General features: G+C 47.2%; 1 protein-coding gene across 1 annotated transcript; it reads left to right on the forward strand.

Annotated features, from left to right (window-relative positions):
* The first annotated feature begins 20,563 nt into the window (after positions 1 to 20,563).
* On the forward strand, positions 20,564 to 92,585 carry LOC142311135 (uncharacterized). Its single transcript, XM_075349280.1, has 13 exons — positions 20,564 to 20,598; positions 23,193 to 23,214; positions 23,671 to 23,689; positions 25,537 to 25,611; positions 25,708 to 25,776; positions 25,875 to 25,943; positions 26,726 to 26,794; positions 31,675 to 31,749; positions 66,161 to 66,211; positions 70,881 to 70,946; positions 74,335 to 74,409; positions 80,484 to 80,566; positions 91,386 to 92,585. The coding sequence occupies exons 2-12, from the start codon at positions 23,208 to 23,210 to the stop codon at positions 80,536 to 80,538; spliced, it is 630 nt and encodes a 209-aa protein (XP_075205395.1). The 5' UTR covers positions 20,564 to 20,598; positions 23,193 to 23,207; the 3' UTR covers positions 80,539 to 80,566; positions 91,386 to 92,585.
* Positions 92,586 to 116,290: the final 23,705 nt, after the last annotated feature.

The raw sequence follows: 116,290 nt of genomic DNA on the forward strand, positions 1-116,290 counted from the left end.
TCAGAGTCCTCCAAGTGATCATGAGCAAACTGTAGACGAGCCTTGACATGACGCTTTGAAAGTAAAGGTACCTTACGGGCTCGTCTGGAACGGAGACCACTGCAGTGGAGTACGTTACTTATGGTATTGACTGAAACCAATGTCCCCACTGCCATGAGATCTTCCCGGAGCTCCTTCCTTGTTGTCCTTGGGTTAGCCTTGACTCTTTGGACAAGCCTGGCCTCGGCATGGGTGGAAACTTTCAAAGGCTGTCCAGGCCGTGGAAGGCTAACAGTAGTTCCATAAGCCTTCCACTTCCGGATGATGCTCCCAACTGTGGAGACAGGTAGGCCCAACTCCTTGGAAAGGGTTTTGTACCCCTTGCCAGCCTTGTGACCCTCCATGATCTTGTCTCTGATGGCCTTGGAATGCTCCTTTGTCTTTCCCATGTTGACCAAGTATGAGTGCTGTTCACAAGTTTGGGGAGGGTCTTAATTAGTCAGAAAAGGCTGGAAAAAGAGATAATTAATCCAAACATGTGAAGCTCATTGTTCTTTGTGCCTGAAATACTTCTTAATACTTTAGAGGAACCAAACAGAATTCTGGTGGTTTGAGGGGTTGAATAATAAATGACCCTCTGACTAAACTTTTCACAATTTAAAAAAAAAAAAAAAAAAAGAAAGAAATAACATTCTTTTTTGCTGCAGTGCATTTCACACTTCCAGGCTGATCTACAGTCCAAATGTCACAATGCCAAGTTAATTCCGAATGTGTAAACCTGCTAAATCTGCAGGGGGTTGAATACTACTTGTAGGCACTGTAAGTATCTAACAATTGTCAGCCAGTATCTTAAAGGGGCCAAAAAAAAAAATTAAGATGATAGTAGTATAGATCAAGAAATGGGGATTAATATTTTTATTTTAATCATCCAGCATAACTGCATATGTTATACTACTGGATCGTTATATTTATACATCCAGAGGTATTAAATTCCCCATGTATCAAAATTATTATATTTGCTGAGTGATGGGGAATCATACAGCAACAATTCAACACCCGCAATTGTATTCCAAAAGACACCTCATACCAATGTGGCTAGTATGGCTGATGGAGGTGCTGGCAGGGTCAAACAACAACCCACGTGGAAGGTTTAGCATAAACTCCTATATAAGAGATGCAAGTAGATCGCACTATAATAAGTTGTAACAGATACCAATCCATATGTACCAATAAGGTACCAATCATTGGAGCAATTCGCCCTCTCCAGATTAATGGGCTAAACATGCATAATATTAAATAAACTTACCACGTGTATAGATGATTGAATGAGAGAGTGAACCGCTGGAAACTCCTACCCGACGGCCGTTTCGGCAACCACCTTCGTCAGGGGGGGTGGAGTAATGCTACGTAGCTGGCTCTAATAAAGGGGGCACACACCAATCACCATCCGGCATCAACGCACGTGATGCATGTGTTGCCGCGGTAACCCGCGACGCCCGCCGAGCACCGCGTCAAGGGCGGGCAACGTCAGATCACAGCATGTGATCCGGCAGTAACCGCCCATGTAGACACAGCAACCCATAGGACGCTGCGTGCAAGGAGGCACGCATTCGTACAGTTGATCCGCATGGAGATAGTTTCATGCGGGATAAATGTGGAACTGATCATGTTTGATAAAGACAAGGACTGCGGAGAAGCACCTAAACATATGCTCATCTATAACCACAAGGTATACATGTCCATGTAAACCATAATCATGAATGTCATAAATCACAAATATAATAACAGCAAGAATGTGCATTAAATAAATGAATTTTTAATTAGACAGAAAACATATTTCAAAGATAAGGAATAAATTCATAATGATCATGGATCACATAATTTTGGTTGCAGCAACGATTCTGCAAATGGACAAAGAATTGTCAATGTACCATGATCGCCAAAAAACAGCCATGTATCAAAAAATTATTATTATATATATATAAAGGCAGTGATACATGCACATGCCCAAGTGTCAACACCCAAAATTCAGTATATGACTGCAACATGGATACTCTACGAATAATAGCCACATACATATGATGGAATAGATTTAAATTTAAATCAGAGTGTATGGCTGCGACATGAGCAGTCAAGTACCAGTGGCCGCACAACTATAGTAGGACATATAGCAATTTGGAGATCAGGGTACATAAATATTGGTGAGGGTGGGAAGAAGGAAGGGGAAGGAAGATTATAATACATATGGACATAAGTATACAATGAATCAAATATAATAATCAAAAAACACATGTGTATCAAATAGCATATAGTTCATACACATGTCAATCAAAAATGGTAAACAAGAGGGGAAGGGAGAAAGAAAGAAAGGGGGGGGGAAGGAGGGGGGAAAGAAAGGGAGGGGGAAGGGGGGACAGGAAATGATTACTGGAAATAGCGGTACATATGGTTAAGAGTAGTCCATAATGGTGTGTGCGTGAATCAGCAGAACTTGTTAATCTTGAATCCAAGATATAGCTGTATCCAAACATCAAAGGTTCCATAGGTTCCTAACGAAATCAGGACGGTGCCCATATCACATGAAAATAATAAACGAGCCTATAGATAGCAATAGAAAAGAGTAGCACTGTTAAAACTAATTAAAACACATGAAAACATAAAAACCATAGAAGAGACCATACAGTTTGGAGGAATAATTATAGAAATGGAACAAAGCTCATGTTTTCGTTCAAACCGGATGGACGTAAAGTGGACAGCGTCCAAATCCATCGGGTTTCCATCTGTGCTAGCCGTTTACTCACTGGCCCACCCCTAATAGAGCTATCAATAGCGTCAATACCTTTCACTCTCAAAAGGGAAGCGTCACAATTGTGATGCTCCCGGAAGTGTTTTGGTAGTGTCTTAAGTAGGGATGTGTCCACTTGGCTAGATGCTGCTAGGATGCCTAATACGTGTTCACGGACGCGTATTTTGAGCTGGCGTGTAGTTAAGCCAATGTAGATTTTTGGGCAAGGGCAAGTGGCATGGTAAATAACTGCTTTTGTACTACACATAATGGATTTTTTAATATGATAGCTTTTAAGCCCTGTCGAGTCCGTAAATGTGTCGCTACTGTCGATATTAGGACACGTGACACACTTGCCGCATGGAACGCACCCTTGTCTAGAAACAATCCTAGCAGACCTAGTAAGGGTTTGTTGGGTGTCGCCTTGATGATGACTGTGAATCAAGGTGTCATACAGGTTCTTCGCTCGTCGAAAAGTAATTTTGGGTCGAGTGGGAAGAATTTTATTCAAAATAGGATCGGCCTGCAGGATAGGCCAGGCTTTTTCCAGGTATTTACCGTAATCATAGATGCTGATTGGGCATGAAAGTTTGTAATAAACCGCACAGTATCAGAATTAGATTTTATATTTTCCTTGTACAAAGTAGATTCACGAGTGGAGTATTTAGCGCGGTGGTAGGCACGTTTAATCACTCTATTGCTGTATCCTCTGTCTTTAAAGCGTTGTTTCATGTCGGTAGCTTGTTTTTCAAAGAACAAGCTCTGCTGGCTATCCGATACTCATGCCTTTTTTGCTGGATTTTTAATATTTGATATAATACTTCAATAAAATGGACTTTTAAATTTTCCTCCCTGGCGCTGGAAACCTCTCTTCTTTTTTTTTTACACCACATCCGTGTGTGCGTCCTCCAGCCGGCAAGCACTGATCAGTGACTCACATGACTGAACACCATCCAGGCTCGCTTTTGGCCATGGCAATTTGTTTCTTGTTCATTTCCCCCCCCACTTTTTCCACCACGTGTGTGTGTGTGTGTGTGTGTGTGTGTGTGTGTTTGTGTGTGTGTGTGTGTGTCCTGCAACCGCTGAGCAGCTGATGGAGATGTACATCATTGATCAGCATCTGGGCACACTTATGGCCTCTTTTTTTTTTCCCCCGATATATTATTCCCCTTTTTTTGACCACATGTGTGCGTGCTTCTTGCAAATGCCAAGATATGATCGGTAATACACATCACTGATCACCATTCATGCTCACTTTTGGCTTAGGGTTTTTTGTCCTTTGCGTCCCCCTCCCCACCATAAACAGTAAAGTAAGAAATAAAAATAAATTAGTTGATTGGGGACAGTAAAAATGTAATAATCATCCACTACGATATTTTTTTAAAGAATAAAGTAAGCGTTAGTGTCAGCAAATAATTTACATTAGTTGATAGGTCTAGATTAGGGTCAGTAAAAAAATATGCTGTAGTAATCGTCTTGCGATTTACTGAATATAGTCAGGGTCAGTTGCGGATGCTCAGAACTTTTTTTTTTTTTTTTTTTTACTGACGCCTGACCATGTAGATAAATCAGCAGTCACAATTCATCCAGAAAACTCATAGACATCCAAGATAATGAATCAGCGGACAAATTTAAGTCAGGAACGTTCATAAATATTCAAACAAAGTGTTTTCAGTATGATTGGGAAGGTGTCAGCAGGTAAAATGTGTGCAGGAAAACTCAAATCAAGATATGGTATCTTCAAAACTCCAAGGAAAAGGATCAGCAAGTAAAGTTAGGCCAGGAAAGCTCATGGACATTCAAACAAGGTGTCTTCAATACCATCACATAGGATGGATCAACAGGAAAGTTCGTCCAGATATGTCAAAGCTCATAGACTATCCAAACAAGGTAAATAAATATAAAAAAGAATAAAAAATTATCAAACATAAGCCCAAGGCTTATTTATAAATGGTCCACTGGATACATAGTCTTCATTACTGTAATATTGCAATAACTAAATAAACAAAATTAGGCCTGTTTCACACGTCAGTATTTTGCATCAGTGTTTCATCGGTGTTTGGATGCCAAAACCAGGAGTGGAAGAAGAAGAGAAGAGCTATAATTGAAACACTGACACCTGTTCTATGTTTTGGAGACACTTCAGGTTTTAGCATCCAAATACTGATGACACACTGATGACACACTGATGACACACTGATGCAAAATACTGACTTGTGAAAGAGGCCTTAAACAAACATGTAGATCATCTAAAAATAAATGGAAATCATGATCAAGTATTGCAGTATAAATGGAAACATCTCATACTGAGTGTTCAGCGGAATATAAACTACATACCAACAGAAGAACGTTGCTTAAATGAAGGAAAACCATTTGAATATAAAATAATTAGATGCAGGAAACTTGACAGACTTACAGCTTGTGGATCAAAAAGCAGATGCATTATCACTGTTATGGAGTACATAGTAAATACTGTCGTCCTGGACGTTACTATGTGATGCCCTGGACTAGTCATTTCGTCACAGGGTTCTGCACAATCTGCCCTTCCCGTGCAGGACTCAATCCCCCATGGTTCTGGGTCCCCATCTTGCGGTACTGTCTCCACCAGCATCTACAAATCCTAGTTACACCTCGCACCACACCCTGTCAGGCACACCAGTGGGTTGCTAAGCTAGAATAAGATCGCCCACCTAGGGGTCAGGCAGGGAGGTGGGAGGTGTCAAGTCAGTGAGCTCCAGGGGAGCAAAGGGAGTAGAAACTCTCCAAAGGGAGAGGGGAGCGGGGATTGGAGCCCCCAGGAAAAGTGTAGTAGTGGCTCTCATAGTTTGAGGGGCCGAGGAGTCGTCCTCTACTTCCAGCAAGTCCTGTGCTCCCCTGCGTCCTACCCGTGGATGGTAACATCATGTGGCTGCCCCCATTCCATCACCCTGGGTACTCCCAACGGCAGTGGAGGTACTCCCCATTACTGCACACCACGGGTGGCGTCACAAACTATATTTCCCCTGTAAATAGCCCCTTCTTCATTTGAGTGTGGCCCCTAGCCCCCGGGTCCGGAGACCCTCGAGCCACGAGTAATCACCCCCGGTTCCGAGCTGTTCGACTGCTGCAGGGGCGGCACACCTCAATTTCTGGCGTCACAAATAGGATTCGGACAGGACCCACTAACCTGGGTGATGTGCGCCTTGAAAATCCAAGCTGCGGTGTCAAGATACCGTTCCTGCCATTTTCCGCCATCTTTGGCACTAAAACGCAATCTTCCATACCAAAAGCGCGCGAAGCTGAAGCCCCGCCCTTCATCCTGAGAGAGTGTGGCCGGAACCGGAAGTTCCCAGAGTGCCCCAGCGCGAGAGTGAGTGACTGTCGAAAACCAAGGGGGCGTGACGGGATATAGCAGCGGAAGTGAAGCAGGGACGCCAGGACTCAGCCATAAAGTTCCTGGGCACCGCAGAGGGAAGATGGCGGCAGCACGAGACTGGTCACCAGAGCGCACTGCTCCTGGCACCACAGCCTGTATAGAGCAGGAGACCAAGCAACTCTGCAGGAGGATGTGGACGCAGTTCCTCCTCATTTTGGATCATTGCAGGGAAGAGATGAGCCTGGCAATGGTGGTGCGAGCCCGTGAGATAGAAGTCCCATCCGAGGAGCGGGTAAGCAGCTACCCAGTCCCGGTTGACCCGGCCTATACGGCTGTGGGATCCAGACTGCCCCCACCCGCTGCAAGCATTCCGAAACTGTCACTCTCGTCCTCGGCGGATGCCAAGCTGCCAACCCCAACACCGTCAGTGGAACCTCCAGTTCCCGTTTGTAAGAAGAAGATTGCAGAGCCCCTGAACCTACCATCTGACCAAGCCACGACAGGGGTTATCCCAGCACCGGCCCGACCAGACCCGGCCGCATTACCGGGCCCGTACTTCGATACGGAGCACCCGGACTCTGCATCCCCAGCTGCGGGGCAGACGGTTTCTTTGTCCACCATAGCGGAGGCGGAGCCTGTGGAGATGCCAGCTCCGCCGCCGTGCGGCATCCCAGCGCCTGCTGGGGCCGCAGGAGTCCACCTACGAGAGGTACCAGTGAGGCAGGTGAGGACGGACACCAACGCCCCTTACTAGGAAAGAGAGCAACAACTGCAAAAGCTGCATATGGAGATGACTACCCGAGAACAGCGACGACGGGAGATTGCTGCCCACACCAAAAAAGAGAAAGAGCATCTGAGGAATCCACCTTCCAAGTCAGAGTGCCTCAGTACCGTGGTCTTGTGGAGCAGTTTGACCCCGACCAAGGATGGGGGTTTATCCGGGAAGCGGGCCTCACGACTGGGGTGTTTGTGTCCTGACGAGATGTGGCAGAGCACCTCCCCAGGGGACACCCTGGGCGGAATCTGGAATCGGGAGACATGGTGTCCTATACCCGGCATTGTGGAGAGTGGGGCTGGTATGCCCTAGAGGTGAATAAATATGTGATGATTAATGAAGAGATCCTGCCAGCGTCTGTGGTACGTGACCACAAGGAGTCGTGGTCACGGGACCCGGCTATCTAATGTTATTTCTGTGTCTTCTTTGATTGTTTTTCTTAGTTTATTTTCCTGAAAAGTAATAAGTAAAGTTTTGAAGATGCTGCTAATGTTGAATAAAAATGTAATTATCCGGGAAAGTCACCTGATTTGCTGCCAAATTATCTAAAGTTAAAATATGGACCATGGCTGCGGGACTGGCAGCAGCCAGCACAAACTTGTACTTTTTGTATATACCTTATTTTTCGCTTTATAAGACACACCGGATTATAAGACGCACCCCAAATTTAGACATAAAAAAAGGTAAAAAAATGGGGTCCGTCTTATACTCCGGTGTTCTCTTACCGGAAGGGGGCAGCAGTGGTGGTGAAGCGGGGTCACAGGAGGCAGAGGTTGTGCTGGCAGGCGTGGCGGGTCAGTGGCGGCGGGGTCCGTGGTGGCAGGTGTGGCGGCTGGGTCCGTGGTGGCGGCGTCCGTGGTGGCGGGTGCGGCGGCGGTGAGTCGTGCAGCAGGCCGGTGCGGTGAGTGTCCCAGTGTCCGCGGTCCTGGTTCAAATGATGGCGCCTGGAGCGGCGCATGCGCAGATGGAGCTCTCATCCAAGGGCTCCATCTGCCCACGCGCCCATTCCAGGTGCCATCATCTGAAACTGAGACTGCTGCACAGCCACCCGCACGCACAGAGTGGCAGCCAGCAGGCTGCCCACCCACCCTGCGTGCAAGCGGCCGGGTACCTGTGCTTGCGTGCTGCCTCTCGCACACAGGCACCCGGCTGCCGCACGCACGCAGGCACAGGCACCCGGCTGCCGCCCGCACGCAGGCACAGGCATCCGGCTGCCGCCCGCACGCAGCCACTGGCACCCAGTTGCCGCCCGCACGCAGCCACAGGTACCCGGCTGCCACCTGCACACAAGCACTGGTACCCGGCCGCTTGCACGACCCCCAGGTAAAGCTATATTCGGATTTTAAGACGCACCCCTCATTTTCCTCCCAAAATTTTGGGTGGAAAAGTGCGTCTTATAATCCGAAAAATACATCAGACAGCAGGAGAAAAGCAGGTTTGAATACCGCGCCAAACCACAGGAGTCCAGAAGGTGTTAGTAAAATTCTTCCCGGTCGCGGGAGATTGGGCCTGAGTGCTTGGCTAGTCTTGGAGGATAGCCAGCAGCCGCAGTTCAATAGCCAGACTGGGACCGAAGGCACGTCTGGGTACATGGACCCTAGGTTGGGGAGAAGCTTCAAGCAACCCGGCAATTAACCTGCGGAGGACAGGGCCTATATGGACTGTTCCCACAAAGCTCAGAGATGAGGGGCACTAGCACAACGAGGGGGATAGGGCTTACCAAGCAAAGCAGCCCACTGAAATCCCAAGCATGAGCTCCTGAGAGCAAGCTCCTCTGCTACTCTTATCAGGGAGCAGGGCCCAGAAAACTCCAAGCTGACGGGCCAACTGAACACTCTAAAATACAGTGCCAGGAGGCAGGCCACAGAGCACCAAGCAGTGCTGCAGGGGACGGGACCCAGACGAGCTCCCCCAAGAGGGCAGCGGCACCCAGAGACTTGGTTTACTACGTTGTCAGCGTTTGCTTTCTTGCTGAGTGAGTACCTGAGTAACCCCTGCAACCAGCGAGCCTGCGCTCCCCCTGCACCCCATACCACCATCCGGGGTCTTGGGGCCTTTCCCTACCCGTGGAGGGTAATGTCATCTAGCTGCCCCACTCCATCACCCTGGGTACTCCCAACGGCATCGGCGGTACTCCCTATTACCGCACACCACGGGTGGCGTCACAAACTATATGTCTCCCCTGTAAATACCCCCCTTCTTCATTCGGGTGTGACCCTTAGCCCCCGGGTCCGGAGACTCTCGAGCCACGAGCAGTGACATCCGGATCCAAGCGGTTCGACCGCTGCTGGGGCGGTACAACTACATATTGACACAGAAAATAAAATTACCCCCAGCTATTGTTATTTAGTAGTGCCTGCTGCAAATTTGCTAGTGAGCTAGCTAAAAAGCTCTTGGCACTTTTCATTGCCTGCTCAAAATTATGCAGTCAATCACATTTGTAGGTATTGTTAGTTAGCACCACCTGCTGTCAATTTGCTAGTGAAGTAGCTAAAAAGGTCTAGGCACTTTTTGGTGAACCATATTTGGAGTTATTGGTACTTTTCAGTAATTTCACAATAGTGCCAACTCAAGCAGAAAACAAATAATTTATCTTTTGTGTTAGCAAAAAAAAGAAAAGGAAGGAGGTGTGTGATAAATGGGATCACCAAACAATATTTAAAAAAATAACCAATTTTATTGACAGAAAAAAAACACTAAGAAAACATCTTAAAAACATTTAAAACCACACAATAAGCATACAATCAAAGATGGGGTTTGCATGAAATAGGGCAAAACCCCAAGGATCTCCCCCTCCACTAGAAAATACTTTACAAGGGTAATGCACAATAAGCCAAGAAATAGAGATAGCAACGAAACACAGTATATAGCAGATAGAAATGCATATGTCAAACCAATACAAACTTATTGCACCTAATAAACATGGATAAGGTCAATAAATACCATCTCTGTCCAGATTTAGATAGGAAAAACAGCATCAGGAGCAAATCCCATGGGTAAAGGGGAAACAACAAAGGTGGAGGAGGAAAAAGGAAAGATCATGGTTGTTTCCATCTTACCCATGGGATTTGCTCCTGATGTTGTTTTTCCTATCTAAATCTGGACAGAGATGGTATTTATTGACCTTATACATGTTTATTAGGTGCAATATGTTTGTATTGGTTTGACATATGCATTTCTGTCTGCTATATACTATGTGTTGAATTGCTATCTTTATTTCTTGGCTTATTGTGTATTTCCCTTGTGAAGTATTTTCTAGTCCAGGGGGAGATCCTTGGGGTTTTGCCTTATTTCATGCAAACCCCATCTTTGATTGTATGCTTATTGTGTGGTTTTAAATGTTTTCTTGGTGTTTTTTTCTGTCAATAAAATTGGTTATTTTTTTAAATATTTTTGGTGATCCCATTTATCACACACCTCCTTCCCTTTCTTTTTTTGCAATGTTGTAAACAATGAGTCAGTAGAGGCAAAAATTCAAATAATTTGAGTACTACATGCTGTTAGGGCCAGATGGACGGGCAGACCCGGGAGGTGGATCCACTGGGCTGAACTCCCCGATGAGGGAAAGGAGTCCGGTAGCCGGAGCACTTTTAGGTAGCAGGACAGTCCGTGCACTGGAACAGAATGGAGAAGTCCCTGGGACCACGAGGTCACTGATGGTGGTCCGGGTGACGGAGCTCAGGTTCGGAAGCCGTGATGATGTCTGGCGGGGTCCGGAACCGTTGGAGCGAGATGACGGGTCACCGCAGGGAACCGAGATGGTACGGACTGTCAGGATGGCAGATGGGCAGCGTTCGGGGTTCGAGATACAGCAGGACCGGATGCCGTTGCAGGATCGGCTCTAGAAGACAGAGAGGTAAGTATCTCACAGAACACAAGGAGACCTGACTCCTAGCTTGGGAAAACACGAAGAACAGGCCCCGCTCCCTTGGACATTAACCCCCTTTATACCCTGTACCTGTATGCATCATTTCCTGTCAGTGGACACTGGCCCTTTAAGAAAGGGTCAGTGACCGCGCGCCCTAATGCGCATGCGCGCGGCCCGGGTGCCAGAAGCCAGCCAGGAAGCTGAGAGGAGGACGCAGCAGAGCCGGCCAGGGACTGGGAAGCCGACGGGCGCCGGGAGCGGGAACCCGGAGGCTTGGGAAGCGTGGGCACAGGAGGCTGGAGAGCGGGGAGCGTGGCAGGTGAGCCGGGGGACGGAGCAGAGGACCCGGGGAGCGGAGCAGAGGACCCGGGGAGCGTGACACATGCGTGAATCGGCACATGTGCAAGCAACATGCCTTACTGTGGGAATATTACTGCACCAAAATGTGTACTACCAGACCTACCCAACCACCGGCTGCCAAATCAACCACGTCTGCTACTTCTTCCTCCTCCTGCGTCACCATCAAAACTATTCTCACACAGGTCTCCGACCCCATAATCTCCACTTGTTTAGCCGCTACAGCAGGTGTAAGTGAGAACCCGTCAGCTGTTACAGAAGTGACCATAGCTGGTGTTTTTGACCCATGTGAGACACTGAGGCCACATTCTGTGTGTTGCATGGACCATACCTCCCTGCTGTGCAAACACATTATGAGGAAATGGTAATTGATGCCACTGTCCTGCTGTCCGCCTGCAAGGTTTATATATTAAGACTACAATCTGGGAGCTAGAGGCCTACGCTTGTTTGGCATCTTGCTGTCCCTGGTGAAGGTAGAAATGTTGGTTCAATCCTTGTTACAGGGCCGCTTCCAAGCATCCATGTTGTTTTCTTGGACTAATTGTAGTCTGTGCCAATTGTTGCCACTTTTCCTGTTGCCTGACTGTAATTTTTTGAAATGTGGAGGCTACAAGTAGGGTCTCTAGATTGTCTTTTGTCTGTAGTGCCAGGATTCTGGGAGCGCTTTTCACTCATGCATCTCGATTTTTTTTAAATGAAAATGCCAGCCCACATCCTGTGTGTTGCATGGACCATACATGTTGAAAACAAACACACTCCGATTGTCCACCCCGACACCACCAAGGGTCAGCCGAGTAACAGATGTTCCTTTTTGCTTAGGAACCGAGGGAAAGACTCCAATAAAATAACATTTAAAAAAAAACAAACCCCTTTTTTTACGGATATCAGTGGAAGCATGTAAAGTCGATAGCTGCATGGGCTTCTTCCACCCATGAGTGATGGTTCACCTTCAAATTGCTGCAATGTATTGCTGCCCCGAGATAGGGTCTTTGGGGAAAGTAGTCTAATCATTAGTATCTCTGAGGTGTCTATCCACACAAATGGCTAAGGACATAGCAGCCTCCAAGGACTCAGGGGTCTTATAAATCACCAAAGCATCCTTCAACCTTTCTGATAGTCCCTGACAAAATTGGCTTCTAAGAGCCAGGTCATTCCACTTGGTCTCGGTGGCCCATCTGTGTGATTCTGAACAATAAGTCTCTGCTGATCAATCACTCTGCTGGAGGAGACGCAGTTTGGGCTCAGCTAAGGAGACTCTGTCAGGATCATCATAGATGAGACCCTAGACCTCAAAAAATCCATTTACCGATCGGAAGCAACCAGAGTCATGTGGCGAAAAAAAGCCCATGATTGAGGACCCCACTGCAACAATGAGATCACAATCCCCACTCGCTACTCCTCATCCCCAGAGGAGTAAGGCCGAAGCCTAAAGTACAATTTACAGGCCTCTTTGAACACCAAAAATGTATCTCTACACCCTGCAAACCTGTCTCTGAGAAATCTTGGGCTCAGGCTGGGTCTGCCTACCTGCAGAATGTAACACATGCAATTTACAAGCAAAGAACTAACATACAAGGAAAAACATTTCAAATGTCAAAAAACAGGCTAAAAAACGCATTCCAAATACTCACTTATAATAATGTCAAAGAAAGTGACCTCCATAGTTAATACCCCCAAATGAAAAAACTAACCCTACTGACAATAAGGAATAGAAATGTAGGTAAAAACCCCCTAAGAAGAGAGAGTTAACTGGAATACAAAGTGTGTCAGCAATGAACTGCACTCCTGTATTGTCAGGTAAGTAATGAACGTGTGCCTAAGCAGAAAATAAAATGACAGGTAAACAAACTATTGCTGGCACCACCAGGAACCAATATACAATAAAGATGTACATATATACAGTGTGTCCACCCATATCCTGTCCACTGCCATTAACTTGAGAATGGCGGCAGCTATAGGCATAGAAGTGATGTCTAGGTATAGTAAAGCCATGTGCTGCACAATGAAACCACCTATAGTGCCACCTGGTGGAAAACAACGTAGTTAGCATTTTTATCTTGAAAATGGAACAAGATAGAGAAAAAAAGTGAATTAAAAAATTGTAGGGCATCATTAATTCAATACGAATCGACACCTTGCATATAGAAATGCTATGATATGAAACCCATGACCCCTCCAAAACATTGAATGCTGGTCACGCATATGGCGCTCATGTAACTTTGATGCTCAAAGTGGCCATTGTCAGCTGCAATGCACATCTGGACTCTGGACAGCATACTGTATCTTGCTGCACGTTGTGCAATATGGTAGGTGACACGTTTGCATAAGCAACTGTGATACGTCGTCGTAGGTCCTGCATGATTGGTGGAGGGGTCGCATATACCTGCTGTTTGATGTGACCTCACAGAAAGAAGTCCAATGGGGTCAGGTCAGGTGAGCGTGGAGGCCACTCTATAGAGCCACCATACCCAATGACTTGTAGGAAGGTCTCCTGAGGTATCGCTTCACGTCTGCAGCCTTGTGAGTTTTACACGTCCTAATCATAGCATTTCTGTATGCAAGGTGTCGATTCGTATTGAATTGATGATGCCCTACAACTTTGTAGTTCCCTTTTTCTCTCTATCTCATTCCATTTTCGAGATAAAAATGCTAACTCCGTTGTTTTCCACCAGGTGGCGCTATAGGTGGTTTCATTGCGTAGCACGTGGCTACTTTACTATACCTAGACATCACTTCTATGCCTATAGCTGCCGCCATTCTCAAGTTAATGGCGGTGGACAGGATATGGGTGGACACACTGTATATGGAACTCCATACTAGAAACAAAAATACAGCAAAACAATGAAACAAACGGTGATTGCAATTATATAAATATTGCACCAGATACCGAGGTCTATGACGTGCCTAGGGGCAGATGGAGGGCTGAATGGAGGAAAGGGGATGTATCCCCACGTGTATCACCAAACAGATGTGGCTTTCTCAAGGACAGAGCAGATAATGGGTATGGCCCATAAAGCTTGGTTAGTATTTATAGTATGTTGAACAATGTGATTGATGCTAGATGCACGTACCAGTTGCAGGTGTACATGGTAAGTGCTAATGATGATGTATTGAGCAGGAAGAGATGCTGTATGTCAAAGTGCTGGCCGTCAGCTCAGTTACACGACTCAGAAGTATGGGAGAGTAGTGGCCATGTTGATTATACGCATGTGCTGATAAGTGCTGACAGCACCGGCAGTCAAGCATGGTATTGCATTGAAATGCCCAATACAGTGTTGCACATGACAAGGTTCACTAATGGCTGCATTCACACACAATAAGCGTTCAGGAAACAGCATATACAGGTGCATCTCAATAAGGCTACTTTCACACTTGCGTTGAACGGCATCCGTTGCATTGCCTTGTGTGACGGATGCAACGGATGTGTTGCATTTAGTGGCACAACATATGCAACAGATCATACAAAACAATGGAATCTTTATATTTTTTTTTTCTTCTTCTTTCGTTTTACCGGCGGCAGATTATTGTGAACGATCAGCTGATCGCTAACAGCAGCCGGTCGCCGGGTGATCAGCTGATCGCTCACAGCAGCCGGTAGCCGGTTGATCAACTGATCGCTCACAGCAGCCGGTCGCCGGGTGATCAGCTGATCGCTCACAGCAGCCGGTCGCCGGTTGATCAGCTGATCGCTCACAGCAGCCGGTCGCCAGGTGATCAGCTGATCGTTCGGCCGCCGAGAATGTGTGAGGGGAAGGAGTGCGAGGGCGGAGTGCGGGGTTTGTGGAGCCGAGCGTGACCATGGCATTGAGGACGTCAGTGCAGTGAGGAATGCAAGGCTGGGGACAAGTGAGTGTGAGTGTGTGTGTGCGTGCGTGTGTACACGTGGAGTGAAGTGCGGGAGGGGGCGGAGCCGAGCGGGAAAGTGTCGGGCTCCCTGCACCCGTAGCCAGGGTAAATATCGGGTAACTAGGGAAAGCGCATTGCTTCGTAACCCAATGTTTACCCTGGTTACGTGTGCAGGGAGCCAAAGAGAGCATGCGCAGCGAAATCCTACGGATTGCGCTGCTCAAAAACGTTACATGCAGCGTTCCCGCCGCCCAACGCAGCGTCAAAATAACGACGCTGCATCGTGCAGCGGATGCAACGCAAGACCATCCGTTGCTATCCGTAGCTAATAGAAGTCTATGAGGAATATAACAGTTTTCTGCAATGGTTACCGTAATTCCTCAAGGCTGCTGATAGCAATGGAAGCCGTCCAACGCAAGTGTGAAAGTAGCCTAAATTAGAATATCATCAAAAGGTTAATTTGTTTCAGTATTTCAGTACAAAAAGGGAAACACATATTATAGAGTCATTACACACAGAGGGATCTATGTCAAGTGTTTATTTCTGTTAATGTTGATGATTATGGCTTACACCAATGAAAACCCAAATGTCATTATCTCATAAAATTAGAATATTACATAAGACCAACTGAAAAAATGACTTTACACTCAGAAATGGTGAAAGCCTTCAGCTCATCTGCATTGTTGAGTCTGGTGTCTCATCTTTCTCTTGACAATACCCCATAGATTCTCTGTGGGGTTTAGGTCATGTGAGTTTGCTGGCCAATCAAGCATAGTGATACTGTTTTTATTAAACCATGTATTGGTACTTTTGGCAGTGTGAACAGGGGCCAAGTCCTGCTGGAAAATGAAATTTCCATCTCCAAAAAGCTTGTTGGCAGAGGTCAATATGAAGTGCTCTAAAATTTCCTGGTAGACGGCTGCACTGACTTTATTCTTGACAAAAAACACAATGGACCTACACCAGCAGATGACATGGCTCTCCAAACCATCACTGATTGTGGAAACTTCACACTAGACCTCCAGCAGTTTGTATTGTGTCCTCTCCATTCTTCCTCCAGACTCTGGGACCGCGATTTCCAAATGAAATGCAAAATGTACTTGGGCCACTGAGCAACAGTCCAGTTCTTTTTCTGCTTGGCCCAGGTATGACACTTCTGGTGTTGTCTATTGGTCATGAGTGGATTGACACAAGGAATGCGACAGTTGTAGCCCTTGTCCTGGATACGCCTGTGGGTGGTGGCTCTTGAAGCACTGACTCCAGCAGCACAAAACTCCTTGTGAATCTCCCCCAAATTTTTGAATGGCCTTTTCTTAACAATCCTATAAAGGCTGCGGTTATCCCGGTTGCTTGTGCACCTTTTTCTACCACACTTTTTCCTTCCACCCATCTTTACATTAATATGCTTGGATACAGCACTCTGTGAACAGACGGCTTTTTTAGCAGTGACCTTTTGTGGCTTACCCTCCTTGTGGAGTGTGTCAATAACTGCCTTCTGGACATCTGTCAAGTCAGCAGTCTTTCCCATGATTGTGTAGTCTACTGAATCAGACTAAGGGACTTTTTTAAATGCTTAGGAAGCCTTTGCAGGTGTTTTCTGGTAATTATTAAAATTTTCAAAGAAAATTACTTTTGGGTTGTCATTGGCTGTAAGCCATAATCATCAACATTAACAGAAATAAACACTTGAAATAGATCCGTCTGTGTGTAATGACTCTATATAATAAATGCATTTCCATTTTTGTATTGAATTACTGAAACAAATTAAATGTTTGATGATATTTTAATTTATTAAGATGCACCTGTACATAGTGCGGTGCAATGAAATACTAATGATTATACTCAGCTCAATAATAGTGGCTCTAAAAGCATATAAAGTTGTGAACATATATTTCCTCCTTTGTCAGAGGGTTTTATTATGATATTACTATCATTCGCAAGAAACCTCAGTGTCAACATTTCTTCTTTGCTTAGGTTATGTCTACCAATGTAAAAAAAAAAACTCCACAAGGGAGATGAAGGTCCAGCACCAATTCCAACACAGACCTAGCTCCACTTAATAGTCTCCAAACAGGAACAGACAGAGCTGAAGTGATACCAGCATTCAAATACAGGGAGGTGCTCCACCTGGCCATCAGCACAACAATCCAAATCCACAGAGGGAGGAAAGAAATGCTGGCACTCACCCTTCGTAGAAATCTTCTTTTATTTTATCAAAAATTAAAAAGACATACAGGGGTTGGATTCGGGATACGTCTATGATGCAGGACACACCAAGACGACGGCGACAATTTCGCGCACCTAGGCGCTTCGTCGGGTGCTGACACCAGGACCCGACAAACCGTCTAGGTGCTCGAAACGGTCGTTGTCGTTTTGTCGTGCCTTGTGTCTTAGGGTGCGTGCCCACGATCAGTATTTGCAGCATTTTGGACACAGCATGCTTCAGCTGCATCCAAAACGCTGTGATGTACAGTACAAACATAGTGGATGGGATTTTCCCACTATCCTTCTTTTTTCTGCAGCAAACATTGACCTACGGAGCATCTTCCAGACAGCAGCATGTCAATTGTTTGCTGCTACTGATCGTGGGCACATTCCCTTAGAATTTTTGATGACATGAAAGAAGATTTCTACAAAGGGTGGGTGCCACCATTTCTTTCCTCTCTCTGTGGATTTGGTATGTCTACCATTGTGTTCCTTAGTGTTAAGATTATCAAAATCTCTAGATAATAATTGGACACAAATGTCAATTGCTGAGCAATTTTTGTTTCTAGGGTTGGTAAAAGGACCTTCCCCATTGCATGAGTAATTCTCATTTGCAAGACCATATAAAAGTCTTCTATCTGGGAGGAGTTCCTCAGGGACCCCTGATTCTTGAGTCTTTAATTTGTCCTTTCGTATATGATGTTTGTGCCATTTCAATTTCCGCGCGATGAAGTGGAGATCCTTGGTGTTTTCAAACGTTTTAGAATCAGAAGTGGGGACAAAGTACTGTCCTTTACTGAGGACACACATTTCAGCAGTGCTGAGGTTCCTACATGATACATTTATTATCTGTATTGATGTATGTTGTTCTGATTGGTAAGCGCCTGCTGGCGTTTCCTTAGAGGGTTAAAATGGTCAAAAAAAATGGGCATTCAAGAATTTATCACCACGTCCCCCTCTCCCAGTCCCCCAATTTTTGGGCCTCCCATTTTGAGTTTTAGATTAAGTTATTGTATCCGAATATTCTGTATCTGTGGAACATAAGTCAGTTACGTGGTACACTCTTATTATTTGGAAAAATTGAAGCCTTATGATCCCTATTCTCCTGGAGGCCCCTTACAAAGTTCTTCTGTTTCCTGCCGGCCAAATTAAATTGGAAGCATTCTAAAATATTTTGGAGGTTTAATACTTGTGATGTGAAATCAGGCTCTGATGAGAACTTTTCTGTGATCTCGATTTGTTCATTTCATTTAAAATTAAGTGTATTAAGTCTTCAAGTAGAATTTGTATGAACCTCAAGGAACTAAGAGTAGCTTCCTTTTCCCATTTATCTATAGGTTTAGAATTGTTGTAACATAAACTAGGGGTGAGAGAAATTCTAAGATGTTGTGACACAATCGATGCCTTAACATACCGTAGTTATCCAAACTTTGGCCCTCCCACCACAATGTAATTTGGTCCTTGTAAATCTGAGTGAGTTCTTTAAATGTTGAATTAAAAGGAGTGTACTTAGACTATGAAAAATTGTGGTCTGAAAAAATCTCCTTTGCCTCCGGGATCCAATTATTTGTATCTATTCCTGTGGATAGGAATCCTGCTATATCAGAAAAAATTGTGAAGAATGATCTACCAAAAAGTCAGGAAATTGCATATTAATTTGTAAAGTTCATTATTTTACATTTATATTCATACATGTATTTATATCTTTTACCTTTTTATAACTTATTTATATATGTGTATTAATAAAACTATTTGAGAACTACGGGTTAAATTTTAATTTCTATAATTATAAAGCGGGGTGTGACATTAGTGAAAAGGAACTACCAGTTGGATCTGCGTCAGGGTTCGTTCACACATTGCGATTAGCGATGGGCAAACTCATAGATAACAGGGACCGGTGGGTCCCGCAGGATTAAAAAAATAAAAATATGGTACCGGGCCAGATGCCGGTCCCCATATAAGTCTATGGAAGTCAGAATCCGGTGATAAAAATGGTGGTAGAAGGGATAGTTCCAAGCGCTTCATATTTACCGAGTCTCCAGCCCCATCACATGTTTAGTGATATTAGTGAAGTGTTTGAAAACGACAGCAACTCAGCCATAAAGTGAGGACCACGTAAAGTTACAGAGCGGGGTCAGCAAGTGCCGAGGTCCAGGGGACATAAAAGTCATCAACGCTCCATAACTGCAGTCAAAACCTCCTCTGGTATTAATATCAGTATAAAATCTGTGCACCAGGAGCTGCTTCATGGCATGGGATGGCAGCTGCATGTAAGCCTTACACCACCAAGCACAATCCCAAGTGTTGAATGCAGTGGTGATATCCAGCTGACACTGGAAACACTGGAAACATGCTCTGTGGATTGAGGGATCACAGTTCTCTACCTCATTGATGAGTCTGGTTATGGGGAACGTAACCTGCCTGACTTCATTGTGTCAGCGGTACAGCTTGGTGGAGGAGAGATAAGACTCTGGGGTGGTTTTTCAGGGCTCGGCCTTGCCATTTTACTTCCAGTGAAGAGAAATCTGAATTCTTCAGCATAGAGACATTATAGACAAATGTATGCTTCCAGCTTTGTGGTAACAGTGGAGCCCTTTTCTTTCCCAGCATGACTCTGCCCTGAGCACAAAGCAAGGTCCATGGTTGGGCGAGTTTGACTGTCTTCCACAGAGTCTGGACCACAACACCATCCAATACCTTAGGGATGAACTAGAATGAAGATTGTGAGCCAGGACCACCCTCCCACATCACTGTCTGACCTCACAAATGCCCTTCTGGAGAATTGGCAAAATATTTCCATAGACGCCTCCAAAATCTTGTAGAAAGGGCCCAACTCCATATTAATGCCTATGGATTTACAATGGGATGTCATCACATTAAATATACCCCTATACGTCTGTCCATATAGTATATATGTATAATATCACTCATTTGTTATAATTTACTGTATCAGATTATTGACATACATGTATAATCCCCCATAGACTTTATTACATAGGATTATATTGAATATCATTGGTGCAGGGCTTGTCCTAAGCACATTCTAGAATGTTATGACATCACAGAATCATCACCATGGTGACCTCTGGCTGGATATTATGACATCATCGAGCTTATTTACGCAGCCGCTCACCCAGGACTCCTTTGAGGGTTATAGTAGGAGCGGACAGTGAGTACCTGCGTCTTCCTCTCTTGCTATTTACCATTTCCTATGTATATACATTTCTGATTTCTTATCACAACATTCCTCTACTTCCCACTTCTCATATCACAGACATTTATTGATGAGAAACCTTTTATTTGCTAATTGTCTGGTTCTGTTACATTTACTATTGATAAAATTGGTAATTAACAGACTAATTATAAGGAAATCTCTGTCCAATTCAGGTTTTACTGTTATTTGGAGCAAAAATCAGCGATCAATATATGTAAGTGATGTAACTCCGAATATTGATTGCAATGCTGTCTATACGTGTATGGAAAAATGACTGTTGTCTGGTGTCCATTCTTTATGCACGGGCAAATGACTAGGCCAATGTACACCAAATTTGGCAAGTAGGAAAATCAGGCACTCCGGAAGTTTCTAGATCACGTTTCAGCCCTCCAGGACCTCCAGTCTTAAAGGGAACCTGTCAGGTGCAATATGCAGCCAGGACCACGAGCAGTTCTGGGTGTATATTACTAATCCCTGCCTAACCGTCCCTGTATACACTGGCATAGATAAAGAGATCTTTATAGAAAGGATTTCTAAAGATTCTATATGATACGCTAATGAATTGTCAGCAAATGCCGTCCTGAGTTGTCAGCAGATGCCCCCCTGAGTTGTCAGCAGATGCCCCCCTGAGTTGTCAGCAGATGCCGCCCTGAGTTGTCAGCAGATGTCGCCCTGAGTTGTCAGCAGATGATGCCCTGAGTTGTCAGCAGATGCCGCCCTGAGTTGTCAGCATATGATGCCCTCAGTTGTCAGCAGATGCCGCCCTGAGTTGTCAGCAGATGCCCCCCTAGTTGTCAGCAGATGCCCCCCTGAGTTGTCAGCAGATGCCGCCGCCCTGAGTTGTCAGCAGATGCCGCCCTGAGTTGTCAGCAGATGATGCCCTGAGTTGTCAGCAGATGATGCCCTGAGTTGTCAGCAGATGCCGCCCTGAGTTGTCAGCAGATGATGCCCTGAGTTGTCAGCAGATTCCACCCTGAGTTGTCAGCAGATGCCACCCTGAGTTGTCAGCAGATGCCCCCCTGAGTTGTCAGCAGATGCCACCCTGAGTTGTCAGCAGATGCCGCCCTGAGTTGTCAGCAGATGCCACCCTGAGTTGTCAGCAGATGCCGCCCCGAGTTGTCAGCAGATGCCGCCCTGAGTTGTCAGCAGATGCCCCCCTGAGTTGTCAGCAGATGCCGCCCCGAGTTGTCAGCAGATGTCGCCCTGAGTTGTCAGCAGATGCCGCCCTCAGTTGTCAGCAGACGCCGCCCTGAGTTGTCAGCAGATGCCGCCCTGAGTTGTCAGCAGATGATGCCCTGAGTTGTCAGCAGATGCCCCCCTGAGTTGTCAGCAGATGCCGCCCCGAGTTGTCAGCAGATGTCGCCCTGAGTTGTCAGCAGATGCCGCCCTCAGTTGTCAGCAGACGCCGCCCTGAGTTGTCAGCAGATGCCACCCTCAGTTGTCAGCAGATGCCCCCCTGAGTTGTCAGCAGATGCCGCCCTGAGTTGTCAGCAGATTCCGCCCTGAGTTGTCAGCAGATGCTGCCCTGAGTTGTCAGCAGATGCTGCCCTGAGTTGTCAGCAGATGCTGCTCTGAGTTGTCAGCAGATGATGCCCTGAGTTGTCAGCAGATGCCGCCCTGAGTTGTCAGCAGATGATGCCCTGAGTTGTCAGCAGATGATGCCCTGAGTTGTCAGCAGATGATGCCCTGAGTTGTCAGCAGATGCCCCCCTGAGTTGTCAGCAGATGCCGCCCTGAGTTGTCAGCAGATGCCCCCCTGAGTTGTCAGCAGATGATGCCCTGAGTTGTCAGCAGATGCCCCCCTGAGTTGTCAGCCGATGCCGCCCTGAGTTGTCAGCCGATACCCCCCTGAGTTGTCAGCAGATGCCGCCCCGAGTTGTCAGCAGATGTCGCCCCGAGTTGTCAGCAGATGCCGCCCTCAGTTGTCAGCAGACGCCGCCCTGAGTTGTCAGCAGATGTCGCCCTGAGTTGTCAGCAGATGCCGCCCTGAGTTGTCAGCAGATGCCGCCCTGAGTTGTCAGCAGATGCTGCCCTGAGTTGTCAGCAGATGCCACCCTCAGTTGTCAGCAGATTCCGCCCTGAGTTGTCAGCAGATGCCACCCTCAGTTGTCAGCAGATTCCGCCCTGAGTTGTCAGCAGATGCCGCCCTGAGTTGTCAGCAGATGCCCCCCTAGTTGTCAGCAGATGCCCCCCTGAGTTGTCAGCAGATGCCGCCGCCCTGAGTTGTCAGCAGATGCCGCCCTGAGTTGTCAGCAGATGATGCCCTGAGTTGTCAGCAGATGCCGCCGCCCTGAGTTGTCAGCAGATGCCGCCCTGAGTTGTCAGCAGATGATGCCCTGAGTTGTCAGCAGATTCCACCCTGAGTTGTCAGCAGATGCCGCCCTGAGTTGTCAGCAGATGCCACCCTGAGTTGTCAGCAGATGCCCCCCTGAGTTGTCAGCAGATGCCGCCCTGAGTTGTCAGCAGATGCCGCCCTGAGTTGTCAGCAGATGCCACCCTCAGTTGTCAGCAGATTCCGCCCTGAGTTGTCAGCAGATGCCGCCCTGAGTTGTCAGCAGATTCCGCCCTGAGTTGTCAGCAGATGCTGCCCTGAGTTGTCAGCAGATGACGCCCTGAGTTGTCGGCAGATTCCAGGGTCACTTACCAGGCGTGCTGTTTAGGACCTATATGAATGGCACATGGGGCATGGACTGACACTCTGCTCAGACCATGTACCTTGTGTAATGTCCAGTGTAATGAAGTGTATGTGTGTGATGTACAATGTAACAAGATGAAATGTCTCATGGACGTCTCTGTCTTCCTCTTCCAGCCTGCAGTCAGCGACATGCTATGTAAGTCTTACCATTCTCACACCATTTATATATTCATTCCCAGTCCCCAAATACATAGAAAGATGGAGAAAGACTCTAGAACACAATTCATCCCGATTTGTTACGGTGTAGAGTCGGCCTCATTCACATGGTCCTGTCTGTACCGGGTGCTGTCAGTACTTGTCACAGGCCTTTCTATTCTATGGGGCCAGTAAGATGTCAGCTCTGGGGCGACTCGTGGATTAAACTCACCTATTGACTGACTACTAGGAAAATCAGGGGAAACTTCCAGCAGCTTTTTCCCACACAACGGAAACAGACACATTGACCAAAAAGAGATGAAAATCGGATTCAGCGCACTAATGACAATGATGAGAAAAATGTCCTGTGAATATTGCCTAAATATGTCATCCAACGAACTGAGCGACTGTTATTAAACACTTCTATAAATCTAATTGTAGACTGTTTGCTTTTCAGCTGCAGGCGTTCAGCACAGGTAAAAGCCTTTATTCTCTTTATGTAACCTGCCATCTCCAGCACTCCCCTAGCTAGGCCTCCGACACACATCTGTGCCGCCGGTACGTGTTTGGTGCGTTTTTGCACGTACCGGCGACACGGAAACACGTAGACCAATGCTACCCTATGGTAGCAGGCACACACATGTAAAAACACATGGAACGTGTGTCCGTGACGTTTGTACATGTGTGCGTTTTCCCACACAGTCGACATGTCCATTTTTCGCCGGCATTGCGCAGGCTCGGACCCGCCAAAGTCAGTGGGTCCGTGCCTGCACGGACGGCACACGTAGCATGTCCGTGTGCTACACGTACCGTCCGTGTGCGTTTTTTAATGAGCAATGTCGGTCAATCTATTTTTAATTAGGTTGTCAGTCAATTTACCTTTTTTTCTGTGGTTTTCAGTCAAAATCCCTTTGGCGCATGGTCTGTATATCCCCCTGTCCATTACTTACCGATCCCTGATGGGCATGTCTATACTGTGCAGTGAAATAAATAAATTAATAATTAAAAAAAACAGCGTGTCGTCCCCCCCATTTTTGATACCAGCCATGGTAAAGTCACACGGCTGCAGGCTGTATTCTCAGGATGGGGAGCCCCACGTTATGGGGAGCCCACCACCCTAACAATATCAGCCAGCAGCCGCCCGGAAAAGCCGCATCCATTAGATGCGACATTTCCGGGACTCTACCCGACTCTTCCCGAATTGCCCTGGTGCTGTGGCAATTGGGGTAATAAGGAGTTAATGGCAGCAGCCCATAGCTGCCACTAAGTCCTAGGTTAATCATGCCAGCCGTCTCCCCAAGATAACTTCCATGTTTAACCTGTTAGTAAAAGTAAATAAACACACACATTCAAAAAATCCTTTATTTGGAATAATTAAAACAAACACCCTCGTTCACCAATTTAATAAAACCAAAAAACCCATCCAGGTCCGGCGCAATCCACACGACGTCCCACAACGCTTTCAGGTCTGCTACATGAAGGTGACAGGAGCGGCCACACACAATGACCGCTCTCTATCACCTCCAAGCAGCAACTGAAGTGAGCCACGCGATCACCGATGAAGTCAGTCAGGTTACTCGCAGCCACCGCTGGATACTCCACCTGTGACAGCGAGTCGCCCAAGTGACTGAAGTGAGCTGCGCGATCAGCGAAGAAGTCACAGGTGAGTTATGGTGTCGGGTGGGTGACTCCAGCTGGCCACGGGTAACCTGAGTGACAGCAGCGCAACTGTCGCCGCTAACTTCAGTTACTTAGGGGATTAGCGGACACCTGTGATTCCATCATGGATGTCCACTATTCAGGACACCACACACAGACAGAGCCGTGGTATGACAATGAAGTCGGGTGAGGTTCACCCGAGTTCATTCTCATCGCTCCGCTCTGTCTGTGTCAGCTGTCAGCGGGTATGTAGCAACGACATTTTACAACACACACAGATCATACGGACACCACACGGACATGACATGTATGCATAAACGGACATTCCACACGCACACACGGCAAGCATACGCCATCACACGGATGTCACACGTACCGGAGAAACGCCCATAAAAAACGGAACACGGACTCGAAAAATGGAACGTGAGACACATACCTTTTTTATGCGGAAGTGTGTTTTAGGCCTTATACAGTGTCGGTGCGCATACGTGTACTCAGCTCCAGCCTATGGCGGTATTTCAGAGCTCCAGCAATCAGTAGATCACTCCCTATACTGTGGATAGGGGATCTCTCTTAATAGCTGAAATCAATTACTAGTATTACAGAAAGTCCTAGTGGAGCCCTCGCCTAACACATATGTTGGTATATTTTCCCTGCACTATAGGGCGGACACACCTGGAAAATATAGAGATAACATTCAGAAGCAGTGCAATGATTTTAAAGGAAGGCTCACACTAATGTAAGTAAAGGCATGTAATATCTAATCTGAGCGAACCTCCTAATGTCACAATGGCACAGAGGTCTCCTAATCTCTGATGACTGATTCATATTTCAGGCAGAATAAAGCATTAGAAAGAAAAATGCAGCTGAATTGTACTGACATCGAAGAGGAGGTCTTCATCCGGTAAGTATCGACATGTAACATCTAATATGAGAGAACCTCCTAATGACACAATGCTAGAGAGGTCTCCTAATCTCTGATGATGGATTCATATTATTCAGGAAGAGAAGAATATTAGAAAGAAAATGTCAGAAGAATGTGATGGACTGTAAAGAGAAGGTCACACAAATGTAAGTCAAGACATGTAATATCTAATATGGGCGAAGCTTCTAATGCCATAATGCTATAGAGCAGGGCCGGGAACCTAGGGCTCGTGAGCCAGATGTGGCTCTTTTGATGGCTGCATCTGTCTCTCAGACAAATCTGTAATAAAATGTTTAATAAAAAAAATACCGTATTATCTGTGTTGTAAGACTTTTTTTTTGGTGGGGGGGAATTGGGGGTACGTCTTGCAAACCACATATAGCTTACCGGGGCGGCACTGGTGGCTGCGGGCTTGTAGGGTGTCTCGGTGTTCAAACTGCACTAGCCGGCGGACTGTGGGCTGCTTTGAATCTCCCAAAGTTGACGAGATTGACTTCAACAAAAAGGCTGCAGAGGTGGCATGTGCGCAGATAGGACTCCACAGCCATTTTCTTGAAGTCCATAGCGTCGATCTGCGCACGCACCACGGCCATTTTCTTGATGTCGATCTTGTCAACTGCGGGAGATTCAAAGCAGCCCGCCGGCAGATCAATGGCGCCCACCGCCATAACACCCCACGAGCCCTCAGCAGTATCACTGACCCTCTGCACACTGACCCTCTTGAGCCGCAACACCCCCTCCTCCGTGCCCACAGCATCGCCTACCCTGCCTCCTGGGACCTTATGAGCCGCTGCAACACCACCGCTGGTGAGTATGGCTCTAACGGAATTACATTTTAAAATATGTGTCGTTCATGGTTCTCTCTGCCAAAAATGTTCCCGACCCCTATAGAGGTTTCCTAATCTCTGATGACTGATTCATATTTCAGGCACAATAAAGCATTGGAAAGAAAACTTCAGAAGAATTGTACTGACATTGAAGAGAAGATCTTATTTATGTAAGTAATGTCATTATCTACTATGAGCAAAGCTTATATGAGATGTCAGCACAAGACACCCTATACCTTATACCACGTGTGTTCTCCGTGTGTTATCCGTGATAACACACGGAGAACAGGAACTTTCTGCTCACCTGGCCCTGGCGTCGCTGTCCGTGGTGCTGATCTTCGGTCTCCGGTCCTGCCAACTCCCCGCTGCTGTTGCTTCCGGCCGCAGTGAATTGAATATTCAATGAGCATAATGAGCGGAGGTCGGCAGCAAGTGACAGCAGCGGCAGAGACAGCAGGGCTGGAGAAGGTGAGTAAAGTTTTGTTTTTTTTTCTCGCAGACACGTCTTTTCTCCGTGCGTGTCACATGGAACACATCCGTGTGGTCCGTTTGTGTTACGTGTGACCCGTTTGCGTCCCGTATGACACCCGTGATGCCGGAGAGAAAACGGACATGTTGCCATGAGAAACACACGGACACACGTATGTACGGAATGGACACACGTTCCATGCGTAAATACATACGTGTCTCCAAATTCATTGGAATACCTAGGTATATGTGTGTACGTGTCTCCGGTACGAGCGGAAACTGACCAAACACGTACCGGAAGCATGTACGCGTGAAACAGGCCTTAGATAGACTTAGTAAATACATAGGGATATAACAGGACAATACTGACAAGAGCATCGGAACAAACCCTAATCAGGATATTCACAAAAACAACCGACAAAAGGTCAAATAGAATCAATTTTATTGAAGTCATTAATAAAAACCAGGATAGCAAAATTAATCCCACAGACATATATCGTATGTTTCGGACTATAAGACGCACTTTTTACCCCAAATGTTGAGGGCAAGTGGGGGGTGCATTTTACAGTCCGAATATATGCTACAGGGATGGGGGGTTCGGCGGTTGAGCAGGTCATCAGAGGCAGAAACAGGCTGTAGCAGCGCCTACCGTGACCACATGGACCCGCTCATTAGCCTCTTTTCATATGCGCTGCATCCTCCCGCCCATCATCTCTCAGCACTGAAGCCGGCACTGACAGGTGGGATAATGGGCCGGGGGTGCACGCATACTAAACAGCCGACCCGCGTCATCACCCCTGGTAACTACAGCCTGGAGTGATGATGTGCGGCTGTATTCACTGCCCCCGTGCATCATCATCAGCGAGGGGGGCAGTGAATCAGTACACTCACCCGTCACCGATCCCTGCAGCATCACGATAGCCTCCTGTCTGCCAGCCTGCTCATGTGTGTGGAGAGCGATGTGCACGGCTCCACACAGGTCAGCAGCACTGCTGCTGGCACAGACAAGAAGACCAGCGATGCTGCGTGGAGCGAGGAAAGGTGAGTATAACGCTATGTGCGCACGTTGTCTTTTTTGTGACTACAAAGATGCAGCGTTTTTGGCAGCAAAAACACACAAAAACACACCCACGGTAAAAACGCATGCGTTTTTACTGCGTTTTTATGCGTTTTTGGCTGCGCTTTGCGGCGTTTTTGGTCACTGTGTTTTGCTGCGTTTTTGGTCACTGTGTTTTGCTGTGTTTTTAGTCACTGCGTTTTGCTGCGTTTTTGATCACTGCGTTTTGCTGCGTTTTTCCAATGCATTGCATGGGTGGAAAAACACAGAAAAACGCAGAAAACAATTGACATGTTGCTTTTTATTTTCACCTCAAAAACTCAGCTACAAAAAAAGCACTGTGCGGACAGCAAAAATGAAAACTCATAGACTTTGCTGGGGAAGCAAAGTCATGCAGTTTTCTGACCAAAACCGCACCCGAAAAACGCGCAAAAATGCTGTGAAAAACGCACTGTGCGCACATAGCCTTAACGTTTATTTTTTTGTGTGCCACAGGATGCGGGCCATATACCAGGATGGGGGTATATAGCAGGATGGGGGGAACATAGCAGGATGTGCGTATATACCTGGATGGGGGCATATACGGTACCTGGATGTGGGCACATATCAGGATGAGGGACATATCTACAAGGATGGGGATCATATACAAGGCAGGAGGATCATTACCAGGATGGGGTACCTTAGTAGAGAATTTGGGGAGATTACCCCCATAACAGTGTCAGCAGCAGATCCTCGCCCATAAGTGTGTCATGACCACATTTTTTCTTAAAGTTTCACTTTGCTATTTTCCTCCTCTAAAACCAGGGTGCGTCTTATGGTCCGCTGCGTCTTATAGCCGAAAACTACGGTGGTAAAAATAAGGGCGGTGTGTGATATGTACAAAAAAATAAATATGTATAAATAAAATGTATTGTTTACATAATATAGAATATAATGTCCAATACAAATCATATATATACCTAGTTAATATTCGCTAGTCGGGTGGTGTATGTAATATAATATAGTATTGTGGCTATACAGAATATAACAGTGATAATAAATATAAAGTGCAAATATATAATTATTAAAGCTTAATATGCAGTACAAACATATGAATGAGAATAAATTAATAATTAAATATATATGTTATATCCATACCCTGGCTTTTATTAATTTTTATTACTTCTATAAAATTGATTGTATTTGACCTTTTGTCGATTGTTTTTGTGAATATCCTGATATGAGCAAAGCTTCTAATGACATAAACATATAGAGGTTTCCTCTCAGATTCATTTTATTTAGGCAGAGATGACTAAAACCCGTCCTCTGCGCACACAATGTATCCGTCTACACTGCTAGTGGCCATTTACTGGGTACCCGTCATGTATCAGATCTCATTATTGTAATATGGCTTTTTTTTTGTAGACAGAACGGGCATGTACTTTTCGTAGGGACATGTAGGCAGGGCTCATCTGACCATTTTCCCACTGAACAGGACTGAGCAGCCTGCACTGCATTAGAATATATGGAGGCTGCAGAACACCAAAAGCAAAACAATTGTAATATTGATATATTTTTTTGCTATCAGTGTTTATCTATTGTATTTTTTAAAAAGGAAAATGACATGGGCAAAAAAGATGGACAGTTTGGTCTTTTTCTGCCACTAATCTTCTAGGTCTCTATTTATCCCCATACTACGTATTTTAACATTTAATGGAAATCTACTGCTACCCCATCTAAATGCAACGATTCCAGCAAAGTGTCATTTACTGATCTACTTGGTGCAGTTTTAAGAAAATCACTGTTTTATCTGCTGCAGATTCACCAGTTTACAGAATGCTAAGCAATGTACAACTCCACCCTCGCCCCTGATTGGCAGCTTTCTGTATACACTGTGCATAAGCAAATGACTGCCAAAAGGGATGGGTGCAGACTTACACAGGACTCATGAATTTGGAGGACTACATGGCAGCAGGTTTATTAGTGCTTTAGTGATACTTTCCTTCTGATAAAACAGTGATTTTATCAAAACTACAGCAAACAGCCCAGTAAGTGACAAGTAACTGGAAGCAAGGTTTCCGTCTCTACATTATGCTACTCTCAGATTAATGCGGGCGTCACACGATACGATCTATTGTGCGAGCGCACGAGCGATCGTACCCACTCCCGTCGTTTGTGCATCATGGGCAATTAGTTTCCCGTGGCGCACAAAGTTGTTAAACCCCCGTTACATGTACTTACCTGCTGAGCGACGTCGCTCTGGGCGGTGAACATCCTCTTCCTGAAGGGGGTGGGACGTTCGGCGTCACAGCAACGTCACACAGCGGCCAGCCAATAGAAGCGGAGGGGCGGAGATGAGCGGGACGTAATCATCCCGCCCACCTCCTTCCTTCCGCATTGCCGGCGGGACGCAGGTAAGCTGCAGTTCATCGTTCCCGGGGTGTCACACGAAGCGATGTGTGCTGCCCCAGGTACGATGAACAACCGGCGCAAAGAAAAATAAACGTTTTTTTAAAAATAAACGACGTGTAAACGATACACGATTTGTAACCGATTTGCGATCATTCTGAGACGCTCTTAGGTGTTACACGAAAAGACGTCGCAAACGATGCCGGATGTGCGTCACGAAAACCGTGACCTCGACGACATATCCCACGATAGATCGTCTCGTGTGACGCCCGCATAAGTGGCAAAAACCAGTTGACAAAATCTCTTTAAAGAGAATCTGTCACAACGTTTTGCTGTGTAACCTGAAAGCAGTAGGAAGTAGATACAGAGACCCTGATTCTAGTCATATGTCTCTTACTGGGTTACTTGGTTCAGTTTTAATAAAATCATTGTTTTATCTGATACAGATCTAGCTATTCTCTGAATGCTGGGCTCTGTATAACCCCGCCCACACCACTGATTGGCAGCTTTTTGTGTACACTATGTACATTGAGAGAAAGCTACTATTCAGTGGTGGGGCAAGGTTATAAAGAGCAGGAAGACTACATTTGCATGAGACAAGTAGTCCTCTAATGCAGGGTTCCCCAACTCTAGTCCTCAAGGCCCACCAATAGTGCATGTTTTTAGGATTTCCATAACACTGCATATGTGTCGCAGTCATCACTTGTGCAAATGTTTGTGTCAATTGTGTATTAATATCAAATGTGTAATACTAGGAAATCCTGAAAACATGTATTGTTGGTGGGCCTTGAGGACTGGAGCTGGGGAACACTGCTCAATGATAAGCTCCCGTTGATAAAACAATGATTTTGTTGAACCTACAGTAAACAGTCTAGTAAATGGCACATTGCTGGAATCAGAGTCTCTGCCCCTATATTATGCTGCTCCCCTATTAAATAGCAAACCTCTGCTGATAGATTACCATTAACAGTGGAATATAGTAAATGTAAAAATGTTGGTTAAAAAAACCCTCTTACGGAGGGAGAAGGGGAGGAATTTAGCCAAATTTGTTCTGGTCACTAATACTATAGAACATCATAATAATAATTACTGGCAATTGTATATTTCAATATGTGATATATTTTCCATGTACAATAGAGAGAAGAAAATATATCTTCTAGAAAAGAAAATAAAAGAGGAAACCATCGCCCTGGATAGCAGAAATCAGATTCTGTAAGTGCCAAGATTTACTGAGCTAATTACAGCAAACCCTACAGGTTCCATGCTGATATATATATATTCCAGTTTATCCTCCACTCTCCCCTGGACAGTAACTTGGTGTAGGGCTTAGTTATACACTGAGTTACAGGGAGACTATGAGGATCTGACTCTATAGAGGAATAGTTATTATCAAGATGTAATGAGATAATTCCTCTACTATACAGGAGCTACAACACAGCGCTGCATGTAAGGCCTCCTCACACATCCGTGTCTCCGGTGCGTGCGACGTATGTTTCCACACGTACCGGAGACACCGACTCACATAGTCCCTTTAAAATCAATGGGCTTGCTCACACAATCGCGTTTTCATACGGACATTGTGTCCATGTGGAGCACAGGCATATCCGTGTGGAGCACATGGTGACGTGTGTTTTCTGCTGGCAGCACGGGGTCACACAGATCGCACAGTGATGTGATCCGTGTGACATCAGTGTGACATGTACCGGAGAAAACACGTTACATAAAAATAAAGAGATTTTACACTTACCTGTCTCCGGCGCTGCTGTCTCTGCCTCGGCTGTTGTGTCCGGGTCTGATCAGTATCCACATCATCTTGGGACATCTACACCCTCCTCAGGCCTCCTTGTGAACCTGAAGCACAGGAGAAACGCGTTGAGGCCATTTTTTTGGGTGACAACATATAAAAGGAAAGTTTTTGCTTTTTCCTTCTTTTTTGTACATTTAATCTGTATCTCATGTTTATGACTCTGGTTTGGGGACCCCATTCATTTGAATGGATTTTGCACACTGGAGATGTTGTGACTCAGTATGGTATGTGTTAGTGGATACATCTATTGTTATCATTACTTTTGTGAGCTTGGTTAATTTAACTTTGTGTTGTCAAACTGGTTATTTGTGGATTGTTTAGTACCAGCAGGCTTTAGCTTAGAGATTCCTATAGGGTTTCCGAGAGTGAGTTTCCTGTGAGTGGGAGCGCCATTTGCGCTTTCTTAGGGTGCGCGGCAATGCAGGGTCAACTAGTTTTGTATATCTCGTGCACCTACCTATTTTTACCTACTCCCCACAACAAGTTATCCTGCCTGGTTACCTTTTCATGGAGTTTTTTCACTAAATACACACACTTATTGTGTTTTTCAATGTATATTTAATAAATTGTATGTTTTAGGAATTTTTGTTTGTTAACCAACTTCCGGGTCCCGCTCATTAAGCTCATGAATATTCACTGCATTGACTGCGGACCCGGAAGTAACAGCAGTACGGGAGACAGCAACAACGAAAACAGGAAAGTATACCAGCTTATGCTGTGCATGTGCTACCCAGATGTTACACAGACAGCACACACAAAACTGACACACACATATGCACCTTCACCATGGACCATGCAAAACGTTTCTGTTTTGCATAGATGTGTGAAGAAGGACTAATACAGAGATGGTACAATACATGGAATAACAGAGAGGATACGGCGCTGCACCTAATACAGACATGGTACATGGAATAATAGAGAGGATACTGCGCTGCACCTAATACAGGCATGGTACATGGAATAATATAGAGGATACTGCGCTGCACCTAATACAGGCATGGTACATGGAATAATAGAGAGGATATTGCGCTGCACCTAATACAGACATGGTACATGGAATAATAGAGAGGATACTGCGCTGCACCTAATACAGGCATGGTACATGGAATAATAGAGAGGATACTGCGCTGCACCTAATACAGACATGGTACATGGAATAATAGAGAGGATACTGCGCTGCACCTAATACAGGCATGGTACATGGAATAATAGAGAGGATACTGCGCTGCACCTAATACAGACATGGTACATGGAATAATAGAGAGGATACTGCGCTGCACCTAATACAGGCATGGTACATGGATTAATAGAGAGGATACTGCGCTGCACCTAATACAGGCATGGTACATGGAATAATAGAGAGGATACTGCGCTGCACCTAACACAGGCATGGTACATGGAATAATAGAGAGGATACTGCGCTGCACCTAATACAGGCATGGTACATGGAATAATAGAGAGGATACTGCGCTGCACCTAATACAGACATGGTACATGGAATAATAGAGAGGATACTGCGCTGCACCTAATACAGGCATGGTACATGGAATAATAGAGAGGATACTGCGCTGCACCTAATACAGACATGGTACATGGAATAATAGAGAGGATACTGCGCTGCACCTAATACAGGCATGGTACATGGAATAATAGAGAGGATACTGCGCTGCACCTAATACAGACATGGTACATGGAATAATAGAGAGGATACTGCGCTGCACCTAATACAGGCATGGTACATGGATTAATAGAGAGGATACTGCGCTGCACCTAATACAGGCATGGTACATGGAATAATAGAGAGGATACTGCGCTGCACCTAACACAGGCATGGTACATGGAATAATAGAGAGGATACTGCGCTGCACCTAATACAGGCATGGTACATGGAATAATAGAGAGGATACTGTGCTGCACCTAATACAGGCATGGTACATGGAATAATAGAGAGGATACTGCGCTGCACCTAATACAGGCATGGTACATGGAATAATAGAGAGGATACTGCACTGCACCTAATACAGGCATGGTACATGGAATAATAGAGAGGATACTGCGCTGCACCTAATACAGGCATGGTACATGGAATAATAGAGAGGATACTGCACTGCACCTAATACAGGCATGGTACATGGAATAATAGAGAGGATACTGTACTGTACCTAATACAGGCATGGTACATGGAATAATAGAGAGGATACTGCTCTGCACCTAATACAGACATGGTACATGGAATAATAGAGAGGATACTGCGCTGCACCTAATACAGGCATGGTACATGGAATAATAGAGAGGATACTGCGCTGCACCTAATACAGGCATGGTACATGGAATAATAGAGAGGATACTGTACTGCACCTAATACAGGCATGGTACATGGAATAATAGAGAGGATACTGCGCTGCACCTAATACAGGCATGGTACATGGAATAATAGACAGGATACTGTACTGCACCTAATACAGGCATGGTACATGGAATAATAGAGAGGATACTGCGCTGCACCTAATACAGGCATGGTACATGGAATAATAGAGAGGATACTGCGCTGCACCTAATACAGGCATGGTACATGGAATAATAGAGAGGATACTGCGCTGCACCTAATACAGGCATGGTACATGGAATAATAGAGAGGATACTGCGCTGCACCTAATACAGACATGGTACATGGAATAATAGAGAGGATACTGTACTGCACCTAATACAGACATGGTACATGGAATAATAGAGAGGATACTGCACTGCACCTAATACAGGCATGGTACATGGAATAATAGAGAGGATACTGCGCTGCACCTAATACAGGCATGGTACATGGAATAATAGAGAGGATACTGTACTGCACCTAATACAGGCATGGTACATGGAATAATAGAGAGTAAACTGTACTGTACCTAATACAGGCATGGTACATGGAATAATAGAGAGGATACTGCGCTGCACCTAATACAGGCATGGTACATGGAATAATAGAGAGGATACTGCGCTGCACCTAACACAGGCATGGTACATGGAATAATAGAGAGGATACTGCGCTGCACCTAATACAGGCATGGTACATGGAATAATAGAGAGGATACTGTGCTGCACCTAATACAGGCATGGTACATGGAATAATAGAGAGGATACTGCGCTGCACCTAATACAGGCATGGTACATGGAATAATAGAGAGAATACTGCACTGCACCTAATACAGGCATGGTACATGGAATAATAGAGAGGATACTGCGCTGCACCTAATACAGGCATGGTACATGGAATAATAGAGAGGATACTGCGCTGCACCTAATACAGGCATGGTACATGGAATAATAGAGAGGATACTGCACTGCACCTAATACAGGCATGGTACATGGAATAATAGAGAGGATACTGTACTGTACCTAATACAGGCATGGTACATGGAATAATAGAGAGGATACTGCTCTGCACCTAATACAGACATGGTACATGGAATAATAGAGAGGATACTGCGCTGCACCTAATACAGGCATGGTACATGGAATAATAGAGAGGATACTGCGCTGCACCTAATACAGACATGGTACATGGAATAATAGAGAGGATACTGCGCTGCACCTAATACAGGCATGGTACATGGAATAATAGAGAGGATACTGTACTGCACCTAATACAGGCATGGTACATGGAATAATAGAGAGGATACTGCGCTGCACCTAATACAGGCATGGTACATGGAATAATAGAGAGGATACTGCGCTGCAGCTAACACAGACATGATACATGGAATAATAGAGAGGACACTGCTCTGCACCTAATACAGGCATGGTACATGGAATAATAGAGAGGATACTGCACTGCACCTAATACAGGCATGGTACATGGAATAATAGAGAGGATACTGTGCTGCACCTAATACAGGCATGGTACATGGAATAATAGAGAGGATACTGCGCTGCACCTAATACAGGCATGGTACATGGAATAATAGAGAGGATACTGCACTGCACCTAATACAGGCATGGTACATGGAATAATAGAGAGGATATGTCGCGGGCGGGGAGGAGGGTGCCAGCACACCGCGCTCACCCCTTCTGCTCGGGTACGGCAGTTGCTCCTGGTGGCTCGAGCTGCGGGCCGGATCCCGGGGCGTCTCGAGCGACACTCCTCGCCCGTGAGTGAAAAGGGGGTGTTTGTTGGGATTATAGTTCGTGACGCCACCCACGGTTGTGGTGATGGCACCACCGCTGCTCAGTGTGGGGGTCCCGGGGATGGTGATGGGAGCAGCCAGGTGTTGTGTTGCCCCTCCGTGGGTAGGGGTTGGTGATCCCGGGGCCCGGTGAAGAGATGCAAGGTGTAGGGCCTGGAGGGCGCAGGGACACGGGGGCAGCGCTGTGCCTTGCGGCACTATGGTACTCACTCAGCCTGACACGGACACAGTTTGTACGGTAAACCAACGGCTGGTAGGACGGTCCCACAGACGGCTGCACCTGCACTCCCGGTAGGTGACGGTGACTTCTCTCTTCCTTGCACCTGTGTGGTCTGGTGGTACCGGTGGATTCCCTCCAGTTACCCGCTCCCCGACTGCAATCTGGGCCGGAGGAGCTCTACACTTTGCCCGCAGGCGCTGGCCCTGGGGAAACTGGTGCCTTGGCGGTGGCGGTGTCTCCCCGTTAATGGTCGGGCTGTTGCCGTCAATCGGGACTTTGTTGTTGGGGTATCTGCGTCCCCGTCACTGACGGATTCGGCAAATTGGGCGACTCCTAGCCTTGCCGGGGTCCGAGAGGCCCCTGCCCTGGTGCTGACTGTCCTTCGGAACACTGCTCCAGACCACCGGGCACACAGCCAACGGGGTCCTTCCAGGAACTTCCGAACTGTCCCACTCCGGACAGTCACCGCCGTCGCTGACCTTGCTGTTCTAGCCCTACACACAGCTGGGCTCTCAGGCTTCTCCTTCTCTCTGCTCTGTCACCACTTCTTGCTTTCCTCCTTTTCCACTTTCCTTTCCTTCACTTTCACTTCTGGTTGTTTCCTCTAGCCCTTCACTGGACTTCACTCTTCCCCTGCCCGGGGCTAACTGCCTGGTTTACTTCCTGCCTCCAGAGTCCTGAGCTCCTTGGTGGGCGGAGCCAACCGCCTGGCCCACCCCCTGGTGTGCATCACAGACTCCTGGAGGGAGGCAACAAGGATTTCTGGTTAGCAGGTGTGCCTACCTGGAGTGTGGGGTGTAATGGTGTTGTTATCTGTGTCCCCTGGCTTGCCCAGGGCGACACATTCCCCCTTAGCAAAATGCAGACCGTCCGCGGGCTGCCGTCCTACACCGGTTTTATTTTTCTGTAAAAGGGGATAACAAGGGTTAAACATAACATAAGCATAACATTTTTAATCAACTCTTCCCAAGACGGGAGGCACATTTTACTTTAAACGTTGCAACGGTGTACGGTCACGGTTTCCGCTCTCTCCCACCCAAGCAACCTGGCCCTGATGCTGCCCCTAAAACCCAGGCAGCACCCCTTGACCCACAGTCCAGCACAAGTCACCCGAGCGGGATCTGTCCTTGCCCTCCAGAGGGTGGCCACCGGTCCCTTTGGTGGCTGGGCCCTGGCCTGCTCTGCTCAGGGCCCTCCCTCCAACCTGCCTCTCCGGAGGCGGCATTGCGGAACCGGTAACGGTACCCAACATATTTACAAGCCACTAACGTTTGTGGTTGCCCTGCAGAGTTCACGGGCTTGTCCATGGATAGTCCCCATGCATTTTAAACGGTCCCCACGGGGACAACGGTGCCGGCTCCTGCCGGTTGCAAATCACTGCAGCAAATCAGGTAACAAACTCGGGTAATCATCTTTCATCATTGCAGAATTTTCAAAAACTTTCAAACTTTTTCAAACAACACTCTTTTACATTCGCGGACCCTTTCCATTCATAGAACGGTCTCCCTGTACCTAAGTGGGGGTCTACCTAGGTTGGAACGGGTGGACCTTCGGGGCCCGGTGTCAGTGGTACTAGACAGTGGGGTAGAGGGAACAATCGGTTCCTCCTCCCTGCTACAGTGTGGGGCAGGCGGAGGTGCAGAGGAGCTGGGTACAGGTTCATCCCTGGGCACGGGCACTAGTTCTGGCTCACGGTTGACCGCTTCCACTACTTCTTCATCCACGGGTTGTGGGAACAGTATCACTGGAAGTATCACCGCGCCGTTCTGTGTAGGCCAGTTTGCTGGGAAGTCACCCATTACAGTGTGGATTACCTCTGCTGCCTTTTCCACTGGTGGAGGAACCGGTACTTCGGCCTCTGCCTTCAGCGCTGGGGGGCATTTCTTTAGATGGTCCCGAGAAACTGTGGCCAGGGTGTCCCCTTGGTCACGACTGATCAGGTAGGTCTTCCCATTGTCCCACTCAGTGGGTTGTATGATGTAAGGGACTTGCTCCCACTGGTCATCCAGTTTGTGGGCTTTTCTCTTCCGTTTCAGCACCACATCTCCTGGCTGGAAAGGACCTGCAGGCGCCTTCTGGTTGAACCGGTGCTCTTGCTGTTCTCGACTTCGACTGAGGTTTTTCTCCACATACTCCTGGATTTGCCGGTACTGGGCCCTCCTCTGACTTTCCCACTCCGCTGTTGAAGGGAGTGCTTCCGGGGCTTCCAACCCCATCTCCAGATCCACCGGCAGGCGGCCAGGCCGAGCCCTCATCAGATACGCTGGGGTACACTTCGTCGAGCTGGTTGGGATGTTATTGTACATGTCGACCAAGTCGGGTAACTTTTCCGGCCACATGTTCCGTTCTTCCAGCGGTAGCGTCTTGAGGAGCCCCAGGACCAAGTGATTCATTTTCTCGCACATGCCGTTGGTTTGGGCGTGGTACGGAGTGGTCCGGATCTTCTTGCAGCCGTACAACTGGCAGAATTCGTGAAACACCTCTGCTTCAAAAGCCGGGCCCTGGTCAGTCAGCACCTTCTCGGGGTACCCATGAGGTCGGCAGAAATAAGCCTGGAACGCACGAGCAGCAGTTCGACCAGTCAGGTCCTTGACGGGGACTACCACCATAAACCTCGAGTAGTGGTCTACCATGGTCAATGCGTAGGTGTACCCACTTCGGCTAGGGGTGAGCTTAACATGGTCTAGGGCGACCAGTTCCAGCGGCTGATGGGTGACGATGGGATGTAACGGCGCCCTCTGGCTAGTCTCGTCCTTTCTCCTCAGCGTACAAGGACCGCACTCTCGACACCAGGCTTCCACCGATTCACGCATCCCACTCCAATAGAACCGCTCCCTCAACAGCATCTCCATCTTCTTCCACCCGAAGTGGCCAGCACCATCATGGTATGCCCGCAGTACAGTAGCGACCTCAGCCTGAGGAACGATTAACTGGCATATTTTCTCATGGGTCTTCGGGTTGATCAGCTCACGGTACAGCCTCCCTTGGTGTAGGTAAAGCCGTTTCCGTTCTTTCCACAAGCGTTGGGCTTCGGCTGGAGCGCTGGGGTCCATTCCCATGGCGCCTTGTTCCACCAGAGTCTTGACAAGGCGGACAGCCGTCGCTTGGTCCTGGGCGTCCTGCCACTCTTGACTGGGCCGCGGGTCCAGATCCACCCTTTGCTGACATACCTGTATCCTCTCAGTAGGCGGCTGGTGAAACGCAGGTAACTCAATCTCCTCGAGGTCGTCGTCCTCACACCCCTCTTCCGACAAATGGGGCATCCGGGAGAGTGCATCTGCATTGATGTTGACACGACCAGCTCGGTACTTTATGGTGAAATCATAGTTGGCTAACCGAGCTACCCACCGCTGCTCCAGCGCGCCCAACTTGGCCGTGTTCAGGTGAGTTAACGGATTGTTGTCCGTAAACGCGGTGAATTTTGCTGCCGCCAAGTAGTGGCGAAACCGCTCGGTGATAGCCCACACCAACGCCAATAGCTCGAGCTTGAAGGAGCTATAGTTCTCAGGGTTCCTTTCGGTCGGCCGGAGTTTCCGGCTGGCGTAGGCAATCACCTTCTCCTTTCCATCCTGGAGCTGGGACAAGACCGCTCCTAGCCCCACGTTACTGGCGTCCGTGTGGAGAATGAACGGGCGCCCATAGTCGGGGTACGCCAAGACCTCTTCTCCGGTCAAGGCCGCTTTCAACTGGCCAAAGGACTCTTCATGCTGGTCCTCCCACAACAGTGGGGCTACAATGGGTCTACCACCTTTGGTCTGTCCCACGAGGAGATCTTGCATGGGGGCAGCCATCTTCGTGTACCCCTTTATAAAACGCCGATAGTACCCCACCAGGCCCAGGAACTGCCTTACTTCCCTCACTGTGGTTGGTCTCGGCCAGCTCTGGATGGCAGTGATCTTCTCAGGGTCGGGGGCAACACCATCCGCACTCACCACATGTCCTAGATACTGTACCCTGGGTTTCAGCAGATGGCACTTCGAGGGCTTCAACTTCATCCCGAACTTGGCAAGGGACGCGAACACCTCGGCCAGGTGCTCCAGATGGGCTTCATACGTCTGGGAATAAACAATCACATCATCCAAATACAGCAGGACGGTCTCGAAGTTTAAATGTCCCAAACAGCACTCCATCAGCCGTTGGAAGGTCCCGGGGGCATTGCACAGCCCAAACGGCATGCTATTGAATTCGCAGAGCCCCATCGGGGTGGTGAAGGCGGTCTTCTCCCGGTCCTCGGGGGCCACGGCCACTTGCCAGTATCCGCTGGTGAGGTCAAGGGTCGAGAAGTAGTTTGCAGTTCTCAGTGCAGCCAAAGATTCTTCGATACGAGGCAAGGGATAGGCATCTTTATGGGTTATCTGGTTGATCTTCCGGTAGTCCACACACATCCGCATGGTACCATCTTTCTTCTTGACCAGTACCAACGGAGCGGCCCAGGGACTACAACTGTCCCGAATAACCCCTGCCTCCTTCATATTCTTCAACATATCTTTGGCACACTGGTAATGTGCAGGGGGAATGGGTCTATACCTCTCTTTGATAGGGGGATGTTCACCCGTGGGAATGTGGTGTTGGACCCCCTTGATCTGCCCAAAGTCTAGGGGGTGCTTACTGAAAACTTGTTCGTACTCCTGCACTACCCTGTGTACCCCTGCCCTGTGATGTGTAGGGGTATCATCAGTGCCCACATGTAGCTGTTGGTGCCACTCCTTGGTGTCCCCCTGGGGTGGGGAAGTGCTGGTGGTAGGTGGGAGTGTGGATGGACGGGCTTCCTGGATAGTGTGAGGGTCTAGGGTGAGCAGTTTGGCAATGGTGGCATACCGGGGGAGCCTGACTTCTTCCTCCCCACAGTTCAACACTCTCACAGGCACTCTCCCTTTCTTCACATCTACCACCCCTCGGGCGGCCACTACAGTGGGCCAGTGCTCGGAAGGCATGGGTTCCATCATCGCAGGGTAGTCACGCCCCTGAGGCCCTACTGCTGCCCTACACCAGATCATCATCTCACTCCTAGGGGGCACAGTCAATGGAGCAACATCCATCACTCGCACTCCACCAATCTCCCCTCCGGTTGAGCTTACATGCTGGCGGTACATCAGGGCGCGGATCTCACGCTGCACAGCCCTCTGCCGGCTCCCCGCCGCCGTGGCGGCTAGCCGTTGCAAAAGGTTCAACACATCAGCCATGCAGTGTTCCATCACATTGGTTCCCAGCACTATTTTCGGGTTATGATCACTGGGTTCATTCATGATCACGATCATGCCCTGGTGTTGCAGTTCGGCTTGCCCCACTGTCATAGCCACTTCTTTATACCCCACCTGGGTCAATGGAAGTCCATTAGCGGCAATCAAATTTATACTAGGGTCTGGAGGCGCCAGCTCGTCTGTGGCCCAATACTGCTGGTACAAGGTATACGGTATGGTGGTTACCTGTGATCCAGTGTCCAGGAGAGCCATCACGGGTATGCCGTCCACAGCCACAGGGATGATAGGGCGGGCCCCGACATATCGGTCTCGCCAGTCCGGGGGGCCACGGTGTTCTACTCCTGAGGATTGGCCCGGGGCCCCAGGGGTTGCTCGTTTAACGGGCACTGTCGGTAAACATGGCCCGGCTTACGGCACTTGTAGCAGATTGGAAGTCTGCTCCGCGGGTTGGTAGTGCTTCTCCGCTGCATCCAGGGAACATCCTCGGGACTGTCAGCAAGCTGTATCTGTGCTGGGGGTTGAGGCCTGGTCAGAGGTTGTAGTGCAGCAAGGATTTTGGCAAGGTCTCCGTCCAGGCGACGGACCTGGGCTGCCAGTTCTTCCACTGTACTGCTCGAGGCTGCAGGTAGTAAGGAGGTTGGTTTGGCTGGGGCCGCCACAACGGGAGCTGTTTCGACGGGCCCCGGGACGGGTTCCAGAATTTCAGCAGCTGGGGGCTGTAGTGCTTTGATAGCCCGCTCCTTTAACACGGCAAAGTCCACATCAGGGTGTTCCAGGGCCCACAACCGGAGTTGTTTACGATCCTCAGGGGACCTCATCCCCTGCGCAAATTGCTCCACTAACATCTTGTTGCTATCCGCCTCATTAATAGAGTTCACCCGCTTCAGCGTGCGGAGGGCGGTCTGCAGACGTAGAGCATAGTCCCGAATGCTATCCCCAGCTCGCTGCCGGCACTGGTAAAACTGCATCCTCAGCTCAGCTTCTGTCCGGGTCTCAAAGGCAGTCTGTAGCTTCTCGAAGATGGTGGCTACAGAGAGCCGGTCCCCCTCGGCCCAGGTCTCCGCTTCCTGCTCCGCCGCACCGGTTAACTGGCCTAGCACTATCGCTGCGCGTTGCTTATCAGTTAGGGGGTACAGCTCTAGCAACGGGTTAAGCTTTTTCCGAAAGGCCTGTAGGGCATCCGGTTTCCCGTCATACTGCGGTAGCCAGGCAGCTCCGGGCGCATAGGGCAAGGAAAACGGCATGACCTGAGCAAGCGCGGGGGCCGCGGCACCTCCCGCCAGTACGGCCGGGACCTGGGCAGGCCCATTCCCATCCGCGGGTGCCGCTGCGGCTGCAACCACCGCTCCTCCAGCGGCTCCGTCGGGCGCAGACATCTTGTTTCCGTCCCCCTTAGCTCTTTCCGGCCCCTCCTCTCTCGGGGCGGGGTTTTGGCCTTCGCGCTTCTACTGCTCGAGAAGACGCTCGAGCGGGAACTTTTCGCGCCAAAGATGGCGGCTTCTGAAATTTTTCTGCCGCATATCTCCGGCGGTCACAAGGCGCACCTCTACCTGACGGCAGAGCGGTAAGATCCTGTTCGTGACGCCAAGTTGTCGCGGGCGGGGAGGAGGGTGCCAGCACACCGCGCTCACCCCTTCTGCTCGGGTCCGGCAGTTGCTCCTGGTGGCTCGAGCTGCGGGCCGGATCCCGGGGCGTCTCGAGCGACACTCCTCGCCCGTGAGTGAAAAGGGGGTGTTTGTTGGGATTATAGTTCGTGACGCCACCCACGGTTGTGGTGATGGCACCACCGCTGCTCAGTGTGGGGGTCCCGGGGATGGTGATGGGAGCAGCCAGGTGTTGTGTTGCCCCTCCGTGGGTAGGGGTTGGTGATCCCGGGGCCCGGTGAAGAGATGCAAGGTGTAGGGCCTGGAGGGCGCAGGGACGCGGGGGCAGCGCTGTGCCTTGCGGCACTATGGTACTCACTCAGCCTGACACGGACACAGTTTGTACGGTAAACCAACGGCTGGTAGGACGGTCCCACAGACGGCTGCACCTGCACTCCCGGTAGGTGACGGTGACTTCTCTCTTCCTTGCACCTGTGTGGTCTGGTGGTACCGGTGGATTCCCTCCGGTTACCCGCTCCCCGACTGCAATCTGGGCCGGAGGAGCTCTACACTTTGCCCGCAGGCGCTGGCCCTGGGGAAACTGGTGCCTTGGCGGTGGCGGTGTCTCCCCGTTAATGGTCGGGCTGTTGCCGTCAATCGGGACTTTGTTGTTGGGGTATCTGCGTCCCCGTCACTGACGGATTCGGCAAATTGGGCGACTCCTAGCCTTGCCGGGGTCCGAGAGGCCCCTGCCCTGGTGCTGACTGTCCTTCGGAACACTGCTCCAGACCACCGGGCACACAGCCAACGGGGTCCTTCCAGGAACTTCCGAACTGTCCCACTCCGGACAGTCACCGCCGTCGCTGACCTTGCTGTTCTAGCCCTACACACAGCTGGGCTCTCAGGCTTCTCCTTCTCTCTGCTCTGTCACCACTTCTTGCTTTCCTCCTTTTCCACTTTCCTTTCCTTCACTTTCACTTCTGGTTGTTTCCTCTAGCCCTTCACTGGACTTCACTCTTCCCCTGCCCGGGGCTAACTGCCTGGTTTACTTCCTGCCTCCAGAGTCCTGAGCTCCTTGGTGGGCGGAGCCAACCGCCTGGCCCACCCCCTGGTGTGCATCACAGACTCCTGGAGGGAGGCAACAAGGATTTCTGGTTAGCAGGTGTGCCTACCTGGAGTGTGGGGTGTAATGGTGTTGTTATCTGTGTCCCCTGGCTTGCCCAGGGCGACACAGATACTGTACTGTACCTAATACAGGCATGGTACATGGAATAATAGAGAGGATACTGCGCTGCACCTAATACAGACATGGTACATGGAATAATAGAGAGGATACTGCGCTGCACCTAATACAGGCATGGTACATGGATTAATAGAGAGGATACTGCGCTGCACCTAATACAGGCATGGTACATGGAATAATAGAGAGGATACTGCGCTGCACCTAACACAGGCATGGTACATGGAATAATAGAGAGGATACGGCGCTGCACCTAATACAGGCATGGTACATGGAATAATAGAGAGGATACTGCGCTGCACCTAATACAGACATGGTACATGGAATAATAGAGAGGATACTGCGCTGCACCTAATACAGGCATGGTACATGGAATATTAGAGAGGATACTGCGCTGCACCTAATACAGACATGGTACATGGAATAATAGAGAGGATACTGCGCTGCACCTAATACAGGCATGGTACATGGAATAATAGAGAGGATACTGCGCTGCACCTAATACAGACATGGTACATGGAATAATAGAGAGGATACTGCGCTGCACCTAATACAGGCATGGTACATGGATTAATAGAGAGGAAACTGCGCTGCACCTAATACAGGCATGGTACATGGAATAATAGAGAGGATACTGCGCTGCACCTAACACAGGCATGGTACATGGAATAATAGAGAGGATACTGCGCTGCACCTAATACAGGCATGGTACATGGAATAATAGAGAGGATACTGTGCTGCACCTAATACAGGCATGGTACATGGAATAATAGAGAGGATACTGCGCTGCACCTAATACAGGCATGGTACATGGAATAATAGAGAGGATACTGCACTGCACCTAATACAGGCATGGTACATGGAATAATAGAGAGGATACTGCGCTGCACCTAATACAGGCATGGTACATGGAATAATAGAGAGGATACTGCACTGCACCTAATACAGGCATGGTACATGGAATAATAGAGAGGATACTGTACTGTACCTAATACAGGCATGGTACATGGAATAATAGAGAGGATACTGCTCTGCACCTAATACAGACATGGTACATGGAATAATAGAGAGGATACTGCGCTGCACCTAATACAGGCATGGTACATGGAATAATAGAGAGGATACTGCGCTGCACCTAATACAGACATGGTACATGGAATAATAGAGAGGATACTGCGCTGCACCTAATACAGGCATGGTACATGGATTAATAGAGAGGAAACTGCGCTGCACCTAATACAGGCATGGTACATGGAATAATAGAGAGGATACTGCGCTGCACCTAACACAGGCATGGTACATGGAATAATAGAGAGGATACTGCGCTGCACCTAATACAGGCATGGTACATGGAATAATAGAGAGGATACTGTGCTGCACCTAATACAGGCATGGTACATGGAATAATAGAGAGGATACTGCGCTGCACCTAATACAGGCATGGTACATGGAATAATAGAGAGGATACTGCACTGCACCTGTCACGGCCGGGCGGTCGGGCAGACCCAGGAGGTGGATCCACTGGACCGAACTCTCTGAGATGGTGGTAGGGAGTCCGGCAGCTGAAGCACTGATGGGCAGTAGAACAGTCCGTGCAAGAGAAGGCAGCGGAGGAGTCCCAGGGACCACGGAGTCACAGAAGGTGGTCTTGGTGACGTAGCTCAGGTTCGGAGGCCGAGGTGATATCAGGCGGGGTCCGGAACCTCTGGAGCAAGATGACGGGTCACCGCAGGGATCCGGGATGGTACGGACTGTCAGATGGCAGACGGACAGCGTGCGGGGATCAGGACACGGCAGACTGGATGACGAGGCAGGTACGGCTCTACAAAGACAGATAGGTGAGTACAGGCACATAAACACCAAGAGACCTGACTCCTAGCTCAGGGAACACGAAGATCAGGCCCCGCCCCCTTGGACAATGACCCCCTATATACCCTGTACCTGTGCAACCTCATTTCCTGTTAATGGACGCTGGCCCTTTAAGAAAGGGTCAGTGACCGCGCGCGCGCCCTAATGCGCATGCGCGCCGCCCGGGTGCCAGAAGCCAGGGAAGGAGGCTGCGAGGAGGACGCAGGGGAGCCGGCCAGGTCCAGGGAAGCTGTCGGGCGCCGGGATCGGGGGCCCGGAGCCCTGGGACGGACGGAATCCGGTGACTGGGGAGCGGAGAGCGTGGCAGGTGAGCCGGGGAACGGGGGTGAGGACCCGGGGAGCGTGACAGTACCCCCCCCCCCCCACGCCCCCCTCCCCGCAACCGGGACATGAAGGCACGGATAAGAGGAGTGCCCACGTTCTCCCTGGGCTCCCAAGACCTATCCTCAGGACCATACCCTTCCCAGTCCACCAGGAAGAACTGTCGACCTCGTACGGTCTTCATGGCCACGATATCCCTTACCGCATAGATGTCATCATCGGCAATAGGAGGAGGGGCCGGACTGGCAGCAGCGGAGAAGGGACCAAGGACAACCGGCTTGAGCAGAGAGACGTGGAAGGAGTTGGGTATCCTCATCGTGGCCGGGAGCTGTAGCTTGTAGGATACCTCATTGATCTTGCTGAGGACCTTAAACGGCCCGATGTAGCGAGGACCCAGCTTGTAGGAAGGTATCTTCAATCGGATGTACTGGGAAGCAAGCCAGACCAGGTCACCAGGAGAGAAACACGGAGGATCCAGACGTCTTTTGTCAGCGTGTTTCTTCATCCGCTGGGAAGCGCGCCCAAGGGACGCTTTGACAGAGTCCCAAATGGTAGCAAAGTCACGAACTGCAGTATCAGCAGCCGGAACATCCGATGAAGGGGATATAGGCAATGGGACGGCGGGCTGGAGTCCATAAACAACATGGAAGGGAGATTCGGAGGATGACTCACTGACGTGGTGGTTATGGGAGAATTCAGCCCAAGGCAGAAGCGAGGACCAGTCGTCGTGATGGGCGTTGACATAGTGACGTAGGTATGAGGTCACGATTTGATTGACCCTCTCCACTTGGCCGTTAGACTGAGGATGGTAAGAAGAAGAAAAGTCCAGAGTCACTCCCAGATGTTTGCATAGAGCCCTCCAGAAGCGGGAGGTGAACTGAGTTCCTCTGTCGGACACTATGTGGGATGGAAAGCCATGCAAGCGGAAGATGTGATGTATATAGGCTTCCGCGAGTTCCTGAGCAGAGGGCAGTCCGGCCATAGGAACGAAGTGGGCCATTTTGGAGAATCGATCAACCACGACCCATATGACTGTGTGCCCGGAGGATAATGGCAAGTCCGTAATAAAGTCCATTGCTATGTGTTGCCACGGGACTGAGGGTATCGGTAAAGGCAGAAGACGGCCATGGGGCAAGTGTTTGGGCGTCTTGTTCCTGGCACAGGAGGAGCAGGCAGAGACAAAAGCAGCGACGTCCGTGCGAAGGGATGGCCACCAGTAATGGCGTACAATCGCACCCCATGTTCTCTTCTGACCAGCATGCCCGGCTGTTTTTGAGGCATGACCCCAGTGTAACACTTTTTGCCTGTCGGTATCGGAGACATAGGTCTTCCCGGGCGGTATCTGGGCTAGGGTAACAGGGGCCACCGGAATGATGTTGCTAGGACAGATGATGGGTTGGGTAGTCTCTTCCTCCTGCTCCATGGGCATGAAAGACCTGGACAAGGCATCTGCTCGTACATTCTTGTCCGCGGGTCGGAAGTGAAGCTGAAAGTCGAACCTGGCAAAGAATAAGGACCACCTGGCTTGCCGTGGGTTCAGTCGCTGAGCGGACCGCAGGTATTCTAGGTTCTTGTGGTCCGTGTAGATGATCACGGGATACACTGCACCTTCCAGGAGGTAGCGCCATTCCTCCAGTGCCAGTTTGACTGCCAAGAGCTCTCGGTCCCCGATGGTATAGTTGCGTTCAGGCGCTGAGAAGCCCTTGGAGAAGAATCCGCAAGTCACCATCTTCCCGGAGGAGGACTTCTGCATGAGCACTGCTCCGGCTCCTGAGGAGGAGGCATCCACCTCCAAGGTGAACTGGCGGTTCAACTCCGGACGGTGAAGTACAGGCGAGGAAGCAAAAGCCCGCTTCAAAGAGCCAAACGCGGCGTCGGCCGCAGGCGACCAGTCCTTTGGATTTGCCTCTTTCTTAGTCAAAGCGGAAAGTGGAGCAGTCAGAGCAGAGAAGTGAGGGACGAATTGGCGGTAGTAGTTGGCGAATCCCAGGAAGCGTTGGATTGCCTTCAGTCCAGAAGGGGGAGGCCAGTTGAGAATGGCGGAGACCTTCTTGGGATCCATCTGCAGTCCAGTCTCAGAGATGATGTACCCCAGAAAGGGGAGAGAAGACTGCTCAAAGACACACTTCTCATACTTTGCGTACAGACGGTTCTCTCTTAGTCGTCGTAGAACCAGCTGTACGTGCTCTCTGTGGGTTGGGAGGTCCGGAGAGAAGACAAGGATGTCATCTAGATATACTACCACACAGGTGTAGAGGAGGTCTCGGAACACGTCGTTCACCAGTTCTTGGAAGACGGCAGGGGCGTTACACAGGCCGAAGGGCATCACGCAGTACTCATAATGTCCATCACGCGTATTAAACGCGGTCTTCCATTCGTCACCAGAGCGGATGCGCACCAGATTGTAAGCACCCCGAAGATCCAGCTTGGTGAACAGACGAGCTCCTCTAAGCCGGTCAAACAATTCGGGGATGAGCGGCAGAGGGTACTTGTTCTTAACAGTGATCTGATTCAGACCCCGGTAGTCGATGCAGGGACGTAAATCGCCCTCTTTTTTCTTGACAAAGAAGAAACCTGCTCCAGCAGGAGAGGAGGATCTCCGAATGAATCCCCTAGCCAGGCTCTCTGAGATGTAAGTCGACATAGCCCTTGTTTCGGCTGGAGATAAAGGATATATCCGTCCTCGTGGTGGCGTTGTTCCAGGGAGCAGGTCGATGGCACAATCGTAGGGGCGATGTGGCGGCAGTACCTCGGATTCTTTTTTATCAAAGACATCAGCAAAGGACCAATAAGCCGAGGGCAGCCCCGGTAGGTTCTCAGGAACCGGAGGTCGTCGGATGGGTTGTGTGGATTTTAGGCATCTCTCATGACACGAAGCACCCCAGCGGGTGATTTCGCCAGTGCCCCAGCTGACTGATGGTTCGTGAGTCCGTAACCATGGAAGGCCCAGCAGGATCTGATGGGACATGTGCGGTAGGACGTAGAAGGCGATGTTCTCGGTGTGAAGAGCACCGATGCGCAGTTCAACCGGCCTGGTGGTCCAGGAGATGGTGTCAGAAAGGGGTCTCCCATCCACAGAGGCAATCACCAGGGGCTTGTTGAGTGGGATAACAGGCACCTGGTATTTGTCCACGGTGGCTTGCTGGATGAAATTGCCTGCTGCCCCGGAATCAAGATAGGCCTCAGCCGTGAACCGCGTCTCTCCCGTTGTCACTTGCACGGTCCATGTGACCGGATCGGAGAGAGTCCCAGCACCTAGGGTGGCCTCTCCTACCAACCCTAGGCTTTGGAGTTTCCCGGCCTTTCCGGACAGGAACGGAGGAGGTGTGTGCCCTCACCGCAGTAAAAGCAGAGACCCTGGGCAAGCCGCTCTGCTCTACGTTGTGCAGACTGACGCACTCGGTCAATCTGCATGGGCTCGTGGACGGAACTCCCAGCTGTTGATGACTGAGGTACGGAGGGCTTCTGAGGAGGAGATGAATGCCGTAACGGGCGTCTCTCACGAGATAGCTCTTTGGAGCGCTCCTGAAAACGTATGTCCACACGAGTTGCTAGGGCAATCAGGGCATCTAGGGTGGAGGGCACGTCCCGACCCGCCAACTCATCCTTGATGCGACTCGAGAGTCCCTCCCAGAAGGCGGCTGTTAGGGCCTCATTATTCCACCCGAGTTCTGAAGCCAAAGTGCGAAAACGGATGGCGTATTGGCCCACCGTCAGTGTTCCTTGACGTAGGCGGAGGAGTGATGAAGCAGAGGCAGAAGCGCGTCCCGGCTCGTCAAAGGTGCTGCGGAATGCCTGCAGGAACTGTTGAAGATCCTTGGTCATGGGGTCCTCCTTCTCCCACAAGGGGTTCATCCACGCCAGCGCCTCGCCCTCTAGGTGGGACATTATAAAGGCGACCTTGGCTTGGTCGGAGGCGAACAGATGTGGCAGCTGCGTGAAATGAAGGGAACATTGATTTATGAAGCCCCTGCAGGTCTTGGGATCTCCAGCATAACGAGGAGGTGACGCCAAACGGAGTCGGGAAGCATCTGACGAGGTTGCCACTGGTGCGGGGGCCATGGCTTGCCTGGCGGGGGACCTAGGTGCCGCAGGCGTCATTGATGCTTGTAATGTGTACAGGCGGGTGTCCACGGAGGTCATGAATTGCAGCATGCGGGTCTGGACTTCACGCTGGCGTTGGAGTTCCTCTTGCAGAGCCATTAGTGCTGCAGCGGGATCCATGGCCTGATCTTACTGTCACGGCCGGGCGGTCGGGCAGACCCAGGAGGTGGATCCACTGGACCGAACTCTCTGAGATGGTGGTAGGGAGTCCGGCAGCTGAAGCACTGATGGGCAGTAGAACAGTCCGTGCAAGAGAAGGCAGCGGAGGAGTCCCAGGGACCACGGAGTCACAGAAGGTGGTCTTGGTGACGTAGCTCAGGTTCGGAGGCCGAGGTGATATCAGGCGGGGTCCGGAACCTCTGGAGCAAGATGACGGGTCACCGCAGGGATCCGGGATGGTACGGACTGTCAGATGGCAGACGGACAGCGTGCGGGGATCAGGACACGGCAGACTGGATGACGAGGCAGGTACGGCTCTACAAAGACAGATAGGTGAGTACAGGCACATAAACACCAAGAGACCTGACTCCTAGCTCAGGGAACACGAAGATCAGGCCCCGCCCCCTTGGACAATGACCCCCTATATACCCTGTACCTGTGCAACCTCATTTCCTGTTAATGGACGCTGGCCCTTTAAGAAAGGGTCAGTGACCGCGCGCGCGCCCTAATGCGCATGCGCGCCGCCCGGGTGCCAGAAGCCAGGGAAGGAGGCTGCGAGGAGGACGCAGGGGAGCCGGCCAGGTCCAGGGAAGCTGTCGGGCGCCGGGATCGGGGGCCCGGAGCCCTGGGACGGACGGAATCCGGTGACTGGGGAGCGGAGAGCGTGGCAGGTGAGCCGGGGAACGGGGGTGAGGACCCGGGGAGCGTGACAGCACCTAATACAGGCATGGTACATGGAATAATAGAGAGGATACTGCGCTGCACCTAATACAGGCATGGTACATGGAATAATAGAGAGGATACTGCACTGCACCTAATACAGGCATGGTACATGGAATAATAGAGAGGATACTGTACTGTACCTAATACAGGCATGGTACATGGAATAATAGAGAGGATACTGCTCTGCACCTAATACAGACATGGTACATGGAATAATAGAGAGGATACTGCGCTGCACCTAATACAGGCATGGTACATGGAATAATAGAGAGGATACTGCGCTGCACCTAATACAGACATGGTACATGGAATAATAGAGAGGATACTGCGCTGCACCTAATACAGGCATGGTACATGGAATAATAGAGAGGATACTGTACTGCACCTAATACAGGCATGGTACATGGAATAATAGAGAGGATACTGCGCTGCACCTAATACAGGCATGGTACATGGAATAATAGACAGGATACTGTACTGCACCTAATACAGGCATGGTACATGGAATAATAGAGAGGATACTGCGCTGCACCTAATACAGGCATGGTACATGGAATAATAGAGAGGATACTGCGCTGCACCTAATACAGGCATGGTACATGGAATAATAGAGAGGATACTGTACTGCACCTAATACAGACATGGTACATGGAATAATAGAGAGGATACTGCACTGCACCTAATACAGGCATGGTACATGGAATAATAGAGAGGATACTGCGCTGCACCTAATACAGGCATGGTACATGGAATAATAGAGAGGATACTGTACTGCACCTAATACAGGCATGGTACATGGAATAATAGAGAGGATACTGTACTGTACCTAATACAGGCATGGTACATGGAATAATAGAGAGGATACTGCGCTGCACCTAATACAGGCATGGTACATGGAATAATAGAGAGGATACTGCGCTGCACCTAACACAGGCATGGTACATGGAATAATAGAGAGGATAATGCGCTGCACCTAATACAGGCATGGTACATGGAATAATAGAGAGGATACTGTGCTGCACCTAATACAGGCATGGTACATGGAATAATAGAGAGGATACTGCGCTGCACCTAATACAGGCATGGTACATGGAATAATAGAGAGAATACTGCACTGCACCTAATACAGGCATGGTACATGGAATAATAGAGAGGATACTGCGCTGCACCTAATACAGGCATGGTACATGGAATAATAGAGAGGATACTGCGCTGCACCTAATACAGGCATGGTACATGGAATAATAGAGAGGATACTGCACTGCACCTAATACAGGCATGGTACATGGAATAATAGAGAGGATACTGTACTGTACCTAATACAGGCATGGTACATGGAATAATAGAGAGGATACTGCTCTGCACCTAATACAGACATGGTACATGGAATAATAGAGAGGATACTGCGCTGCACCTAATACAGGCATGGTACATGGAATAATAGAGAGGATACTGCGCTGCACCTAATACAGACATGGTACATGGAATAATAGAGAGGATACTGCGCTGCACCTAATACAGGCATGGTACATGGAATAATAGAGAGGATACTGTACTGCACCTAATACAGGCATGGTACATGGAATAATAGAGAGGATACTGCGCTGCACCTAATACAGGCATGGTACATGGAATAATAGAGAGGATACTGCGCTGCACCTAACACAGACATGATACATGGAATAATAGAGAGGACACTGCTCTGCACCTAATACAGGCATGGTACATGGAATAATAGAGAGGATACTGCACTGCACCTAATACAGGCATGGTACATGGAATAATAGAGAGGATACTGTGCTGCACCTAATACAGGCATGGTACATGGAATAATAGAGAGGATACTGCGCTGCACCTAATACAGGCATGGTACATGGAATAATAGAGAGGATACTGCACTGCACCTAATACAGGCATGGTACATGGAATAATAGAGAGGATACTGTACTGTACCTAATACAGGCATGGTACATGGAATAATAGAGAGGATACTGCTCTGCACCTAATACAGACATGGTACATGGAATAATAGAGAGGATACTGCGCTGCACCTAATACAGGCATGGTACATGGAATAATAGAGAGGATACTGCGCTGCACCTAATACAGACATGGTACATGGAATAATAGAGAGGATACTGCGCTGCACCTAATACAGGCATGGTACATGGAATAATAGAGAGGATACTGTACTGCACCTAATACAGGCATGGTACATGGAATAATAGAGAGGATACTGCGCTGCACCTAATACAGGCATGGTACATGGAATAATAGAGAGGATACTGCGCTGCACCTAACACAGACATGATACATGGAATAATAGAGAGGATACTGCGCTGCACCTAATACAGGCATGGTACATGGAATATTAGAGAGGATACTGCACTGCACCTAATACAGGCATGGTACATGGAATAATAGAGAGGATACTGTACTGCACCTAATACAGACATGATACATGGAATAATAGAGAGGATACTGCGCTGCACCTAATACAGGCATGGTACATGGAATAATAGAGAGGATACTGCGCTGCACCTAACACAGACATGATACATGGAATAATAGAGAGGATACTGCGCTGCACCTAATACAGGCATGGTACATGGAATATTAGAGAGGATACTGCACTGCACCTAATACAGGCATGGTACATGGAATAATAGAGAGGATACTGCGCTGCACCTAATACAGGCATGGTACATGGAATATTAGAGAGGATACTGTACTGCACCTAATACAGACATGGTACATGGAATAATAGAGAGGATACTGTACTGCACCTAATACAGGCATGGTACATGGAATAATAGAGAGGATACTGTACTGCACCTAATACAGACATGATACATGGAATAATAGAGAGGACACTGCTCTGCACCTAATACAGACATGGTACATGGAATATTAGAGAGGATACTGCACTGCACCTAATACAGGCATGGTACATGGAATAATAGAGAGGATACTGTGCTGCACCTAATACAGGCATGGTACATGGAATAATAGAGAGGATACTGTACTGCACCTAATACAGACATGGTACATGGAATAATAGAGAGGATACTGCACTGCACCTAATACAGGCATGGTACATGGAATAATAGAGAGGATACTGCACTGCACCTAATACAGGCATGGTACATGGAATAATAGAGAGAACACAGCGCTGCAGCTAATACAGGCATGGTACATGGAATAATAGAGAGGATACTGTACTGCACCTAATACAGGCATGGTACATGGAATAATAGAGAGGACACTGCTCTGCACCTAATACAGGCATGGTACATGGAATAATAGAGAGGATACTGCTCTGCACCTAATACAGACATGGTACATGGAATAATAGAGAGGATACTGTGCTGCACCTAATACAGGCATGGTACATGGAATAATAGAGAGGATACTGTACTGCACCTAATACAGACATGGTACATGGAATAATAGAGAGGATACTGCACTGCACCTAATACAGGCATGGTACATGGAATAATAGAGAGGATACTGCACTGCACCTAATACAGGCATGGTACATGGAATAATAGAGAGAACACAGCGCTGCAGCTAATACAGGCAGTGTGCGTCATACACAACCGCATGTGACCGCATCTTGCTGTGATTCCATTGGAAATGAATTGAACTGAAACGCATTTGTGACAGATCCGATTTTGCAGCAAAATACCCGATGTTGGATTAAAGTTTTTATTACACAGCAAGCCCGGTGAGTGCCTTTCGTTTCTACAATTGTTGATCCATCAAACCATCCCCTCTCATTAACCATAGCCTATCTGCTGTCCATACTACATAATGTACCGGTGATATGAACAATGGCCTCCACAGTCCACATTTTCTGTGCCCCTCACCACACTGCCCCCTCATACTGTGTGCCCCCTGTCCCGCCACCTGCACACCCTCCATAATGCGCCCACTTGTATACTGCTCCCTTCACACTGTCCTTACTACCTCCCATAATGCAACGTCACTTTGTATACTGAGTGAACCCTCCTATTCCCCTCCCACACTTTACTGTAAAAGTTCTTTGCATTTTCAGCTCCACGGTGGAACACTTACCTTATCCCTCATCTTCACCTCCTTTGTGGTGCTCTATCTCACAGACGCTGCATTCCCATATGCACACACCCTGCACCACTCATATTCCACACACCCTGCACCCCAATATCCCTCAAACTTTACATTCCCATATCCCCTAAAGACCTTGCACCCCAATATCCACACACCATGCACCTCCATATCCCTCACACCTTACACTCTCATATCCCCTACCAGGCTCGGCGTCAGCACCCGGCAAACCCATTCAAATGCTGGGGCCCTGGGCTGCCGGGGGAGCCCACTCACAGTAGCAGGGGGGCCGAGTGCCCACATTGTCATCAGCCTCCCCCCGCCAAGGATCGCACTTTCAATTGTATCAGCATTGCAAGTTCCGATACAATTGAAAGCAATGATGAGACACGGAGCGGCACGCTCCCTCTCTCCTTATTCTCCCCGCTGTGACTGTCGACGCTCTGACAGCTCTGCAGCGGAGTGCCGTGACATCATCACTGCGCGCCTGCAGCGAAGTCAGAGTGACAGCAGTGGACGGACACACTGAGCAGACTGGAACAGCGGGTGAATGAGGAAAAGTGAGTATGTATTAATCACTGTGGCCAAACGACCATTTTGGGGGTGCATTAAATGATAAGGGGGCTGTATACTACATGAGGATGCCTAATGCTATCTGATTTAGGTCTGGATTGTACTATATACAAGCTGTATACTACATGAGTGTGCCTAATGCTATCTGGGTCTGCATTGTACTATATACAGGCTGTATACTACATGAAGGTGCCTAATGCTATCTGGCTGTGCAGTGTGCTATATGGCGGCTGAATAGTACATGAGGGTGCCTAATGCTATCTGCGTCTGCACTGTGCTATATGGTGGCTGTATACTACATGAGGGTGCCTAATGCTATCTGGGTCTGCACTGTGCTACATGGCGGCTGAATACTACATGAGGGTGCCTAATGCTATCTGGGTCTGCTTTATACTATATACAGGCTGTATACTACATGAGGATGCCTAATGCTATCTGGGTCTGCACTGTGCTATATGGCGGCTGTATACTACATGAGGATGACTAATGCTATCTGGGTCTGCACTGTGCTATATGCTGGCTGTATAATACATAAAGGTGCCTAATGCTATCTGGGTCTGCACTGTGCTATATGGCGGCTGTATACTACATGAGGATGCCTAATGGTATCTGGGTCTGCATTGTGCTATATGCGGGCTGTGTACTACATGAGGGTGCGTAATGCTATCTGGGTCTGCACTGTGCTACATGCGGGCTGTATACTACATGATGTTGCGTAATGCTATCTGTGTCTGCACTGTGCTATATTATGGGGGCTATATACTACATGAGGATGCCTAATGCTATATGGGTATGCATTGTGTTATATGGGGGTTGCATAGTGCCATATGTGGGTTGCATAGTGCCATATGAGGGCTGCATAGTGCCATATAGGGTCTGCATAATACTACATGGGGGCTACATAATACTATATGGAGGACTTTGGGTGCTTCATAACACTATATGGAGGAATATGGGGCTGCATACTACTATACCCCCAGAGTTGTATGTCACCTCCACCCTGGTGCTGTATACCCCCCCCCCCCCCCGAGCTGTATGTCACCACCCCACCTCAGAGTTGTTTGCCCCCCTCTAGAGCTGTATGCCCCCCTCTGGAGCTATATGCCCCCCATTGCTGTATGCCCCTTTTTTCAGTAATATGTATGCCCCCCAGTAATGTGTATGTCCCTAGCCTCTCTTGTGATGTATATACAGCAGTGTTAGTGTTATCTATGTGCGGCCGTGTCTGTTAGTGAAGGCCACCAATCAGTGTGGCACATACACATGCCCAGGAGGAGCTGGATGGAGACAAGCAGGAGAGGGGAATGAGGCTGTTGCTGGCTTCCTAATATTAGAAATATCTCTAATGTGTCTATGTGTGCTTGTATGATGTGTATCTATGTACAGTACAGACCAAACGTTTGGACTCACTTTCTCATTCAAAGAGTTTTCTATATTTTCATGACTCTGAAAATTGTAGATTCCCATTGAAGACATCAAAACTATGAATTAACACATGTGGATTGAAATACTTAACAAAAGAGTGTGAAACAACTGAAAATATGTCTTATATTCTAGGTTCTTCAAAGTAGCCACCTTTTGCTTTGATTACTACTTTGCACACTCTCAGCATTCTCTTGATGAGCTTCAAAAGGTAGTCACCGGAAATGGTCTTCCAACAGTCTTGAAGGAGTTCCCAGAGATGCTTAGCACTTGTTGGCCCTTTTGCCTTCACTCAGCGGTCAAGCTCACCCCAAACCATCTTGATTGGGTTCAGGTCTGGTGACTGTGGAGGCCAGGTCATCTGGCGTAGCACTCCATCACTCTCCTTCTTAATCAAATAGCCCTTACACAGCCTGGAGGTGTGTTTGGGGTCATTGTCCTGTTGAAAAATAAATGATGGTCCAACTAAACGAAAACCGGATGGAATAGCATGCCGCTGCAAGATGCTGTGGTAGCCATGCTGGTTTAGTATGCCTTCAATTTTGAATAAATCCCCAACAGTGTCACCAGCAAAGCACCCCCACACCATCACACCTCCTACTCCATGCTTCACGGTGGGAACCAGGTATGTAGAGTCCATCCGTTCACCTTTTCTGCATTGCACAAAGACACGGTGGTTGGATCCAAAGATCTCAAATTTGGACTCATCAGTCCAAAGCACAGATTTCCACTTGTGTTCTTTAGCCCAAACAAGTCTCTATTGCTTGTTGCCTGTCCTTAGAAGTGGTTTCCTAGCAGCTATTTTACCATGAAGGCCTGCTGCACAAAGTCTCCTCTTAACAGTTGCTCTAGAGATGTGTCTGCTGCTAGAACTCTGTGTGGCATTGACCTGGTCTCTAATCTGAGCTGCTGTTAACCTGCGATTTATGAGGCTGGTGACTCGGATAAGCTTATCCTCTGCAGCAGAGGTGACTCTTGGTCTTCCTTTACTGGGGTGGTCCTCATGTGAGCCAGTATCTTTGTAGCGTTTGATGGTTTTTGCCACTGCACTTGGGGACACTTTCAAAGTTTTCCCAATTTTTCAGACTGACTGATCTTCATTTCTTAAAGTAATGATGGCCACTCGTATTTCTTTACTTAGAATTTGTATTATGGCAAGAAAAAAGCAGCTAACAGTTTATTCAGTAGGACTATCAGCTGTGTATCCACCAGACTTCTGCACAACACAACTGATGGTCCTGTTAGAGCCAGGTGGACGGGCAGACCCAGGAGGTGGATCCACTGGGCCGAACTCCTTGATGATGGTAAGGGGTCCGGTAGCTGGAGCACTACAGGTAGCAGGACAGTCTGTGCACACGAGTATAATGGAGAAGTCCCTGGGACCACGGAGTCACTGATGGTAGTCCGGGTGACGGAGCTCAGGTTCGGAAGCCGAGATGATGGCAGGCGGAGTCCGGAACCGTTGGAGCGAGATGACGGGTCACCGCAGGGATCAGAGATGGTACGGACTGTCAGGATGGCAGATAGACAGCGTTCGGGGTTCGGGATTCGGCAGGACCGGATGACAAGGCAGGATCGGCTCTAGAAGAGAGAGAGGTGAGTATCTCACAGGAACACAAGGAGACCTGACTCCTAGCTTGGGAAACACGAAGAACAGGCCCCGCCCACTTGGACACTAAACCCCTTTATACCCTGTACCTGTGTGCTTCATTTCCTGTCAGTGGACGCTGGCCCTTTAAGAAAGGGTCAATGACCGCGCGCGCACCCTAATGCGCATGCGAGCGGCCCGGGTGCCAGAAGCCAGAGCAGGAAGCGGTGAAGAGGAAGCAGCAGAGCCGGGCTGGGGCTGGGAAGCCGACGGGCGCCGGGAGCAGGGACCAGGAGGCCTGGGAAGCGCGGGCAATGGAGGCTGGAGAGCGGGGAGCGTGGCAGGTGAGCCGGGGAGCAGAGCAGGGGACCCGGGGAGCGTGACAGTACCCCCTTCCCCACGCCCCCCACCCCGCAACCGGGACAGGAAGGCACGGATCAGAGGAGTGCCCACATTCTCCCGGGGCTCCCAGGACCTATCCTCAGGACCATATCCTGCCCAGTCCACCAGGAAGAACTGTCGACCCCGTACGGTCTTCATGGCCATGATATCCCTTACCGCATAGATGTCGTCATCGGCAATAGGAGGAGGAGCCGAACTGGCAGCAGCGGAGAAGGGACCAAGGACAACCGGCTTGAGCAGGGAGACGTGGAAGGAATTGGGTATCCTCATCGTGGCTGGGAGCTGTAGCTTGTAGGAGACCTCATTGATCTTGCTGAGGACTTTAAACGGCCCGATGTAGCGAGGACCCAGCTTGTAGGATGGTAGCTTCAATCGGACGTACTTGGAAGCAAGCCAGACCAGATCTCCTGGAGAGAAACACGGAGGGTCCAGACGTCTCTTGTCTGCGTGTCTCTTTATCCGCAGGGAGGCACGTGCAAGGGACGCCTTAACCGAGTCCCAAATGGTTGTGAAGTCACGGGCTACAGCATCAGCAGCAGGGACATCCGAGGAAGAGGATACAGGCAATGGGACGGTAGGCTGAAGTCCGTAAACGACATGGAAGGGAGAGCTGGAGGAGGACTCACTGACGTGGTGATTATGGGAGAATTCAGCCCAAGGAAGAAGCGTGGACCAGTCGTCATGATGGGCGTTGACGTAGTGACGTAAGAAGGAGGTCAATATCTGATTGACACGTTCCACTTGGCCGTTCGACTGAGGATGGTAGGCTGAAGAAAAGTCCAGAGTCACTCCCAGATGTTTGCAGAGAGCCCTCCAGAAGCGGGAGGTGAACTGAGTTCCTCTGTCGGACACAATGTGTGATGGAAAGCCATGCAAGCGGAAGATGTGATGTATATAGGCGTCCGCGAGTTCCTGGGCAGAGGGCAGTCCAGCCATAGGGACGAAATGAGCCATTTTAGAGAACCGATCCACCACGACCCATATGACTGTGTGTCCGGAGGACAATGGCAAGTCCGTAATAAAGTCCATCGCAATGTGTTGCCACGGAACTGAGGGTATAGGCAGAGGTAGAAGACGGCCATATGGCAGGTGTTTGGGCGTCTTGTTCCTGGCACAAGAGGAGCAGGCAGAGACAAAAGAGGCGACGTCCGTGTGAAGGGATGGCCACCAGTAATGACGTACAATCGCACTCCATGTTCTCTTCTGACCAGCATGACCGGCTGTTTTTGAGGCATGGCCCCAGTGTAACACTTTTTGCCTGTCAGTCTCAGAGACATAGGTCTTCCCGTGCGGTCTCTGGGCCAGGGTGACAGGGGCCACCGGAATGATTTTACTCGGACAGATGATGGGTTGGGATGTCTCCTCCTCCTGCTCCATGGGCATGAAAGACCTGGACAAGGCATCAGCGTGTACATTCTTGTCCGCGGGTCGGAAATGGAGCTGGAAATCGAATCTGGCAAAGAACAAGGACCACCTGGCTTGCCGTGGGTTCAGTCGCTGAGCAGACCGTAGGTATTCCAGGTTCTTGTGGTCCGTGTAAATAATAACGGGGTACACTGCTCCTTCCAGAAGGTAGCGCCATTCTTCCAGAGCCAGTTTGACTGCCAATAGCTCTCGGTCACCGATGGTGTAGTTGCGTTCGGGCGCTGAGAAGCTCTTGGAGAAGAAACCGCAAGTCACCATCTTCCCGGAGGAGGACTTCTGCATGAGCACTGCTCCGGCTCCCGAGGAGGAGGCATCCACCTCCAAGGTGAACTGGCGGTTTAACTCCGGACGGTGGAGTACAGGAGAGGAGGCAAATGCCCGCTTCAGAGAGCCAAATGCGGCGTCGGCCGCAGGTGACCAGTCCTTTGGATTAGCCCCCTTCTTGGTCAAGGCGGAGAGAGGAGCAGTCAGAGCAGAGAAGTGAGGGATGAACTGGCGGTAATAGTTGGCGAATCCCAGAAAGCGTTGGATTGCCTTCAGTCCAGAAGGAGGAGGTCAGTTGAGAATGGAGGAGACCTTCTTTGTATCCATCTGCAGTCCGGTATCGGAGATGAGGTAACCCAGGAAGGGGAGAGAAGACTGCTCAAAGACACACTTCTCGTACTTGGCGTACAGATGATTCTCTCTCAGTCTTTGTAGAACCAGCTGCACGTTCTCTCTGTGGGTCTGGAGGTCCGGAGAGAAGACAAGGATATCATCCAGATACACCACCACACAGACGTAGAGAAGGTCCCGGAAAACGTCGTTCACCAATTCTTGAAAGACTGCTGGTGCGTTACACAGACCGAAGGGCATCACGCAGTATTCATAGTGCCCTTCGCGAGTATTGAACGCGGTCTTCCATTCGTCCCCAGAGCGGATGCGGACCAGGTTGTAGGCACCCCGAAGATCCAACTTGGTGAACACACGAGCTCCTCTAAGCCGATCAAACAATTCGGGGATGAGCGGCAGGGGGTACTTGTTTTTCACGGTGATTTGGTTCAATCCCCGGTAGTCTATGCATGGGCGTAAGTCGCCTTCTTTCTTCTTAACGAAGAAGAAGCCTGCTCCAGCAGGAGAGGAGGATCTCTGAATGAATCCCCTTGCCAGGCTCTCTGTGATGTAAGTAGACATGGCCCTTGTTTCGGCTGGAGACAGTGGATATATCCGTCCTCGAGGTGGTGTAGTTCCCGGGAGCAGGTCGATGGCACAATCGTAAGGACGATGTGGCGGAAGTACCTCTGACTCCTTTTTATCAAAGACGTCCGCGAAGGACCAATAGGCCGAGGGCAGTCCCGGTAGGGACTCTGGAACCGGAGGTCGTCGGATGGGTTGTATGGTCTTCAGACAGTTCTCATGGCAAGAAGAGCCCCATCGGGTGATTTCACCAGAGCCCCAGCTGACTGATGGTTCGTGTGTCCGTAACCAGGGAAGTCCCAGCAGGATTTGATGGGACATGTGTGGGAGGACGTAGAGAGCGATGTTCTCGGTGTGCAGGGCACCGATACGCAGTTCGACCGGCCTGGTGATCCAGGAGATGGTGTCAGAGAGGGATCTCCCATCCACAGAGGCTATCACGAGGGGTTTGTCGAGTGGAGTAACAGGCACCTGGTACTTGTCCACCGTGGCCTGCTGGATGAAATTGCCTGCTGCCCCAGAATCGAGGTACGCCTCAGCCGTGAACCGCGTCTCTCCCGTTGTCACTTGCACAGTCCATGTAACCGGGTCTGAGAGAGTCCCAGCACCTAGGGTGGCCTCTCCTACCAACCCTAGGCTTTGGAGTTTCCCGGCCTCTCTGGACAGGAGCGTAGCAGGTGTGTGCCCTCTCCGCAGTAGAAGCAGAGGCCCTTGGCGAGCCGCTCTGCTCGACGTTGTTCAGACTGCCGCACACGGTCGATCTGCATGGGCTCGTGGACGGAGACACCAGATGCCGTTGACTGGAGTACGGCGGGCTTCTGCGGAGGAGAGGAATGCCGTACCGGACGTCTCTCACGGGACACCTCTTTGGATCGCTCCTGAAAGCGAATGTCCACTCGAGTCGCTAGGGTAATCAGGGCATCCAGGGTGGACGGTACGTCACGACCAGCCAGCTCATCTTTAATTCGACCCGAGAGTCCTTCCCAGAAGGCGGCAGTTAGGGCCTCGTTGTTCCACCCGAGTTCCGAAGCCAAGGTGCGAAAACGGATGGCATATTGACCCACCGTCAGAGTCCCCTGACGTAACCGGAGAAGAGATGAGGCAGACGCGGAGGCGCGTCCGGGCTCGTCAAAGGTGCCACGAAAAGCCTGCAGGAACTCCTGGATGTTCGTGGTCACCGGACCCTCCCTTTCCCATAAGGGGTTCATCCACGCTAGTGCCTCACCCTCTAGATGGGACATGATGAAGGCGACCTTGGCTTGGTCGGAGGCAAACAAATGCGGCAGCTGCGTGAAATGGAGGGAGCATTGGTTTATGAATCCCCTGCAGGTCTTGGGATCTCCGGCGTACCGGGGTGGTGAGTCCAAACGAAGTCTGGAAGCATCCGAAGAGGCTGCCACGGGAGCTGGAGCCGTGGATTGACTAGTGGAAGCCCGAGAGGCTGAAGATGTAACTGACGCTTGTAGCGTGTTCAGGCGGGCGTCCACAGAAGACATGAATTGCAGCATGCGGGTCTGAGTCTCACGCTGGCGTGTGAGTTCCTCCTGTAAGGCTGCTAGTGCTGCAGCGGGATCCATGGCCTGTTCTTACTGTTAGGGCCAGGTGGACGGGCAGACCCAGGAGGTGGATCCACTGGGCCGAACTCCTTGATGATGGTAAGGGGTCCGGTAGCTGGAGCACTACAGGTAGCAGGACAGTCCGTGCACACGAGTATAATGGAGAAGTCCCTGGGACCACGGAGTCACTGATGGTAGTCCGGGTGACGGAGCTCAGGTTCGGAAGCCGAGATGATGGCAGGCGGAGTCCGGAACCGTTGGAGCGAGATGACGGGTCACCGCAGGGATCAGAGATGGTACGGACTGTCAGGATGGCAGATAGACAGCGTTCGGGGTTCGGGATTCGGCAGGACCGGATGGCAAGGCAGGATCGGCTCTAGAAGAGAGAGAGGTGAGTATCTCACAGGAACACAAGGAGACCTGACTCCTAGCTTGGGAAACACGAAGAACAGGCCCCGCCCACTTGGACACTAAACCCCTTTATACCCTGTTCCTGTGTGCTTCATTTCCTGTCAGTGGACGCTGGCCCTTTAAGAAAGGGTCAATGACCGCGCGCGCGCCCTAATGCGCATGCGCGCGGCCCGGGTGCCAGAAGCCAGAGCAGGAAGCGGTGAAGAGGAAGCAGCAGAGCCGGGCTGGGGCTGGGAAGCCGACGGGCGCCGGGAGCGGGGACCAGGAGGCCTGGGAAGCGCGGGCAATGGAGGCTGGAGAGCGGGGAGCGTGGCAGGTGAGCCGGGGAGCAGAGCAGGGGACCCGGGGAGCGTGACAGGTCCCAACCCCATTTATAAGGCAAGATATCCCAGTTATTAAACCTGACAGGGCACACCTGTGAAGTGAAAACCATTTCCGATGACTACCTCTTGAAGCTCAACAAGAGAATGCCAAGAGTGTGCAAAGCAGTAATCAAACCAAAAAGTGGCTACTTTGAAGAACCTAGAATATAAGACATATTTTCAGTTGTTTCACACTTTTTTGTTAAGTATTTCATTCCACATGTGTTAATTCATAGTTTTGATGCCTTTAATGTGAATCTACAATTTTCAGAGTCATGAAAATAAAGAAAACTCTTTGAATGAGAAGGTGTGTCCAAACTTTTGGTCAGCACTGTATGTCAGTGTATATGACTGCGTATTTATGTCTATTTATGTCATATATCACTCCGGTCATAGCTACTTACGTACCAAAATATATGTGCAAAATATCAAATATCAAAATATATGAGCAAAAATAAAAATCTGTATACATTTTTTTTTTAAAAATTGTGTAAAGGTGATAATGTATAAAGATATACAGTATATATAAATTTCCCCAAACTCTTACTATTCCTTAATTCACAGCTGACATCAACCCCAAAAGTATTACCCCGATTGCCATTGCACCAGGGCAAACTGGAAGAGTCGGGCAAGCAAATGGATGCACCACTTCTGTAGAGGCTGCTATTTTTAGGCTGGAAAGGTCCAAATAACCATGGGCCTCCCCAACCTGATAATACTAACCCACAGCTGTCTGCTTTACCTTGGCTGGATATAAAAAAAAGGGGGACCCTACGCGATTTTTAAAATTATTTAAATAAATAATTTAAAAATATAATATAAAATATATAATATAAAGTAATATAAAAAACGGCTAGTGATTCCCTCTATTTTTGATAACCAGCCAAGGTAAAGCAGACGGCTAAGGGTTGTAGCCCGCAGCTGTCTGCTTTACCTTCGCTGATTATGAAGATTCGGCGGCACCCAACATAATTTTTTTCTCTATTGTTCACCGCATGCAAAAAAGCTTGTTGATAACACTTATTAGCACATGAACGGCACCCAAATTCCGAACTCAGATACAGATTGTTTTTTAAAAGTCTGTTTCAAACTTCAAGCCCCTGACACATGATGTCCGGTACAAACCCTGAACTTTACCGTACAGGCAGGTTCGCTAACGCCTACATATAATGAGTCATGATATGATGTATTAAATGTATTAAAACTGTTTTCTATTACAGACCTGGAAAAAAAAAGAGGAACATATGGTTCTGCTGGTGCCCAGCCATCAGGTACGTATGTTATATTAGTGGATATAGTATTATATGTAAATAAGGATACAAGTGCGCCAAGGGCCGGACGATTTCAGTCTAGTGCCTATATCTACGCTCTATTCCTCACCTAGTGCTGCCATTGGGCACTTTTGGAAAATTGTAAGATGATTTTTACTAAAGGTATTTTCCCAATTCAGAAAGTGATGATATTTGTGTATAATATGCCAATATAATCACGTCAGAGTCGGTCTGTAAAAAAGCCGACCCTACATCAAGCTGCGTTTGTAAAACAGAAGCCACTGGCCCCACCAAAAAGAACGTAAAGTGGAGAATAGCACCCCAGGAAACATGTTTGGAGATATTTAATATTTACATATTGAATACAATGTAAGAAATAGAAATGTCTGAATGAAGTAATTAGGATTTGTGATGGGAATCGGCGCCTTTTCTATCCATCTTAAATACCGAGCCAACATTTACATGTAACACATTGCAGAATGTAAAGAGGAACCGATGTTTTGTAAATCTCATAAATCCATAGGACACGTGAAAATAAGAAGCTTTGTTCTATTTATTATCAGAGAAATGTGACCTGAGAGTGAAGGATCTGTCCCGGGAGAAAGAAGCCGATCTCCCAGATCAGATCTAATGGAAAGTTGCTGATTTTGATGTGGACTGTTGATTTACAGAAATGGGATTTTGGAACAGTTCCCATCTTGGATATTTCTGGTAATCCCATTTCATTGCCCTTCCTCTGCACTCCAGAACCAGCGATCCGGACCCTGCATTCTCAGTATTAGCGAGGGTCCAGAGTTTGCTCCGCACCAATCATAAGGTGATGGAATATCCTAACAATAGGAATTTAACCCTTTAGGTTTCATGTTTACCTTATATACCTCCCATTTATATTCAGCATTTGGGGGAAGATGAGGAGCAATGTTAGAATATATAATTCTACTCAAGGTAGTAGATGACAGGAACAAACTTCCAGCAGAAAACTCCAAAGTGACTATAGAAAATAATACAAGGGCAGATATTATGGACTGTGGTCGTCTTCTACACCAGTCTTCTAGGTTTCTTCATAATGAGCTCCCTCTAGTGGCAGCTGCGGACAGCACTTTATCATTAAAGAGGAAAAAAACCTTCATTTTTTTCAGAAATCAATAGTTCACATCAAACTATGCAACTATATATTATGTCTTACCAACAAAATCTGCTTTTTATCCTTCCGGACTGACCCTTTACTCTCAGTTTGTGGATAAAAATTTGTAAAATCTGTATTCAGTGAAGACTAATGTTCCCATTACTGAGATAGGAGATGGCAGTTGGTGCACCTAAAGTTCTATGGAGAGAGGAGAGGAGCATGGAGGATCTGGAGGCAGATATAGACATTCTGCTGCAAGTTCTCCTGAAACAACAGGCACAGTTCTCCATAGAACTTTCTGAGCACCAACTGTCATCTCCTATCCCAGTAATGGGAACATTTGTATCACTGAAAACAGATTTTATCCATGAAATAAGAATTTTGAGAATGAATGATCAGTTGAGGAGCGAGAAAGAGACAGATTTCTCTAATAAAATATATGACAAAATGTCTTATTTTCATATGCACTATTGAGTTATGAGAAAAATAGATAAAATGATTGTTACTTCTTAAATTGTATGCTGTTGTTTATTTAAAATGTTGGCTTAGTATTTAACCCCTTCACAACTGCGGACAGTAAAGTTACATCCTAACGGTCATAGTGTTAATCTCCACCAGCTGCTGCCGACAGCGGGGGGGGGGGGATCGGCGCACATCTTAGCTGATTTATACAGCTGACATGTGTGCCTGCTAGGCACAAGCGGAATTGCTATCCTCCCGTGCCTTTTAACCCCCTTAAATGGCGCTGTCAAGATGTGACAGTGCCCATATTAACGGCAATAGAGGTTGTTCCGTACTCACCGCCCGATACTGGAAGTCACGTGGCGTGATCACGTGGATCCGGTGGTTCTCATGGTAGGACAGGGTCATGTGATGACTCCTGTGCTCACATGACTCAGATCCTGTAAGAAACAGCCGAGTGCTGCTTGTTACAAGATATGATCATTTCTTCTGGTCTGAGCAATTCTGCTCTGTTCGGGAGAAAAGAATGAGTGATCAGACTGCTGATCGTTATAGTCCCCTAGGGGAGCTAATAAAATAAAAAAAGTTTTAAAAAAAAGTTCTAAAAAATTAAAAAAAAATAAAAAAAACCCCTAAAAGTTTAAATCACTCCCCTTTTGCCCCATTAAAAATGAAAGGATTAAAAACTAAAAAATATAAACTTATTTGGTATCGCCGCGTTCAGAAATGCCTGATCTATCAAATAATAAAATCAATTAATCAGATCGGTAAACGGCGTAGCTGCAAAAAAATTCCAAACGCCAAAATTACGTTTTTTGGTTGCCACATTTTTGCGCTAAATGCAATAACAGGCGATCAAAACGTAGCATCTGCGCAAAAATGGTATCATTAAAAACGTCAGCTGAATACGCAAAAAATAAGCTGTTATTTTGCCATAAATCCCGAAAAATGAGAACACCACGGGTCATGGAAAATGGCACAAAATATACTAAACATTTTTCGGACAAACGTCTGTTTTTTTTTAACCCCTTAGATAAAAGTAAACCTATACATGTTTGGCGTCTATGAACTCATACCGACTGCGGCATCACAGCGACACATCAGTTTTACCATATAGGGAACGCAGTGAATAAAATATCTCAAACACAATAGTGCAGTCGCACTTTTTTTGCAATTTTTCTGCATTTTTAAATTTTTTGCCATTTTCCAGTACACTACGTGGTAAAACTCATGGTTTCATTTAAAAGTACAGCTCGTTCCGCAAAAAAGCTAGCCCTCATATGACCATATTGACTGAAAAACAAAAAAGTTACGTCTCTCGGAACAAAGATGGCAAAAAAAAATAGAAAGCGCAAAATCAGCTGGTCGTGAAGGGGTTAAGATGGATAGTGAAGCACCAATCAGGGGCCTACATACCATTGATGCAACCGCACAGGGAGCCAAGAAGTAAGGGGTTAACTGTCACCTCCAGAGCAGGTGACATTGAGCATTGTGATGGGCTATTGGACTGTAAAGGAGCCATACTATTCTTGTATGGAGGACACTTTCCTGTCTGTGTCCGCTCCTAGCATCAATGCTCATCATAAATCCTAATATCTACATTCATAGATGTAACATTCTTACATTTACACCAAAGCTACACTGAGACTTGTAGTGCTACCAATTCATCTGTAATGGGTGATAGCTGGAGCCAATAACATTACATGTAACATATTTATTTTATGTACAGTTGTAGCTTAAGGGGGTTGATCCCAACTCAGCTGGGGGTCCGACTGCTGGGTCCTCCCGCCACCTAGAGAACAGGGCTCTGACATAAAGGGTATACGTTACGTGTGTATACATGAGGAATAACGCTATTTCTGGGCATTGGAGGACCTGCCCTATATTTCTCACCAGTGTTCTCCTCTCTAATTTTCATTTGTCTCTGATCTAATGGGCAAAGACTAGCTGTTGTGAAGTTTCTTATACACAGAAACATAGGGATTCCTGATCTTTCCTCTCTGCTTAACACATGTTTAGGCCTCTGCCACACTCACGTGAAATTCACGCACGTGCCGAGAGACACGTATTTTCCCTGCGTGTTGCGTGCAGGTAAGTACGTGTCTCTGGTACGTGCGTGACACGTGTGTTCTACGTGTGCTATCCGCGATAGCATACGTAGAATCGGTAATTATTATACTCACCTGGTCCTTCCTGATGTCCGCGCTGCTGTCCGTGGTGCTGATCCTCGGTCTCCAGCCCTCCCGTCTCCCCGCTGCTGCTGCTGCCAGGCAGTGAAGTGAATATTCAATGAGAATAATGAGCGGCGGTCGGCAGCAAGAGGCAGCAGCGGCAGAGACAGGAGGGCTGGAGAAGGTGAGTTAATGTTTTGTTTTTTTTTCAATGACATGTGTGTTTTCTCCGGCGCGTGTCACACGGGACCGCATCCACACTACACCCGTGTGGTGCGGGTGCGGGCTGTGTGACACCCGTGCTGCCGGTGAAAAAACGGACATGTCAGCGCTTTCAAAAACCAACACACGTACAAACGCACACGGACACACGTTCCGTGTGGTTTTACGTGTGTGTGCCTGCTACAATAGGGTAGCATTGGTTAAAGTGTCTCCGTGCCGCCGGTACGTGTAAAAAATGACAAACACGTGCCGGAGGCACGGATGTGTGGCGCAGGCCTTAGAGATAGCAGCCGCATGGAGGACATTACACAGCAGCACTCAGCAGTGTAGCTGTGCAGCCAGCTCTTGGATAGGTTAAGCTACTTTCTCACTGCAGCACAATGTTTTGTCTCTCGCTTCCTGTTTTCTCACTCTGCTCTTCACTCATCCCACATAGTATAACAGGCTATACATACTATAATACACCACAGTAAGCTGGCAGTTCGTCTTCCTTTGACCAAAATGGACTTGTTTCATTTTCTTCAGAATGGATTGTGACTTCAGGATGACCTAGGGAGTAAAAGTGGCTCATAAGTGGAGAAAGCACAAATTTCTATGATAAATTATATTACAAAGCTTCTGATATTTGTTGGTAGAATTGTGTTTGTGGCTATGTAACACAAGCTGATGTATCTTCCTTGCACAATAGTGAGAACACCCAGGAAATAGAATATAACAAGCATACAGAATTGATAAAGGAGAGGCTTGTGACTATGTAAGTACAGGGAATTGTTGATCTAATATAAGCGAACTCCATAGATTACATCAGGATATAGACGTTTCCTCATCTCTGATAGCTGATGCATTTTCTTCAGGTTCAGATGATATAGAATCTGTCTGCACTTATTACCTGACAATTGCCATTTACTAGTCGACGCTTCTGTATCATATTTTATTTACAAAGATGCCAAACCATTTTTTATGGGTTACAAATATTGGAGGAATTGTTATTTCACTTGTTAACTACTAGTCAGAAGAAAAATAAGAGTTAATACCTAAATATGGCTTGTATAATAGTATATCAGATATTATATATTTAAAAAATGTTCAACAGGGGTGCATAAATTTTTTTTGATCCGAGGGCTGCATTGTCATACTGAACCAATCCCTGGGGCCACAAAAAAATTAAAGGTTAACTGAAAGGAAACATCACCAGAAACAAGTTTTGAATATTTAGGAGGATTTTGAGAGATTCTGCTCAGATTCTGCTCAAAAAATAAGTGTCAACATTCGCTAACTTACACTGAGTGTGTGGATCAAAAAGTGAGCAGAAACTAGCTGAGTCCTCATAATCTCAAAACTTTACACTTTGATTATTTTTAATGTTTAACATAGTGATGAAGCAAGTTTTGGATTGCTACTTGTGTACAAGATCTGAACCACTATCAGCATATGAATGCAGTGTCAGGACCACCATCAGTACATGACTGTAGAACCATAACCACCGTCAGCACATGAATGAAGCGACAGAACCACTGTCAGCACATGAATACAGCACCAGAACCAACGTCAGCACACAAATGCAGTGTCAGAACCACACTCATTAGATTCAGCAACAAGCTTAGTACAGAAATCAATTGTAAGGTCAGGTCAGCCCCACATACAATTGTATTTCAGGAACCTACAAAACCCAGTTTGTTCTCAACAATGGTAATCTCTTATAGCACAGATGCCATGAGATTTCACACCCACAGCTCGCCTCTGCAGATTTCCCTCTTTTCCATCTTCAGCAGCACTTCCCCACATGGATTCCTTAAAAATAAAAGTGTCATTAAACTACCCCATAAATAAAAATATATGAATAAATAATTGCTGTGCTTACTGCACAAAATATCTCCACCCACACACTTCCCTACTACAAAATGTCCCTTTAACTGCCCCTTTGAAAATGTCCCCCCATACTGCCCCCCTTGCAAAATGTCCTCCCACACTGCCCCTCTGAAAAATATCCCCCCACACTGCCCCTCTGAAAAAGATCCCCCCCACAGTGCCCCTCTGAAAAAGATCCTCCACACACTGCCCTTCTGAAAAAGATCCTCCCCACACTGCCCCTGTGAAAAAGATCCCCCCCACACTGCCCCTTTGAAAAATGTCCCCCACACTGCCCCCTCCCCAAAATTTCCCCCATACTGCCCCTCTCCAAAATGTACCCACACACTGCCCATCTGGAAAATGTCATCCCAGATTGCCCCTCTGGAAAATGTCCTCCCACACTGTCCCTTTCCATAATATCTTTCCCTCCCACACATACCATGCTCCGCTGCATAAAGTACCCCCCCACTCTATACTGTGCCCTCTGTCACAATTGTCCCTCCATTACATGCTGTCACAGTAACATCAACCCCTTTCCTCCCTCATCCGCAATGATCGAAATTCATCTCCACTCCTTCATGGAGCACTTACTTCTGGCCACCATGTTTGCAGCATCTACAACGCTAAGGTTCCAACAGCAGTGTGATGAGGTATAAATGTGCTGACCTTACCACGCTACTGCAGGTTGGGGCTTGGCTGACAGGAGTTCCTCTGCTCTGCTGCGCCTGTCCCGGGGCTAAAGTATTCAAATGTATTTGTGTGTGAAAGATGCAAATACATTAGAATATTGGAAGGAGGGAGCGACGTCTCCCGGACAGGTCCAAGGGCCACGACAAATGCTTTCTGTGGCCAAAACATATTCTGGCGAGCCACATGTGACCTGCGCGCCGTATGCTGTGCAGGCCTGATGTATAAAAAGTGATCTCAGTGGTAGTGTGCCAGGGACTCCCAGATTACATGGCCATCTGCAAGGAGCCAAAGACTTTTCAATCTATAATTTCAGTCAAGCAATGCAAAAATAATCCTATAAAATCTAACATTTACTCCATCAAGGATAAAATATGGTATAAAATAATACAGCAGATAAAGGGTTATTCCAACAGATAGGTCATAACTTCTAAATAACCCAGACCCTCACTGATTTACAGCATGTATAGGTATACAATATATTTATAAATAAATATAAATAAATATAAAGATACAATGTACATCTCTGGAAACCTTTTTTCCATGCATGTATTTAGTGCTAAAAACATTTTTCCAAATTGGTTTCATTACAAATTTTGCACATATTTTTATGTTCCATCAAAGATTGATGTTTGGTTTGAGGGCTTTATTTTTTCAGGACGAGTTGTATTTGTGAATAACACTATTCAGTTTATCATGTGATGTACTAGAAAGAGAGAAAATTTCTTAGTATTCCAAAATTGCCAACAAAATTGCAATTCTGCATTGGTTTTTTTGGGGTTTTTTTTAACTACGGTGTTCATTACACAGTAGAATGACCTGGCAATATGTTTCTCCAGGTCAGTATCATTATAGAGATACCAGACATGCAGAGGTTCTTTTTTATTTAAGTGGTGAAAAAAAATTGCGGATTTGGAAAAAGAAGAATTTTTGAATTTCCCAAACTTCGTAATGTATTGTATATACTGTATATACTCATACCATACATATGTATATAATTTCAATCATCCCCTTTTCATATTTAAGAAAGAAAAGGAGAACAAAACCACATCCGTAAAAGTGCTGCACAACCCACAAGGAATGCAATAAGAATAGATTGAAGCATTGTATGGGTCACAATGGGATCCATAAAAATGAAAGCTCAGGTTTATAGTTAGATGTCTCAGAAAATGGTGTCACAAACTATACTATGTCATTTACAAAGTGATGAATTATGTCTAGCAACTAAATTCTAATAAATAATAACTATACGTTTTGTATCACTGTACTCTAACTGACCTAAAGAATAAGAAGAATAAAACGGCCAGGCGGCCATTTCTAACAAATAATGAATGCCAGAATAAAATGCGGGGTTTTTCACCATTTTACCACTTTTAAAGCATTAGATAACTCTGGGATAGACATATAAAGGGAGATGGAACACAAGGTCTATTTATGCCGCTAGGTTTCTTCTGTCCTCATACAGTGAGTGCCCTCTAGTGGTAGCTCCACACACAAAATTGTATCATTTGTGTGATGTAGATGGAAAATGTTGGCAAACTATTTGGGATGGAGGGTGAAGGGGCAGAATTTGTTCACTAATGCTCTTCAAATTGCTGATATAGGAAGGACATCAAACAAATCTTAGAATACAGATTAGAAGAGACTATAAAAGAACTGGACATAATGGATACAACTTTGTAAGTTTAGAGATTTTCATTTAGAAACTTTTAAATTACATAATGAGACACATATAGAGATGATGTAAAACCTGCTTGCACATACTATATTTTAGTGTAGACTGATAGTCATGTGTCGCCCAGGGATAGGGGTACTCAGAACCGGGCCAATGGGGTCGCTTCTAGAGGTATCACGGTGGCGTGACTCGGTCTGTGATCCCAGGCTCCACAACAAAAAGGGGCATATGTAAAGGGGATTGTCTGTGACGCCACCCGTGGGTTGCGGTGATGAGATTGTGGCACCGTCGCTGCCTCTGGGGATCGTGCCCGGGACTGATGGTGTGGGGCAGCAAGGTGGGATCCCCTCCACGGGTAGGGGAGTTGTAGTCCCGGGGCCCAATTGGGAGTTGTGGTGGTGGCAAGGATTGCAGGGAGCAGGAAACTCACAGTTCAGTTGTCTTGGTGTTGGATGAAGCTAGGCTTATGTCTGTGGTCAGAAAACACAGAGTCCTTTGTAAACCAACTTGCCAAATGGCCGGTCACCGTTGGCGGGTGTCTTCGGGTCCCACACCCAGATGTATAGCCAGGGGCCCTTCCTTCCACACTCTCTGTCTGTCTCTCTCTTGTCTGGACTAGTCAGTTTGAACGGCCTCCGGATTGGGTCCCTCTCCTGGCACCGGCGGGCTACAACCCTGTCCCAGTCACCTCAGGTTCCCCGCTGCCAGATCTCCGTCCCCTGTGGCCCTCACAGCCACTTAGTCCGGTAGTCCAGGGCTCCAACCCCGGCTACCACTTTCTCCGGGGAGCTGGAAGCCTCCCCTATCAGCTTTCCACTTACTACAGCACAACTGACCTGAATTCTGCTCTGTCACTTCCTTAGCTCTTCTCGCCCCCTCCCTTTTCCTAGGGAGGGGGTGAGTAGGGCCCTGATTGGCTGCTGTACATCTGTGTGGGGATTGTGTAGCTGCCAAGGAGGATTAACCCTTTCTGTGACTACCTGGTTTTACCAGGGCGTCACAGTCATTTCTCAGTTTAGGTTTATAGCACACATGAATTAGATGAATTACGGTATATTTATTTTACTGTTTAAAATGTGTACCAGGAAAAATAAAACATGACCCAGTATTTTTATATGGCTCCTTTAGAAAGACACAAGTTAAAATCATAAGTATGTACATCATATTCTATAGCAGGGCTGGGCAAAGTTGAACGGCTGAAAACAGTAGAGGTGGGCCGCACCATGCTGCTGCCACCACCTGCTACGTGTCACGCTATCTGCATCCTTGGGACCTTGGGATACAGTACTGATGAATACATCTCCTGTGTGGATACACAGTGCAGCAGAGCCCTGGAGAAATGGGAGCGAGCTGATTATGTGGCGTTTCATATGAGTACGGGGTGAAGCATGTATTTAGAAGACTATGTGGGGCTCATAATGTATATAGGAGGCTATATGGGGCTCATAAAGCACATAGGAGGCTATGTGGGGCTCATAAAGTATATAGGAGGTTATGTAGGTGAAGGACTGTACGAACACCAGATCCTGGAGGTTCCGCACTCCTTCACCAAAGAGAGTCAGTGTGTGTAAGTCTTCGGGTGAGGTGTGTGACACTTACTATTTTCTTTGGATTGGTGTCCATCACCCTGCAGCCGATGCCTGTCATAGACACAATAGACAAACATATGATGTATGAGTTCTCTTGGCAACCCAAACTTGAACAGTTTATTTTCCTTTTCACCGTTATAACAGACATGGCCTCACTCCTACGGTTCTGCTGCAGTTTTCTCTGAGGTACTCTCTCTTGGATTATCCCAGCTATCTTGGAACTAGTCCTTAAGCTTCCAGGCACCTGTGCCTCCGTTTCCCCGTTGTTATTCTCACCTCTGTCCGGTTCTGGGCCCTGATGGCTGTCTAGTCAGGAGACTTACCTGGGCCCATCAGGGTGAGCTGTAGTTTCCAGACCTTTAGAAGGTTACCTCAGGATTCCCTGACCAGACCTTACTGGATGCCACATCTTTAGTCCTTGAACCCTTCGGCAGAACTATCTCCCCACAAGGCCCGTCTCTGTAACCAACCCACTGGCCTTCTGTCACTCCTCCTCATATCTTAACCTAACATCTAATCTTATGCTGCTCTTACCCCATCGCTAGGTAGCACCGGACACTTTCTGGTCCCTACATTGGTGGCCCGTGTTTCAATAGCAGCAGCAGTAACTTTACCACATACATTATTACTCCCCAGGTATCTTGTAGGTGTATTACTACCACAGGTGATCCACATGGCTGACTCTTCCTTGTGGTTCAGCTTAATAAAAGCATCATGGTTTCTCAGGAGTTAATATTAAAGGGCCTGCTTTGTAAAATTCACTTCTAACTTAATAGAAATGACTGGAATGTATTATTCACATGCAATATATGCAATATATTCTAATATTGTGCATCCCCCATAGTCTTGTCACATCACACTCAGCTTCCTGCCAGAGTCAAGTCAGAACTGAAGCTAAAAGTGGGGGGAATGGCAGGGTTCACAGAAAGCAGTGTGCAGACAGGAAAGGAAACAGCCTTCACTCCTATCCGCAGTGCTACCCCCTCCTCTTTAGGATGTATCACCCCCCTCCACGACGGTCCTGGAATGAGTGGGTATAAAGAAGAGTGATGAGAGAGATATAACAAAGATGAATGCATGAGTGACTGTGTGTATATATACAACTAGCTGTACTACCCGTTAATAACTGTTGTTAACAAAATAGAATGAAACAAAAATGTATTCTGCACACAAAAACCACAGAAGAAATAGATAGAAATGTAATTATTAAAAGGCAAAAACTAAGCTAATAGACGCATTTCACAACATATATTTCAACACCACAGATATTCCACACAGATTTAACTAAATTGGCCAAGTAATGTGCTCCGTCTGTCTCTTTCCAGGTCTGTCTCTTTCCAGGTCTGTCTCTTTCCCCATCTGTCTCATTCCAGGTCTGTCTCTTTCCCCATCTGTCTCTTTCCCCGTCTGTCTCTTTCCCCATCTGTCTCTTTCCCCATCTGCCTGTCTCTGTCTGTCTCTTTTTTTGTCTGTCTCTATCTTTCTGTTTCTTTCCCCATCTGTCTCTTTCTAGGTCTGTCTCTGTCCCAGGTCTGTCTCTTTCCCCGTCTGTCTCCCCATCTCTTTGTCTGTCTTTTCCTGTCTGTCTCTTTCCCTGTCTGTCTGTCTGTCTCTTTCCTTGTCTGTCTCTAATTATCTGTCTCTTTCCCCTTCTGTCTCTATCAAGGTCTGTGTCTTTCCCCATCTATCTTTGTCTGTCTCTCTGGTTGTCTCCTCCTTCCCTGTCTGCCTGTCTCTGTCCCTGTCTGCATGTCTGTCTGTCTGTCTCTTTCCCCATCTGTCTCTTTCCAGGTCAGTCTCTTTCCAGGTCTGTCTCTTTCCAGGTCTGTCTCTTTCCAGGTCTTTCTCTGTCTGTCTCTTTCACCATCTGTCTCTGTCTGTCTCTTTCACCGTTTGTCTCTGTCTGTCTGTCTCTTTCACCGTTTGTTTCTGTCTGTCTCTTTCACCATTTGTCTCTGTCTCTTTCTGTCTCTTTCTCTGTCTCTCTGTCTGTCTCTGTCTGTCTCTCTGTCTGTCTCTTTGTCTATCTCTATCCGTCTCCCCACCAACATCTTATTACCTCACATATAAGCTTCTTATACTATGAATGTCTTTTGTTCCTATAGCAACCAATCACAGCTCCTACTAATAACCTGTAGTTCCAGGCTCCATTTGCTTTAATGGAGACATGTTTTTTGGAGAGTAACTGTAAAGCGCGGGGTTACATTTTCCTGTCAAAACATAGTCTACGACGTTCCCTGGGTCACATGAGGTTTCTGTGCAAAATTTTGTGATTGTAAATGCGACGGTGTGGATACACTTTTCGTTTCACTTTTTCCCCATTATGTAGATAGGGGCAAAATTGATTGGTAAATTGGAAAGCGCTGGGTTAAAATTTCGCCTCACAACATAGCCTATGACGCTCTCGGGGTCCAGAGGTGTGAGTGTGCAAAATTTTGTGGCTGTAGCTGCGACGGTGCAGATGCCAATCCCGGACACACACACACACACACACACACACACACACATATACACACATTCAGCTTTATATATTAGATATATAGTATGTGTATATGTGTAGCGTTAGGCCGGTTTCACACATCCGGCTTTTTGCCGGTTTGCCGGATTCGGCGCACGCCAGTACAGTGTATACAGTACAATGGCAGTGCCGCAACTTCTGGGTCACATGCCGGCATTTGACCGGCGCTTGTCGCGCTGCCATTGTACTGTATACACTGTACTGGCGGGCGCCAAATCCGGCAGAAAGCCGGATGTGTTAAACTGTATGTATAGTTATGGCTGAAAGTGTTGGCTTCCTTGAAATTGTTCCAGAAAATGAAGGATTTCTCCCAGAAAATTATCTCAATTACACATTTTGTTATACACATGCTTATTTCCTTTGTGTGTATGGGAGCAACTCAAAAAAAAAACCAAAGGAAAAAAAAACTCCAACTTAGCATGTTATCTTGACTGTGTATCAAAATCCTAAGATTCAATGCAGCTTTTTAAAATTATGTAAATTATTGATTAAAAAAACAGCGTGCGTTTCCCGCAATATTTATACCCAGGCAAGATAAAGCTGACAGCTGGGAACTGGTATTCATAGGATGGGGAAGCCCATGGTTATTGGCCCCCCTCAGCCTTAAATTAGGAGCCTGCAGCCACCTCAGAATTCTTGCACCATTAGATGCAACAATTCCGCCTGTTTACCCAACTCATCCCGATTGCCCTGGAGTGGTGACAATTGGGGTAATATAAGGGGTTAATGACAGCTGTGAATTGAAACATTATAGCTGTCATCAAGCTTGAGGTTAGTAATGGGGAGGGGTCTATGAGATCCCACATTATTAAGACTGTAAGTCAAAAGAAATTAACACAAAAACATAAAGGATTTTTCTTTATTTAAAAAATACCATCTTTCTCCAATTTGTTCACCCCCAAAACACCCTGCAGGTCTGAAGTAATCCACATAAGATCCCACAACAATCCCAGTTGTGCTGCATCCTGAGCTCGCAGTGCGCACTCACATAAGACAAAATGACTGTTCACTGTGGTGTCAGGGACACACTGATGGAACCACAGCTGTGAGCGATGATGTCACTGAGTTCACCTGGGGTCTGAACTGGTGTAACCACGGTACTCCAGGTGTGACCTCAGGTGAACTCATTGTACTCATCAATGCCTGATTAATGGATTAAGCAATGTGTCCACATTGATTATTTGGGTGCAGAAATTTTTGCACCAAAACTGCATCTCTTGGCAAAAAACCACACTGAAATTGCATCAAAATGAATTTGATTTTGATGCGTTTTTTTGCTGGGTTTTTTTTTGCAGATTTGGTGCAGAAATGTCTGCATTCACCTAACAAATGTGCACACATTGCCTAATCCGGTAATTTGGCATTGAGTTCAATCACTTCACCTGAGGTCACAGCTGGGGTTCCCATGGTACACAAGGTGTGACCTGAGGTGAAGTCATTGAAGTCAATGCTGGATTACCGGATTAGGCAATGTGTACACATTGCATATTTGGGTGCACCAAATCTGCACTTCCTGTCAAAATAGGCCCCAAAACTGTCTCACGTTTGCTGATGAGGCCATCAAATTTGGGCCAGACCATGCCTCGAGGTTTGTAGTCAGACCAAGTTTCAAGGACATCTCAATGAGGCATTAACGTGTTCTAATAAATTGTAGACCCTACATCCAACTGGCCGCTAATAAGCAAAAGTCCATGTTAGGTAAACAGTGGGATTTTCATGGGGATTCAGACGTCTGCTGCTCTGATATTTATTGTGTTTCCTAATAATTGGTCATCAAAAGTCTATTCTTGGAAAACCCCTTTATCTCTTGATGTAGTAAATGTTCAAAGTTTGCCTCAAACATTTTTGGGTTGGTTTGAGAAAAAGGGGAATTCATTATGTAATGCTCTTGAAAAGTCATCCTTTACAAATCCTAATACTCACCATTACTTGTTCATTTACATAAGATAATATATGTTTCATGTACTATAGAGAGGAGCCCACCGAAGAAGAAGAAGACGAAGACGAGTTCACCACCACTGTGTAAGAGCAGAGATACTGAGAACACATTCTAGGTGAGGTATAGATGATGGCTTATTACTGCCTATATCTGACTGCCCAGATAACGGCCATTTAGTGGTTACCAATTATGCACCTTACATAACTTATTACAAAGAGGTATTAAAAAGTTTGGGAAGAGTTTTTTCCTAAAGCATTCTTTGCAGCCTTCTGATTGGACAGTGTAAGTTTGGAGAGGTTTTTTTCAGGATCCATTCTTTGCAGCCTTCCGATTGGACAGTGTAAGTTTGGAGAGGTTTTCTTCAGGATCCATTCTTTGCAGCCTTCTGATTGGACAGTGTCAGGTTTGAAGAGGTTTTCTTCAGGATCCTCTTCAAAGAATTAACATGCAATTTATTTATTTTTTCATGGAGTGTTTTTTTTCACCACCTCTTCAGAAAAAAAAAGCTAAAAAAAACCTGTCCTCAAAATGCTGCCATATAAATGAACTAGTATTTCTATTGCTTTCCAAGTGCTTTTGAAGATTTGCTTCAAAAGTCCTCAAAAAAATGTCAGTGCCCACATACTCTTTATGATGTAACCAATGTGAAGCTTTAGGGTACGTTCACACTTAGTATTTTTAATGAGTTTTCAAAAACTGTGAATTTCTTCTCAGTTTCCACTTCATACACTGAGCAAAAAAGACTCAGTGTGAACACACCCTTACAATTTGGTAACATGTTTCTGTGCCGCCCCTGAAGCTGTCGAACTGCTCAGATCCGGGTTTGCTGTGGCTCGAGGGTCTCTGAACCCGGGGGCTTTCGGCCACTGGAATGTAAGGGGATATTTAAAGTGGATGAATGTTCATGACACCACCTGCGGGTTGCGGTAAGAGGAGTACCGCCGCTGCCGAAGGGAGTACCGGGGCAGATGATGTAGGGCAGTAAGGTATCAGTCCCTCCGCAGGTACGGAATGCCCGTGACAGTGGGGGGGATTTAGTGAGCGGGCCACTTGGCCTTGGGAAAGCAGGGTGCAGGGGTCAAGTTACTCACTGTGGTAGTCTTGGTGCTGGATTAGGTGGAATAAGCAGACACTGACGCAGATGGTAAACCAAAGTCTCTAGGTACCGCAGTTCCTGCGGGGGGAGCCCGTCCAGGTCCCGCTCCCAGCGGTGACACTTGGTAAATCCGGAGCCATGCCTCCGTGCACAAATTGATTGACCGTTGTGGCCCCTTGGCTTCAAGCTTTCGGGGCCCCGCTCAATATGTGTAGTGTAGCTGTGCTCTTGATGGCTGGCACTTTGGATTTTAGTGGGTTGTGTACTTTGGACAACCCTATCCCCCGCGTTGTGCTGATGCCTTCAATCTCTGAGCTCTTGGGGTAAGTTCATAAAGAGACTATCCTCCACAGGTTAATTATCAAGGTGCCTGAAGCTCTTCCCTGATCTACGGTCCTGTACCTCGCCGTGCTCGGTACCGGCCAGTTCTTTTGGGGTCTTGATGCCGACAGTCCTCTTAGACTATGTCCATCGCACCCTTTCCAATGTCACTGCCACCGGTCTCCGAATCCTGTGGTCCCGGACCACCATCTGCAACCCAACCTGTCGCCTCCCTGGGAGCTACAACTCCCCAGCTCCTCACTCTTTGAGGGCTAACACTCAACTCCTTGTCTAACCTCCCACCAGTCTGCCTGACCCCTAGGTGGGAGGCCCTGATCCAACTTGACCAACCCACTGGTGTGTCTGTACAGGTCATGGTGTGAGGTGTGGTTGGGATTTGTAGTGCGGATGTTAGTGACACCGTTGTTAGGAACCTGGATGGAACCATGGGGAATAGGCCCTGCACGCTGGGGGACAGGATGCAGTTCCCTGTAGCACCCTGATGCATTCAGGGGCGCTATATTTCCCCCTCAATGTTCCAGTGGTTAAACCTTGATTTATTTATACCTTTTTTCATCATGATAAATCAACTTGTATTTTGCTAGATGCATTGTAGTTTTTATAAACACCAGGAATACATAGAAAGTGTTGGAAAACATGTAAGTAAGATGAATCCCCATCAATTTCCCCATTTCTTATTAGGATTTCTAGTCACAGCATTCACCTATATTATACTAGTCTCATACACTTACACTGACAATACTTGTTTTTATTTGTTTTACAAAGTAATGTATTTTTCTAAATCCACATTATATGTAAGGTTTTTTTATAATTCATATACAACATATGCCTTATTTTTTGGGCTATAAGGCCATGTGCACACATTGACTATTTGGGGAGGGGTTTTTAACTTCAGTGTTTGTAGCCAAAACCAGGAGTGGAGCATTCAGCAGAAGAGTATAATAGAAACACGTCACCACTTCTGCATTTATTACCCACTCCTGGTTTCAGGTTACAAATACTGTGATAAAAAAATCTCACCAAATACTCAGTACCATGGCCTTACAAGCATATTTTAGCAATAAAAAAATGCATAAATAAGTATGTGCATCTTTAAGTCCAGATGCAGAAGGATGCATTGCTGACACAGCGTCCTACCCATTCCATTCCCATACAGCGGCACAGCTCCTTCACCTCCAGCCCAATACTGATCAGTCTGATCTGTGCAGGTTTGGAAAGGAATTTACCGGGAGCTGCACATCAGTATAGCTGTATGTCCTGACTAGCTGAAGGATCTTTCAGGTTATGTGATCATTCACAGGTACAGATTACATTAATTAGAATGTCCTCAAAAAAGTTAATTTGTTTCAGTAATTCAATACAAAAAGGGAAACACATACATTACATAGAGTCATTACACACAGAGGGATCTATTTCACATATTTATTTCTGTTAATGTTGATGATCATGGCTTACAGCCAATGACAACCCAAAAGTCATTACCTCAGAAAATTAGAATAATTACCACAAAACACCTGCTTCCTAAGCATTTAAAATGGTCCCTTACTCTGGTTCAGTAGACTACACAATCATGGGGAAGACTGCTGACTTGACAGATGTCCAGGAGGCAGTCATTGACACACTCCACAAGGAGGGTAAGCCACAAAAGGTCATTTCTAAAGAAGCTGGCTGTTCACAGACTGCTGTATCCAAGCATATTAATGGAAAGATGGGTGGAAGGAAAAAGTGTGGTTGAAAAAGGTGCACAAGCAACCAGGATAACCGCAGCCTTGATAGGATTGCTAATAAAAGGCCATTCAAAAATTTGGGGGAGATTCACAAGGAGTGGACTGCTGCTGGAGTCAGTGCTTCAAGAGCCACCACACACAGACGTATCCAGGACATGGGCTACAACTGTCGCATTCCTTGTGTCAAGCCACTCATGACCATTAGACAACACCAGAAGTGTCTTATCTGGGCCAAGGAGAAAAAGAGCTGGACTGTTGCTGAGAGGTCCAAGGTGTTGTTTTCAGATGAAAGTAAATTTCCACTTCATTTAGAAATCGCGGTCCCAGAGTCTGGAGGAACAGTGCAGAGGCCACAATCCAAGCTGCTTCAGGTCTAGTGTGAAGTCTCCACAATCAGTGATGGTTTGGGGAGTCATAGCATCTGCTGGTGTAGGTCCACTGTGTTTTATCAAGACCAAAGTCAGCCCAGCTGTCTACTAGGAAATTTTAGAGCACTTCATGCTTCCCTCTGCAAACAAGCTTTTTGGAGATGGAAATTTAATTTTGTGTCCACACTGCCAAAAGTACCAGTACCTGGTTTAATACCCACAGTATCACTGTGCTTGATTGGCCAGCAAACTCACCTGACCTAAACCCCATAGAGAATCTATAGGGTATTGTCAAGCAGAAGATGAGAGACACCAGACCCAACAATGCAGATGAACTGAAGGCTGCTATCAAAGCAATCTGGGCTTCCATAACACCTCAGCAGTGCCACAGGCTGATCACCTCCATGCCACGCCGCATTAAAAAAAAATCAAATCTTTATTTTTATACAGCGTTTACATATTCTGAAGCATTTCACATACATCAGGAACACTGTCCACATTGGGGCTCACAATTTAAAGTCCCTATCTGAATGTCTTTGAAGTGTGGGAGGAAACCCACACAAACACAGGGAGAACATACAAACTCCTTGCAGATGGTGTCCTTGGTGGGATTTGAACCCAGGACCCCAGCGCTGAAAGACTGCAGTGCTAACCACTGAGCCACCATGCTGCATTGATGCAGTAATTCATCCAAAAGGAACCCCAACCAAGCATTGAGGCATTTACTGTACAGACTTGTTAGTAGGCGCCAACATTTCTGAGTTTAAAATAATTTTTTCAGTTGGTTTTATATAATATTCTAATTTTCTAAGATAATGACTTTTGGGTTTTCATTGGTGTAAGCCATAGTCATCAACATTGTCAGAAATAAACACTTGAAATAGATCACTCTGTGTGTAATGACTCTATATAATATATAGGAATAGATCACTTTGTGTGTAATGACTCTATATAATATATAGGAATAGATCACTCTGTGTGTAATGACTCTATATAATATATAGGAATAGATCACTTTGTGTGTAATAACTCTATATAATATATGCGTTTCCCTTTTTGTACTAAAATAAATAATTTTTTGAGGATATTCTAATTTATTGAGATGCACTTGTATGTGCATAGAAGCAACTTCAGAATGTGCTAGAATATACACAGTGTGCAAGCAGAGGTGAGTCAGTTGATGTTCCAGAGCTCCCAACTGTCCCAGATGCAGCAGGACTGTCCCCATTTGAAGCTCAGTCCTGATGACCCAGCTTTCACTGCTCTTGTCCCGACTCTAGGTCTCTCAGTGCAGTGCATAAATTAAACAAAAAAAAATTCTCCCCAGGGACAGATCTTGTAAACCCTTTGTCCATATGCAGCAGTGCTACTATTGAGCCACTGCATGGACTGAGAGGTATATGAGCTTTTCGTAATCTTGACCTATATTGCAGGTAGGGAACCCAATGCAGATTATGCAGCTACATAGAGATACATTGTAAATATATCTCTCAGTCCATAGAGGTAAAGAAAAAGACAGATTTTTTTGTTCCTATAAAACTACTATAAAATAATGACAAATAATTACAAAAATTTTATTTTTTTATTTTCACTCCTCCCAGTGACTTAATCTTCCAACATTTCAGTAGGTTCCCTAGCCTTTAGCGGGCTTTACATTCAACGACATGGCTAACGAGATGTCATTGGGGGTCATGGAATTCATGACGCACATCCGGCCTCGTTAGCGACGTCGTTGCGTGTGAAACGCAGGAACGACCATTAACGATCAAAATTACTCACCTAATCGTTGATCGTTGACATGTCGTTCTAAACCCAATTATCGTTGCTGTTGCAGGACGCAGGTTGTTTGTCGTTCCTGCGGCAGCCCACATTGCTATGTGTGACACCGCAGGAACGAGGAACATCACTGTACCTGCGGCCGCCCGCAATGAGGAAGGAAGGAGGTGGGCGGGATGTTCCGCTTGCTCATCTCCGCCGCTCCGTTTCTATTTGGCGGCCGCTTAGTGACACCTCTGTGACGCCGAATGAACCTCCCCCTTAAAGGAGAGATTGTTCGGCGGCCACAGCGACGTCGGTGAAGAGGTAATTGCGTGTGACGCTGCCGTAGCGATATTGTTCACTATGGCAGCGATCACCCTGTAACGCGCCACCGACGTGGCCGGATGCTATCGCTCGCGACATCACTAGCGATGTCGCAGCATTTAAAGCCCGCTTTAAAGTTACAGACTCTGGTATGGGCACAGGGAGACTTTTCTATACTTGAAGCTGCATTGCAGCCCCTGGACACTGAGACCCATTGTACAGAGCAGTGCATCTGTAAGTCCTGTATCCTAGAGAGAGGAGAAAGGAGATTTTTTTACTCTAATAAAATTAAAAAAAAAAAAAAAATAGAATATTGTAATTTTTAACTTGCCTTTTTTAAACAAACAGACCTCACACATCAGCACACAATATGGACGTATCTGGTGTCCTGGTATTCATAACAACCCGCACAACTCAGCCACCAGATTATTTATGGGGATCGGTAAATAATGGAAAAACATGGCGCGATTGATGACTTTTCTCTATTAAAGCCATAAAAAATGTAATAAAATGTAACGCTGAGACCGTGTTCACATGCAGTGTAAATGCTGTGTTTTTTCTCCAGGTGTCCGCACCACAATAACAATCTTCTAGGATTATTGCGTCTTTGCTGCGTATTTTATACGTTTTCCCTGATATCTGATACATATTTGTTGCAGATGTGAATCCTGATTCTGTTTAATGCATTTTAATGTACAGAAAAGCTTTAATTCTGCATTTAAAAATACAATGGCTTTTTTTTCCTTGTGTTTTTTTCAGATTCTACAAAGAAGCCGATAAAGAAAAAAAAAAAAGCACCAAAACTGCCGAGTTCAGCATCTTTACACACCGAGGGCCGAGAGTTCATGAAATCACATCCACTTCGCTTGGACATTTAGGCCATGTTCACATGAATTGTAAATGCTGCATTTTTTTCTGCTGCTTTTTTTTTTGCTTTTTACTGTCCAAGCAAAGTGGATGTGATGTCAGAAAAGCTGCAGTTTTGGTGCTTTTTTTTTCTCTAGAGGCTTCTATGTGGAGCTAAAAAAAGAAAGCATGGAGAAAACTGCAGATACTTTTATACGATACGATAGGATACACTTTATTGATCCCATGGGAAATTCTGGTATCACAGCAGCACAACTTAAATCATAACATGAATTACATAATTGACGAGGCAGTAGAGCTGGCAGAAGAACATTACACATTAGATTAGGACATACACAGCGGGTGACCTGAAAGTAGAAGAAATAAAGTAGACATTCACCTTGATTATTGCACACTAATGTTATTGTTGTACATTCCCATAGCAGTTGGCACAAGTGATTTCCTATATTTTTCCTTCTTACACCTCAGAAGGATTGGCCGGTTACTGAAGGTCTCTTCTGAATCATGAACAGCTCATATAATGGATGTGCATTATTATTCATAATCGCCATACACTTTTTCAGAGTTCTTCTCTCCACGACCACCTCAAGAGTCCAGATTGCAGCAAACAGCGGAGCTTGCCTTCTTGATAAGCTTATTCAGCTTATTAGCATCAGAGACCCGCACACTACTACCCCAGCATATGAGTGCAGAAAAGATGGCACTCGCCACTACAGACTGGTAGAACATTTCTAACATTTTGCTGCACACATTAAAAGACCTCAGTTTCCTTAGGAAATACAATCTGCTCATCCCCTTCTTGTAGACCATCTCTGAGTGGCATGTCCAGTCCAGTTTGCTATCCAGGTGGACCCCCAAATATTTGTAACTCCACCTGCTCCACCTCCTGACCAGCAATAGTGATCGGTAAACATTCCATCTTTCTCCGGCTATAGAGTGCAGAATTATAATAAGTGCAGTGCAGTTATTATAAGTGCAGAATCAAAGCTTTTCTATATTATAAAAATGCGGCTTCATATCTGCACTAAAAATTCATGAAATAATGGGGAAAAGGCACAAAAACTGCAGCAAAAATGCAATAACCAGAAAATATTGTTATTTTGTAATTTGGTGAGGACATCTACAAAAACAAACAACAGTCTTTATGCAATGTGTCTTAGGCCTCTTTCACACGTCCGTGCCTCCGGTACGTGTATGGTCAGTTTTCTCACGTACCGGAGACACGGGCACACGTAGACCCATTAAAATCAATGGGTCTACGTTCACGTGCGTATTCTGCCATGGACCGTGTGTACATGTGGAGCATACGTGTGCCCGTGTGACATGTCTGTTTTTCTCCGGCATCACGGGTGTCACACGGAACGCAAATGGGTCACACGTAACACAAACGGACCACACGGATGTGTACCGTGTGACACGCACCGGAGAAAAAGCATGTATCTGCGAGAAAAAAAAAAAAAACTTTACTCACCTTCTCCAGCCCTGCAGTCTCTGCTGCTGCTGTCACTTGCTTCCGACCGCCGCTCATTATGCTCATTGCATATTCACTTTACTGCGGCCGGAAGCAGTAGCAGCGGGGGAGACGGCAGGACCGGAGACCGAAGATCAGCACCACGGACAGCGAAGCCAGGGACAGGTGAGTAGAAAGTTCCCGTTCTCCATGTGTTATCACAGATAACACACAAAGAACAGACGTGTGCCATACACACGGCTAACGGAGGGCAAAACGCACCTTTGACACGTCCGTGAAAAACGTGCGTGGTTTTTCAGGGACGTGTGAAAGAGGCCTTAAGGATAGGTCATCAATGTAAAAGTAACGGACAAACCCTTTAAGTTAGAAAAATTTAAACTACAAAATTCTGCTCAAGAGCCAATGTCACCTAAATGTGCACTATGTAAAAGCTGCACATTACATGACAGAACCACTCCATTAGATAAAATATCTTTAAAAATATTGTGTTTTTGGTTATTAGTAACTACTCCCTGGCCTAGGGTCCATGTTACCCGTCGTGCCCTGGTCCCAGTCCTCCACGACAATGCCGTGCCCCTTGTCACGATCCTCTGTGACCGGGGTCCAGCTCCTACCAGGCCTAGACCAACGTCTGCTACCTAGTACTTCCAAGGAGCCCAGCTCCTGACCTCCTCTTTCCTTCACCTCCAACACTACACTGGCCTTCTCCTGACACTCCTGACCTCCCCTTAGCCAACCCCCCAAGTGTGTGACCCTATTCCACTCAGGCCATCCACTGGTGTGTCTGGTGGGTGTGGTGCAGAGTGTTACTAGGATTTTGATTAGCTGGTCTTGGCAACACCATTGGTTAGGGACCCCTAACCAAGGTGGAGGTGGATATTGTACAGGAGGGCAGATTGCACAATACCCTGTGACGACCTGATAGGCCAGGACTTCACACATGCCTTAAAATACAATGATGGGGTCAGGTTTAAGAAACACCCCTGCAGTGTTAGTTGAGAACTACAAGAATGGTTTGAAACTGATTGTGTTGTTTAACCCTTTGGGTTTCACTGTATCAAGTAATGTAATCCATTTAATCTCTTTTTAAGCAAGGATATTTTTATAGTTTCCACCTCTGATTCCTAGATGGACTCTATCAATCCCTCTGAATTTAAGGAGCCTCCAATTGCATCCATGGGATTCCCTAAAATGTTTAGGAATATTTTTCAGAGCCGCTTTTTTTTCCTTTTTACCGTAGTTGCTTTCATAGCATTGTTAACATCCCTAATGTGCTCCATCACTCTAACCCTTAGTTCTCTCGAGGTTAATCCCACATATATACCGTAAGTCTGCAAGGGCATGTAGCCCAATAGACTACTCCTGTGGTCCGACAATTTATAGTGGAGAAATTTGTATGTGGTTGTATTGGCTGAATTCAAAAATTCATAACATCTTTCAATTTGAGTACATGCTCCACAGTCCCATCCCAATTTAATTAGTTTCCCAATTTATTTTTTAGACATACGGTAATTTTTTTTACTTATTTACAGATGTGGTTGTATGAGGCCTTATTAAAGCTTAGAGCTACACGGTGACTTGTGTCCTGTTACCGTAGTTGTCAGACCAGCCGCATAGCCAATAAATATGTACAAAATTAAAAGGCCATATTATGATTTTAGAAGTACTTCTTTAAGTGAACTGTTATTAAAACATATAAATATTTTTACAGTGTATGTAGTTACCAATGATTACATGATTTTTAAAGGCATTGCCTTGATTTTACCTGTAAAATTGTGCACCATTAAGCTATCACATCTCAGCATGAAGCACCATCCTTAAGGCCACGTTACACGCAACGACATCGCTAACAAGATATCGCTGGGGTCACGGAATTCGTGACGCACATCCGGCGTCGTTAGCGACGTTGTTGCGTGTGACACCTACGAGCGACTGCTAACGATCCGAAAAATGGCAAAAATCGTTGATTGTTGACACGTTGTTCCTTTTCCAAATATCGTTGCTCATTTTGGATGCAGGTTGTTCGTCGTTCCTGAGGTAGCACACATCGGTACGTGTGACACCCCAGGAACGACGAACAACAGCGTCGCTCTGTCCTCCAGCAATGAGGTGGGAGTGTCGTTAATGTGGCTGCTCTCTGCCCCTCCGCTTCTATTGGTGGCCTGCTGTGTGACGTCGCTGTGACGTCACACGAACCTCCCCCTTAAAAAAAGAGTTTGTTCGCCGGCCACAGTGACGTCGTTAGGAAGGTAAGTGCGTGTGACGCGTACTAGTGATATTGTTCGCCACGGGCAGCGATTTGCCCGTGACGCACTCACGACAGGGGTGGGTGCGATCACTAGCGACATTGTTAGCGATGTCGCAGCGTGTAAAGCAGCCTTTATAGTTCCAGAAAATAATATACTAAATTTATACATTATTAAACAAGATGGTTAAATGTTAAGGAACATAAACATATAGCTTGTCTGATAGGCCGGTTTCACATTTGCGCCGTTTTGACGGAAATGGAATCCAGCACAGATGCAGTACAGTTCATTTATTTACAGTGGAAGCACGACACCTTGCGGTAGTGTGCTTCATACACAACCGCATGTGTCCATATGGTGTCCACTGTAAATAAATGAACTGTACTACATCTGTGCTGGATTCCATTTCCGTCAAAACGACGCAAATGTGAAACCGGCCTTACTTAACAAGATTGTCTTGTCACAATATATTGATTACCTATGCTTAGTATACGTCATCAATATCAAGTTAGTGGGAATCCAACACCCAACACCCCCACTGATTAGCTATTATAAGCTTAGGCTGAATGTAAAGACATTGCATGAGTTCCAATATGCAGCCGCATTCAATGTATACTGGTCATCTCCAGACAATGCAGATCAGCTGATCTTTCACGATAGGTACTGAGGGTAGCTAATCAAAATCTTGTAACTGGACTGCCCTTTAACATTATTCTTTGTATATATCTATTCTAGATAGGGCGAATATTCCATCTGGCAGCAACGGAACATCATCAGGCAACACCATGTAACACCATCTACTCTAACAACAATACCATCAAACAAAAAGAATACCATCTGGCAAATAAACACCATCTGGAAACAACATCATCGGCAACAATAACATCATGTAACACCATCGACTCTAGCAACAATACCATCAAACAAAACAAATACCATACCATCTAGCAACATCATTGGCAGCAATAACATCATGTAACACCATCGACTCTAGCAACAATACCATCTTACAAAAAAAATACCATCTGGCATCTAACCACCATCAGGAAGCAACATCATCGGCAGCAACGACATCATGTAACACCATCTACTCTAGCAACAATACCATCAAACAAAAAGAATACCATCTGGCAAATAAACACCATCTGGAAACAACATCATCGGCAACAATAACATCATGTAACACCATCGACTCTAGCAACAATACCATCAAACAAAACAAATACCATACCATCTAGCAACATCATCGGCAGCAATAACATCATGTAACACCATCGGCTCTAGCAACAATACCATCTTACAAAAAAAAATACCATCTGGCAACTAACCACCATCAGGAAGTAACATCATCGGCAGCAATAACATCATGTAACACCATCTACTCTAGCAACAATACCATCAAGCAAAAAGAATACCATCTGGCAAATAAACACCATCTGGAAGCAACATCATCTGGCAGCAATAACATCATTTAACACCATTGACTCTAGCAACATTACCATCTTACAAAAAAATACCATCTGGCAACTAACCACCATCAGGAAGCAACATCATCGGCAGCAATGACATCATGTAACACCATCTACTCTAGCAACAATACCATCAAACAAAAAGAATACCATCTGGCAAATAAACACCATCTGGAAGCAACATCATCGTCAGCAATAACATCATGTAACACCATCGGCTCTAGCAACAATACCATCTTACAAAAAAAATACCAACTGGCAACTAACCACCATCAGGAAGTACCATCATCGGCAGCAATAACATCATGTAATACCATCTACTCTAGCAACAATATCATCTGACTAAAAGAATACCATCTGGCAACTAAATACCATCTGGAAACAACATCATCAGGCAGCAAAAACAATACCATCTCTCAGAAGCACCATAACTCAGAAACACCATCAAACAATAAGAATACCATCTAGCGCTGTCATTTTGGTTTGACATATTGTTTAACAATCAATAAAAACATTTATTAGTTACAACGACCTAAGTGTATTATATTCATATTCCATATACAAGAAAGTGTACTGGAGGAAACAAAGGATGATGGCAGATATCAGTGAATACAATAGATGTACAGTATATATATTGTGAGGCAACGTGGTCGGCTGCACGGCAGAAGACACGGGATCCAGGCGCCAATGGTCACAGCACACAGTTTATTGCACAAAACCAAATCCAAAACAGCACACAACACGTTTTCTGGAATATCCTCTTCCAGAACCAACAAGCCAGATTCCAGAAATGGCTCACATGTGCTTCTTCGGCAGACGCTTAGGGAGTTGTGTTCACTCCCTCACACTAGGGCCCCACGCCCCGGTTCCTGTTTTTTTTTAACCCTCCTTTCAGCCTGCAGGGAAACAGCAATAAACCCTGGAGTGGAATTGCTTTCTATACATGGAGGGAGCACAACCGGGGCAAGACGTACCGGCCGTCATAGACAACCCCGGTCACAGTCTCACATACCCCCCCCCTCAGTTCAAGCGTGCGGGGTTGAACTACCGCCATCAAACACGGGCCGCGAGACAAGGCATCCGCGTTGCCCTGCAACCTTCCGGCCCGGTGTTCAACCATAAACCAGATGTTCTGTAGAGAAAGGAACCACCGTGTAACCCAGGCATTCCGTTCCTTGGCGGACCTCATCCAGACCAGCGGAGAGTGATCAGTCACCAAGCGAAACTGCCGTCCCAGCAGGTAATAGCGTAGGGACTCCAAGGCCCACTTGATCGTCAGGCACTCCTTCTCCACTACGCTATAATTTCGCTCGGGGGGGTAAGCTTCCTACTTAAGAAGGTGACGGGGTGTTCCTCCTCCTGAACCACCTGAGAGAGCACTGCGCCCAGGCCGACCTCAGAGGAGTCAGTCTGTACTACGAACTCCTTCCGGAAATCAGGGTTGACAAAAACGGGCTGTCCGCACAGGACCCCCTTCAGGGCCCGGAAGGAGTCCTCGGCCTGCGGAGTCCAGCGCACCATGACGGACTTCCTGCCTTTGAGAAGGTCCGTCAAGGGGGCAGATAGTCCTGCAAAATTTTTAACAAACCTCCTGTAGTACCCCACGATACCCAGGAAGGCCCTAACCTGCTTCGTGGTCAGGGGTCTAGGCCACTTCTGGATGGCCTCAACTTTATTAATTTGGGGCTTAATCACTCCTTGGCCTATTACGTAGCCCAAGTAGCGGGCTTCCGTGAGCCCCAACGCACATTTCTTGGGATTGGCTGTCAATCCGGCTGTTCGGAGCGCGTTCACCACCGCTAGTACCTGTTCCAAGTGGGTCTGCCACTCGGAGCTGTAAATAATGATGTCATCAAGGTACGCTGATGCATACGCCTGGTGGGGTTCCAGTACCAAGTCCATCAACCTCTGGAACGTGGCCGGAGCGCCACGTAACCCAAAAGGCAAGACAACATAGTGGAAGAGACCCTCCGTCGTAACAAAAGCGGTTTTCTCCTTGGCGGACTCCGTCAATGGCACCTGCCAGTACCCCTTGGTCAGGTCGAGCGTGGTGAAATATCGCGCATGTCCCAGCCAATCAATCAGCTCATCCACCCGGGGCATGGGGTAGAGATCGAACTTGGATATTTCGTTCAATCTCCTAAAGTCATTGCAGAACCTTAAGGAGCCATCGGGTTTTGGTATTAGGACAATGGGACTAGCCCATTCACTTCGGGATTTTTCGATGACCCCCAGGCGTAGCATTGTCTTCACTTCCTCTGATATGGCTTGTCTTCGAGGAGTCAGTCTGTACTACGAACTCCTTCCGGAAATCAGGGTTGACAAAAACGGGCTGTCCGCACAGGACCCCCTTCAGGGCCCTGAAGGAGTCCTCGGCCTGCGGAGTCCAGCGCACCATGACGGACTTCCTGCCTTTGAGAAGGTCCGTCAAGGGGGCAGATAGTCCTGCAAAATTTTTAACAAACCTCCTGTAGTACCCCACGATACCCAGGAAGGCCCTAACCTGCTTCGTGGTCAGGGGTCTAGGCCACTTCTGGATGGCCTCAACTTTATTAATTTGGGGCTTAATCACTCCTTGGCCTATTACGTAGCCCAAGTAGCGGGCTTCCGTGAGCCCCAACGCACATTTCTTGGGATTGGCTGTCAATCCGGCTGTTCGGAGCGCGTTCACCACCGCTAGTACCTGTTCCAAGTGGGTCTGCCACTCGGAGCTGTAAATAATGATGTCATCAAGGTACGCTGATGCATACGCCTGGTGGGGTTCCAGCACCAAGTCCATCAACCTCTGGAACGTGGCCGGAGCGCCATGTAACCCAAAAGGCAAGACAACATAGTGGAAGAGACCCTCCGTCGTAACAAAAGCGGTTTTCTCCTTGGCGGACTCCGTCAATGGCACCTGCCAGTACCCCTTGGTCAGGTCGAGCGTGGTGAAATATCGCGCATGTCCCAGCCAATCAATCAGCTCATCCACCCGGGGCATGGGGTAGAGATCGAACTTGGATATTTCGTTCAATCTCCTAAAGTCATTGCAGAACCTTAAGGAGCCATCGGGTTTTGGTATTAGGACAATGGGACTAGCCCATTCACTTCGGAATTTTCGATGACCCCCAGGCGTAGCATTGTCTTCACTTCCTCTGATATGGCTTGTCTTCGAGCCTCCGGCACCCGGTATGGCTTCAGGCGTACCTTCAGGTGAGGCTCGGTGACAATGTCATGTCGTATCAGACTGGTCCTACCAGGCAGTTCGGAGAAGACATCGGGGTTCTGCTGAACCAGCCTTCTGGCCTCTCGCCTCTGTTGCTTGGTGAGGGCTTCTCCAATCCTTACTTCCGGTTCGTACTCTCCGGAGGTCGCTGGAGCCGGATTTCAATGACCCGAAGAGGAGAGAGATGGGGGAAAATCAACCATCAGGCTTTCCCGTTCCTGCCAAGGTTTTAACAGGTTGACATGATATATTTGTTCAGGTTTCCGCCTACCGGGCTGCAATACCTTATAGTTGACCGCCCCGATTCTTTCCTTTATCTCGTAGGGGCCTTGCCACTGAGCCAGGAATTTATTCTCTGCCATGGGGACCAACACCCGATCCCCGGGGTTAAAGGTCCGCACGGTGGCTTGTCTATTGTAGCGGCCGCTTTGCGCGGCCTGAGCCTCCTGTAAATGCTCCTTCACAATTGGCATGACCGCGCTTATGCGGTTCTGCATTCCTAAAATGTGTTCAATCACACTTTTATGGGGGGTGGACTCCCGCTCCCATGTTTCCTTTGCCAGGTCCAACAATCCCCGGGGATGTCGCCCGTATAACAACTCAAAAGGCGAAAACCCCGTGGATGCCTGTGGCACCTCTCGGATGGCAAACATCAAATAGGGAAGCATCATATCCCAGTCTTTCCCGTCTTTGGAAATCACCCTTTTTAGCATGGTTTTCAGGGTTTTATTGAATCGCTCCACTAAACCGTCCGTTTGAGGATGATACACAGACGTACGTAACTGCTTGATCTGGAGTAGCCGGCATAGCTCTTTGGTCACTTTAGACATGAATGGGGTCCCCTGATCCGTAAGGATCTCCTTGGGCAACCCCACCCGGCAGAACACAGCAAACAACTCTCGAGCTATAAGCGTCGCTGCAGTATGTCTGAGAGGTATCGCCTCTGGATACCGGGTGGCATAGTCGACGATCACTAGGATGTGTTGGTGCCCTCGAGCGGACTTTACGAGGGGCCCCACCAGATCCATCCCTATCCGTTCAAAAGGGACTTCTATAATGAGTAACGGTACCAACGGACTGCGAAAGTGGGCCAGGGGTGCGGTAAGCTGACACTCCAGGCAGGTTTCGCAGAACCGTTTTACCACCCCAAAGACCCCGGGCCAATAGAACCTTTGCAATATTCGCTCCTGCGTTTTCTTGGCCCCTAGGTGGCCACTCATCAGGTGTTTATGAGCCAAATCGAGGACCCGCCGGCGATACGGCTGGGGCACCACCAACTGCTCCACTACCACGCCCCGTATTTTATCTACCTGGTAGAGCAAGTCCTGCTTAAGAGCGAAATGGGGGTACCTTACCTGGGCACCGGGCACCTGTGCCACCCCGTCAACCACTGTCACCCGACCCCGGGCATGTATTAATGTAGGGTCCTGGAGTTGGGCTGTCCCAAACGTATCCGGGGACGCCTCCATCTCCGGGATGGGCTCGACCATCTCAGCCTCTCCTGCCAATACCTCTAGGGGTGACCTATCGGGTTCACATTCTGTCCCTATCATGGGGACCCCTACGGCAGGCGTCCCGGATTCGGGATTGTCGGGCTCAGGTCCCGGACTGTCCAATACCTGAGGGGCCTTAGAAGGCCCCTTCCATAGAGTCCAAAAATACGGCAGATCCCTTCCTAGGATCATGTCGTAGGGAAGAGTGTTCATAAGTCCCACCTCATGTTGCACCTGACCGCAGGGTGCTGTGATGGTGACAACCCCCGTGGGATAGTCTCGGCGGTCCCCATGTATGCAAACCACCCCCACTGTACGTCCTGTGGCCTTTACTTCAGCCATTAGGGTTGATCGCACAAGGGTCACTAAGCTTCCGGAATCCAACAAGCCTGTAACCGGACATCCATTCACCTGTATTTGGCACAAGTGGGGCTCAGTCTCCGGGGAGACAAGGTCCGCGGTACACACCGCCTGAGCATACATTGAACCCCTCCGGGTAACCCCACAATCCATGGGCTCCGTGGTGAGTGGACACTGGGCTTCCATATGTCCCACCCGCTGGCACCGCCAACATCTAATAGGGAAGGAAACCCCCTTGACGAGTTGTCGTTTAGGGTACATAGCCTTACGGACCTCAGGGACGGCGGGCGCGGCCTCAGAAGGGACGGTAGCGGACTCCCGCACCGGTGTCAGTGTGACGCCCTGGGCAAGCCAGGGGTCACAGGTAATGACACCACCACACCCTACACCCCGGATAGGTACACCAAAGCTAGACCTGAAATCCTTGTTGCTTTCCTCCAGGGGCTGATGTCCACACCAGGGGGTGGGCCAGGCGGTTGGCTCCGCCCACCGAGGAGTTCACAGTCCTGGAGGCGGGAAAACCAGGCAGTTGAAGAGAGATAGAGTTTGAAGTGAGAGTGAAGTGGTAGAGGAGCAAATGAGAGGAGTTGAAGTGAAGGAGAAAGTGACAGTTTGGAAAGCCTGAAGTTGGTCCGGGTGTGTGCCCCGGACTGAGACAGTAAGGTTAGCAGACGGTGGTGACCGTCTGCAGGAGAGGCTGATCGGAGGTTGCCGAAAGGACCGTGGACGGGTGGTGGCCCGGCGGTACCGGACCGGTATACAAGGAGAAGCCAGCACCATTGGCAGGGGCCTTTCGGATCCCGGCAAGGCTCGGAGTCGCCGTGAATTTGCCAAATCCGTCATTGAAGGGGACCTCCGGGTCTCCCAACAACTAAGTCCCGGTTGAAGGCAACAGTCCAACCGTAGGAGAGAGACACCGCCACCGCTAAGGCACCAGTTTCTCAGGGCCAGCGCCTTCGGGCACAGAGGGGCTCCTCCGGCCCATATCCAAGTCGGGGAGCGGGTTACCGGTGGGAACCCATCGCTACCAACATTACACTAGGTGCAGGGACAGAGACCGTCACCGCCAACTACCGGGGAAAAGCAACAGCAGCCGTCCGTGGGAACCGTCTTTCCAGCCGTGTGTTTTACCGAGAACTGTGTCAACGTCTCAGGCTGAGTGAGTACCACCATGACGTACGGCACAGCGCTGCCCCCCGTGACCCTGCACCTCACCAGGCCCCGCACCCGGCCTGCCATCCACCCCTACCCCATCACCGGGCCCCGGGACAATCAACCCCCTACCCAGCGGTGGGTCCTTGTCCCGAAGCTTGGAGGGGCCGGACCGACGGGCGGCACGCAAAGTCTCAGTGTCCCGTATCAAGTCCTGCGTAGCCACATGCCGCTCCACCAGGCACACTAATTGGTCCAGGATACTTGGGTCGCCCTGTCCTACCCACCGTTGAATGGTGACGGGTAAAGTGCGCAGAAAGCGATCAACCACTACCCTCTCCACCATTTGCGCAGGGCTCAGAGTGTCAGGCTGCAACCACTTCTTTACCAGATGCAACAAGTCATAGGCCTGAGAGCGTACGGGATTGACTTCCTCATAGAACCACTGATTTACCCGCTGAGCCCGTACATAAGTATTCACCCCCAACCGAGCAAGAATTTCGGCTTTCAAGGTCTCATATTCTATGGCGTCCTCGGTACAGAGGTCCAGGTACGCTTTTTGGGGCTCCCCCATCAGATAGGGCGACAATACCTCAGCCCACTGGGGGGTCGGCAGCTTCTCCCGCTCGGCCACCCGCTCAAACACAGCCAGTAACGCTTCCACATCATCCCCCGGTGTCATCTTTTGCAACGCTTGTCTCACCGCCTTCCGGACGCTGCCGTCGTCACCCGGTCCCGGGGTTGTTGCTGCCGGTCCGGCACGGAACGACTTGGTCAGGAGGACCATCTGTTCTTGGTGCCTTTGTTCCTGCAATTGCAAGGAGTGCTGGTGCTGTTGCTGCTGACGATCCAACGACCGGAGCAGGTGTGCATTGGTCTGTTGTTGCTGTGCATTAGCCTGAGCCAGCTGCTTTAGTATGTCCTCCATGTTGCCGCCGGGTTTGGGCTGTAGTGTAGCCGCTCGAATCCAGGACATGCGCTACTGGGTCACCAGGGATGGATGCTACACCTCACCGGGCTGACCTGCCCGCGTTCTCCACCATCTGTGAGGTAACGTGGTCGGCTGCGCGGCAGAAGACACGGGATCCAGGCGCCAATGGTCACAGCACACAGTTTATTGCACAAAACCAAATCCAAAACAGCACACAACACGTTTTCCGGAATATCCTCCTCCAGAACCAACAAGCCAGATTCCAGAAATGGCTCACATGTGCTTCTTCGGCAGAAGCTTAGGGAGTTGTGTTCACTCCCTCACACTAGGGCCCCACGCCCCGGTTCCTGTTTCCTTTTAACCCTCCTTTCAGCCTGCAGGGAAACAGCAATAAACCCTGGATTGGAGTTGCTTTCTATACATGGAGGGAGCACAACCGGGGCGAGACGTACCGGCCGTCATAGACAACCCCGGTCACAGTCTCACAATATTTAACGGTAGGAAGGTGTCTTTCTAAATTCTACTAAAAAGGGGGCTGAAAACCCGTACTTACGAAGCGCTCACTGATATCCTAATCAGGCACGAATACTAATATTCTTTATAGCAAGATACTTATTTATTTTAATAGCACATGAATATATATAGTCAATGGTACATAGGCATTTAGAATAGTCATAGAATCTTATACAATAACAGAAATATGCATCAACATTACCGTTTGTTGTAGCAATCCTTTCACATCGGAGGGAACTCGAGTTAATGATAAGGAATCAACATGGCGTCTTGCATCACAGGAACAGTGCGTACGTACACTTCAATGTCCTGGAAGGTTTCCCCACCATTAAGCGAGTCTGGTGTATTTTTATAGGAAAACATTGTAGGTTGTGTTTAAATGGTCACCAGCATGTGACAGCTGAGTCATGTTCATGTAACTTGACCACAAAATGCTGTGGGCACCGGCAGCTTCCTGCACATCCTGCCAGTTGACAACTGTCCGACCACAGTTTAACCATAGTGTTAGTGAAATATTGCACTGAGCCGTAAATTTCATATGCAAGCTTCCTTAAACCTGTCTTTAAGCCAACCACAAGTTTCCGGCAAGTGGAACTGTAAATGTTACTTCCTTATTATCTAAAAACTGCTTCAAAACCTGGTTGACATGTATTCCTTGGTCATCATTAGTGAAATATTATCCAAAGGACATCTCTTTGATACTGAATTATTGATAGGTCAAATAATATCTGGGATCACTCCTATCTTTTGTGATTCCTATCTAATCACACATTCTTTCAGTCATATCACATTGGTATCACAATCGGTCCTTGATCCCAGGGATTATTTTCCATCATCAGTATTCCACTAGAAGAAGATCACTCGGAATATACCATACCATGACCAAGAAATATTGTTTGCCACAAATTGTCTTGCTTTGTTTAGATAAACGTTGAATCCAGGGCCGTATTTACCATTAGGCACCCGTGGTCCGGTGCCTAGGGCGGCAGATTGTGAGGGGCGGCACCTTCTGGCAGCAAAAAAAAAAAAAAAAAAAATTTTTTTTTTTTTTTTTTTTTTTTTTTACATTTTTTTTTTTTGTGGCCGCCGAGCACAGGGAGCTGATTGACCCCGGAACTGCCGGCGCCTGCACTTCCGGGGTCACAGGCGTGCACCAATCAGCTCCTTCCTCTGTGCTGCGTCCACTGCTGTGTGGACGTCACATGCAGAGCTCACAGCAGGACGCCGCGGAGGACGTGATGGAAGCCGGTGTCAGAAGAGGATACTCACGTGAGCCAGGAAGATGGCGGCGGGCACTGGAGCAGGTAAGTGGATTCATAAGGAGCGTGGGAGTGTCTCTAATGCAGACCGGAGATCTGCGCATGCGGGGGGGGAGGCGGCAAAGGCAGATACTGGAGGGAGGCAGAGGCTGAGACTGGGGGGAGGCTGGAGGGAGGCAGAGGCTGAGACTGGGGGGAGGCTGGAGGGAGGCAGAGGCTGAGACTGGGGGGAGGCTGGAGGGAGGCAGAGGCTGAGACTGGAGGGAGGCAGTGGCTGAGACTGGGGGGAGGCTGGAGGGAGGCAGAGGCTGAGACTGGAGAGAGGCAGAGGCTGAGACTGGGGGGAGGCTGGAGGGAGGCAGAGGCTGAGACTGGAGGGAGGCAGAGGCTGAGACTGTGGGGAGGCTGGAGGGAGGCAGAGGCTAAGACTGGGGGAGGCTGGATGGAGGCAGAGGCAGAGACTGGGGGGAGGCTGGAGGGAGGCAGAGACTGGGGGGAGGCTGGAGGGAGGCAGAGGCAGAGACTGGGGGGAGGCTGGAGGGAGGCAGAGGCTGAGACTGGGGGGAGGTTGGAGGGAGGCAGAGGCTGAGACTGGAGGGAGGCAGAGGCTGAGACTGTGGGGAGGCTGGAGGGAGGCAGAGGCTGAGACTGGGGGAGGCTGGAGGGAGGCTGAGGCTGAGACTGGAGGGAGGCTGAGGCTGAGACTGGGGGGAGGCTGGAGGGAGGCAGAGGCAGAGACTGGGGGGAGGCTGGAGGGAGGCAGAGGCAGAGACTGGGGGGAGGCTGGAGGGAGGCTGAGGCTGAGACTGGAGGGAGGCTGAGGCTGAGACTGGAGGGAGGCTGAGGCTGAGACTTGAGGGAGGCTGAGACTGGAGGGAGGCTGGAGGGAGGCTGAGGCGGAGACTGGGGCAGGCTGAGGCTGGGGGGAGGCAAAGGCTGAGACTGGGGAAGAGAGACTGATGCTGAGGGAAGATAGAGGCTGATGCTGGGGGAGAGAGGCTGATGTTGGGGGAGTGGGAGAGAGGGGCTAATGCTAGAGACAGAGGACAAGGGATGAGGGATAGTGCAATGACAAAATCGATTGGGTGGGGGGAGTATAAGGACTCAGAATAAGAGGGGGCAGCATTGGGAGCTCATTGTGAAGAAGGGGCAGCATGTGTGGGATCAGTATGGAGTGGAGCAATGTAGGGGAGTCAATATCAAGAGTGAGGTAGTGTGTGTGGGGGGGGTCTCAGCATAAGCGTTAGTGTGGTGGTCTTAGCATGAGTGGGGCAACATGAAGGTCTCATTATGGAAAAGAGGAAGGCAGCATTAGGAGCTCATGGAGAGGGACAGCATGCATGAGACATTGTGAGAAGGGGGCAGCATGCATGGGACACTGAGGAGGGGGCAGCATGCATGAGACATTGTGAGGAGGGGGCAGCATGCATGGGACATTGTGAGAAGGGGGCAGCATGCATGGGACACTGAGGAGGGGGCAGCATGCATGAGACATTGTGAGGAGGGAGCAGCATGCATGGGACATTGTGAGGAGGGAGCATCAAGCATGAGACATTGTGCGGAGGGAGCAGCATGCATGGGACATTGTGAGGAGGGAGCAGCATGCATGGGACATTGTGAGGAGGGGGCAGCATACATGAGACATTGTGAGGAGGGGGCTGCATGCATGAGACATTGTGAGGAGGGGGCAGCATGCATGGGACATTGTCCTCACATCATGCTGCTCCCTCCTCACAATGTACAGATCATATTTCATAATCGAGGAAGGTGTGGTGCATATACAGTAGTTTATAAGGGAGGGCAGTGTGGTGTTTATTAGGGGCAGTGTCACAGTCACAGTATATAAGTGGGGACGGTGTGGTGGGAATATTTTATACTCATGCTATGGTTTGATGTGCCTGTGGTGATTCCCATTGGGGGGGGGGGGGGGGTTCGTTTCTTATTGATACTTTTTCAAGTGTTTTACAGAGTAGATCTGCCTTAAACAGATGTCGTGTGCGAAAACTCAGTTTTACGTTGTCACTAAGGGGCGCGACCACTTAAAGTGCCTAGGGCAGCATGAAGGCAAAATACAGCCCTGGTTGAATCACAAATATAATCAGTTTCACTACTATGTATAGTATATTAAAACTAAAAGCAATATTATCTGAAAATCTCCCTTGAATATCATGTGTTTTGGCATTTGCTCGATATTCAAAGGAATCATTACACATTACATTTCCCGATATGTTACTAGAAGTTTCACTAGTCCCATTTATGAACATATTAGCATAAGGCCATAACATATCATGAATTGTCTTTTCCACTAAGCTTGGTTTAAAAGCATCTACAGTATTTATAGCTGTCCCAAAACTTATTTTCATATTCCCTATAGGGATGAATCCCAGGTTAGTCAGTCCAGTCTTATATCTTAGTACCCAAATTCCTCCCTTAAAAGCCAGATATTGCAAATTGGTGACTGTTGCATTCAAATTGCCTTGCCACCATGGAAGATTGATCCATCCCACTATGGAAATGGGTACTGTAGTATTCTATAGACGAACACTTCGAGTGTCTTTATCAGCAAGATGATCAGAACTACTTTTCTACTTTAAGATTTCCTCCATCGATACCGGGACATCCAGATAAGGGATACTGGTGGCTGTAACCGAAGAATGTGTACAGATCCAGCAATCTGTGTGTTGAAAATGTGATGGTGCATCAGAAATTCATTCGCCACAGGTTCCTCCTGATGTAGACTTGTCCATCCAACGACCAGAGAGGCAAACATCAAACACAGGAATTTCTCCATCTCATCACTATCGAGCTCTTCCCAGTAACCGATACCATGGATTCCGCTTATTTACAACACCTTCTGCAAATAAAGATACACTATTATTCTCGTAAATAACATTTTTCTTGTGGGACATATTCCCACTTTTCCACTCCTGGTCTCATTATCAGGAGAGTACGATCTTTTCCGACCGCTATTACCGCTGTCTCTGAGGGCGGTCCTTGGAGGTTTTGAATCCATATTTTTGCTCCTACATTTTTAATATTAGAGGATCCAAAACCTTTAGTACCCCGTATTGTTAATTCTGCTGGGGCAGTTCCTTCTCTTATTTCAGACAAGTTTATTGGAATTATTAACATCTGAGCCACCTTCTGGTGTTTCATCAATATCAAAGGTTCATTTCCCAAATTTAGCATCAGTACCTTGATTTCTCCCTGATAATCTGCCTCTATTACCCCTCCCACCACTATGGCTCCTTTTAACACTAAACTAGAACGAGTGGCTATTTAACCATAATGATCCTTTGGCATCTGGCAACCCAATCCTGTTGAAATTGGTTTTACCTTACCTGGGGGTACCACGACAGTTTCCAATGTACTGAGGGCTACACCTGCGGAATAAGGTGTCGCTCTTTCTGATGTGCCCAAACAGCTGTACCTTGCCTTGTCAACTGTTGGACTGACTTGTCTGATGGCTGCTGCTTTATCTGCTTCTGAATTAAACAAACGTTCAAGTGAGTTAGTAGGGACTGAGCATCGACATGAAATACAGTGGTCTTGGTAGATTGAATAATCCCTTCAATGTCTTGCCACACTTCCCTGACCATCTCAAACACATTTTGCTGTTCCTCTCCCCAGTGGAACTCATATTTTTTCCTCGTTACTTTGTACAAATGAGCCAACATTTGTCCCAAATGAGGGATATGTTGTCTCCAAAAATCAAACAATCCAATATAAGACTGAGTCTCCTGTTTGGATTTAGGGACCGGAAAATTAATAATTATTCTGTCTGGCATTGGGCAAGATCTCTCTGTGCCCCTTGTTCCACTGAATCCCTAGAAATGTTACCACCTGAGACGGTCCTTGAACCTTGGCATCACTGATTTCCCATCCTTTACTCCACATATGAGCAACCAGTTTTGTCAATTGATCTTTCACACTTTGCTCATCTTGTCCTTGTATCATTATATCATTGATATAATGTGAGATCTGCATTTCCTTATGACAAGACATAACCACAAAGGAGAATTTTCCTTCGGTTAGATTAAGAGTCATCCATTTTAGGATATCAATTCCCAAAATATATTCTGGTATAGGTACTACCAGCACCGTATACTGCTTGATAGGTAAATTACCTATCTTCAAAGCTACCTGTGTCTGAACACCGGTGATCACTTGACCACCTAGTCCAGCAATTTTTACTCGAGGTCCTTTTATTTTTTCTGGGTTTCCATGAATTAAAGTAGCCTCCGCCCCCGTGTCAATCAAAGCTGGGACTCTTTGAACATGTATGCTAAGATTGACGTAGGGACGTTCGTCCCTTTTTATCAATAGGGGGGCTTGGCTGGCTACCTATGGTAAATCACTTCCTTCTGAACTTTCATTTACACAGACTTCAGTCTGTGTATTAGGCCTTCCTTCCGTGACCTTTGTGTCCACGGCTGCAGCCAGTTCTTCCCATGGATAAACTGACTGAAAATCTTCCCAAGACACTTTCTTTGGGGGGTTTTCCCCTTTTCCCTCTGATTTCTTTACCTTGGGGGTTTTTGAACCCCCTTCCACATTTGTAGTGGTCACTTTCTTTGCGGATAGAACTTTCTGTTTGTACAACTTCCATAATTCTCCTGTCTCCTTTCCATCAATCCTTTCCTTATTGATCCCGGCTTTAAGCAAAGCCTGGAACATGTCTTTGCGAGACACCCATGGGGCCTCCCCTACTGATTTCTCTTTACAATCAGGATTGTTTGGCTTTTTGTTACCAACATGGCCTCCAGGGGACGATTTATCCCACTGTCCCATATCCTGTAACTCCCTCATTCTCCCTAGAACTACACCGATTGATTCTCCAGTCAGCGCTACAGTTAAGGTTAAAATAACTGAGTTGTATGCTGGAGGAGCATGTTTAACCAGCCTATTTCTTATGCTGGCTTTCAATGGGTACTGGAGATAATCATCATCATCCATTCCCAAAAGAGGAAGAGCATTCCTCATTGCTTCTTCCTTCAGTCTTTCCATACCATCTTTTAAGGTATACCAAGGTTTATCATTGATAGGAAAGTCTGCTTCTGATGGATATTTGTCCAGAAAAGCATGGGCTAAGATCATAATTAAGTTTTGAGTACCATGCTCATTATGATCAACAAAATAATTTTTTATTGATCTCTGAATTTCTGGGTCACGAGACATGGTGACAAATTTTGCCACATCTCTGGTGTCAAAGTGCACTCCACCTCCTCCGAGATTGTGCACCCTGACCAACCAGGGAATTTCTCCTTCTCCTGGTTTTTGTCTAAACTGTGTTAAAATGCTGTCAACTTCTCCTTGAGAGTAATCTTCAATAGTTACTCGATTTTTTTCATGAGGAATCGTTCTCTCATTTATGATGGCATTACCATCTTCGTCATATTGCAGATTCCCCTGACCATCCCGGACATGTTCCCGGATGATCTCATTCTCTGTCCTCTCTAGGCGCCTCCTTACTGGGTTAGCCTGAATACTCCCTTTATGGTAATCCTCCTCATCAGATGATGAAGATGAATCCCACACATCCCCATCCCAAGTATCGGGATCCCAGTTTATAGAAGCTGGGACGATACTTTTATGTACTTTGGTTTTATTTACTTTTCCTCTTCTTTTCTTGTACTTATTTTGAGCAATTTTTATGGCAGCTTTTTGTGCCACATTCTGATAATGTTCCAATTTATCCTTCAACAGTCTGGTATTACATTCCAGAACTGTTTTCAGGCCACCTAATTCTATCATCTTTTGTTCCATCTGGGAACTTTTCTTCTGCATCTTTAGATTACGCTCATGCATTACACTGTATGCACTTGCCAAAATCCAGATGTGCTGTGCTAAAGACACTACATCACCTGTTTTCACAGGGACACTACCGAATACATTCACAACATCAGTAGCTTCACTACCCTTAAGCTTATCCTGCCATTGTTTGTGCCGTGCTAAAGACACTACATCACCTGTTTTCACAGGGGCACTACTGAGTACATTCACAACATCAGTAGCTTCACAACCCTTAAGCTTGTCCTGCCATTGTTATGCCAATCCACAAGACACTACATCACCTGTTTTCACAGGGGCACTACTGAGTACATTCACAACATCAGTAGGTACACAACCCTTATGCTTATTCTGCCATTGTTCTGCCAATCCACAATTGACCAATTCATGTGCTATAAGATTGTAGGGAGCCTCAATCCAGGTGCGGATCTCCACAACAACCTCCTTAACATTATCCTTACGTTTTCTGAACATTTTGACACTATGCAAAAAGATTGAAAAATATATATGGAAATTTGCCAAATATATGTTTTTAATTTCTAAAATACAAAAATTCGTTAATTACTTCTTATAGAAGTAATCCTGCCGACTACGCCAATTTATGTCTTGCTAAATTCTACTAAAAAGGGGGCTGAAAGCCCGTACTTACGAAGCGCTCACTGATATCCTAATCAGGCACGAATACTAATATTCTTTATAGCAAGATACTTATTTATTTTAATAGCACATGAATATATATAGTCAATGGTACATAGGCATTTAGAATAGTCATAGAATCTTATACAATAACAGAAATATGCATCAACATTACCGTTTGTTGTAGCAATCCTTTCACATCGGAGGGAACTCGAGTTAATGATAAGGAATCAACATGGCGTCTTGCATCACAGGAACAGTGCGTACGTACACTTCAATGTCCTGGAAGGTTTCCCCACCATTAAGCGAGTCTGGTGTATTTTTATAGGAAAACATTGTAGGTTGTGTTTAAATGGTCACCAGCATGTGACAGCTGAGTCATGTTCATGTAACTTGACCACAAAATGCTGTGGGCACCGGCAGCTTCCTGCACATTTCCTGCACATCCTGCCAGTTGACAACTGTCCGACCACAGTTTAACCATAGTGTTAGTGAAATATTGCAATGAGCCGTAAATTTCATATGCAAGCTTCCTTAAACCTGTCTTTAAGCCAACCACAAGTTTCCGGCAAGTGGAACTGTAAATTTTACTTCCTTATTATCTAAAAACTGCTTCAAAACCTGGTTGACATGTATTCCTTGGTCATCATTAGTGAAATATTATCCAAAGGACATCTCTTTGATACTGAATTATTGATAGGTCAAATAATATCTGGGATCACTCCTATCTTTTGTGATTCCTATCTAATCACACATTCTTTCAGTCATATCACATTGGTATCACAGAAGGGAGGAGAAAAATAGGGTACATATAAAATATAGTATCCCTACAATATCCACCCGCCTTACAAGCGGGGGTTAGAACCCTAAACATCACATCATCGTGCCCCCACTCCTCGTCGGCTGTCTGTCACGCTAGGTATGGAGAAGTAACATGTGTACACCAACAGGGAAAGGAAACCCTGTCTCTAGGAAAGGGGGAGATGGTGACCCCTGACCAAACCTTCCGCTGGCCCCTGGCTCCCCTGACCACCCAAGATAGGTTTCGCACCTATGCGCCGAGCAGGATACCTGACCCTGTGACTGACACTGGAACTGGGCACTAGGTAGGGAACAGATGGGATAAGCGCTTAGTCAACCCCACTATGCTCTAAAGAAGACACAGGAAGCACATACAGGGAAAAATGCATCTCCTCCCAAAAAATGTAATCAATATGAATCAAAACCGCACTGTGTTTTGATGTGTTTTTTTGCCAGATGGATGCAACAATTCTGGGCGGCTAATATTTTTAGCCTGGCGGTAGCCAATAACCATGGGCCTCCCCAACCTGAGAAAACCAGGCCCCAGCTGTCGGCTTTATCATAGCTGGGTATCAAGATTGGAGGGGACCGCATGCCATTTTTTTAAAATTATTTATTTAACTAATTTCAAAAAAGCTGCTTATGGTTCATCTTATTTTGTTACACAGCCAAGATAAGCACAAGGCTGATGGCTGCAGCCTGTAGTCGTATGCTTTATGTATGCAGGGTATCACAATATGGGCAGACCTTACTCGATTTATTTTAATTAATTAATTTATTTTTACACCACTATAGGGACGCAGACAGCGTGTGTGATTCCAACTAATCACAGACGCTATCATACAGGGTTGGGGTGCTGTCTGACTGCAACCAATCATAGATAGCCGGACTGACGGTGAGTAGGGGAAGCAGTGAATATGTATGACAGGTAACGAGCAGACCCGGAAGTAGTGTTACAGCTACAGGGAAGGTCGGTAAGAATAACAGTCCTGCTTTAATCCTTATTTTCCCTTTTTTTTAATTCTATCATTATCAGAGCTGCCGAACCAGAACAGTTACACAGATTTTCCTGGGACGTCTAAAGGCCGCTTTACACGCTGTGATATCGCTAGCGTGGGTACCCGCCCCCATCGACTGTGCGACATGGACAAATCGCTGCCCGTGGCGCACAACATTGCCCAGACCCGTCACACTACTTACCTGCTCTGCGAAGTCGCTGTGACCGGCGATCCGCCTCCTTTCTAAGGGGGCAGTTCATTTAGCGTCACAGCGACGTCACAGCTGCGTCACTGAACCGCCGCCCAATAGAAGCGGAGGGGCGGAGATGAGCAGGACGAACATCCCGCCCACCTCCTTCCTTCCGCATTGCGGGCGGGAGACAGGTAAGGAGAGGTTCCTCGTTCCTGCAGTGTCACACGGAGCGATGTGTGCTGCCGCATTAAGGAGGAACAACTTCGTTACTGCTGCAGCAACGATATTTGAGAATGGACCCCCATGTCACCGATGAGAAATTTTGCATGTTTTTGCAACAATGCAAAATCGCTCAAAGGTGTCACACGCAACGGCATCGCTAAAGCGTCCGGATGTGCGTCACAAATTCCGTGACCCCAACGAGATCGCTTGAGCAATGTCGCAGCGTGTAAAGCGTCCTTTACCTTCCTAGCGATGTTGCTGTGGGTGGCGAACAACCTCTTTTCTAAGGGGGAGGTTCGTGCGCCGTCACAGTGATGTCACACAGTGGCCCGCCAATAGAAGCGGAGGGGCGGAGGCCAGCCGCATTAACGACACGCCCACCTCGTTGCCAGAGGACACAGGAAGGCTGTTGTTCGTCGTTCCCAGGGTGTCACATGTAGCGATGTGTGCTGCCTCAGGAACGACGAACAACCTGCGTCCAGCACCAGCAACAATATTTTGAAAATGAACGACGTGTCAACGATCAACGATTAGGTGAGTATTTTTGATCGTTAGCTCGTAGGTGTCACACGCAACGACGTCGCTAACGAGGCCGGATGTGCGTCACGAATTCCGTGACCCCCGACGACATATCGTTAGATACGTCGTTGCGTGTAAAGCGGCCTTTAGGCTATGTGCGCCGTGTCCATGCTGCAAATTCTGCAGCGATTTGGCAGTGCATGTGCGCTTCAAATTGCTGCAGAAACACTGCGTAATGGATGCATTGTGTCTGCAAATTATATGCCGTTTTCATGCGCTATGGATGCTGCCCCCACCATAGACAGAATGGGAGCTGCATCCACAGCGCACAAAAGAAGCGACATGTTGCTTTTTTAAACGAAGAGATTTTGTCAAATTTTGGACACTGAAATTGCTGCGTTCAAAAAAGCAACGTGCGCACGGATTATGCACAATCTTCATATAGTGTGCTGGGGACGCAGGACACATGCATTTACACTGCAGTGCTAAACACAGCGTAAATGCATGGAATTACGCAACGTGCGCACATAGCCTAAGGAGGACCTGTCACCAGATCAAAAGGAGACAGTTTTTGCCTTTATTTTATTCCCTCTACTCCTGTGAATATTTATTTTTATATTCTATCAGATGGTCCCATATGGGCCTTTTTATTTGATGTTAGTTTTTTTATGGTCTTCCAAGTGGGCGTGGCTTTGATTCATTATGAAGAGCTTAAAGCCCCCTTTAGATTACGTGAGCAATGCCCCCTCGGTAAACACAATAAAAAGTAGCACTGACAAGAAATGCCCATATATCTCTGGAATCGTATCACAGAAGTAAAAAAAAACCAAACCTACTTATTTATAGTAAAAGTAAAATTCAACATTATCATGCAGTTTTCATCTGAAGTATAATGAATGCTACTAGGAACATTCTGAGCTTTGAAAATAAAATACATTTTGTGAAAATCCAGCCATGAAAGTGAGAACATGGTTTTAGGATTCTCCCTTCCCATGATCTGCTTGAGCTACGCTCCTACAAGGCGCTAAATATGACACATTTTCACCATTGTGGGGTTCAGCCCTTGGGATCAGAGCCATCTATGTTTTATGACAAATCCCTTTATGCTTTTACAGCAATGATAAATGTTTGTATATACATCAGTATATACATCAGCTTATGCTTTTACAGAATATCACAAAAGTGAGTACACCCCTCACATTTTTGTACATATTTTATTATATCTTTTCTTGGGACAACACTGAATATGACACTGATACAATGTAAAGTAGTCAGTGTCCAGATTGTATAACAGCGTAAATTTGATGTGACCTCTAAATAACTCAACACAGCCATCAATGTCTAAACCACTGGCAAAAATGCGAGTACACCCCTAAGTGAAAATGGTGACCAAAAAGTTTCAATATTTTGTGTGGCCACCATTTTTTTCAAGCACTCCCTTAACGCTCTTGGGCATGGAGTTCACTAGAGCTTCACATGAGCCACTGGAATCCTCTTCCATCCTCCATGATGATATCATAGCGCCAGTGGATGTTAGAGATATTGGGTTGCTCCATCTTTCATTTGAGGATGCCCCCATAGATGCGCAATAGGGTTTAGGTCTGGAAACATGTTTGGCCAGTTAACCTCTTACCGACATTGGACGTACTGGGTATGTACTAGCTCAATGCGGTGAGCCGGTTGCGATCCCTGTGGAATACGGGGTGGCAACATCAAGAAGATGTTGGCTCAAAGGGAAACAAAATGGATTGTGGCTCTGGATACTGTCACTCCAAGAGGTCTGAATGAGGCATTGAGTTTTGAATCATTCCTTTAGGTTTATTTTTTCGTTCTATTGATGGAATTATTCCCTGGCATTATATTGTAATTAGTGTATTTTCTGCCAGATACGTGTGCCTTTTTTTTTTTGCGTTTAGTATTTTGGCATTCACCTTTTACAATCTATTTTTATTGGGTTTTGTGGTTGTATTTTATCTGCTCCTTTATTCATTGTTTGTATTTTTCTTTATAGTTCTTTATTCATATTGCTGCACAACAAATCCTTTCTGACTCGAATTTACATGGATCGAATCCGATTAATCGTGAATTTATGACTCCTTCGCCATGGATGTGATCTCTGACTTCTACCACCATTATCTATGGCTTCCATCTGTCTGTCATTTACATTGATCTGATGGATTTTCAGTATAATAGATCCATTATGATCATTACTTATATTTTATGTATAGGGATGTATGCTCATTTGTTTGTTTTTCACCCTGTCCTTACTGTTATGGTGTCTGAAAGCCTGGACAATGTGTCCGGGCTCTCGCGCATGAGCCTTGACACCTTGACTGCCAGGGTGGCGTCACAGGGGGCGTGTGACGGGCCCACGCATGCGCTGATCCGACTCCGGCCACCTGAATCCAATCAACGGCAATTATTCACTGCTGCGGAGGTATTTATAGGTCGAACCACAGGATATGTGCACTACCCTCTACGTTCCCCCATGATGAAGCGGCCGACGATTCACTAGATGCCGCGAAACGTACATCAGGCTCTTTACCACAGGACTCTGGTAATGCTCCTTGCACTATGCACTTTATTTTACGCTCATGCCTGATATCCTTGTTATAATTTTGGGTACACCCTCTTGATTCCTTCATCTTTGTGACTATAGGGCAACTCCCTGCCAAATAGCATATTTTTCTGTTTTGGGATCTCAAATGATTTACCCAGCATTTAACTTGCATTTCTAGACAGGCCCTACATATGAGTGTTTCCTATTTGGGCATTACCATTATCTGTACCCGATATTAGTCTTAACATGTCCTCTTTTTCCTTCTTCATCACTACCTACCTCATGTTTTTAACTGTCTTTAAATTTTGCACCATGCACTTTAAGATCTTTCTAAATATACTGATTATATTTCAGCAATTTGCTCGTTTCCTTTGTTCATGTTATGTATTGATGAGCTGCTGCTAGCCAGGTGTGGGTCCCCATATTGGCTTTTTTTGTGTGTCATTCTGATGGAATTTAAATTTCTCTAGTTTATAGTAATGTATAATATATATTTTCTTGATATTTCCCTTATATTTATTTTCCCACCTGGTGGTTTTGATAATGTGGCCACAATATATCATTTTCTGCTGGCTTTGATCATGGAGCCTCAATGTGTATTTTGGGTATCTTTACCTTCATGCTGTCTGCTTGCTCGATTGTTATACTCTATATTATATAGTGGTAGTTTCATTCTTCAATACAGGTATATAATTTTATGCTATACTTACCTGCTATCCTGTTTATCTTGGGCTGTCTCCGCCTCCTGTGCTGTGGTTGTTGGTGCGTTACCATGGTGGGCTGGGGGGTTGGCTTCTTCCTCATCTTCCCACGGTGTGCCTGTGCTGCTGCATCATGGGGGAGGGATGGCCCTGTGATTCCACACACTTATGTTGAAGGTGATGGTGCTTATCTCTGTTTTCCCCTCCTGCCTGCGACACGGCCCATGATTCTCCATACTTGTGCCGTGCGTTGGGGGCTGACTCTTGTTTACACCTCCCCCTTATGACACGTTATTGTTTCAGTGTCATGGGAGCAGGATGACCCTTTGACCCACACCACCGCTTGTGATAGCACAGACAGGCCACGCACATGGGCTGTTTGCATCGCCTGCAGCCTGGACATGGGAGCTCTTCAGGGTCAAATGCGGGGATGACGTTTGCGTGAGGGGGAGCATCATGGCGTTGCGCGCATCAATTTGCCCCTTGCTTTCACATATAAACCCTCACACTTTGCACTTTAGCCACGCCTACTGACGAAACCACCCTGGTGAAACGCGCATCAAGGCCGAGATACACTGCCCTGCCACCTCTTTTGGTCACTGACCTGCTGTACATAATGTCTCAAGGTTATGTTTTTTTCTCATCATGGCTGTTTTTGGAAGTGGCACTTACGAGGGTGTTTAGGAGTTACTTTTTATATTGTATTTAATTTTTACCCTCCCTTCCTCAGCCTTGGGCTTTATTGTTTAATCCTGTTACCTTGGCACAGCCATGTCTGGTGGCTTTTTTGGTACAGTTGTGTTTCAGACAAATTTTTCTATCACATTTGCCATCACTGTCTGTCATTGTGTTCACATTGTGTATTATTATCAATACATATTTTTGTATTTGATCATTCATTCTTAGTCCTCTTTTGTTATGGTGTTCCCCTATATCTGAATTTTTCATTCATTTCATTCTGGGAGTCACCTATCTTTTTGGTCTTTGGTTTAGGACTTTCCCTGCTTTTGGATGGTTGTAGGTTTACATCCCATACATATTTTGGTGTCTGCGAACTCGTACCGACCTGAGACATCGCACCGTCACATCAGTTTTACCATATAATGAATACTGTGAATAAAATACCAACAACACAATTGTGCAATCGCACTTCTTTGCAATTTTTCCAGAACTGGAAGTTTTCTTTACAGTACACTATATGGTAAAATTCATGGTTTAACTTAAAAGTACAACTTGTCACACAAACAATAAGCCCTCACATGGCAAGATTGATGGAAAAATAAAAATGTCACAGCTGCACAAAAACGGATCCTCACAAAACGATGTGTCTGAATGTCCTATCTTGTCACCCATTGCCTTTGCTGTATGCCAGAGTCACTGCATTTCACTGAAATATTTTGCCATCAATGTTTAATATGTTTGTGACAAGAAAGAAATTGTTACCAAGACACTGGCAGTAAAAGATACTAAAGCTCATCACATCAGCCAGTTTCTACAGGCCTTAGGCTGGAATCACACTTGCGAGTGTAAAATCGGTCCGATTCTCACGCTAGAAAGTCGGACGATTTTAGTTCACTTTTCATCAGTGTGCTGTCAGTGTGCAATCAGTTTTTACCCTCAGCAGCTGCTAGTCATGTACTGTTATGTACAGGAGCATTTACAGTGTTCTCTGCTACATGTGTGAAATGTATTGAGAAAAACAGATGTCACTAGGATTGTGTATGTACCGTCCGTGTGACATCCTTTTTTTTTCACCCACCCATAGACTTTCATTGAAGAGACTCGTGCGAGAAACTCACCAAAACGCAGCATGCTGTGATTTTTTTTCTCAGTCCGATTTGGACTGAGAAAAAAATAGCAGATGGGAGCTGAATCATTGATTAACATTGGTCCGAGTGCAATGCGAGATTTTCTCGCATTGCACTCATGTGAGTTAACCGCAAGTGTGAAGCTGGCCTTAGTGGAAAAAGTTCTGCAAGATTACGAACTCAAAAAAAGAACAGGTTCTTGCTATTGTAACGGACAATGCTTCAAACATGATAAGTACAATTAAACTGATGAATGAGAGTAATGAACAACATCTAGAAAAAAAATTTAGGATTCAGTATGTGTGAGATGGAGCCACAGTGCTGTTCATGTAAATGAGGAACAAACAGATATAACAGAAGAACAGCAAAATGTTACTTTAGGAATAGATGATCTTGCTGAAACTGCTTCAAAACACTTTCATGTTCATCACATGCGCTGTGTTGTGCACACGCTGCAGCTGGCAATAAGAGAGAGTCTGCAAGAGAACCCCGATTTCACACATCCGGCTTTCAGCCGGTTTTGGCGGATGCAGCGCATTCCAGTACAGTGTATACAATACAGTGGCAGCGCAACAAACGCCGGTCACATGCTGTCATGTGACCCGGAAGTTGCGGCGCTGCCACTGTACTGTATCATACTGTACTGGCATGCGCCATCCGCCAAACCGGCAAAAAGCCGGATGTGTGAAACTGGGCGGACATGCTGGAAATCTGATTGGAAAAGTGAGAAAATTGGTTATTGCCGCCAGAACCCCTAAAATTGATTCCATCTTGAAGAGACGAGCTGAGAAAGGGGCAATTGTTGATCAAGCCACTCGGTGAGGCAGCACTTATTTAATGACTGAGCGATTGCTTGAACTAAAATAATTTCTTATAGATATGGTGAAGCCTCAAGTAACCTTAAATGAAGGTCAATGGACACAGGTGGCTGAATTGAAGGAATTGCTTAATCACACATTTACAGTGACTAAAAAAATTACAAGCTGAGGATTTAACTCCTGGCATTTTCATAAGGGAGTGGAAACACTTG

Source organism: Anomaloglossus baeobatrachus, chromosome 5 (genome assembly GCF_048569485.1).
Source record: "Anomaloglossus baeobatrachus isolate aAnoBae1 chromosome 5, aAnoBae1.hap1, whole genome shotgun sequence".
NCBI lineage: Eukaryota > Metazoa > Chordata > Amphibia > Anura > Aromobatidae > Anomaloglossus > Anomaloglossus baeobatrachus.

Bases quoted from the DNA above. Each gene is read 5' to 3' on its own strand.
- LOC142311135 (XM_075349280.1), top strand. The intron at 70,947-74,334 runs GTAAGTACAGGG...TTGCTGATATAG, and splicing joins AAGGAGAGGCTTGTGACTAT to GAAGGACATCAAACAAATCT. The intron at 74,410-80,483 runs GTAAGTTTAGAG...CATGTACTATAG, and splicing joins GACATAATGGATACAACTTT to AGAGGAGCCCACCGAAGAAG.